At 33.0% G+C, this 141377-nt stretch overlaps 17 protein-coding genes and 2 pseudogenes across 33 annotated transcripts; 8 read left to right on the top strand and 11 right to left on the bottom strand.

The window, feature by feature from the left end:
- Positions 1-5401: 5401 nt before the first annotated feature.
- Positions 5402-8421, bottom strand: LOC112714555 (protein DEHYDRATION-INDUCED 19). 2 transcript variants are annotated; one of them, XM_072205657.1, is made up of 6 exons: positions 8062-8421; positions 7854-7993; positions 7457-7534; positions 7009-7289; positions 5827-6938; positions 5402-5754 (listed from the first exon to the last, which is right to left on the bottom strand). In XM_072205657.1, the coding sequence occupies exons 1-5, from the start codon at positions 8144-8146 to the stop codon at positions 6821-6823; spliced, it is 702 nt and encodes a 233-aa protein (XP_072061758.1). In that variant the 5' UTR covers positions 8147-8421; the 3' UTR covers positions 5402-5754; positions 5827-6820. The 2 variants fall into 2 exon arrangements, with proteins under 2 accessions (XP_072061758.1, XP_072061759.1); XM_072205658.1 differs by having other exon boundaries at positions 7854-7984; positions 8062-8349.
- Positions 8422-9242: 821 nt separating this feature from the next.
- LOC112714554 (uncharacterized protein At4g28440-like) lies at positions 9243-11024 on the top strand. Its single transcript, XM_025766173.2, has 2 exons — positions 9243-9725; positions 10522-11024. The coding sequence occupies exons 1-2, from the start codon at positions 9476-9478 to the stop codon at positions 10710-10712; spliced, it is 441 nt and encodes a 146-aa protein (XP_025621958.1). The 5' UTR covers positions 9243-9475; the 3' UTR covers positions 10713-11024.
- A 602-nt stretch (positions 11025-11626) lies between these two features.
- Positions 11627-14510, bottom strand: LOC112714553 (protein NUCLEAR FUSION DEFECTIVE 6, mitochondrial). Of its 5 annotated transcripts, none has more exons than XM_072205655.1 (5): positions 14217-14485; positions 13973-14094; positions 12467-13117; positions 12048-12094; positions 11627-11871 (listed from the first exon to the last, which is right to left on the bottom strand). In XM_072205655.1, the coding sequence occupies exons 1-3, from the start codon at positions 14366-14368 to the stop codon at positions 13098-13100; spliced, it is 294 nt and encodes a 97-aa protein (XP_072061756.1). In that variant the 5' UTR covers positions 14369-14485; the 3' UTR covers positions 11627-11871; positions 12048-12094; positions 12467-13097. The 5 variants fall into 5 exon arrangements, with proteins under 5 accessions (XP_072061756.1, XP_072061755.1, XP_025621956.1 ...); XM_072205654.1 differs by having other exon boundaries at positions 12467-12536; positions 14217-14480; XM_025766171.3 differs by lacking the exon at positions 12467-13117 and having other exon boundaries at positions 14217-14489.
- A 6094-nt stretch (positions 14511-20604) lies between these two features.
- On the bottom strand, positions 20605-23100 carry LOC112714551 (uncharacterized). Of its 2 annotated transcripts, none has more exons than XM_025766167.3 (3): positions 22880-23100; positions 21395-21562; positions 20605-21071 (listed from the first exon to the last, which is right to left on the bottom strand). In XM_025766167.3, exons 1-3 carry the CDS (start codon positions 23015-23017, stop codon positions 20808-20810), a joined length of 570 nt encoding a protein of 189 aa, XP_025621952.1. In that variant the 5' UTR covers positions 23018-23100; the 3' UTR covers positions 20605-20807. The 2 variants fall into 2 exon arrangements, with proteins under 2 accessions (XP_025621952.1, XP_025621954.1); XM_025766169.3 differs by having other exon boundaries at positions 20605-21065; positions 22880-23096.
- A 4942-nt stretch (positions 23101-28042) lies between these two features.
- LOC112714550 (protein E6) lies at positions 28043-29202 on the bottom strand. Its single transcript, XM_025766166.3, has one exon. The coding sequence runs from the start codon at positions 29145-29147 to the stop codon at positions 28347-28349; it is 801 nt and encodes a 266-aa protein (XP_025621951.1). The 5' UTR covers positions 29148-29202; the 3' UTR covers positions 28043-28346.
- A 2188-nt stretch (positions 29203-31390) lies between these two features.
- Positions 31391-32121, bottom strand: LOC112714549 (uncharacterized). The gene has a single exon (XM_025766165.3). It carries the CDS (start codon positions 32007-32009, stop codon positions 31542-31544), a length of 468 nt encoding a protein of 155 aa, XP_025621950.1. The 5' UTR covers positions 32010-32121; the 3' UTR covers positions 31391-31541.
- A 920-nt stretch (positions 32122-33041) lies between these two features.
- On the bottom strand, positions 33042-35560 carry LOC112714548 (uncharacterized). Of its 2 annotated transcripts, none has more exons than XR_003159293.3 (9): positions 35272-35560; positions 35025-35152; positions 34775-34822; positions 34548-34661; positions 34369-34437; positions 34189-34245; positions 33908-34035; positions 33452-33532; positions 33042-33289 (listed from the first exon to the last, which is right to left on the bottom strand). XR_003159293.3 is itself a non-coding variant. In XM_025766164.3 (9 exons), the coding sequence occupies exons 1-9, from the start codon at positions 35429-35431 to the stop codon at positions 33233-33235; spliced, it is 855 nt and encodes a 284-aa protein (XP_025621949.1). In that variant the 5' UTR covers positions 35432-35560; the 3' UTR covers positions 33042-33232. The 2 variants fall into 2 exon arrangements, 1 of the variants encoding a protein (XP_025621949.1); XM_025766164.3 differs by having other exon boundaries at positions 33895-34035.
- Positions 35561-37951: 2391 nt separating this feature from the next.
- On the bottom strand, positions 37952-47771 carry LOC112714545 (uncharacterized). Its single transcript, XM_025766161.3, has 22 exons — positions 46779-47771; positions 46065-46179; positions 45753-45853; positions 45501-45592; positions 44767-44902; positions 44566-44634; positions 44322-44423; positions 43980-44078; positions 43172-43282; positions 42790-42993; positions 42363-42470; positions 41220-41315; positions 41077-41133; positions 40484-40630; positions 40319-40378; positions 40116-40220; positions 39705-39866; positions 39347-39420; positions 39007-39130; positions 38776-38888; positions 38364-38490; positions 37952-38261 (listed from the first exon to the last, which is right to left on the bottom strand). Exons 1-22 carry the CDS (start codon positions 47478-47480, stop codon positions 38109-38111), a joined length of 3057 nt encoding a protein of 1018 aa, XP_025621946.1. The 5' UTR covers positions 47481-47771; the 3' UTR covers positions 37952-38108.
- A 166-nt stretch (positions 47772-47937) lies between these two features.
- On the top strand, positions 47938-49493 carry LOC112714546 (uncharacterized). The gene is made up of 3 exons (XM_025766163.3): positions 47938-48263; positions 48358-48803; positions 48901-49493. Exons 1-3 carry the CDS (start codon positions 48099-48101, stop codon positions 49337-49339), a joined length of 1050 nt encoding a protein of 349 aa, XP_025621948.1. The 5' UTR covers positions 47938-48098; the 3' UTR covers positions 49340-49493.
- A 685-nt stretch (positions 49494-50178) lies between these two features.
- On the top strand, positions 50179-52048 carry LOC112714544 (uncharacterized). The gene is made up of 3 exons (XM_025766160.3): positions 50179-50594; positions 50749-51200; positions 51443-52048. The coding sequence occupies exons 1-3, from the start codon at positions 50430-50432 to the stop codon at positions 51867-51869; spliced, it is 1044 nt and encodes a 347-aa protein (XP_025621945.1). The 5' UTR covers positions 50179-50429; the 3' UTR covers positions 51870-52048.
- An 83-nt stretch (positions 52049-52131) lies between these two features.
- Positions 52132-61977, bottom strand: LOC112714543 (homeobox-DDT domain protein RLT1). Of its 2 annotated transcripts, none has more exons than XM_025766158.3 (18): positions 60677-61977; positions 60056-60520; positions 59745-59824; positions 58520-58927; positions 58319-58408; positions 58064-58228; positions 57742-57964; positions 57514-57614; positions 57136-57222; positions 56880-57032; positions 56619-56774; positions 56185-56394; positions 55439-56110; positions 54799-55353; positions 54004-54630; positions 53796-53900; positions 53446-53709; positions 52132-53199 (listed from the first exon to the last, which is right to left on the bottom strand). In XM_025766158.3, exons 1-18 carry the CDS (start codon positions 60873-60875, stop codon positions 52420-52422), a joined length of 5340 nt encoding a protein of 1779 aa, XP_025621943.1. In that variant the 5' UTR covers positions 60876-61977; the 3' UTR covers positions 52132-52419. The 2 variants fall into 2 exon arrangements, with proteins under 2 accessions (XP_025621943.1, XP_025621944.1); XM_025766159.3 differs by having other exon boundaries at positions 52132-53196.
- A 1828-nt stretch (positions 61978-63805) lies between these two features.
- Positions 63806-64466, bottom strand: LOC112718435 (isoflavone reductase homolog; annotated as a pseudogene).
- A 13440-nt stretch (positions 64467-77906) lies between these two features.
- LOC112714539 (pentatricopeptide repeat-containing protein At5g46100) lies at positions 77907-88170 on the top strand. Of its 9 annotated transcripts, XM_072204415.1 has the most exons (9): positions 77927-78238; positions 79107-79198; positions 79354-79388; positions 79564-79875; positions 80155-80353; positions 80436-81774; positions 83232-86258; positions 86548-86665; positions 87191-88170. In XM_072204415.1, the coding sequence occupies exon 7, from the start codon at positions 84750-84752 to the stop codon at positions 86187-86189; it is 1440 nt and encodes a 479-aa protein (XP_072060516.1). In that variant the 5' UTR covers positions 77927-78238; positions 79107-79198; positions 79354-79388; positions 79564-79875; positions 80155-80353; positions 80436-81774; positions 83232-84749; the 3' UTR covers positions 86190-86258; positions 86548-86665; positions 87191-88170. The 9 variants fall into 9 exon arrangements, with proteins under 9 accessions (XP_072060514.1, XP_072060517.1, XP_029145356.1 ...); XM_072204413.1 differs by lacking the exon at positions 80155-80353 and having other exon boundaries at positions 77907-78238; positions 81105-81774; XM_072204416.1 differs by lacking the exon at positions 79354-79388 and having other exon boundaries at positions 77922-78238.
- On the bottom strand, positions 87011-87770 carry LOC112714541 (protein DMP6). The gene has a single exon (XM_025766156.3). It carries the CDS (start codon positions 87768-87770, stop codon positions 87147-87149), a length of 624 nt encoding a protein of 207 aa, XP_025621941.1. The 3' UTR covers positions 87011-87146.
- A 92-nt stretch (positions 88171-88262) lies between the features above and the next one.
- LOC112714542 (protein DMP6) lies at positions 88263-89182 on the bottom strand. The gene has a single exon (XM_025766157.3). The coding sequence runs from the start codon at positions 89039-89041 to the stop codon at positions 88421-88423; it is 621 nt and encodes a 206-aa protein (XP_025621942.1). The 5' UTR covers positions 89042-89182; the 3' UTR covers positions 88263-88420.
- A 15684-nt stretch (positions 89183-104866) lies between these two features.
- On the top strand, positions 104867-108571 carry LOC112714538 (receptor-like protein kinase HSL1). The gene is made up of 2 exons (XM_025766151.3): positions 104867-107599; positions 107803-108571. The coding sequence occupies exons 1-2, from the start codon at positions 104890-104892 to the stop codon at positions 108156-108158; spliced, it is 3066 nt and encodes a 1021-aa protein (XP_025621936.1). The 5' UTR covers positions 104867-104889; the 3' UTR covers positions 108159-108571.
- A 15496-nt stretch (positions 108572-124067) lies between these two features.
- Positions 124068-125457, top strand: LOC112714537 (serine/threonine-protein kinase-like protein ACR4). The gene has a single exon (XM_025766150.3). The coding sequence runs from the start codon at positions 124315-124317 to the stop codon at positions 125314-125316; it is 1002 nt and encodes a 333-aa protein (XP_025621935.1). The 5' UTR covers positions 124068-124314; the 3' UTR covers positions 125317-125457.
- Positions 125458-128149: 2692 nt separating this feature from the next.
- LOC112714536 (uncharacterized) lies at positions 128150-132117 on the top strand. The gene is made up of 7 exons (XM_072204412.1): positions 128150-128989; positions 129626-129726; positions 129996-130048; positions 130175-130230; positions 130308-130374; positions 131286-131474; positions 131806-132117. Exons 1-3 carry the CDS (start codon positions 128702-128704, stop codon positions 129997-129999), a joined length of 393 nt encoding a protein of 130 aa, XP_072060513.1. The 5' UTR covers positions 128150-128701; the 3' UTR covers positions 130000-130048; positions 130175-130230; positions 130308-130374; positions 131286-131474; positions 131806-132117.
- Positions 132118-135261: 3144 nt separating this feature from the next.
- On the top strand, positions 135262-138660 carry LOC112714534 (NAC domain-containing protein 73-like; annotated as a pseudogene).
- Positions 138661-141377: the final 2717 nt, after the last annotated feature.

The raw sequence follows: 141377 nt of genomic DNA, 5'->3' as shown, positions 1-141377 counted from the left end.
AATTATACTAGACAAAAGTTTTTAAACATCGTGTTCTAATAATTTTAACGATTAATTTTAATTAATATATATTATATATAATTTTTATAATTAAAATTAATAGTTAAAATTATTAGAATATTACTATACTTATCTAATATATTTAATAATTTTTTTATATTATAAATTATCATGATGTATATTCACAATAATATTTTTAATTAAAAGGAATTTTAATTAAGGAACACTGCAGTTTAAGCCTCTAATAAGATCACCACATAATTACAGGCATATCAGATTAGGAGCATGTTTGGAAACAGAGAAAAAATATTTTCTTATAGTAATACGTATAATAAAAACTAATAATAATTTTAATCCAAAAATGATTAAAAATTAAAATTTGTTGGGTCAATTTAAGTGTTTACTCTTCAAATAAATATCTAACCTAATTTAAAACCACACATGGATGATGGTCATTTTCATGAATTAATCTACATGATGCGCTCACTTAACAATAATATTTAATTGGTTCTTAAAGTTGTCTGTACAAAATATAGTATATAAATTCAATTTAAAAATGAATAGCTTTTTTTTTTAGATGGATACCCTGCGTGTTGGGATTGAATATAGATTAATTTAATTTAATATATTAAAAGAATTGAAAGAGATTTGTATTTTTAAACGGGGGAATATTTGAACTAAAGTAGTTGGTGTATCCTTATGAGCAATCGATCAAAATGGAGGTCATTAATTCAGCCATCAAAAATGGACTTTGTGTAGCGAATTTTATTGCCTAACGATAATGAGAATAACGTTTACTACATGAGTTCATTTTGCCTAATCCTAGGTCTAACATCTAAGGAAATTAATTTCTCATATATAAAGTTATGTAGTATATATATGTATTAAAACGAGGAAATATGTGTGTCAAGTGACACGAGGAAAACAAATTGAAAAAGAACCAAGTAAGAAGATTAATTCAAATACCACATAGTCAATTTTCAACCAAAGGCCACCATTTTCTGAGTTCCCCACCGAGCGTACACGCTAACTATAGCCTAATCAAAACCCTCCAGCTCCAAGTAATTAAGAAATAGACAATCTTCATTTATATACGACAAAACCAATGGCCATTATTCACATGTCATTTTAATATTTCACATACGTTCATACTATATAAAATAATACTATATATGTTTTTAATAATATTGATTTCATATCACTAATACTATAAGGCATAAGGAATCGTACTTTAGGGTTTTAAAAATTGAATTCAAAAATAATAATTGATACCATAGGACTGTATAGTTATCTAAAAGAAGAACATGTTGAACGGAGAATATTAGCAAGATGAATTATATATTTAAATGTGGTAAATTGATCTTAGGTTAACCGCTAGCTAACCTTTATTATTATGAAATTAATCTCGCTCATGCAATTTTAAAATACTATAAACAAATGTAGGCAATTATAAATATTTTATAGATTTTTATTGAATACGCTGCAAATAGTATTTATACTATTATTAATATCTAATATCGAAGGAATAATTTAGTCATATACTGATACCCAACAAATAATAATGCTTAGGAATATGAGAGTATCAATCACCTATTGGGGAAAAAAATTGAAGATATGCGATAAATAAAATTGAATAAGGTATTTTTTGTTGAAGTTTATATTCGAAAAATATTTTTAAATTTTAATTTATTTTAATTTTATTTTTGACAAATTTTAAAGAAAAATATATTTTATCTAATAAAATATTAAAATTACGACATGAGAATTTGTGGGGTCCAGAAAGAAGGCATGAGAATCCATCCACATCCCTTTTACTCAGCAGCCATCCATACGTGTCAACCACTAATTACGACATGGCATAAACTTTGCTCATCCAGCAAGCTTGACCACATGACTGTCACGTGTTTCCCTTTCCCACTTATTGACTTTGACTACCTTATTGCCCTCCTATTCACGGCTAAAAAATTTAGATATGCCATGCGTGTGTGTGTTATACATTGCTGTGGAGGATGGGGGTGCTATATATGGATGTGGGATAGAAGAAATCGGACCATCCGAATTCTGTTTAAAAAAAATTAAATTACCAAATCGGATGGTCCGAGTTGTGAGAGAGAAAAAATTTAAAATTTATCATTAACAAATCGGACTGTTCGATTAGTATTTTTTGTTTTTCAACACAAAGAAAATGGACCCTCCGAATTGGTATACAAAATATATTTTTCGAACACGTGAGTTGGTATAAAAGAAAACGGACCCTCCGTGTTCCTGTACTCAACTCCCTCGGTCCGAGTTGTATTCCCCTAATACCACATGCAGGTAAAGCTCCTGTACTCTCCATAAAACTGCAACACACCAACCTCTCCTCCATATCAAAAATAAAAAGTGCCTATTCACATATATATGCATGCTCTTGACTTGATTCATTTTTGGAATAAAAATATAAAATGATTCTTTTGGTTTTTTTTTCTGACAATGTACTTGTCAGGTGAATTACTAATTTATGACAAATTTAAATTTTATTTAGAGATTTGTTATTGGTCAATAAATTATTATATATATAAAATAATATTCAAATTCGTAATATTTATTTAAATAGACTAAAAAAATACAAAAATATTTAATAATCAAAGAAAATTAATAAAAAATAATTAAAATTTGTCTTATTTAGTATTTATTAATTATTAATGTTACAGTAAATTTTAGAAGATTAAATTTAACTGTGTTTGTATAGTTTTATGAAGTATTTGAGAATGTTCTAGATAGTTACGAAACGTTCTAAAATATTATAGAAGATCCTGAAATATCCTAGAAAGTTTTAGAAAAATTCTAGAAGATCATAGAATATTTTAAAAGAGTGTGGATATATATAAAAATATGAAGAGTAATATAGAACAATATAAAAATATTTAAAAAATAATGGTAGACAAATTCTAACTTTTTTTTCTACCTAACATTATTCAAAAAATAATTATTAGATCAATCTAACTTAATTCTTTTTAATTTATTTAACAAGAAATATAATATAATAAACATAAATGTGGGCTGCTAGCCTGCTACTATAACTGAGTTTCATTATTACAGCATATGTTGCATGCTGCCTTTCCTTTCTTTCTGAATTGTTTCCGTCCGAAACGTGTTGACCATATTAATTAATTAAACTTGATGTTAGATATGTTAAGATTTGTTTTGAACTTCGAATCCGTATGCATCAGCACAATCCTATGTAAACTTAACACATAAGTTGTTATTATATTCCAAGCAATTATATGTGAAGGTAGTGAATATGGTGAGGAACAGATAAGTTAGAAATATACATAGTTGACCTGCCACGCATCTGATGAAAATAACAACGGCGTTGACTACTCCTTAAAAGGAAAATTCCAATTAAACTAAACAAGTAATTGTTGATGCTAGAATAATTTATATTTCAAGAGAAATCACTCAAATAAATTAATTTCTTCTGGACTTTGGAACTTCTTTGTGTTTCATCATATATAGTTTTAGAGTAGCTTAATACTAGTATATATATGAAATAAAAGAGTGCAAGAAACGTCACATTCCACCTAGGCATTAGAGAAAGTAAGGCAAAAATAATAGAGTAATAATAAACTATCCATATACAGAACACAAAAGCAGAAATAGTTTAGAAAACAAAACATCCTTATTATTACTAATCCTTTAATTTCATCGCTTAAAAATCTTGGTCTCCTCTTGAGAAAAGTCAATTTGTTTTGTGTTTGGAAAACAACATGTGCCTAACCAGCGTGTATTTATGGAGTAGGTTTTGTTTTTTTATGCTCTATGTAGGTTGATCGAAACTGGCCCAAATTTAATCTTGCTAAATCTATTACGGAATCTCAATAGATATAGATAGAGCTAGGTATAGGTATCATGGTATATATAGGTTAACTCGTTTAATTCATAATTCGTACCACTTAAATATGCAATTTTAATAATTTTTTACAGGAGTGCTAAGTGCCCGTATTTTTATTAAATTCTAGTTAGCACTTAACTATTAAAAAGAAATTGAATGATTCTATATTATTAAATACAATCTCACACCATTAAAAATAATATTGATAAATAATTAATAGCTAAAAACTACAAAATCTGCTAGTTCCTAAACTTTCTCACTTTTTAATTCGCACCATTTAATTTATGGGCTAAACGGTTTAAACCCGCCGTTTAGGAGACCAAATTTTCTTTTTGGTATTTTAGCGGACCAATCTAATAACCTAGTGTAAGTATATATAATATTAATAAAAATATATTTATATGAGTTAAAAATTAATAACCTATTTAAAACTTATTTTTTTCACTTCAAAATTTATTCTTTAACTCTTTAGTTGAACTTAAAATTGGCATAAATATCAATTTATTATTGTACAAGATTTGTGTCTTCTTCTGTGATTTATTTTTTTGTTAATTTTTTAGTCATAATCATAACTCATAAATTTAATAATAGTAATACAAAAAAAAAAACAAAAGATAGAAAAAAAATTTGCAATTTGAACTGACTTGTAAAATCGCAGACCAACGCTATGCAGACACAGGCCTCTCTCAAAACAGCTTATATATTGCTAGTTTAGTCCTGTTCAATCTGTTAATACTTACCCCATTGTGATTTAGGCTAAACGACATAAGCCTAATTGATAAGAATTTCGGTCTTTTCTTGAAAAAAGTCAATGATTATTTCATTCACAACTATATTAGTAAAAGTGAATCTTTAATTTATATAGTTGATTGAAAGTACTACTGTACAAAGAATATCAAATTGAGTGTTATAGTTTGGGAAGATTTTCAAGTATACCATCGTATTGGTATATCAGTAATTTTTAACCGTTATTCTTAATTGTATATATTATATATATTTTTTATAATTAAGATCAACGGTTAAAAATTACTGAAACACCGATATGACAGCACATTTGAAAATTTTCCTATAGTTTGTGTTACTTAAGCAAAAATGACTTGCAAGGAAAGCAACTAACATTCTAACAGGCTTTTCCCTGTTGCATGCAGTTCATGTCAATCAGCTGCTATGCAAGAACAATGATTTCTTGTGCTCTGGCAAAGTTGTCCATAGGCACATTATCACCAATTATTCTTATTGCTTTATGTACAAATCATTAATCATATAACAGATTTAGACATCCATGTGTGAAATATCAAGAGTTATGATATTGTTCATAATGAGAAGTGGATCTCACGCATACCAAATTCACTTAATATTCTAATAGAATATTACTGTTATTTGTGTTTATTTTGGTTCTTACCATAATCTCAATTAAACCACTTCTTGTTCTTCGTTCTTGTTCTTTTTACCTTTTAGAATTTTGTTGAAACCAGCGTAGCTAAAGTAAACAATTCAACAAGGCAGATAATATAGATAAGTAACAAGTTTTGAGGAATTGAACAAAGATTGAATAACGTTCAATGGTAACTACAAATTGAAGAAATATATTTATGTATGTACTGTTAGAAACAAGAGACCAAACTGTTCTGTATGTTATTCAGTCTGATCAAAAGTACAATATACAAGGGTATTTATAGGTGCTAAATGAATCAAAGTAATAAAGACATAGAATCCTACAATTAATATACAGATGCTATATAAATATAAACGATCTAAATTGATTCTAATAATTCTCTAACATGTACAAAGCGTAAAGACAGTTGCAAGTGGTTGCACATGGAATTAACTTTGCTGAGTTGTTGTCTTCAAAAATCTACCACCCTACATACCCCAAGAAACTGCAATCGAAGATGAAACAGAGAACAATCAACATGTATGCAATAGAGAGAGAATTGGAAAGGAAAGGGTACCTGAGAGATCTGAGAGCAAGGTGTTGACTGAGAGCATGGAAGAAGAAATTGGCACCATGAAGAAACACCACGATTCCTGTGCACCCCAACACGAATAGCTCCACCATCATCTACTTTCTTCAATGAACCACAAAACTCATCACTAACCACACTTATATATTTTGGATTATTGGTAGTATGTGTTGGAGGGTGGGGTCAATTGGATGACTTGCATTGCAGGTTATATAATATATTCTTTAATGGAGAGAATGATTGTGCAACAGCCATATATATACATACATACAGATATGGCAAACACAAAATAAATATATACAGTATACACCTAAGCTCAGAGGTTTGGACCAATCTCAATTATATTACCCCAATCATTTCAAGGAAAAAAAATATCTGATATTCAAGTTTATAAGGAAGAATATTTATAGGTGCCTTCCATGTCATTGTTGCTATAAGTACATAATATATTTAACAACCATCATTTTTTTAGAATATAATTATATTAAGGCGAATATTGAGTCCATTAAAAAAACAAATCATCAACAGTTTAAAAGTGATTATTTTATTTTTTATTTGGTTGGAGGGGATCAACATTACTATGATTAAGAGAAATGATATTGCCAACTCATTTTGCAAATAAAGCTAGTATTATAAAATACCAATCAATAGCTTCACAATGCTTTCTTTAACTCAAAATTAATAGTTTGCCTTTCAGATACCATGGATGTGTGTTGCACAACTGAAATAAACCATAAATAATAATTGGATCACTAATTTCGTTTTCTTTGCCTGATAGGGAATATGATACAATTTCAGCAAAAACTGAGTTTCATAATTCAGCATTAGTAAATATAATCATATATCATCAAAGCTAAGCCAAAAGTGCCACTGCTTCAAAAATATGAATGAGGCCAACATTGAATAGGCACTGTATCCTAATGATGGATGCAAAATGCAATATAAGTTAGTTTGATTAATGATTAGTCTCTTTGATTTCATTTCATTGGTCTCCTAACAATGCTGAAAGGAACAAATCCTGCACAAAACCGGATCTCCCAGCAGCTTGTCTCATCCTTTTCTCTCTCTCTTCACTACTCAATGTCAATGAGGGATCAAAACTGCAAAACAAAGATTTATCAAGCAAGAACTTTGATTGTCTTTTTATCAGAAAAGGATAATGAAGAGCACCTTGATTTCCAGATATGTACAGGTGCCGGATTCGAAGAGGAATCTTCAACATGTGTTACCTCAGATTTACAAATTTCTTCTGCTTCCAAAGCAGGGAAATTAAAAATAAGTGAGGATAGTAAGGGATCAGTAATAGCATTAGTCACAGTACTAGTGCTGCTTGTTCGGTATCCACCACCAAGAAGCACCTGCAAATGAGCCTCGCGAAGATCTCGGCCCAACAGAGACAATGCCTGACTGTTAGGAATGGCAACTCTTCTTAACCTTCGTCGTCTCTGTAAGTAATCCTCAGTTAAGGGAACCAATTACAACTTAACATATATGCAGTTAACTTCATCTGAAGTTGATAGCTGAGAACCGTTAGATAACAATTTAGTCAAACCTGTCAAATCATTTAACGACTCTCAGCTATGAATTTCTACCATCAGAATAACCACAGAAAGGATATTTTGAACAAGTGTGCATGCTGGAGCGTTATGTGACTCAACATATCCCGCGCAACTTTAGCTGAGCATATCGGACAAATCTGCATGATAAAACAATAAATCATGAGTCTATCACATGTTATAACTTATAACCATGTTTATGGATCACTTATAATAAGTCCTCTTTGACAAACAAGTTCTAATACTCCATCCAATTTAAACCAGGCAATTATATTTATATACATTATTGGCATTCTTTAATTTGTACCATAATAATAAGGATATTGTGCTAGTTTAACCCAACCCCTCTTGTTTTGTTATGATTTTCAATTTACACAACAAAACAGATCAATCATTGACTTCCATTATTATGCACATGTAGATAAAGGTTCCAATAAATTTCAGAAACAAGATCCATACCGTGACTTTGGATTCGCAGGAATGCTCGTCTTCGAGATGGGAACAAAGGGAAAGGATGTCGAGCTCCACATAGCAATAGGGGCATGGAAAATCAGGTCGAACCCCATCTTCCATATCAAAATCATCCACTCCTAAACGATCTAACAGTGCCCAAAGATTAATCTAAACAGAGGCAGGAGAATGTGAGAAGAGAGAAAGAGATACGAACCAAAGTGGGAAGGTTGGTGATGGTGGTGAAGGGCATGGTGGCGTTTGGCGGCGGCGATACGCGAGGTCCAGAAATCAGAATCCATTTGTTGATTGAAAGGTTGAATGTTAGAAAAAAAGGTGGTAACTTGAATTTGCTGTTATCTAAAAATGCTGAACAAGAGAGATATGCTTCACCTTCACGAGAGAGAGAGAGAGATTGATTTCTTGTCTCTATTCTTATTCTTTTTGTGGCTTGCGACAACGTTGGATTTCATGGGAAATGTGTTGCCGCTGTTTCATGCCTTTACTTCACCTTGCAACAGTTACTTATAAAGTTATAAGCTTAATTTTAGTGTTTTTTTTTTAACGATTAAACATCACGTTCCACTAAAATTAGTTTCCAAATAACTAGAGTGTAAGAAAGTAAGGTGTAATGTTCAATAAGCAAAAACGTGACAAATGTAATATTAAGACTACATTTGTTTACGAAGATAAGACACTGAGAATAGAATAGAACAAGATACTGATGGACAGAAATATAAAATTTTGTATTTTTGTATTTTGTGATAAATTAAAATAAATTATAAAAATTTAATCTATTTTAATTTTTTTTTCATTCAAAAAATTTGAGATGAAAAATATAATAATAAAAATATAATTATAAAAAATTAACAAAAATAATAAAAGAAAAAATGAAAAATAAGTTGTGTCCCTTATTAGTGTGTGTTCTTCCTGTCAGAATGAACACAAAATATATTAATTTAGTGTTTCTTGATATATTGTCTCTGTTTATATCTCTTCAAATACGATTTTGTGTCTCTATATCTCTTTCTCAGTGTTCTGTTTTTGTAAACAAACGCAGTCTAAGAAACTTAAAAAAATGTGCATATTCCTTAAAAGTAATTTTTTTGGGTGTCTGTATGCCTTAAAAGTAATTAATTCAACTAATTACTTTTTTTTTTCTATTACTCTATATTTATCCAATTACTTAGGAATTGATTCTCTTTTTCTATTATTCAATATATCTTTCCAATTATTTAAGAAGAACTAAATATAAAAGATAAAAATTCAATGATAATTACCTTGATATAAAGTTGATAATTAAAAATTGTTAAATAATAATTTAATTAAATCTGTGAAATTATTATAAATTAAGTGTACTTAAATTTCTACCAATATAGAACTATTGTGGTAAAGATTTAGCAAGTTAGCATGAAGATGGAAGAATGGAAAGACTTATAGATAAGTCACGCGACACTTGAGGATTGGTTGAGAAACGACGTGTCACTTGGATTCCAACAAATAAAAAAAGTGATTAATACAAAGAAGTGCAATGGACGGCTTTGTAAATGATCCATTAACTTGGGAGCTAAGGCAGACACAGATAGGGCTTGCTTTTTGATCATTGATCGATCCTTCAGAATCTGAAATCAATGGAAGAAGGAAGTGACAGCAGCAAACACAACAACAAGAAGCCAACCAAGAGAAAACCAGTGTTCACCAAAGTGGATCAGCTCAAACCTGGTACCACCGGTCACACCTTGGTCGCTAATGTTTTATCTTCAAACACTGTTCTACACAAAGGAAGACCCACCCCTCCCTCTGTTCGCCCCACTCTCATCGCCGAGTGCCTCATCGGCGACGAAACCGGCACCATCATCTTCACCGCTCGCAATCAACAAGGTCTTCATTTCACTACCCCCACCTGTCTTTGTCATCCTTTTTGTTCACTTTAATTCAATTTCGGATCTTTTTACTTCCCCGTTTTTAAAAATAGAAACTTTCTATCTGGGCACTGTTTTATCTCTATGATTTTTACAGTTTCTACTTTGGAAATGGGATCTGCATTGTATTTATTTGTACCGTGTTATGGGAGACTGCATTTGGGACCTTGGAATCAATCTGCTTAGAAATTAGATCACAATCCATTTAGTCCCTGAGAAATCAAAATGGCTTACAGTCTTTGATAATTGAAAATGTTACTCCTGGAAACTATATTGGTTTGGGTTTTGAATTAATTGGATTAGATGGATGTAGATTAGTAGGCTCACGAGTCATGACTCAATTTGCCATCCCTAGTATAACTTGTTCTACCCAAGGATGTGAACATTAAAGATGGTATCCTGATCAAACAGTTTCTGGGACTGTCTGATGATAAATGAGTGATGATATATATGATAACAAGTGATAAAAATGTGATGCACATGAACATTGTATAAAAAAATTTAATCTTCTTCTCCCCATTCTCATTCTTTTCTTCATTCACAAAGAAATCCTAATTAGTAATTGGTTTTTGTTCTTTGCTGAGGCCATACTGCATATCTGTATAAGGATTTTACATTATGGAATGCCCTTCTTATATATCATTATATTTCGGATATCCTCACTTGATGGGTAACATGGTTAAAATTTCTTATATGAAAACCGGAACCTTAGTGTGTCAGTTATTTATTATGTCCCGGTTGTTGTTTCTGTGCAGTTGACTTAATGAAGGCCGGAACCACCGTAATTCTTCGTAATGCAAAGATTGACATGTTCAAGGGTTCAATGAGGCTAGCTGTTGACAAATGGGGCCGGATCGAGGTAACTGAACCAGCGAAATTCACAGTGAAAGAAGATAACAACCTCTCTTTGGTTGAATATGAATTGGTGAATGTGGTTGAAGAATAATTCCCATAGAAGAATGCAAAAGGAAAGCTATATGGTTTGATCTATGGTGCAATGGATACTGTGAACGGTGAAACTTAACTGGTGATGGATGGATGGATTGGTATACTTCCTCACTTTAATTTGCCGGCATTTTCCTTTCAACACGCTTGACATCATTTAGGGTAAAAGTTCATGGCACTTGAACAATCTTGTGTGCCAAGCTATATAGATTTGCTACTATCTCTATCAGCAACTGTATCCAATGAACTTAAAAGAGAAGTATCTTATCGTGTTAATATAATCATCGATATATTGCATTGGACTTGCGAACGATGTTTATGCTTCAATTAATTAGTTATGTTCCTGCCTCAACTAAGAACATAGTTATTCAAAACGAAAAAAAAAAACTTCTATGAGGAGATTTGTAGAATAATAAAGTATGGACTTAATTCTTGTTAAATTTATAATTTTTATGATATTCAAGGGTAATAATATTCTCATTTTAGACTAGCTTGATTCATAACTATTAAAATTTTTGGAGTTTAAAACAATCGGGTGATGATCTCAGAAAAACAATTATATCAAGACATTTGAGGTATACATACGATGGAATCATAGAGCTTCCTATATAGATGGTATTGTAGTGTTTTAACTATTGGACCATGCTAATATGATCCTAATCGGATAAACATAAACCTGGTAGAGGTAGAGTATATCTAAGAAGGGTAAATAGAAAAACAAATATAGGATGTCAAGAACCACATTTCGTGAAGGTTAAGCAAGATCACACTAGTGAAGGCCATTTTTATGGTTTTCTTATTTCATTAGTTTGCGTGTATATTAAGCAAACTTTGATGTGCTCCACGTTGTTCGGCGTTTCATTTGATTGCATTACGCTGGACTAGTTACCCAAGTCTGGGTAAGCCTTGCTTGTATTACAAGGTTGGAAAAAAATTTTATTGTAAATTGCACTTAGAAAGTGTTTCAACAATGTTGAAATAATAGAATAATAATAATCATACCTAAGTCATGATACCAGCTCTGGATGCTTTACAGTTTTAAGTCTTGGGTGTTCTCACAATCAACCAGAAGAAAATCCTCTAAGCATGTCTAACAATGTAAACTGAAATCCATGCAAAGTACGAGCAATGCACCGCATCCAAACACAACAATCATCCATCTAGAATTGAAAAACAAAAGAACTTGAGAAATTCAAATATATTTGCTTTCATAGTCAATCACAACCAGAAAGGTCAATATGATCCATAATCCAAGTTTTACAAAATCATTTATATCCAAAACATAAACCTATGGATTAAGGCAAAGCACAGTAAATGGAAAATGAAGAAACATTACACGTCAAGGTCCCCAAGCCTAAAGCCCAACAGCAAATGATCACGACCCTAAACAAGAAAACAGCCAGGTCAAAATGAAGAGTTGCAAAAGAAGAAAGAAAAATCTACTTCTACCAATCTGTTAATGCAAAAAGTACGAATTGAATGTTGTATCTATTATTATTTCTATTCAGTTAGAAAGGGAAGTAAAATCACAAACATCGGGTTTTTAACACATTATTCAGTTATGTTATCTGGGATCTTGCTTAAGATAATTAAACAGTTTCTTAATCATGATAACTCAAATTTTTGTGGGAATGGTTAGCAGACAAATTAGTCTTAGTTTAAAACTGCAATATCATAATGGATAAACTATGGTTTTAGACAAACGGGAATAAAAGTGAATTTCAAATCTGAAAAAAAAAAAAAAAGTTTGACCACCTTTTCTAGTTGCATCTACATTTAACTTTGCTCGAACCCTCTGTCAATCATCATACATCATCATTGCAATCTGAGTGAATACAATCAATCAGTGTGATTTTTGTAGAATTATCTCTAGTGAATGTTGATTCATAATGGAGGTGAAGTTTAAATCAAATTCTATGCCATAGATCTCTTTGCATGATCACACAATATCACCAATGAATATAGCACATAATATTAAAAGCCTAACAATTAACACATCAGCAGCCAGAAAAAATTGAAAGGAATTATATTATTTTGTGTAAACAATCCATATAATAACAAACTAAAATCAGAACGAAAATGAAACAGAGTGCACTAAATAAGTAAACATAATAAACCATAATAACTTTTCCAAGACAGATAGAGACAGCGGGAGATGCTCAATAAATCAAAATGAAGCACCTTTGTTACTGCTTACAAGAATTCGCTCCAGACCAATTATAATTCAGGGAAACTACCACGCATACTGTTAAGTTGTTCAATATATCATTCCACATTCAATTTAAAAATCTCATCCTCTAAAAAACCTATGGAAGACATGTTCTCAATGCTTCAAAACCCAAAATTTGAAATAAATCCATGTGACACCATCTTTGATGCTTGATCTTCATCTAGTCTTCTCTTGCCCTACAAAGGGGAAAAAATGCACACCTTTACTTTGAGAGCAAGAGAGAGCCTATTTTTCCTCTAGAGAAATAGAAGAAATGTTTGAAAAGCAAAAATATTTGTTCATATCCACCTACATTTTTCATCTTCAAAGGCTGATTCACACAAAAATTCTATCTTCGTATAAAAGGGGTACAAATAAGAAAAAACAAGAGAAGACGAAAGATTTTGTAACAAGTGAACATTTTTTTGTAAAAGAGAAGATGTTTACATTTTGTTTCTAAAAATTTTATATATTTAGCACACCATAAAGTTATTAGCTTATTCCAGATTCACTTTTTACTATTTCTGACAACATAGCAAAATCAAGGAGGTGAAGGTACCGTATTATAAGTTTATAACAAGCCTAACTTTTCAATTTTCATAGTATGTCACAAAATCAATTTTCAGGACAAGTAGAACTACTTATGCCACACTGGGATTTTAGCAATGAGTACATATAATAGTCTTCAGCTTTGTAAAGCCAAAAATCTTTTAGCCCCTACATTCTACAATAAAAATTTCTTCACCAAATGAAAGATGAAACGACACTTGAAAAAACTCGATGACCCAGCTAGTATAGAGTTTGGTATGATTTAGGAAAGCATATCAAAATTCTGGGAGTTTAGCTTCACAGCAAGCATCATTCAACAACCATTGACATGTCCAATAAAAATACAAATCCACAACCAACATTTGTATAATCAACAACATTATATTTCGAAAAAAAAAAGAAAAAAAAATCATAGCTTGTGTAATGAAGAACTGAACAATACAATGAAACAAACAAACAGCCACAACATCAGCATCAAGAAGTGGAGAGCGTAGAGGGAATACCTTCAGGGGTCCAACCATAAGAGTGGCGAGATACAGAAAGCATGGAAGTGAGCAATGCCGAAGCAGTGGCAGTGTGGTAAGGAAGCATCGATTCCACGCAGCTACTCAACTCCACTGGCGACCTAAAAAGTAACCGTAATTCCACAAAATAATTAAACTAATTGTGTAAAGCAATCAGGATTAGGGTTTTGATGTAATTCAACATAAAGTGGGTGAGGTCTTGGAATCAATTGATTGGTGTTACCTGAAAATGCGGTTAGAGAGTGAGCTTTGCTTCGGGACACGAAACAGCGGTTCGGTGGGCCTTACTCTAGCTCCGGCAGCTAATCTCGCCGTCCCGGAAGTTCGAGAGGCGGCGGAGCGCAGAAATGACCTGGCGGCTGACGCGGTGGACATCGTGTTCTACAGAGGCTCTTTAGCATGAACGAGCTACGATGGGGTTTTGTTTTGTTTTCTGGGGTTTTTCTTTTTCTTTTTTTTTTTTTCTTTCGATGAGTTATAGGCTTGGGTTTTACTTGGGCCCAAATTCTTAAGAGCTATATATATTTTGTATGTGATGACTAATATGTACACAGTGTAATAACGGGTAAGGTTAAAATTAATTTAAATTATAATAATTTAATTAATAAAACATAATATATTATATATTTAAAATATTTTTTTAATTTATTATTAAGTATAGTAATTTTAATATAATTATTAATCATTTTTATTAATTTATTTTTTTAATAAATTAGACATATATACTTAATATCAAATTAAATAACTTAGTAATATTTAAACTTATCAATAAATATTATATATTATTTTATTGTGAAGTAAAAATATATAAAAATTAGCTCAATATGAATAATAGTAAATTAGTAGAAAATTTGAATGCACAAATTTTTTTAATAAACAATAAATAATTTAAAAATCACTAAAAAATAACTCAATACTCTTTTTTTATGTCGACAAAATATGTACCTAAAATATTATTATGATCATTTTAATATTCTCAAAATGTAAATATGAAATAAGAATGTATTACCAATTAGCGTCTAAATTTTTTTAATTTTTTTAATTGATAGTAATAAATTTTAATAAATTTGACTAAGAGATTTAAAAATTATCTTTTCATTATAAGCTCTAAAAAATTTCTCTATATACCACATTCATCGTACAGTTATCTTTCAAATGTCCGTGATCTTGCAACAGTATTCGTAGACCATCTTTACTCTTGATAATACAACATATTAAGGATAGAGAGTAATAGTGTACAAGAGCAGTGTGCAAAACTGCATTGCTGTCTTTCTTGATTAGTTACTAGTGTCTTTCTTGATAAGTGTTGAGCTTCAATAGTCACCATATATATATATATAACAAACTTGGCTTAGCAAGTGAGTAATTCTGAAATGAAATGAAACTTGATTACTCTCCTTACAAGTCTTTGTCTCTGTTTTAATTTTCCTTTTCCTTTCAAACCTATCACTGCTCTTTCTCATAGAGTTGAGCTTACTATGCTTTTTTTCTTTCTCTGAATCTTTTATGGTATCAAGAGCCTATTTCTTAGTTTCAGCTCCACAATGGAAATCATTCTTTCTGATTCAACAAAGAAGACCTTCTTCCCAATTGTTGAAAAACTAAATGAAGATAACTATTCTACATGAAGGTACCTTGCAATTCTCACTATTGAGAGTCTTGATCTTGAAAATCATCTCGATCCCTCCAAGATTCCTGAGCAGTTTACAACTGATGCTACCAAGAAAATGATAATAGAATATGAAGAATACAAAACCTGGCGCCAAAGAGATAGAACCCTCATAACATGGCTCGTTGCTTCTATGGCTAATTGCTTCAAGAAAAAAGTGATTCATCTCTCAAGATTTTCTGAAGTATGAGCGAAGATTGATGATTACTTTTAGGCAGCCTCCTTTGCTTGCATTCAAAGTCTCAAAAGTCAATTGAGATTGTGTAAGAAAATAGGTTCCGCTGCTGATTACTTGTCCAAAATTAGAAGAATTGTTGACGCTTTTTTTGCTGTGGGATATGAAGTGCCAGAAGATGATCATCTTCAGGCTATTATTGAGGGTCTTTCTGAAGAATATACAGTGTATATTTCTTCTGTAACAGCAAAGAGCGGGTCTTTTAGGATTGTAGAAGTTGAAGCATTTTTGCTTTCCCATGAAGAAATGCTTGAACGCTTCAAGAAACCAACCTCTGGCATGCCTATAGCCCATTATGTGTCCTTCTCAGAATTTTGATCCCAACAGAGGTAATACTTTTAGAAGAGGACGTGGAGGTAGAAATAATAGAGGAGGAGGCAGATTTGGATACAACAATAATAACACAAAAATGCAGTGTCAACTATGTGGAAGGATGGGTCATGTGGTATGAAACTGCTATCATAGGGTTGATCAGTCTTTCAATCATAATTCTGGAAACCCTAACTTATCTTCTCAGCCTCCCTACCTTAATGCTCAACCTCCACCACCCCCTTCAAGTTTCCATCAACCAATTGCATATCTCACAGGCTCTTCCTCCTTCATAAACGATGCTGCCTGACTTGCAAATTCTGGTGCGAGCCATCACTTGACCCCCGATCCATCTAATTTGCTAACTTTCACTACGAGCAACAATGACTCCGATCAAGTGTATGTAGGCAATGGGTCAGGTATTGCCATTCAAAACTATGGTTCTTCAATTTTGCATGATTCATATGCTAATGTTACTTTTCGATTACAAAATTTACTCTATGTAAAGGATTACCATGTGTTCATAACACGCAGTGGAAGAAAAAAAGTAATCCTTAAAGATCTATTCTGTGCTTAAATTTTATTCCAATAATATAATATATAGTAGATAAGATCTAAATACCTGTATGTACGCTAGTAAAAATCACTTTTCTCCTTCGATGGTACGAAGGCGCTATGCGTATCCACACCGAGACCAACTTTTGCTGTCAACTCCTTAACCAATGGACATTTAAATTGAGAAACCTCTTACAACTCTTTGCACACCATAAAATTCTTCTCCAAGAATTAGGCTCACATATATTTATATGTGTAGAGATAAAGGAATAAAACTCTTGTTATTCTATTTTCTTTCTCATATTCCTCTACTCTTGGCATACATATATATAGTATGAGATTTGTTACTGATTTTAAATTTGAATCTCAATTTAAATTTAAATCATATCTTAAAATTCTAAATCTGAATCCTACAAGTTTATGAATCAAATTATAACTAAATTTGAAACAGAATCAGTTAGGATCTCATCCAAATTTAAAATTCAAATTTAGAAATAGAATAACTAATTATTCTCAAATCTCACATAATATTCTCAATTATCATACTATTATTATATTCTTGGTGCTAGCAAAGAATATAATAATATTTTATTTGAATTAATATAATTATTTATTTGATCAAATCAAAATAATAATTAAATAATTCTACAGCAAAGATTAGAACACTCATTAGTGTGTGACCCTATAACTTCAATACTAAGCGGGTAGTAAATTAGTCATACTAAATTTACTAATCAAGGTTGGTGTCTAACAACATTCCTCAACGACCTGATAGTTTGAAGTAATCTATTTTTACTAAGAACCTCAGAAGAATAAAGTATAATTCCTTCCATCTTTCCAGCTCTTGGTTAGCCCTTAGAGTATGGTTTAATTGTCAAACTCTAACTTGTTACTATTATTATAATGAACTATGAATGACCTAAGAAACTTATTTCTTCATTCATTCAATCTCCTTGGCCAAGGTTTTATTCATCTCATTCATTATAATTATAGAGCTCAAACTCTTTACCGAGAGTTGACGGATTCCTTATTGACTGATCATTAATTCTACAAGTATTTAAATCATATCCAATATCCATTCAACTAGCACCCTAGGTATTAGGTGTCTTGAATCAAAGTATAATAAATACATTGTTAATTATTATGATAGTCGCAAGTCAAAGGAAACTCTATTACTATGTTAATTTTGAAAATATCCTATTGACAAATATGCGGTAATTATAACCATTAGGAATTCTCAGAGTGAGCCAGTTCAATGGTCATATCCCTATATGCATCATATATATATATATAATTTAATAAATAAGATATATTAATCTTCATCCAATGAAGACCATTATATATATATATATATATATATATATATATATATATATATATATATATATATATATATATATATATATATATTGATCTTTCCAGATTATTAATGTCCTTTTTAATAATCTTATGACCAATAACAATGTAGATTAAATTATAAAAGATTTATCTCTCAATATTATGATCACTATCACAATGATAAATTTTTAAATTTAATTAAGGATTTTATTATATTAACATTTTAATATAATAATAATAACAAATTATTTGACACATGATTGATTGGATTGTGGTCATATTACTTATTTCCAACACTATGTACTCCAAATTTCCCAAAATCTACTTAGTGTTTCTAGGTTTGCAGTTGATAATGGTGTCTTTTTTGAATTCTGTCATAATTTCTATTTTATTCGTGATTAGACTACCAAGAAATTTCTCCTACAGGACATAGTTAGGAATTTGATCTATTCCTTTCACAATCTCAGAATTTCTAGACATGCTTCTGAAAAATCTACTTTGTCTTACAACTCTACCTATTCTCATAATCCTTTTAGTAATAATCATTCTTCTATTTCAATACAATGTAATTCAGATATGATTAGCAATCAAGAAACCAATCTTCCTAATTTTTGTGCTTTTAACAGTTTTTGTAATTAGAATAGTAATAATACAATTTTGTGGCATAAAAGACTTGGCCATTATGCAATAAAAACAGTTCATATAATAATGAATCAGTGTTCTATTCCTATCTCTAATTCTGGATCATCTTTACAATATATATGTGAAATTTGTCTATTGACTAAAATGCATAGACTTCACTTTAATGAAACTCAAACTACATATCATCAACCATTAGAATGTGTTTTTGCTGATCTTTGAAGACCTGCCCAGTTAATTTCATAAATGGATTTAGATACTATGCATGCTTTGTTGATGGTTTTTCTAAATTTTCAGTTATCTTCTTACTTGAAAATAAATCTCAATCTTTACTAGCTTTTCAAAACTATAAAAAGACTTATGAAAAAACAGACAGGACACAAGATTAAAACTTTACAAAGAATGCTTTGACTTTTAGATCTAGACTCACAAATCGTAAAAGAAACACTATATAATTTTTAGCAGTACAAAAATAATTATATAAATTAATTATTGATATCAATATCAATTTACCACTATTAACATTAATATCATATTTATGACAATTAGAATTACAAATTTATGTTTATTTTGTTGTTTTTAATTATTAATATCTTAATCTTTTAAAAATATGTTTTGCTTTTTAAAATATAACCTGTGTGTGCTGTTTAAATCTTTACTATTATTATTATTATTATTATTATTATTATTATTATTATTATTATTATTATTATTATTAATTGATATAATATCAATTTGTCACCATTAATATATGTATCAATTTGTCACTAATTATGTTTGATTAAAAATAATAATTAAAAAATATTAATGATTGACCATTAGTATTATATAATTAATATAGTAATTAGTATAATAATGCTTAAATATTATTTTTTATATAACTATAAAAAAAATATTTTCTTAAAATAGACTGAGAAAAAAGTAAATACAAATATATTGAAAGTAATGCTTTTATTTTAAAAGAAAAAAGAACTCATGAAAAATTGATATTTCACCTTTAATATTTCTAAAAATATACTAATATAAAATATACTAATATACCAATAATATTAATAGTTGAAAAATAATTGTAGAAACTTGTTACAATTATAAAATTTAATTATTACTCTAAATAAATATCATAAATAAAATAAATAACAATAATTGAATATTAAGGAGATACAAAGAATATATGAATATTATTACAATATAACTAATAAATTTTAATAAGATAGCCACTAATATATTAAATCAAATTAATATTATTTTTTATTTTTTTACAATTAATATGTACTGTAAATATAAAAAGTACAGTATCTAATGAGTAGACACGAATAAAACATCAATTAAAATTAAACATTATTAAATGATTGAAACTAATTAATTTTTTTATCCTATATTGCCTGATAAATTTTAATAATTAATACCTAAAATAAGTAAATTAAATAATAATGAATTATAATTGAAAAAAAACTTTAATAAATACAGGAAATAAAATAAAAAAATTGGTAAATAATAAATATAAAGATATTAAAGAATAATATTTTTATTTTGGAGGAAAAAAGAACTCATAAAAAGATAACACCTCATATTTATTAGTAAAAAAAAAACTTAATTTTAGTAGATATTGCCGTACTAAAAAAAACACCAATACATTTGAATTGAACAAATTGCTGTTTTCTGCATTTTCTACTCTTGGTTACAGGTATAAATAAATTCATTCACAAATAAATTCACTCAATCAAGATCAATAGAATTTATTCATTGAAAATTTTTAAATGAAAAGAATCAATTTTTCTTTCTCTCTTAACTTTCACTCTTTCCCTCTCTCTCCCTTCTGGTTGAATAGTTTAGGACATAAATGTTTTTTCATAACTTAGATAAGAGTAACAAACAACAAAAAGTAGACTATTTTATTATTATATATATTTCCCATGGTGTATGAAGTATGAACTAAAAAATAGTGATGAAATGGGTCCAGATCATCAGTGAACTGTTGATTAAGAAAATAGGGAAAATAACAGAAATACAGAATTGAGAAATTTGTAGTAGTCTTAAATGATAGAGAAGTAGATATATTTGGTAATGTGTTAGTTCCTTGAAGTCTTCTTAGTCTTATTGCTAATCCTTTGAAGGGTATGAAGCAATATGGGAATGCAAATGCCTCTACACATATCCTCCACACTTTGTTCTTCAGAGCCATTGTAAGAACCCTTTGCCAGTTTCTTCTGCCTCTCTTCTTCCAACCTCATTGAGTTTGACAAGTACAAGCTTTCTCTCTCTCCTTGTGTAGCTCCAATTAGCTGAGCAAGAGACACACTCTTGTCTTGAAAGAACGAAGCCGACGACTGTTTCTTGCAACACAAGAAACTCTAACTAATAGAGAACTTTACAAGCTTCTGATAAACTTTCTTGGTTTAATGTTAATGTGTACTTGGATTGGTCTAAAGCATATTTCATGCATGATTTACAAGCAGACATAATCACTTATTCGCAACATTTTTTATAACTTCTAAATTTTATAAATAAAAATGAGTGATTATAAATGTTTCTAGAATACGCATTAAATATGTTTTAGTTTTTTTTTTTTTTTAAAGATGCTCTTAGTTCCTTAAAATTGCGTCCTTGATAGTTTCAATTGAACAAGATGATTGAGGCACATGAAAATTTAGAATACCTCAGTATCTAGATTAGAGGATGAGAATGAAGAGAAACTGGTGGATGGTATGTGCAATGAGTATGGTGCAACTGAATAAGCAGATGGAAGAGAATCCACAACTCTAAGTCTCATATTGAAGAAGCCAAGCCCAAGTGGCCATCCAATACCAATAGCCATCTCATCATTCTGAGAAGAAATATAAGTAAGATAAACATACCAATTTGTGTATAGTTAAGTTCTTCATATCTGAATAACTTTTCTAACTATCAAAGCAAGATACTAGTATACTACTCCTATTAAAATTTGTACTAAATTGGAGAAGTTCCTAGTGTTGCTATCAAACATATACTAAGTTAGAATGACAGAAAGGTAGTGAAATATGGAAATTATGATCAATAACCAATTAAACAACATAATATACAAGAAGAAAAAGTGGTAATAGTATTTTCTTTTTATAGAATATTTGGGGGGCCATGTCCCCCATTTTTCTGTTCAAAGCTCCTACACTATGTCTCAAATTCCAAGATTGTTAAGAGTTCTGTTACTATCCTCCTTTGATGTCAAGTTTGGATATCATCATAAACAATATAGTATGGAAAAATTATGTGATGGATAGTTGAAAAGACCATTCTTAAAGTGTAGCAGACACTTCAATGAAACTGTGATCCTAAACCATATAATTTTGACATGTTTTGCTAAAAATGAACAATTAGATCTGCTGGAATTCCTGGCTATACTCTTAGCTTCCAAAATTGATCAAATAATAATAATAGTCTCCAGAGGGGACCATAGTCAGATGAAAGGACATGTTGATATTATTAGGACTGATATAACTGATATGTATCAGTTCAACTCACATTCTTACAATAAAGTGTGGACAACAAACTCTTGTTTGCATTTTAATTATATCTTAGCTCATGTGGCCACTTATTTAACAACAACTAACATTATGATTCAAACTAAACACACTGCATGAGAGAAAAGGGTTTCTCTTTCTTATGTCAGTCCATTCGGAAAAAATACAAATTTCATGCACATGTTATGTCAACCCAATAGGAATAATGGAATAATATACAAAATTTTACATACATAGATAACAGATAGCATGCAAGTTTAGCATGTCAATTCCCAGAAAACAAAAGCACAATAACATAAATTCAATCAACATTTCATTAAATATGACATGCAAGAATACCACCAACAATCGATTCCATAGAGATTAAATAAGAAGATTGCATAACATACATACAGAAACCTATATTATACAATATACACTCTCAATGAGCAAAACCAGGGAGAGGCAAAGAAAAAACTTCAGCTTCAAATAGACCCCAGAAAACAAAATATGATTTTTATCTTTTACTGACAAAACAAGACAAGAAATATAGAATATCAGCAAAAAAAAAAAAAATGAAGAAATGGAGGCACAATGTGACAGTGTATTTGTTCTTGTTCGTGCAATGGACACAAAGTAGTGAATAATGGAGAAGATGGAACTATTACCTCTGCAACCATGGCGTCTCTCTGTGAAGCTGATGGCAAATTGATGGTCACAGTCTCAGAGAGAAAACAGAGCCAAAAATATAAGAATTGTTTTGGAGAAAACAAGGGTGAATTTTTTATGTGTCTGCTAACTTGCATTCTCCTTTAAACGTTAGACATTTAAGAGTCTGGTCCCACTTCAACATCACTTGAGTTAAGCTTTTGATCTTATCTCAAGAAATCGGAATTTTCATCAGTGTTATAAATAGGAACGCTTAGATTTAAGTTTCAATGATTGTGATTGTGAATTTATAACGTAAGAAGTAAAAATTTAAATATTTTTTATGTTCTAAAGGTTAGTTTTTAACCATTATCTTATATAAATAGTAAAGTGCTTATAATTGTATAATTAAATCAAGTATATTTAAAGTGCTTATAATTGTATAATTAAAAAGTGATGCCATAAATGGAGTAACATGTAATCAAAGAATGGCATTACAGTTAATTTAGTCATTCTCAGGGGTGACACTTCAACAGCTATGAGTAAAAAGAAAATAAGAGAAGCGTTACTATTATTTAACTTATGAGTTTGGTGAATAAGCAGATATCAAAACGGTTGAGAAGTGTTTATGTTGCTTAATTATTTGAAGCAATGGAATTTTGATCGCCATAGGAAGCATCTAAAGTACAGGTCAACAACATCGTAGAATGTTACTCACTGACTGCTGTGTTAAGTGGCAGATTATGGCGACACGCAATTCGAATTCGTGTTCCATTAACACACGAAATTGAAATATATTTGCTACAAACTCTCTTCTAAGAAAATAGTAGTCTTGGTTGACAGTGTTAAAATTTATTACAATTTCGTTAGGTTATCAATAATATTTTTCTCAATTTCTGCCAACTCTTATTTATAATTGTGTTTAATAAAAATATTTTTGTAGATATATCTAATAAAAATATTTTTTTATAATTATGTTTAATGAAAATATCTTTAATTCTTTATATATGTATTTTCTGAACGTGTCTACTTATACATGTATTTAAAATATAATAATTAATTATTATTGATAATAAATTAACAGATAATATATTAATATTCTATACTTTTTCTATTTATTAATATAATAGATTAAATAATATTATAATATATATTTAAGAGTTTTAAGTAATTATTAATATGATAAATTTATAAAATTAAATCAAATCAAAATTTAAGTAAGAAAAATTTTAAAATATTAAAAATTTTTAATTTAAAATTAATTTAATTTAATTTCATAAATTTATCATATTATTTATCAATTAAGACGGTTAACAAACTCTAATACTATTAAGAGTTGTATTATTTAACGTATTATATTCGCACACTTTAATACTATTGGTAATAGAAGTAAAAAAAATTAACATGACTAACTTTAAATTTTTTAAAGATAAATTTAATTAAAAAATGTTCGATTATCAATTAAAAGATAAATAATTTTTTATGAACTAATATCAACATTTACTCGAATTTTATGTCAACGGCTATTTTTCTATTTTTTGTTTTTTCCTACCACCTCTCTGGTTTAGTTGTTTTCATATTTTCAATGGTACGTGAAAATCATGAGTGAAGTGAAGTGAAGTACTTAGTACGGATTATGATAATGATGATGTTGGTATTCAAAGTGCGCCATCTGATGAACGTTTACGTTAGCCTTTAGACACAGATGAGACTAGGGGTGTATATGAGTCACGGCACATTAGATTTGGCTTAAATAAGATTAATCCGAAATATAAATCGAGTCTAATTTTTAGACCGTAATTCGATCTTAGATTCGATGAAATTTACGTATTTTTAGGTCGAGTAAAAATCAGGTAAAAATCGAATAAAAATCGAGTTTTTAGTATGTAAAAATCATCTAATCTCTAACTATTATTTCATAATTTATATAATAAAATTCACTTAAAAAAATATAATAAGAACCCATCTTTCTTTAAAATTAAAACATAGCCATAATCAATACTAATATTGTCTAATTAACACCAAATATTTAAATCAATACAAATAACATAATATTATGCATTAGTCTAAAGTCTTATGCATTTTAAACATAAAATATTAACTTATAATCTTATAATAACTAATAACACAAAATATTAAGGTTTACAATATTTAAATTCCACATAAGAATAGCCATCATTCATCACTAATAATATAAAATATTAATTGTGTATGATGACCGGGCCACCGGACCGAGTTCGGGAGACCCGAGTTATAGTCCGAACCCGACCCAAAATAATAATCGGATATATTTTTGAGACCCTTATCCAACCCTAAATCCGATAAAATCACATCAAACTAGCCCCTAAAGTGTTCGAATCGGATCGGCCATGTACACTCCTAGATGAGACCTAAAACTCATGATATTTGCTTGCATTCCTATAAATGCCGTTGTTAGAGACCAATAACATGTAGGTTAATGTTACAACATCTTTTAATGAAGAATAAAAATTGTTCTACTTATAATACAAAAATAAAAAATATTTAATATAAATCTAATATTCGCCTAATTTCACTATGTACAAGACTCAAGAGCGTGCACAACTGCACATGATTTTTTTATTTTTATAAATTAAATAAATATAATAATTATGAAAATAAATAATTTAAAAAATATTTACTAAAATAAATATCTCTTATTTATCTCGTTTCCAGTATAAATGAGATAATTTTGTATGTATCTCATTTATCGTGTAAACGAGATAGGAAAAGTGGATATGACACGTGTATATCTCATTTACAGTGTAAACAAGATACATGTATTTTTAAAAAAAATTGAAAATAATAAAAAATATTAATAATATCAATAATCTAAACTTTTAGCATGTAATTAGTACATAATTTTTTTTTCAAAAAAAAAATATAATCTCGTTTACAGTCATTTACATGGTAAACGAGATATACAAGTGTCACGTCCACCTCTTTTATCTCGTTTAAACGAGTTACATGTAAAAGAAGGATATTTATTTCAATAAATATTTTTTAAATTATTTATTTCAATAATTATTACATTTATTTAATTTATAAAAATAAAAAATCCCAACTGCACAAGTTTCATTAATGTTTTTCTTAGGATATTTACTAAAATTGGCCCAGACCGTGAAGAGAAATGAAATCCAGCCCACAATTATAACAAGTTTGGGCCAACATCTAAGTATGTAAACTCCAATCTGGGCTTTTATTGGTACTTTAAGCTATTACAATGGGCCTAAGTTGCAAACCCAAAACAAAAATAGGGAGTTTTGCTGAATATTGATTTTTTGAGAGTCAAAAGTCAAAACTCAAGATAACTATAATTTTATCACAGATATTTCAATTGTATTGTGATCACTTAGCGTTTGTTTTGAGGTACTGAGATAGAGATTGAGAGACTAAAACTCAGTATCGTGTTTTTTAGTTCAGAGACTGGTACTAAAATTTTTGTCTCTGTCTCTAAAATTTCAGTATTTCAGTACCTCCAAAAAGTAGGAACACAGGGACTGAAATTTTGTAGAGATGAAGACTGAAACTTTAATAACATTTTATACCTAAAATACTTTCATTTCAATTAATTAATTCTAATTTTACCCTTTGTGTAAATTAAATTAGAGTTTCATTCTTTTTTCAATTCCTATCTCCCATTTTGCATCAAACAGAATACTAGATTTATTTCAATCTCTGTCTCTCAGTCTCAGTCTTTCCGTCTCTATCTTTCCACCAAACGCTACCAAAATGACTTGTTACACTGTATTGATAAATTACTTTTACATAAATATATGCATAAACTAATTTCTGAAATTGATTAATAGACCATAGCAATGCTACTAAGACATAAAAAGGTTGATATTTAATTATATATAGTTAGTTTCTGTGGCAAGAAGTACAAGTAGGTGTAGTGATAATTTTTGCATGTGCTTCATGGAAAGAAGTTTTTTAGGGTTTGGTGTTTTAGGTTAGCAGTCAATTCTTATGAAACCTAACACTTTCAAATATGAATTGAGCTGCTTAATTTCATCTGTAAAATAAGAATTTATTTTTATTTTGAGTTGGCTCACCTGTGCTTCTGACTTATGTGATGTTAAGAAAGAATAAGGTTTACTAGTTTAGTAGTTTAGTAAGCAAAAAGCTAAAAAGAAAATAAAAGAAAAAGAAAAAGGAATTGTAATACCGTTAATTGCGGAGGGACCAAAGGCTAATTGATTTGTTTCAACATTTTATTTTTCAATTTGATTAGGATGCTAATCAATAACTACTTCTTGGGTCATTGACAATGTTAGAACAACCATCAGGCACTAATCTTGTTTTAAAGACAAATTGAAGTGACAATTATGGCTAAAGAGAGTGGCAAAAGGGGTAATAACAATAATAAGGACCATTATGGTTCTTAGTTATTTTCTCAAACGGTACTCCAAATAGCACAGTTTAGAAAAAGTCTAAAGGCCTGTCTAAAGGCCTAATACGTTTATTAAAATTTGTCCAGCACTTAACTAGTAAAAGAAAAGTAAGTAATCACATACTATTAAATAAAATCCCATACCATTAAAAACAGCAATAATGACCAATTGATGACTACAAATCACAAAACTTGCTCACAGTCCTCGACAATTTATTAGGCAGCAAATAAATATATAAACTGTACACTAATGTAGGTGAAGACGGCCTTTAAATTTGTTTGTTGAAACTTGCAAGAAGGTAAGTGAAGCATTAGTAGCATCAACACCAAAGAGTAAGTGAAGCATTGATGAATCAATGAATGAATGAGTGTAATAGTTGTCCAAATTTTTATCTTGAGGAAATTTCTTACGCACAGAGCCTCATTTTTACTAAGTTTGTCCAAGTATCATTTTCCTAAAATAGTGTGTATAGAATGAAGTGATCAGAATTTCATTTTTTAACTAAGACACTTCCAAAAGGACATGCACCATGTTGGACAAAATAATGTTGCTTCCTCATCACAATGTCCAAAAGACATCATCGGTAGATTTAGTGATGCTTCATCATAATAATGTTCAAAAAAATTGGTATCCAATTTCATGGTAGCAGCTTAGCATGCAGGTAGGGTCAGGTAACATGGACCACTGATGTTAATCTTCCACATATTGCGCTGCTTTGGAAAATTGTGTAAAATATTGTAAACTAGAGATATTAAAATAAAATAAAGCAAGAAACAAACAAACAAACAAGCTTAATTACTTGACATCATACAACTTATTAGCGGCTATATAAGCAAAAATTAAATTACACATGTGCCTGCATAATACTTACTTGATGCTCAATTCAGAGACAATGGGATTTCAGAACACAAGATATTAAGTACAAAAATAAAATAAAATAAACAAAGGAGTAAAAGCACTCCATAAGTTAATTAATAAGCTATTTCTTTCAACTTTTGTATTTGTTTTTTGAGAAAGCACAATTGAGAACACATGACACCAAAACACAGCAGTAGTTAAAGTGAATTGTTCACTTTCATGGCTGAGTGTCATCTATCTCATCTTCAAAGAACTCCTGGTTGTTGTTCTGGTTTGAGTTGTAGTTTCCATGGTAGGCATTGCCTCTTTGGTTGTTGTAACTATTGTAATTGTTGTTGTTGTTGTTGTGGTTGTTCACTACTCCTCTGTATGCTTCACCATGGTTATTGGTGTTGTATTTCTCAGATTCAAGGTCATAATAGTATTTTCCACCCTCCAAAAACCTTGTATCACTCATGCCTTGCCTCTCAGGATTGTACCTGTTGTTGTTGTTGCCATTGCTTCCAGCATTGTTGTTGTAGTTGTTATGGTTGTCCATGGAGTTGTATCCTTCTTCTGTGTACTTTGTGTCACTCAACTCATTCTGGTAATTGCCATAAGAATCTTTGTTGTAGTAGTTATTGTTGTTGTTGATGAATTCTTCATTTTGGTCATTGTTGTTGGAGAATTCATGGTTGTAGAAGTACTTGTTGTTGGAGTACTTGCTTGTGTCCTCAAACTCAGTGTTGTATGGCTTGTAATTTGTGGTGGTGGTGGTGGGAGGGAGATGCTCAAAAGTTTCATGGCCATAAAGGCCATAGCTGTTCTCAGTAGTCTCAGGAACAAAAGATGGTTGTTCTTGCTGAGGATTGTTGTTGTTGTTGTTGATCAAAGGAAACTCTTTGTTTGGAAGTTGTTCAGTTTCTTTGACAGAGGTGACTTTGCTGAAGAATTGGCTCTCTCTAGCATTGATTATTTCAAGAGACAGCAAAAGGGTTGTTAAGAAAATGCAGGAAATGAAGTTTGAGAATGGAGCCATAGGTAGTGAGTGGCAAGAGAATGGTTTGATGAGCAACTATGCTTTTGCCTAAATGTGTTTACAATGCTTATAACTGAACTTAACTCTGGTTCTTTTATGAGTCATTTTGCTCCTTGAAACTTCTATATTTTAGGCAATATGAAGTGTTTAAAACTGTAATACTAGAAAGATAAAAAAAAGGGTCAGAATTTGATTTATTTAGCATTTATTAATTATTGTTAGAATTAATAAATGTTAAATTGAATTATGATGCTAGTTGTTTTGCTCCTTTTGACTATGCTGGTTTTGGTTGTATCATTCGCAATTCTGATAATGTTAGTTAAAATGTTGCACTGAGAAAGTCGAAGTGAGCAGTGTTCTTTTTGCTTAATTGTATGCAATTTGGAGAGGTTTACTTCTAGTTTGGCATAGTGGATTTCGTGAAGTTATTTGTGAAACATACTGTCTAGAGGCTATTTTCTTAGTAAACCAAAGAATGCTTGGTAAGGATATACTGGAATGAAATTTGACAAAATATATACAGGAGATTATGAATTAGAATTTGAGAGTCTCTATTCTTTTAATTCAGAGGAATGCAAATAGTGTTGCAGATTGTACGGTTAAAGCAGTAGCTTCTGACGCGAACATTCACCCGAATTGGAGTCAATCATGGAGTAAGTTTCAACATCTAATAGATTTAGATATGAATTTAGCCAATTAATTTGATTCTGTCTGTTTTTTTCCTTTCTTTTTTATTTAGTCACAAAAAAAAAGACAGATTCTTTAACTAATTTTTTTGTTACCAAATATTTTTGAATTTAAAATATAATTAACATAGAGTTTAGCTTTCAGACTTTTCGTTTAATATAGGCTCCGAAATCTAGGTTGATCGATCAATGGGTCTCTGAATTCTGAGACTACAAAATCTACAACTTAGGACTCCAAATGTATGCTGTAGGGTCTTAAATGCATTATGATCTATGTATGTGTGTTACATGACACTTTGTGGCATGCCCATATGTTAATGCTACTAGTGAATAGGGTGATGAAATTAGTTTTTACTTTTCTTTTTTTAAATTTTTTCCCTTTTAATCGGAAAATGGTGTTTGGTAGGGTAGGAGATACAGTTAGTACTTACTAACCAGCTGTGGATGTGTCTTTTGAGAGCCATTGTTGGCCATGCTCAACAACTACTACTACTTTGGGTCACCCATTTTAAAAATAATTAGGGAAGGTGATGCTTCTATTTTCTTGATGCCTCTTTATCTTTTCTTTTGTTATTATTATTATTATTATTATTATTATTATTATTATTATTATTATTATTACTATTATTATTATGGGGTCAACATTAAAAAGAATAGAAAGTTAGTTTGTGTTAGCTCAAATGTAAAGCAAAGGCGAGAAATCAATAATCATAGGCCGGAATCACAAGGAGGGATTGTGGGAAGAGAATGATGAACGGTTTGAAAAGGAAACATAAATGACAAAGAAGCTTCCTTGTTAAATGTTGTGACTTGTGACCCTAAGATAAGGAAATGGCTGGCAAGTATTTTATTTAAAAAAGTAGTGAGTGAAGTAAGTAATTAATATGGTTTGAAAGGCTCATTTATATGTGTAATGGTTGAGCATGATATGTGGAGAAATTTTGGCACTCATGACGTTAACTTTTTGTTCTTTATTGGAGCCTTCAACCTTGTTGCACTGACTGAAATTGATTCCGTAACTAGCGGAACTACATTTTCAGCCTGCCATTCCGAAAGGAAAGAAAATCAAAATAGAAAGGCAACGCTTAGGAAGAGGCGTTAGTCCAAAAGGAACAATCGAATCCAATTCATTTTCAAGAGACAAAGACTTAGCATAAGACCATTTTTTTTCTCTTAATCTTCCTTAATGACAAGAAGGTTTCGCGTCTTTCCTTTTAATGGAAAAGTTGATTTTATTTCATAATGGTGTCTCTGCATCAGTTCATACATCCAAAACAGAGAATAAAGCAAAACTAAGAAAAAAACTACCATACTATATGACAACACATTGTAATCTTCAAAGGATTAAAAATGTTGCAAGTCATTGATCCAAAATGTCTTGAAGCTTGTTGCACTATCTGGAATTATGACACCAGAAATCACAAAGGATCATATCACCTTTACTTTGAGCCATTCCACTATCATTTTTAAACTCGCACCATTTATTATAAGTACAAAATCTTAGAATTGTCAAAGCTTAGTGTTTTTTTTTTTTTTTTTGCCACAGTTCACTCCATGTTTTAACAAAAAAATCGCATTGGAATTTTGGATAACGTAAGACGTAGGGTCAAAGAATCACATATCATGATAGTCCAATAAGCAGTAACATGTTAATCGTGTTAGCGTACAATCGCCGCTAGGAGGATGTTAACGAATTCTACCTTGTTCTTCAATCGTTGTAATCTGGATTGCGAAGTGGACTCCAAAAGACAAGGGAAAACAAGAGAACATTGGGGACGAGGATGGGGATGAGTGGGTTAACATCTCTGCCAAGCGGTTTCCTAGAAAGCCTCTTCCTAGCGTATAGCCTTCTCTGTTGGTGGCCCCATTGAGCTTCCTCCACCCCCTCTGCCAGAATCAGTGGTGGTGGCTGCTGGAAAGGGCACTTGCTCCTCCAAGAGGTTTGAGGGGGACCCGTTCTGAAGACCCTTCTGAGGAACAGTGAGAAGCCCCATCTGTTGAGGAGGGAGGGATCGGAGGGGCACAGGAATGGAGGGTAGTCCCAGTTCAGGTAACAGGGGATCTGGGTGGCTATCAAGAGTTGAGAGTGGAGGCCTGGTTCGTGTGTGGGGCTGGTTATGATGTGGGTTAGGGCTTGGAGTCTCTGCTCCCATGTCGTGTCTTCCATCAGTTCCATGCCAAATATGAGACTCTCTGTGAATCGGATAAGATATTCTGCTTTCACGGGGAAAAAAGAGTGTGTTTGGTTGAGAGAATAATAATAATAAAAAGGTTTAATTCCTCTGTTTTGGTTCTTATAATTTTGCGAAATTTTTAATTAGGTCTTTATATTTTTTTTTCTTTTAATTGAGTCCTTATATTAATTTTTTTTTAATTAGGTCCCTATTTTTTTTCTTTTATTTAGGTTCCTATACCAATTTTTTTTAGTTGAGTCCTTATAAAATTAAGCCGATTACTATTAAGAAAGACTTAATTGAAAAAAAAATTAGTACAGAAACTCAATTAAAAAAAAAAAGCATAGAAACCTAATTAAAAATTTTACGAAATTATAGAGACCAACAAAGTAATTAAACCTAATAATAATAATAACAATAATAATAATAATAATATGACTAATATAATTAACAAAAATAAGAATACAAAATAAATGAACTAAAAGGTAGAAAAAGTAATGGGCTAAAGCAAATCTACTTCATTTTCTGGCTAATTTTTTTTGATATTGGAGGAGTGTGTGAGTTGTGTTTGGTTATGGTGTATATAGGTGTTAGACACAAATATGGGACAGAGAGAAATCGGACCGTCCGAGTTCTTTGTTAAAAAATTCATTTACCACAAATCGGACCGTCCGATTAGTTTTTGTTTTTTTCTTTTTTATTTAAAATCAAATCGGACCGTCCGTTTACACCTTTTGTTTTTTTTTTTTTTTGAACTGAAAACGGACCCTGCGTTTCCAATTTTTGTTTTTTTTAATTTTTCCTTTTAATGAAAACGGATCCTCCGTTTCTAGGTTTTTTTTTTTTAAAAAAAAAAATCAAATCGGACCCTCCGAGTTTTATTAAAAAAATATTTTTTTCTAGATCTCCTCTAATCGGACCGTCCGAATTCTTTGCTCTAAATCGCTCGGTCCGATTTCAGTTTTCTGGTACCATACGCAGGAAAAACACCCCTATTCTCCATAATGCTGTATCACCCCATATCTCCCACCATATTAAAAATAAAAAGCGTCATTTTCTTTTCCTGATCCACTTATTTATTCCCTATAATCATTCAGAATTTGTATAAAATCAAAATAACCAAGTATATCATACACAAGATCGAGATCAAGTATATCTCATGTTCTTCAACACAGTTGTCGGAAGAAACTTGTCAGTTGTCACCTTAGAAAGCGGTAAGAACCAATTATGATGAGAGCAATACCCAGGCACTAATTGCAGGGAAGATGATAACAGCAGAAGCCTGAAATGGAAATATGAGCTTTTGTTCAAAGAATGATAATCTCTGGTAATAAAGAGCTGTCAATATCTTAGAATGAAACCCCCCCCCCCCCCCCTCTTTTTTCTCCCCTACCCCTCTCCTTCCTCTTCCCTCCTTTTTTTGATAAGTAACTGGAAAGCTTACCAGGAAGAAAATCAATTCATCATTTGCAAGAGATGCAGTGAATTCATTTCTCTTCATCAAACTTTTTATGAAACCTTGAAGCTGCACATAAATTTGTGTTAAGACAATTATAACTGCATTGGCTTCTTAAACTAATAATGCCTTACGTGTTGAACAATGAAAAGGCCTCACCCTATCCCCAAAAGTAAACACCATTGTGTAAATATTTATGTTTAAAAAGCATAAAAAAACTACAGGAACGCAAAAAAACTGGCAAATAATAATGAACGGTACTGGAATAGTAGTCTGAAATACCAAGTGACCAACAAACATATGAACATCATATAAAATCTATTTATCATTAAACTTCCACACAGATAGTGCTTCAAATTCTCATAAGTGAATAAGGGATCATCTTGTTTCACTAGACACTAGTTCCTAAAGACGTGTGTTTTCTAGAAAACCTGATGGTGATACTTTTTAGCCATTGAAGAGCATCGCTTGAACTGATCCATAGCCCGTGAGACAAGTGAACTGACTGAAGTCCTTTCACGAGATACATAGGAATGCAGTGCTCGAAGATCATCAAGAAGGGTGTTGGTAATCTATAGAACAAATAACAATGAAATGTCATGGGAAGAGACGAGACAGAAGTTATGAGTCATGGCATATACAAAATGTGCTTACTGCTGGGCAGTATCTTCTAGCAGGGGATAATACACTATGATAAACAACAATACCAAAAACTTCAACATTACCCTCAAGAATGTGCATCTTGTAAAGCTTGCTAGCCTTTGAGCCTTTAGAGTCCTCATCTTTTACACATACAAACACACAAATATTACAAAAGGAAAATCAATCTGAAGTTCATAAAGCATGTGAAAAGAATACTCTAATGTGTAGTAGAATTTATATTCTAGTAAATAAACTTGATATACTTTGGTAACATGAAGAGCCTGCTCAAGATGCTGAACCTGAATCCACTGTTCAGTCACAATATTGTTCATCTGAACGAAATAACATAAATGCAATGATCAATGATATGTCTCAACCAAGCATCAAATTAATGTTTTGGTTAAAATGGATATAAAGTGAAAAAATTCATTATATCAGCTACCTTTTCAACTCTTAAAGTGACTTCTTCGAGTGTCTTTTCAGTATCTTGTGCTTTAGATATCAGAATATGAAGCTCAAAGTTGTTCCTTCTCAGGGCAGACCAAAGAAGTTGTACCTATGCATTTCCAAGCATATTTCTCATATCAGTTGAACTTTCAATTCGATCCAAAAAGTTATAAAGTAGTGAAATTATTCACTTATATAAATAGCTTGCAGGAAAAGAAAGACCTCTTCCTCCAAAGCTTCAACTCGTTTTTCGGCATCCAATGAATCAGTCTTCAAAAAAGAGCAACAAATGGAACTCAAATACAGAAATTGAGAGGGAAAAATCAAATCGAGTTATATTATTGCTTCCCACATAAAAACAAAGTCAGACTAAAAAATGTAGGTGAGAGGAGCACAAAACAATAAGAGAACAAAACGTGATAATTTTAAAGAAAACAAGCCAATGGCATAATTACAAACAGGTGGAAGACACCTTCATTTTAGAGAGAGCAGATTGGAGAAGGAGGATTTTTTCCGACATTTCATTCATTCGATTCTCAACCTGTTCCAGATAGGCATCTCTTTCCTTTAATTTGTTATTATTCTCTTCAAGAACCGATTCTGCATTCGAATTACTAATTTTCCCTCAGCAAGAAGTTCAAGAGAACTTTTGTTCCTGAATGATGCATATAAATTGAAGCAGAAGCGAAAGATGATAAAAAAGAATTACGAAGTGTTACCTAAATGAGCAATTTTGAGGTTGATTTGGTGAATTTGGGAGGTGAATTGGTCGGTAGGTTCAGCTGAAGCTGAGAGGGAAGAGTGGAGGAGAGGAGAGAAGGCTAAGAAGACGACGACGTTAATGGAATCGGAAAGAAGAAGAGAGCGCGCAAACGCCATTGCTTCAACTGATTACTGCCTTCAGCCTCCTTCTCTTTCTTTCTTCAGAGGGGCAGAGACAGCACTCAGCAGCAGTCACTAGTTAACGACTCCCATGTCATAGTGTAATTTTGATTCACATCACAACTCAAGTAGAAGTTATTATTAAAAGTATTCAAATTTTGTAATAATTATTAAAAGAAATTATTCGTATGACGATTTGTAATTAACTGATACTGTAAAATTTATGAAAAATACTGTATCTTAAGATTAAGCTTTAAGTAAATGAATTTTAAGATAATGAGATGTATAAACCTAAAGATATTATCATTTCTGCACCAAATTTTGTGGGAACTGCACCATGAAGAAACTCCAGTCAGTTCTCCACAAGCAAGGTAGATAGTATATGTGGAACAAAAAAAATGAAGAAATTAGAATAAACAGAACATATGAAAGATCTAGCACAACAGCTTTTTTAACAAGTACTTCTTGCGAATTGTGTTAATCACAGCAAAAGAATTTAGGTAAACAGTTTAATTAATTTTTTTTTTAAAAATAGTTTAAATAATAAATGACTATATTAAAAATAATTTATAAATAAATTATTTGTGTTTGAATTTTTAATTTTAAAAATATTTATTTTAAAAGAAATATAATAAAATGTAGTAATATTATGAGAGAAGTAATTTTTTTTAACTTCTCTATCAATTTTTAAATAACTTCTTGAAAACCTGTAATTTAATTTTAAAAATTGCACTAAATATTAATACTACTACTTTTTATAAATTAAAAGCACAAAAAATTTATTTTTAAGCTTTTCAAATGGATCCATAGTCTACTTTACCAATAATAGGGGTGCATAGACCCGGACGACCCGAAGGCCCGGCCCGGCCCCGAACACTTTAGGGACTAATTTGGTGTGATTTCATCGGATCTAGAGTCGGGTACGGGTATCAAAAATAGACCCGGTCATTATTTTGGGTCGGGTCCAGGCCATATCTCGGATCACCCGAAGTCGGTCCGGTGGCCCGGTCATCATACACAATTAATATTTTGTGTTATTAGTGATAGATTATGACTATTCTTATGTAGAATTTAAGTATTGTAAACCTTAATATTTTGTATTATTAGTCATTATAAGACTATAAATTAATGTTTTATGTTTAGAATGCATAAGACTTTAGACTAATACATAAGATTGTGTTATTTGTATTAATTTAAATATTTGGTATTATTAGACAATATTAGTATTGATTGTGGTTATACTTTAGTATTGATTGTGGTTATGCTTTAATTTTGAAGAAGGGTTGGTTCTTGTTATATTTTTCTAAGTAAATTTTACCATGTTAACTAATGGTTGGAGTCTTGGAAATTTAAATTTTTTTACATGCTAGCTTACAAGAAGGTATCAACGTAATATAATGTTAACGGCCCGATTTTCACTCGGTATAATTGTGGCCTGAAAGTGTATTGGTTTCATTGGGTCTAGGACCGGATTCGGGTCTAATAAATAGATTCGGTATATATTTCGGGTCGGGTCTGAGTCACATCAAACCCGGCTTCACCCGGCCATGTGCACCCCTAACCAATAACATAAGCTTGTATGAAAACTTTTTTAGAAATAACTTTCATAAATTATATATAAACATTTATAGAACAAAAAGATAAAATTTTATGTTATGAAAATCTTATCAAGCCTTTTTCTTAAGCTAGAATGTTATGCCCTTGTTTTAATAAAAAAATTGAGTGACAATTTCACAATTTATTGTAAGGTTGGTTTACATAACATGCTAGGTAACAAGATTCTCATTTTTGCAATGGAGTAGTAACTAGCAACCTTTTTGTGTGTCCTTGGAAAATAAATACCTTTTTTGCAATATATAACTTTCTTTCTTTTTTTAATTTTTAACTTATAAAAATTCTAACATTAAAATTTGGTATAATTTTTAAACTTACTTTGTAATTTTTTAAAAAATTATTTAAATATTTATAGAAAAATAAAAAAATGACTTCTCTTAGAATAAAATTTTTTTTATTATTTTTTTAAATAAATATTTTTAAAATTAAAAAATTAAACACAAAATAATTTATTTATAAATTACTTTAATTAAAATTTTTATATTTTAAATTTTTTTCTAAAAAAACGTAATTATGTTATTTACTCAAACTGATTCTTAACAAATTAATAAAACAAAAACAATTGAAAGAACTGAACGAAGACTTAGTCTTAAATAATCTCCATTAATTTGTACGAAAAAACTTCTAAAATTATGATTTAAAATAAATAAAAATAATTATTTAAATAAAAATATCATCATGCAAAAATAATAATTAAAATATTAATATATTATATTAAGTAATTTAATAAAATCTATTAAATTATCTAACGATTTTTAATATTATTTTACATAAAAGTATCTTTATGAGAATAGCCATCCTAAATAAATTATGTACTTCGGTCGGTCGAAATCAGATAATCACCACTTAAAAATCATTAATCAGCGTTGAAGTGTGAAAATTTGAAGAATTTGAGAGCAAAAGTTTAAAGTTCAATTACTAGCATCTTATTTATATAGTACTATTTTCTTTCTGCCGGTTATACTGAGTCAAAATCTACCAAATCGGTTATGTTGGCCAAGGGCCATTATACGAGCATAGTTAGTCCCAATATAGTATTATAGTGGTAGCTAGCTACAAATCAGAGGGGGCATCTGCAGGGATTAATTTTCCATGTGCTCTCAGCATAGTCTTGAATGGTCCTGTCACTGCTAAATCTCCCGGAGCCGGCAACACTAAGGATACTCATTCTCGTCCACTTGTCTTGGTTGACAAATGCTTTATCAGCAGCAGCCTGTTATCATAAATAATTAAATTAAAATATTAATATATTGGAGGGCAGAAAACTGACTGAATATGAGTATTTAGACTCCTCAAAAGCATATGAACCAAGTACCTGTGCCTCAAGGTAACTCCCAAAATCAGAGGTAAGAAGATAGTAATCATTACCAAATCCAAATTCCACCGTCTCACATAAGGATTTAAAATAATCCTTATGCCCAAAATATCCATCTCGAACCATCCTGATTGTAGTATCAGATTAATAGCAGCAACCCGCCAAAAGTAAAATAAAATGAAATGAAGGAAAACATAGATCCATTTATATAACGGTGAGTTTTATGATGTCTTTTATTATGATACCTAAATTGCCTAATTTACTTTTAAAGGTAAAAAATAAAAAATAAAAAATTTAAAATTTATTAAATATTATATATTTATCTTTTTTAATAAATTAGGTATAATCTCAAAGACACCATAGTCTTCATCTATATAATTTCATTAGAGATGGTAATATATTTTGTTCACACCTCAATACCCGTGCAAAATGTAGGGGTATTTTCGCAGGCTGTAGGGGTGCCAAATTAGATAATCTTTTCTGACGCCGTTTTTCAACTTCATGCACTTTTGCGCCAAATAGAAACTGAAAATGGAGAAAATAAAATATAAGCCTATGCAACCTGATTCCTTAATTTGAAATCCTTTCTCTATTGTTATTAGATCACATATATCATTAAGTAACAAGAAAAGTTATCACCCACCAAGTTATCCTCCCCTATTTCTTCAATTATTTCAACTGTGGATCCATCTGCTGTTGCTAAAAGCAAACATCCATTCATCAAAAATTTCATGTTCCCAGTTCCCGATGCTTCATTTCCTGCAGTGCTATAAGAAAGATATTGATGTCAATAAGCAAAATGCCTGCACTGCATTTCGCAAAACTAGCTCTATACAGCCCTGAGTCGTCTGGTATTCGTGAATACAGTATTACAGTATTATTGATAAAACATGATAAGGAGTGAAGCAAAACACAGATACTAATCAGCAACATTGACAAACTTGACAAAGTCATTAAAATAAATGAGCACTAAATTTGCAAACCTCAGGTGTTGAGAAAGGTCAGCCCCAGGTATTACCAATTCGGCAACAGAAACATTATAGTCAGGGATAAAAACCTATCAAATAGAAATGTGTCTGGGTCAAACAAGATAAATACCAGAACAAATACTGATAAATAAAAAGAACAAGAGTGACGGATGAGGGATTCATTAAGGTGATAGGTGCCTTGATCCCTAGGGATAGAAATAGTTCTTACTGGGAGACCCAACCCCCTTCAGAAAACTCAGTCGGGACAACCAAAATTAATTGAGTTCTTGATAATAAGACTAAGATACTCGAGATCCAAAAAAAAAAGGTGCAAGAGTGATAAAATCAATACAGATGAACATTTTAAACATACCACTTTCAAAAGATCTCCAATATCAGTATCATTATTGATTTTTTCTGCCACTGCATGACAAAGTTTGATAATCTTCTTTGCAATTTCATAACCAGGAGCAGCTTTCCCACCAATTATGCAAACACGAGGTACAACTTTTCTCCTACTATCCTTATCCATATTCTGCAAGAAAGCAAGTAATGTAAGTCTCAGTTTATGGCTTAGTATATCTCCAAATTCATATGTAGGTGATCAGGCGTCCAAACCATAACAGTGGGAGATATCAGATTAAGACAAAACAACAGCTACCTGAATATATATAGTAACCACAAATATATTTTTATTTGAGGGAAAAGGATAATTGTGTCAATTGAAATTGGCATTTGTATATCAGTAAATTCTTTTAGTACCAAGGCACCCATAAACACACACCTTGAGACAATTATATCTATGGATAATTCCAAATATATTAAGCAGCTGTCTTTTGTATTCATGTATCCGCTTGACCTGAACATCAAACATTGCATCTAAACTGACCTGCAATAAAGACAAAGTCAGGAAAGAGTGATTTCTAGTTTTCTACCATAGAAATCAAAGACAGAAGTAATGTTTAGGTAAAATTATTTCAATCAAACCTTCACACCACTCATTGCTTCAATGTACTCAGCAAGCCTCATTTTATTAACCTTTTTAACCTACAGTATCAGAACGGCACTAAAGTATATTAGATCAGATCATATCTAGTTCTCTCAAATCTGAAGAAATTTCTCGAAGGATAGTAATAAGCTTTGGAATTTTACCATTTTCCATTCTAGATGGAAATCAGCATTGTCCAAATGATCTCTCAATCCTGACAGAAGGTCAGCATCACGGATCCAAGCTTCAGTCCCTAGCCATTTTGATATAAGATCACGTAAACCGGGATTGCTCACCACAATCCACCGACGCTGACAAATATCAATTTACTGGATTATTAGTTGCTGCACATGCAATTGCACTTCTAAAAATGAAAAATAAAAAATAAAATGCTCAATAGTATACCAAGTATACAAATATTCATAGTTCTCCACAAATCGATTTTACTTCTAAGAAAAATATGTACAAATATTTGTACAATAAGGCATAAGCATCTTGATGTTATACGCCAATGAGTTAAGATGTAAATAACAAACTCAAGCCTTTCAACAACAAAGAGAAACAAATGTCATAGAGTAGAACTAGTTGTATAGACAACCTTTCTTGTAACACACTTACAAACATTGATTACACTCTAATATACGGGCCCAATTCAACAGTAAGCCACTTTAATCCTTTCATATAGCTATACATATATGAGACAGGAGATCAAACAAAAGTTTACACACATCCTATAACAGCTACTGCAATTACCTACCTGGGTCACACCATTTGTCTTGCATTGAAATTTTTCTGGATATAGCCCATAAAACTCCTGCAAAGTTGAGCCATAAACTTGATCACTTTAAGACTACACACTAGCTTAGGTGAAAAAGACTATTATCAATGATGAAATCATACCTTAAATGTTTTTGTCTTCAGTTTTTCTAGATGTAATTTTGAAACACCATTCACAGTATGGGAGCAAACAATTGCCAAGTTTGCCATTCGAATGTTCTGCAAATCCAACATATAATCACAAAAATCTGGTTATTTGTAAGCATATAAAAGATTAAACAGAATTTAATTAAATATGATGTTCAAGACTGTAAGCATCATGATCATAGATCTTGGAATTCACAAGCATTTTCATAGTAGACTTACCATTCAAAAATTCGAAGGATTCAAAAGCATGAAGCTTTTGTTCAGCTTAAAAGTTACCTAATTTATTAACTTACAGAGAAAAAGATTGTTCTAAGTTGTATCATATGAATTTATACAAAGTCCACTCGTAATTCACATATTACTTATCAAGGCCCTTCATTTCCAGCTGCCAACTTAAGTGAGCTTATGCATTGCAGAAATTTGAATTCAGTGCCAAACTGCTAATAGAAACAAAGGTTTGTGTATCAAGTGTTACAACAATATAACACATTCAGAAGTCTATATATTTGAAATCGTTTAGGTTTGGATTGGGTAACAAATTAAGGTTGTTTACTTAACCAATAGACCCAACTTTTAGAGAGACAAGAAGGGAAGGCAAAGCACTTTGGTAAGAAAGGCTAGTAACTGAAAACACAGCAAGAACGAGAACACAGGCAAACCTGAACTGATAGGGGACATACCATTGGCATTGAAGTTGCTATTGAGCCATGAAAAAAATATATTTAAATTGCATGTGCTATATATAAATTGATGACTTAATCCTGATTCTTAACAGCTTAAAATTTCCCAGCATATTTTGCCTTGCATTAACAGAGCCTTGCATATTCTCCATGTGACCTCAAGGTCACAGGTTCAAGCCGTAGAAATAGTCCTTGATGTAATTATCAGGTTAGGCTGCATACATTACACCCTTAGGGTGCAGCCCTTCTCCAGACCCTGCGTTAATGTGGGATGTTTGTGTACCGGGCTACCCTTTTTTATTAACAGGGCATCCATTGATAGTACAATATGGACTTATGTAATTTACAATTCATAGTGAAAAAGGGGTGAAAAAAAGAAAGATACTATAGCAAACTAAGCATTACTAGATCAATTATAGACAGATTGTTCCAAAAGTACCTTCATAGCACCTTCTTCAACAATGGACAGCAGGGCTAGTCTACTATAATCTAGACCAATCCTTTTCTTCAACTCCTCCATGAAGTTAAAGTTTATTTCATATAAAATCTGCAAAAAGGCAGATAAGATACTCGGTAAATAATTCAATTTAATTAGTTAGTTAAAAGGGAATTATTTTCATGAGAACAAAAGAACAACAAAAAAACCCATCTTGATTAGTAAAGTCTGATGTTCAATATGGAAAACTTTCTGAATAGTTAGTGCACCATGAAGTAAAATAATCCCATGCTTTAGCCAAATATAATGGTACAATATGAGTGAACGTATCTGTTTTCTTGCCACTCAAATGACTAATAAATCACAGATTAAGGTACAATATTAAATAAAATACAGAAAACAAATATCTTACTATCTTAGCAGATCATACCTCTAAATGGCGAGGGAGAAGACTTTCAAGTAGATCAACAGGGATTTTCTCTCCATCAGTTACCATTGTGTGGGTTGTGAAAGAGAAAATTTTGCATACAATGTCCCATGCCTTATGCCAACCTAAATGTTCTTCATCAACTAACATCCGCATGACCTCAGCAATTGAAAGAGATGGATGGGTGTCATTTAGATGGAGAGCAACCTACTTAGAGGAAAGGCATAATGTAAGGTATGAGACAGAACTCATAATTTTCTCTCAGCATCACTGATGAACAATAAAAATGAGTAAATAAAATAAAAATAACATGTTATTGATTACTATAGATCACACACTAACTAACAAATGAATGTCTGTAATCCCAAAACATTTGAAACTAAACCTTCTCTGGCAGTTCATCAAAGTTAGTATGTTCTTCTTTGAACCTTCGCATGATGTCTTGTAAAGATGCTGAGACAAAAAAATATTGTTGTTTCAATCTCAGCTCCTTTCCCTGAACATAAAGTATAATATGAGAAGAAGAATTGAATATTCTTCAGAATAGGGGAAAAACATTATACTGGACAAATTTATCCTACTATGAAAGATACAATAGACTAAACAAACTTCCTAAACGAATGGAACTAATAAACATTGTGAAGATGACAATTAAAAAGCATGAAATATTAACAATGAAAACTTGAGACACATATACAACAATGCATTATAGCACACATTAATAAGGGAAGATCAAGGCAAACAACAAAAAATGCAGAGGAAATACAACCTAGTGCCTTCACTGAGCCTTTGCTCCTAAATAGTAGATAATCGATTCTATGAACAATAATGTTGAGCCAAAAAATTTAAAAGCACACACGAGACAAGCTTCAACAGATACTTAAGAACTGCGTGACACAGGAAGCTTAATTATAAACTAAGCTTCTATAAAAGATTCTACGAGCAACATAGCAAAGTTTTGTTATCAAATTAACTGATACAATAAGAGAATATCATAACTATAGCAATTAATCCTAAGAGAAAGCAGTATGGGAGACTCATTCTTCCAATCATAATTGAACAAATAAAAATATGATGATATTAGCTTTCATTGTCAAGCATGGAGACAAAGCTAAAAATGAAAATAAAACAGTCTGAACAGATAATAACAATGAGGAAATCATTTTTTAGTTGTTTTCTTTTGGAGGGAATACCTGATGAGAGCGATCATCTGGATACAAGACATTACTTATGGTTTCAGCCTTCTGTCTATTGACAACAGAATTAATGTAGTCTCCAGTGTTATAGGCCTCCTGCAAACAACAGTGGGATAAAGGACTCAATAACTCACCCTGAATCAATATCAAATGAGAGAGATGACAAAATACACTTGCAAGAATGGATTAAAATAAACAAACTTTCATCTGTTTCTAATCTAGGTACACTTTGAGTATTGGTTGATCATATATGATTATGATTAAATAGCTCATAAAGTTAATAACAACAATAACAATAACTAAATTTGTAGCAGATGATGTCATAAGAGAATAAATCACCAAATCAAATTTACTACTAGGTTTAGCAGCCCAAAGCCGAAGGTTGATGGTATTTCTTGTCCCATAGCCAGGTATTGGGTTGTCATAAGCCACAGCTTCTACCTGGAATTGTGAAAACAAGTTACCAAATATTATTAGTACCACCTTTTTATGAGAAAACAGATTCTTTGTCCAACAATGAACATTCGATATTGAAAAGAGGCAGGAATACTACTTTAAATCAGGTAAAAAGTACTAAGCTTACCGTTTCTCCAGGGATCCAAACTTTTTGTTTCTCTCCATTCATTTCTACCTCTTCAACAGTCCCATAGAACTAACCCAACCAGCAAAACATAGAGATGATATAGATTGTAATGTTCAGTTGATAAAAATAAAGGGCTACATCACTAGAAAGTAGAAAAACTAAAATGAAGCAAAAAGAAGAAAACAGGAAGCCCTTGACAACCTTCACTTCATATGTTACATGAATTCTCTCTATTTCCCAAGGGTTTCCAAAGTTCAGCCAGTAATCAGGTTTTTCATGTTGAAAGCCATCAACTATGATCTGACGAAACAATCCATATTCATAACGCAATCCATAACTGCAAAATGAAAATCAACTCAATGAAATTCAGCTCACAGCACCCAATCATTAGTTAAGGGAATATTTTTGTCCACACCAAAGCACAAACATAAGAAGTCTTATACTTTTAATCCCAGTTTTGACATCATTCAGTATCTGATACTTAATATAAGCATAATAATGACACAGAAAAATTGATTTCTCTGTAGGATGTGTTAATCCTTTGTGCTTCATAGGGTTTTGCATGAATAATTATTACAGAAGTTCACATAAGATATTTCTGATCATACAGAGCAGAACTCTCAAATCCACAAAGTTTTAGGATAAAGACACTCCAAGAATGAGAACCGTGATTTAGAAATTAAATTATCCAAACAAACCGCTGTAATGCTATTGGATATATAGCATCATGCAAACACGTTATATAATACTGTTTAGAGGCTTGAAAATGTTTCGGTGCATCACAACAGCTAAATGAGGCCCAATAACAAAGTGCATTAGACATTAAAGGTCATAAGGCCAAGTTCACAGCTAATATATATGTTTAAAATCTTAACAATGGAAAACTTTATGAAGGTAATAATGTTTCAAAATAGAATCACATAGTAACACCTTACCCCCACGCAGGATAGTCTAAAGTTGCTAGAGAATCCATTTGACATGCTGAAAGACGAGCAAGGCCACCATTTCCTAGGGCGGCATCTCCTTCCTTGTCAAAGATTTAATGTACATGAACGTTAACAAATACTCATAACCACCTCGAGTACCAAGTTGGATAAATGATATTACAACAAGTAGAGTGGGTCTTTTTCTGGATAAAAGCAAAAATATAAAATAAAATAAAAGATTAGATCAAATGTTAGTAATACCTGCTCAGCCACAACTTCAAATTCAAATCCAAGTTGGTTTAGGGCCTCCGCACATTGATCCTCGATACCAAGATTAATGACACTATTTGACAAAGACCTGCCTGATATCCAAATAACAGGTGTTCTTAGTTACACATTGGTCTATACTTTTAGTTTATTCATTTAATAAATAAGTCATGGAAGTTATATTCACAACTTGCAAGCACTTATAAATAAAAATAACTTGGAGAAAGAAATAGACAGGAAATAAAGATTGAATAAGGATATTTGTTGTAACATGTAAATCATATTTTAGCGGATCAATTTAAGTACCCATAAGAAACTCAAGCGAGAGGAAGTAGAGGCGCTTAGGTTTTGTCCTCTTGAAGTAAATGTGAGTATCATGCCAGCGTTCAATCAATCGATCTCTTACAGTATGTGCCAATGCCTACAAATACCATTACACATGCTCAATATTCTAATGATAAACTGTTTAAAATATGACAATCATTAAGCCAAGGTAGTTCAGTTATATCATTTATGCTCTATATAACCTACAACTACAAGGCTATAGTATTAGGATATCACAGAGAAAAAGTTTAACGGGATAAGCTTTTCCTTCAATGACAAGTTCACATAAAAAAAAATTAAAGCATAACTGCATAAACCGCACTATGCCATACATTCATTCATCAGCTTACTCTTCAAATCGCAACCTCATAAGAATTTCAATAATTAATGATGCATCTACCATCAAAATTACTAGATCACCAATCGACCCTTCTTTAACTGCTTGAACATAATTGGCAACTATTTTCTGGTTTTTCCATTGGGATTGCTTGGCAGCAATCAATCAGCAAAATAGCTGGCAACTTCCTTCACTTGATATCCAGGAACACGTATTACAAAGTCGCTAAGAACATTTCTAAAATTTCCAGTGGCATTATTGAATTACTCAACTGTGAATTCCATCCGGTAACAACTTGCGCATACACAATCATTATGCCGAACAAAATGATAATGCAATTAAGCTTGAAGGCAGCTTACCTGGTACGCTTCAAAATCATCGAAACTAAACCGCGATCTTGCTACGGTGTACTCAACGTGATGAAGAATATCCTTCTGAAGACTGATGGGATCGTTCTTCAAGAACCCGTCCATTAAGCTGTACATTCTCTCAGCTTTAGCCCGATGCTCCCCAAGCCCTTCTAGAAACCCAGGCCTCCGGACTACAACTCCTCTGCTCACCGCTGCACTGGCCAACGCCGGAACCGTCCGGACGCCGATGCCATTGCTGCCGGCACCAACAGCCTCCTCCAGCGCTCGCGTGATCCTCATCAAGCTCTCGGAGTCCTCAATCTTATTTCCATCTGAGTCAGTGACGAAAAACCTCTTCGTGAAGAACTCACCTTCGAATTCGACAGTGGCTCTGTCGATCTTGAGGCCGAGGACCTTGAAAACGTTGGTGATGATCTGGAGGAGGCCGATCCAGTTGTGAGCCCGGATCACGATCACAGTGGAATCGCCGGGATCGTTGTTATCGACGGAGATTATTGGAGCAATGGTGGAGGGAGCGGATTCGCCTGTAGAAGCTCGAACGCTGCAACTCCGGCGAGCGGTGGCGCAGGGAATGGAAAGCGAGGAGAAGCGAGTGGAGGAGAAAGGAATTTGACGAAAGGAAGTGTGCGGATCTGAGGATGAGATGTTGAAGGGAGTGAGGAGAGGAAACGAAATCAAAACGGTTTGCATTTTGCCTGAAAGTTAGTTTGATTCTTCAGCTCGGTATCAGTCTGTTATAACGATTCAAAATGGCGGAAATCGATGACGAGGGTTGTTGTCGCGGGAAGCGTGCCGCGCAACTAAACTAACTAAACACAAATTTAACACTCTAATTAACCTTCTCTCTCTTAGTTATGAGTAGTTAGTTATAACCACCTGAAAGAAAAAAGGTGTCTACCTTTTGCCTTAAAAGGACATACCTCACCTCATCTCATGCATTCATGCCATGAAGCGTAATACTCGCTATCTCACGTGAGTTGCAAGATCTTTAACTACCTTTTTTGCCCGATAAAATAATAATTTGTGATTTTTTTTGGGCCAACTATGGGCTTTTTAGCGAAAACGGGCCTACCCAAAAAGGGCCATTCATCTAAAGTGGTGGCATTATCGAGATATTGATGGAAAGTTCTACATGCTTCTGGTCTTGGAAGCATTGCCGCACCTTCTCGATAAATCGTTTCATCGTTTTCTTCAGTATTAAGTCCAGCTTGTTAGCTATTTGTAATTGAATTGAGTTGAACTCCGATCGAAACTTGCAAATTGATATTAAAAGAACGAAATCAAGTTGGTTGCTACATTAGTGTGATCATGGGGGTAGACTACTATAAGATTCTGCAGGTTGAAAAGAGTGCCACAGATGATGACTTGAAGAAAGCTTATAGAAAGCTTGCCATGAAATGGCACCCTGATAAGAATCCAAACAATAAGAAAGAAGCCGAGTCTAAATTCAAGCAGATATCCGAAGCCTATGAGGTATGTAATGAATTATAGGATGTTCCTCCAATCATTATATTTATGTCTCATTGTTCTTATGCAACTAAGTTGTATTGGTTTTTGATGCTTGCAGGTTCTGAGTGATCCACAGAAGAGAGCAATTTATGATCAATATGGAGAAGAAGGGCTAAAAGGGCAAGTGCCACCTCCAGATGCAGCAGGTGCAGGTGGTGCTTCATTCTTCCAAACTGGTAATGGGGCAACAACGTTCAGGTTCAATCCCAGGAATGCAGATGACATATTTGCCGAGTTCTTTGGATTTTCAAGCCCCTTCGGGGGAATGGGAGGTGGTGGTTCCGGTGCCGGTGCCGGTGCCGGCACGAGAGGCGGTGGAACAAGGTCATTTGGTGGAATCTTTGGTGATGATATATTCAGTTCATTTGGAGAAGGAAGGGCAATGAGTCAGGGTCCACGGAAGGCACCTCCTATAGAAAGAACATTGCCTTGCACCCTTGAAGAACTTTATAAGGGCACTACCAAAAAGATGAAGATCTCAAGGGAAATTGCTGATGCTAGCGGGTAAGCACTCCAATCATTCCTTGATTTCTTTGATGTGAGACTAACTTCATGCACTGCTCCCATTTGCAACATTAACAAAAAGTTTGTTTCATTGCAGTAAAACTTTGCCGGTGGAGGAAATCTTAACCATAGAAATAAAACCGGGGTGGAAGAAAGGGACAAAGATAACGTTCCCGGAGAAAGGGAACGAGCAACCAAATGTGATTGCTGCAGATCTTGTGTTTGTGATTGATGAGAAAGCACACCGTGTGTTCACAAGAGATGGAAATGACTTGGTTGTGACACACAAGATTTCACTTTCTGAAGCTCTAACAGGTTACACTGTCCATTTGAAAACTCTAGATGGCAGGGTTCTTAGCATTCCCATAAACAATGTGATTCATCCAAGCTATGAAGAAGTGGTTCCTGGGGAAGGAATGCCAATTCCCAAAGACCCTTCTAAGAAGGGTAACCTTAGGATCAAGTTTGATATCAAGTTCCCAGCAAGGTTGACATCTGACCAAAAGACTGGACTTAGGAAACTTCTGGGGCCATAATGGAATTAGACCAGACTATATTAGATTAGCCGTCTAATCATGTTGCAAAGTATATCTTTCTTGTGTATAGTAATCCTTGGTTTTTGACTTTTTGTACTGCGCTCTTTCAACATGGTGCATCAAGTTTAACAGAGTGGGTATTCTCTTTTGGATTCTTGATTCGTTCCTCTTGTATCCAAATTTGATACAAGACAATAATGCACAAAAAAAAAAAATCGATTATCATAGGATCAAAGTACGTTTTACCGTTGATGACATGCTTTTATGAGTTATCTACTTATATATTTCATCAAGTCTTTTTATCATAATAATAATTATTATTATATTATATATATATATATATATTAAAATTAGGTATTAAAATTAATTATTAATATATAATATATATAAAAATATAAAATATATATTAAAAATAAATTAAATTATATATAATTATATTATTTTAATTAATAATTTTAATGTATAAATAGTATTTTTATAATTGTAAAAATATAATTTCGAATTGAATGTCTCCCAAAATGACAAAGTAGAGGGGATAATGGTCTCTTTAGTTTATTACCAAGACTTTTGTTTTTTGGTCATGCTTTTTTACCAAGACTTATTCCTTCGTATGGCAAAGCACAAGTATCGGGATTTGAATTCGTCTAAATAGAGTTTAATATGGGACAAATTAGTTTTTTACCTGTCGAAGTTAAAAAATATCGGGAAAACCAACCAAAAAAAATAATTGCATTCCGTTCCTACTCTGTTTCTCACTGAACGCTATCGGCTATCCCATCTTTTTTCCACCCGTGCATCACATGGATACTTAAAAACAATTTAAAAATACAATGATATCCAACAATTATTATTTTATCTTATCATGATGATGAGCATATTACTAAGACTTAAGAAAGAGGCTGAAAAAGTTAATGAGTTCTAAACTAGTTAACTAGATGAATATTAGATTAAAAACAACCGTCAGAAAATTTGATGTCAAAAACACAATAATAATAACAATAACAGAGAACCAAATCTACCTACACTTAAGCAACAACAAGGAAAGACCTCTTAGAAGAGAGAAAAAAAAGGAGGAGAAATCGAAATTGATATGGGGTTGGACTACTATAGGACCTTGGAGGTAGAGAGAACTGCCACAGATGAAGACTTGAAGAAAGCTTATAGAAAGCTTGCCATGAAATGGCACCCTGATAAGAATCCAACCAACAACAAAGATGCTGAGACTAAATTCAAACAGATCTCTGAAGCCTATGAGGTAAGGTACACCTTCTTTCAAGCCTCTTAGATTTGAATTGCTAGATACTCATTAATCATGATCATTGATGTTGATAATTAGGGATTTTAAAACCTCTGGAGTTTGATGCTATGAATAGATAGAATTCTAAGTTGGTATATTGGTTTTGTTGAAGGTTCTAAGTGATCCGCATAAGAGAGCAATTTGTGATCAATATGGAGAAGATGTCCTTAAAGGGAAAAGACAACCTCCTGGTGGTGGTGGTGGTGGTGGTGGAGCTTCATTCTTCCATGGTGGGGATGGACCAACAATGTTTAGGTTCAACCCCAGAAATGCAGAAAGCATCTTTGCTGAAGTTTTTGGATGTTCAAGCCCCTATGGAGGAATGGGAATGGGAAGGGGAAGGGGCATGAGGGGTGGTTATGGTGGATCTTGGGTGTCAAGATCCTTTGGTGGAATATTTGGCAGTGACATGTTCAGTTCAGCTAGAGAAGAAGACACACCCATGAATCAAAGTCCACGCAGGGCTCCTCCCATTGAAAACACACTACTTTGCACCCTTGAGGAACTCTACAAGGGCACTACCAAAAAGATGAAGATTTCAAGGGAAGTTGTGGATGCAAGTGGGTAAGTTTATGATTGAACTGTCTTCTCTGGTAAATTTCATGAATGGAAAGTGAGTCCTATTGTTTTGGACTCAAAAATTTAGTTTTATGTTTAAGGTAAGAAAGTACATGTTTCCAACTTTAGATAGTTCATAGTTGTATCATTATTTAGTAGTTGAGTTTAGCTGGATTGTTCTTCTATTCTGAATGAATCTGAAGCTAAAAGGAAAAATAATTTTCGTCGTTTTGACTTGTTACTTGCAGGAAAGTTAGTCCTGTGGAGGAAATCTTGACCATTGAAATCAAACCTGGCTGGAAAAAGGGAACAAAAGTCACATTCCAGGAGAAAGGAAACCAGCAGCCAAATGTAATTGCTGCAGATATTGTGTTCATCATTGATGAGAAGCCTCACCATGTGTTTACAAGAGACGGTAATGATTTGGTTGTCACAGAAGAGATATCACTTACCGAAGCTGAAGCACAATCAAGCTACACTGTCCATCTTACAACTCTAGATGGCAGGGATCTGACCATTGCTGTAAACAATGTGATTAGTCCAAACTATGAAGAGGTGGTTGCAGGAGAAGGTATGCCGTTTCCAAAGGATCCTTCAAAGAGGGGTGACCTTAGGATCAAGTTCAACATACTAGTCACAGACAAGGTTGATGCTGGGGCAGAAAATCAAAACTAGGAAAGTTCGGGTGCAACAATTGCAGAGTATATGTTGTGTATGATAATAGTCTTATACATTTTTTGTTCCCATTCTTCTTTTTCTCCTTTTTAGTCCTGCATTTTAGATGGGTTGGTTTGTGATTACTGTGTTACTGTAATATCATCCATGCAAATAAAACCCTACAATGTTAGATTGAAGATGGAAGCATTGCACTCTGAAATTACAGTTTATACAGTAATTTACTAATTTCACTTAGTAACTATTCCAAGCAACAAAAAGATAATCAAGGTGTAATAAGATTTATTAATCAATGAGTGTCTATTACAAGGGCCAATAACAGAAGAGCAAAAACAAAATGAGGCTGGCTGCCAGGGCCCTCTGCTTCAACATGCTTAAAAATACAGGGATCCATTCTGCATGGATCATATACCACTATAAATCTACTCAGCTACTAACTCTTCAAGCAACATGACTTGGAGCTCAGGTTCTTGCGAAGCTGCAATATCGAAAAAATGTAATACAGCCTTGAGATGCAAATCATATTCCTTCGATCAACTAAATGGATGTTCTAATCATAAGAATCTTCAGATTCAGATGAGTCTGAGCCTTCTTCATTTATGACCCTATTTGCCATGCCATCTGAACCCTCACTCATAACATCTGCTTCCGAATCCTCTTCTTCATTCTCTTCAATGCCGTTGTCATTGTTGTTGTCATTGTCATCTTCAAAAGCATCCACATCTTCATCACTCATTCCAGCAAAGTCCCTACCCCAACTGTTGGCGGGAATGCCATTATAACCCACCTCCCAGTTACCTTGATCATATTCTACTGCTTGGCCGTTGTCATCAGATTCCACCTCTTCGGCACTGTTGCTATTGTCATCAATTTCAATGTGGACGGGAGTCATGGGACTTCCCCTTTCACCATCCCACTCCTCATCAAATCTTCTCAATGGTTCTCTGTCAATATTGGGGCTATGACTCACTGCGGTATGGCCCAGCAACAAATCTTCAACAGCTCTCTTTTCCACTCTGCGTTTCCTTACCGTTCGGCGACCACGACCACCAGCTGATCCTTGTAGTACTCGTCCCTGCTGTTTTAGCTTGTCACTTAGATTCTCATTGACCTTTACATTTCGGCGGCCAGTATCTCGTTTGGAACTGTACATTCTTTTAGACATCTTTTTACCCCGTCCTTGATCATTAGACCCTCGTCCACGTTTATTACCACTTCGAACAATTTTCTTTGAAGCAGATTTATCTTTAATGAATTCACCATGCCCTAACTCTGCTGGTTCAACCTCTCTATTGCATTTGAAGGACGTATATCTTGAAGGAAGCTTCTGCTAGAAAGAAAGAGCGAGTTAGATGCTTTGAGTTTCATTATATATAATAAAAGATCTCCTGCCCTCCACCCACATGCTCAAAAGTAAAAAGTAAAACATCAGGATCATATGTTTAAGGAAGATTTAGTATCCACTATATTTCTTGCATTATAGAAAAATAGATCAACCTTTCAAGAGAACTTCATCCTATTATAAAAGTAGGGACTCAAAACAGTCTACTAAAAGAGAAAAATGAGAGAAACTCACGATGTACTCTTTCGCTTCTTTCTCTTTGCATGGCTCAGGTATCTCAAGATGTACATAATTGATAGATGAATCAATCTCAAGAAGCCTGAGAGACACTGCTGCAGTAGTTTGTGGAACCCATGGAAGTACAGCTACCGATTCAGGATCAGTGGAAGTAAGTGAAGCATTACCACCCATATTGCTCAGTCCCAATAGTTCGTCTGTTGTAGAGAAGTTTGATGATAGAAAATCTCTCCGTAGAGCTTTCTCAAACAAGGCCAATATCTGAAAAATGAGTTGTTAATGTCCGGGATTGATTGCCAATTTTAAAATGATGCAAATACAGAAGATAAAACTGTTAAGAACTGAACCTGTAAAAGCTCCTCAACAGAGGATGATTTGCTCAACCTCACACCCCAATGCTTCCTAGCATCATTCGTCCAAATTGTTCCAAATGCTTCGGGGAGAACTGATGCCTGTAACTCCAAATGTAAATACAGTATACTCCTAACTTTATGATGCCATTAAAAATTTAACGGGGAAGCAACTTCTAACAATGCAAAGCTATCATCAACTCACCTCAATACAAGCAAACAGAACCTTAAGCAATCTTGTCCGCAAGGGAAGAGAAGATTCCATAGGAACATTTTTGGGTAACTTGTCTCCACAATGAAATGCATGCTTGGTAGAACTAAATCCATTATTTGTAGCGAAAGTCCTGTGGCAGGATTTACAGTGGGAGTCCTCAACAAAATAAGGTTGCAGACAGAGGTCACAAACGTCCACCAGAGGTTTGCATCTCTTTTTCCCATATTTTGTTGCACATAATATTGATGAATTATAGCACTCTTTCCACATCCACTTTTGAAAATCTTGATACCTTTGTATGGCAGCTTTCTTCTCATTCTCACTTTCCCCAAGCTCAATCTTGAAGGATGATGATGTTTCCAATTTGTCAGAGTTCAAGTTATGAAGAGTACTGCTAGGACTGTCAGCTCCATCATGGCGATCAGGTATTGAATATGGTTCATTATTTTCTTCACTTTTGATCGAAAATTTATCTTTGCTTCCTATTTTGGCACTGGCACATTGTGTATTCCTTCGAACATTTTCTTTAAAGGACTTCTCAATCCTTTTCAGCATCAAGCGCAGATGAGATTCCCTGATCCCCCTTGAATCCAATGCTGCCAAAAGAATATCAAGGGCCTGTATAGAAATGATAGAATAATTTATAAATAATATTATAATGATAAAGACAAAACTATTAACCCATTAACATTTGGAGAAACATTGCACCTATGTCAAAACCAATCTAGAATGCAGTTGAGCAGCAAAACAAGGATCAAACAATGGAATATTGAATAAACAATTTACCTCTTCAGAATCAATAAGCTCCCAATTGCCATCATGATATTCAACAAAGATCCTACCAGAACCAGGATCATTGCTAGAAGCAGAAGCAACAAACTGCCAATATCGATTACGTCTGCGATCTTGGCCAAGGGGTAAAGACCTGTAGATACACATCTCCTCTGCTATGTGGGCAATATAAGATTTCAACTGTGAACGTGATCTTTTTGAATATTGTGGAGGTACCTGCACCTGAGGGTGATCTGGACCTGTGCCTGTGCACAAATCTTGAATTTGGGAGGACTTTTCACCATGCAAGCTCTGTGCAGCAGGTGCTGGCTTTTGGTTTTCTGCAGTGCCAGGTGATGTTTCAATATTAATACTATTAATATTGATGTCCAGCATTGGACTTTGACTGCCCTCCACAGCAGCAGGATATGTGTCATGTGTTTCAACTTTGTTGGCAATAAGTAATGGAATATCTGGTTTGTTAATAGTATCATCTTTCAGACGAACTTTATCTATCTGTGCTTCAGCCCACATCTGCTTCTTCAGAGCATTTGCTGCTTCCAGACGATCCTGAAAAGCACACCAGATAAAGTTAAAAATATTAACGCAAAAATCAACTCACAGATAGATATACATTACAAGGAATAAAGTTCACCTCCAGAACAACACGAATAGAATTTCCTTCATTTGCCACACCAATCAATGCAACTAGAGCATTTAGACGCTCCTCTACACTGAGATCAGAATACTCTCCTTCAGCAAGTCCTTGCACCCAGGATTCTCCAGATTGACTTTCATCAATTTCCATATTATCTTGATCAGGATTTCCAGTATTCAAATCTTCACAAACAACAGGTTGTTCGGTGACAGAGCCAGGGCAATCAGCTTCCTTGTAACCATCCTCAGGAAAACAAGGCAAATCTATTTCAAACTCATTTTGATCAAGTTTTACATCATTATCCAAATTTTCTTTTCCATTTGGTGTGGAAACATTTGGTTCATCAAAATGTCCAGAAATTGGATCAGCACTTGAAGGGTTTACTAGATCATCAACATCAGGATCCTCATCAACTTCATCACTTTCTGACTCTTCTCTTTCAACATCGTCAGCATCTTCACCAGCTGGAAACCCATTTTCAAATATCTGAATTTTCTTTCTTGCTGCGGAAAGGATGGACTCAGCATCAGCAGGATCCTTTCTAAATGCAGTACGCACTCGATAGGTTGATGGAGCTATCCTTTCAAAAAGCTTAGTGTCTCTAGTCAAAGCAACAGAAATTGATGCTTCTGGTGTCTTGCTGGTGGTCAGGTCCCGAAGACCAGATTTCTGGAAGGAAAATACACATTAGAACAGAGCTGACAATGTTTTAAAAAGAGCACTTAAAATGAAGAATAATTAACCTGAATTTTTTCCGCTAGCTCAAGTACTGTTAGACCCTTGCTACCTTCAAGTGAGAGAACATGAAAGGCAGCAAATTTAACTGTTCCTGGAGTTAACCTGTGCCTTGACCTTCGAGGAGCTAATAGACCTTTCTCTTGCATTTTTGCCAGTGCACTTACAGCTGCTGAACCATTACGAAGTGTAGAAATGATATCTTCACCACTTCTCCCCTGCAATTATAATACATTTTGATCCACTTAATCTGTCAAAATAAAGATAAAATTGAATGTTGATTTAACATGCATGCAAAATCATAAATGGAAGATGAAAATATTCAACGGTAAAAGAGGCAAGTCAAGAAAGCAGAATGAAATGCTACCATAAATATGCCCTATACTATGGAGTAGCCAAGTATTTAAGGTGAAAACTACAAAGCAAAAGAAAGAAAATAAACCTCATCTTTATCATTTGCATATGACCATGTAATACTTCTTTTCTTCAGCTTTGGTCCAAATCCTGCTGACAATGCTAACTGTCGGAAAATTTCTGGCCATGTCAACTGATTTAAGTTCTTCTGCCAATTTCGGATGTCAAAGCCCCATGCATATGCCTAGCATAGAAAATACAGTATTACTAGAGTGAAAAGCAACAGAAAAAACTATTATTAAATTTGCCTGAAAAGGATGGATAAATTTTTAAAAACATCTCAACTTACTCCTTCCACAATTTCTGGATGGCCACCTCCAGGATTAGCAGCTCCATTCTGGCTTATTCCTAATCCTGTTGAAGGTGTCCTTGCAACATCTTCAATGTCCTTTATTATAACTTTAAGAAGAGTTACATGTATCTCACCCAACAATCTTGAATCCTGTGATCAGATGATTTGAGTTGAACATCCATCGTCAGAAAACGAGTACATGAAAACAACTCATTTGACATAAAAATCATGAGCAAATGCTGAATTGACTCACATAGTCATGAAATGCTTGTACAAACTCGTCAAGAGTGAAAGGCCATAACTCAAGAACATCAGCAAAAGTAATCAGGAATCTCCAAACCTGAAAGAATGACATCAATAAAACACATAATAAGATATGCAAACACATTTTTCAGTGGTACACAACTAGATTTGCATATATACGTAACATATAGGCTTACTTAAATAACCATCACTATCTCATACAAACAAACACAAGGGCATCATTATCCGACCACTCATGAAGAGTGACACATCACCATCAGAAGCTATCTGGAGAATCCCCCCCCCCCCTCCCAAAAAAAAAACACTCTCCACAGAACCATAGCAATAGATAACTGCCACTGAAAGCAAGACTGGTATAAGAACATACCATGAGGAGGTTGCCAACATTCTGATCAGAGTCAATCCAAGGTTGGATAGCAAATGGCCTTTTCAGCTTTACACTCTTAGGTGGGAAAAAACACAATGAATCTACATTACAATAATACAGTATCAGTAGAAGAACCTTCTTTGTTTCTTATATCTACAGATGTACATTGAAAGTTCGATGAATCACAAATCTTAGATTCCATAAGCAACATAAAGATAAATTGCTGACCCCTAAATGATTCAAGGTTTTGCAATGTATCAAGATCAAGTTGTATAATCGAGGAAAGTCCCTTGCTTGTAGCAGCCAGCTCCATCAATTCCAGCTGTTCATCCTCAATAAGCTCCATAGATTCCTTAGCTATTCTACGGGCAGCTGCCTTTTCAAGGGCAGCCTTCCTTCTCTCGGCCTCTTTTTCTTTGCGAAGCTCTTCTTTTCGTCTTCTTTTCTCAGCCTTTTTTAATGTAGAACGCAATAGAAAAAGGATAATCGGATAAGTTGTATAAGAACATAGAGAAGAAAAATATAACCATTGGGCATAACTAAAACTTACTCTCAAGTGTTCTTTCATCAAAAACTTTTCCCTCCGTTCTATTTCACGTCTTTGTTCACGCCTAGATCTTTCCTCTTCTCGCTGTCTCTCGCGTATCAGTCTCTCTTCTTCCTTTTTTCTTTCACGTTCTTGTCTCTCCATTTCTTTCCTTAGTCGCTCTTCATTCTAAGAGAAAGAGGGTAAAAAAGGTCAGCTAAAGATTCCTTTTAAGATCTGCACAAATACGGTAAAAGGCTATATCCATTTCAATAATACCTTTCGTCTAAGGTTATCTTGCTTCTCAAGCTCTTTCCTCATCCTCGTTTCATAGGCTTCAACCTCCTTTGCAATTTTGGCATCATCAATCTAAATGAAGTTTTAAAACCACCAAATCAGCCTTATGTAAATATTATTAAAATAAGCTTCATGGCTTGAGGACAATAGCATATATTGGTAAAATTTACAGAACAATTATACCTTTCGTTTCTTTTCTATTCGGATTGTCATATCGTTCTGCAAAACTTGTCCACTGGGTAAAGCATAAGGATTTTCTTGACCAGCAATCGGATGATCGGCGAAGTGGGAGTCTATTCCAGCATTAGCTATGTTTGCATATGATTCCCTTGGCTGGGCAACATCAACTTCTCGAGGAGGAGATGGATAAGGAATCACTTGCTTGTCTTGCTGAGATGAAACGCGAACACGAGCAGAATGACTTTGGGTAGCATGAATTTTGTGCAGCTGTTCATTTATAGGAAAGGAAGTTCTGGAAGGACCATCCGTTGGATCGTGTAAATGAGGTGGATTTAATTGTCCAAAGGCATCTGACCTAATGCCAGGCTGGTTTGGAAGAAATGGATATTCCGGTAATGTCCTCGCCATAGCCTGAAAAAGAAAAGCTCATTTAAAATTTAAAATCAGAATATCAAATAAAACACCAAGAAGTTAAGATATTCATCCCAGACCGGAAATTAATTTAAACATAAATAAAGAAAGATGCCTAGTTTCTTCAAACTGCTAATTGGAAATAGATGAAAAACCTATGACGCACCAACAATGACATGGACACATGACAACAACACAGAGACACAAATTTGATTATTTGAAAATGGCAAGACTCAGACAGAGACATCAACATTTATATGGTTTTCAACTATTCATAAATGGCAAACTACGGATATTCGCTATTTTCTAAGCTCAGTCAAAGGATTATGTAACATTATTGATATATATCATTTGTGTCGATACTTGCTACTAATTTCATTAGAAAAATTTTGTAACATGCTATTTTTATTTACATTTTTTAACTTATTTGGAAGATTGAACAAAGGGCAATCCTGACTCAAACAAACCACACACATTTATGCCAAGTGAACACCAAATTCTACAATAGCAACATTAGATGTTTATCTAAAATGCGTGTAAAAGTGTAGAAGTTAAAGAAACAAAATGCCCATATCAATATTGAAGCCCGTACAGTTAAGTGATTCAGGGAAAAAAGGGAAGGTGAAAGCGTAAACCAATTAGGAATTAAAGGCATATGCACTATAGATTAGATTCTGACATAAAAAGGAACAGATTTAAAAAAACACCCAATCTTTATAACATGATATCAAAAAAAACAAAATGATGCTCAAGACAGGCTCATTTCACTGACCAAGTCATCAAGATATTGAGCAGTTACAGGATATAGAAAACCAACCTTATTTGTTCTAACATCGTGTCTTTCATACATTTTACTGTCATAAGCAAGACTAGGTCGCTTTTGCTGTTCTGTAACAGCTGCATCACAAGAAAATACCAGAAGTTTGAGTGGCCAAACAAGGAAAATGTCGATCAAGCTATACAGATGGCAAACAAAGCTGAACATCACATTCCGGCGCACAGGAGCAAAGAGAGCTAAAGTCCAAGTAAATAAACTAATAACACATAATGCATCATACAGTTAACACAAGTATAACATGCAATACATCACTTAAATATAAGCAAAGATAGCGACACAAATATACATACCTATGGGTGCCCCAAAAGCACCTGGGGGCAAAGGATCAAACTCTACTCCGAGTATGGGTCCATCGTCCCTCAGTGGCTGCCCCAACTGTGCCTCCACACAAGCAATTGCTCTAAGCTCCATCATAGCTTGTGGTGGCTCATAGTACCCCAGCATACCACCCCGGGGAACTACATTTCGAAACTCAGGGCGGGTAAGCGGGCTGGAGCCCGAACCTGACCCGGATCCATACTCATTAACATGCTCAGGGCCCAGCCTGAGGTCTGGAGGAGAATCTGGCACAGGTGGTGCCGGCACTGGCACTGGCACTGGCACTGGCGCCGGCACTGCCTTCTTCTGCTTCTTAGGTGGCAAATCCTTCTTGTCCTTCAGCCGGCGGTGGCAGAACCACATCTGTAGCTGCCGATCGGACAGCCCCAACTTCTGAGAGAGCTCAGCCCTCATTGTCTCTGAAGGGTAAGTCTCCACTAATAAAAAAGCACCAAAATTTCCATCAAAATTAACACATAACAGTTAAAACAAAAACTGAACACACCCCAGGAGAGTAAACTAAAACCCTTCAACTTCAAAAACATCACTAAATAAACAGCATGAAATTTCTAAGAACTGAACAACACACTTACAAGCATAAGCTTTCTCCAGTGTCTCAAGCTGAAAAGGGGTCTTCATCTGTCGCTTGGGCTTGCTCTGACCCTCATTCGAGTTACCAATTTTACTGTTGCTTCCATTGTTGTTCTCATTGCTGTTATCACCAACAGCATCTTCCCTCTTCTGAGTATTATTGTTCTCAATCTCTGCATCCGAAGCAGCTTCCCCCTCCATTTTCGAACCCGATCAAGATCGAAACTTTCTCCCCTTTCAAACCCTAGAAATCCAGAACCCACAAAACAACGAAAAAGGAGCAGCACCAGTAGCAGCAGCAGCAGCAGAAGAAGAACAAAGCAGCACAGAAACAAAATTAGGGTAACCAAAAAGGAATCGTTTTGTTGTTTAATTTTTTTATGCTACTCTTTTTCTCTATCTCTCTCTTTGATTTGAGGCCTTTCTCTCTCTTGAAAAATCAAAATTCCGTAGTAGTCAAGGAATGGAAAAGGCACAGGATTGTTATCCTGATAGATGAAAATAAATAAATAACAAAAAATCATCAATTGGGTGATTAAATTTGGAAATTTGAAAAAGGATAATGGAAAAGCAGCGTGTAATATGGGATTGAAAAGATAGAACAATGAAATGAAAGCATGCAGAAGAATAAAAGAACCAAAGCCAAAGGAAAAACAATAATAATAATAATAAAGATAATAATCGAAAACCTAAAATAATTAACCAAAAGCAACAACAGTTGCTCTTGACTACAATAACTCCATCACCACCTTTCATAATTAATCCCCCTTTTTTAATAATTGTGATAATAATAATCTGTTTTTGTTCTTTTTTCTTTCTTTCTTTTTATTTCGTTTTTATGAACGAACGGTGCGATTGCTTGATGTTCGTGTCAAACAGGACCTTTTAACTAAAAAACAAAAACCAAACTCGAAGAAAGAAGAATTGTTTTTTCTTTTGTTTATGTTTCAAAATTTTTCTTTTTTAAAACAAAAAATGAGAAGAAATGAAATGAAATGTTTCTCTGACTCTGACTCTGTGTTAGTGTGTGCATGTGTGACTGCTTCTCTCTCTTCCCACGTTGTTTTTAATTTTGATGAACCTTTTTTCCACCCCCTCACCCTCAGGTTTTCTTTCGGCTTTTGCTTTTGCGAATTTTGTTATTATTTTGTTTCTTTTTAATATTTTTTATTTTGATTTTATAGTTGGGAAATTAATTGGAGAGAGAGAATATTTACTGAGTGTGCTTGTGTTTGTTGAAATTTTGCATTGGATTTTGGTTCTTTGAAAAGTTTGTATTTTGTGTTTTTGAAGGCTCAATTCAATTCAAAAGCGTGCAATGATCGAATTGATGTTTTGAGCCTTTGAGGTTCGTGTTGTTGTGGGCCCCATTTCCCTTTTTGGATGGTGCCCAATGGGCTTTTTTTTTCGTATACTCATTTGTCTTGTATTTTTCCGAAACAAGAAAGGCCCAATGTGTGATACACTCATACTTAGGGCTCCGTTTGGTTGATGTATTTGATGAGACATAGACACAGAGATACAGACATTAAAGACATGCACATAAAATATTTGTGTTTATGTATTGTGTTTGGCAAAAATAAGAAACAAGACACATATATTTAAAAAAGACTGAATTACCCTTTATTCAACCATAAGTTTTACCATCATTACAATACACCTATTATCCCAAACAATGCATGCCATCACCATTAAATTTTTATTTCTTCTAATAATTTTTTATTTCTTCTAATACCATCTTAAATTATCATTTAAATATTAAATATATAATTATTCTTGAAAAAAATAGAAAATTAAAGTTCAGAATTTATCAAAGATTAATCAAAATTTAAATAAATAAAAAAATTAAATGTACAAATTTTTTTTGAAAAAAATAGAAAAGTAAATTTAGTTGTAGAATCTAAAAGAGAAAGAGAAAAAAAAAGATTTGGGAAGATAAGAAGACAAATTTTAAAAACTCAATAAGGGTAAAAGAGTAAAAAATTAGTGTCTCACAAGTTGTATCTCAGTGTCTCACCAAATTGGAGGTACACAAATTTAGTGTCTCCGTGTCCATCCGTGTCCTCCCGTGTCCTTCGAAAATCTGTGTCTCACCAAACCAAACAGCAGACATGTGTCACCGTGTACCACTGTGTCTATGTCTCAGTGTCTATGTCTCAGTAACCAAACGCTACCTAGGTGAATTAGTTCCCATCCTTATTGGTCTGCATTCTGGAGAACTCTCTAGGGTAGTGTTTGAAAGTTGAGACTAAAATTAGGAGTTAAACCCCAAAGTGGTTATAAAATTTACGAATTGCATTGATTTAATCTTTGATTTATCAATTGCATTGTTTATATCTTCGACTACATTGATCCCTCTCCACATCTCTAGTCAGTTTACCTGCCGCGGCAGTGACATGACAATGACATGCCACGCTAGCATATATAACGGCTAGCTGAGATGACAATTGAAACTATTTGACCCATTGTGGTCTCTCTACCTATTTTCAATTCTAACTTCAGCATCCCATCTCTATTGCTCTTCATCTTCTTCTTTTTGCTCAGGAACGTCCTCCTATTTTTTGTTGTTACTCTTTGAAACTGAAAGCAAAATCATGATTAGATGTGCGAGTCAAGGTCAAAGAATGATATGTGAAATTGCATTGTTTAGAATTAGAAAGATGAAACCCTTGGAACCTCAATTGGGAAGTTGTGGTTAATGGCCTTGAGAGCTTTTCATACTGCACTATTGCACTTAAATCCAGAACCAAATGCTATTTGTTATACTCTATCACCTTTCTTGACCCTTTTGTTGGCTTTTGTATAAGCCAATTCATGCCATGGAGATAGCTGCAAGTTTTTCTTCAACTCATCCAAAACGGCCCTGCCTTTTGCATGGATGCAAAAATATTCGAATGTAAGCTTGAAATCTAAAATATATGCTTTGATTTTCGTCTTTAAAAGTTTCTTGGCAACTAATGTTGTAAAGAATAGCAACTGCTCAGATGTTGAAAGCACAAGAGGGCTTAATGTGGTGATGTTGGTTTTCAAAGCATCCCCTACAATTGTCATAAGGTCTTTTCTCTTTTGATAATGTGACACCAACTTTGTCATTAGCATCATCTTCTTGTTTAATGCAGCTAAAGCTTTTGTCTTCACTGGCCTTGATCATGTGAACAGTGTGAAACAATTGGTATTTCGACGGTCTTCTTGCAAGAGAATGTTGTCGGGAGGTGCCTGAGGTAGAGAGTCTTGTTAAGGGTGTGGGGGTCATTGATGGTCTTTATAGTGTAGGTGGCGACATCGTCTTCATCGACGAAAACGGCCTTGAGTATGCCATCTCCGAAGAGGTGGACCTTTTCCCTGAGAGGCACGAAAGACTCCCATCTGAGACAGGCTGCCCGCAAAGTAGCCCGCAAATAAATTGGCGGAGGTGTATGTGAAAGGGATGTTTGCTTCTTCTATCGCCATCCTCACAACCATCTTGTCCTCAAATGTCACTCTTCCTGTCTCTAATGCTTCCCCCATCCTCGCTGGGTCCAGTCCAAACTCCGACAGCAAGAAGCGCTATGGACATACAAGACTAGACTATTAATTGATTGATGATGAAATTAAAAACTAAAATAAATTGAATGAAACCTTGACGTTGACGGCTTCCTTAATGGCATTAATGAAGTTGAGCTGCAAGCCAATGCTGTGGCGCCTGATATGGACACGAGAGATGGCATTGATGACAACATCCACCTTCTTGACAGCATCCACAATGCTCTAATGGTTGGAGAAGGATGTCTCTATAAGGTGGGCAACATCCAATCATGATTTTGCTTTCAGTTTCAAAGAGTAACAACAAAGAAGCTGTTGAAGAACGTTCCTGAGCAAAGAGAAGAAGATGAACAATGATAGAGATATGATGCTGAAATTAGGGTTGAAAATAGGCAAAAGGACCACAATGGGTCAAATAGTTCCAATTGCCACATCAGCTAGCCGTTATATACGCCAGCGTGGCATGTCAGTGCCATGTCATTGTCGGTGGCAGGTAAACTGGCCGGAGATATAGAGAGGGACCAACGTGATGCATTTTAATAAAGTCCGGGACATAAACAATGCAATTGGTAAATTAAGGATTAAATCAGTGCAATTTGTGAATATCAGGGTCCACTTTGAAGTTTAACTCCTAGAATTAGAGAAATGAAACATAATATTGAATTTGATAGCTAGAGATTATAACTAAAAATTTAGTTTTGCATACTGTATTTGATTTATGTATATTTTAACATAAATACAAATATATAAATATTGAAGATATAAATATAGTGACACAAATATTTTTTTCAATTTATTTAATAAGTAAGCACAAAATACAACAACAAATTAAGTCTTTATAAAATATCAATATTGTCCTTACCAATAAATACTATTATACCACCACTACCATTACTATTTTTTTCTGTCACTGTCTAAACAACCACCTTCATTTTTCTACCATAGTTAACAACTCTTGAACTAATAAAAAAATTAATCAAACAAAATAACCTAAGATATTTAACAAACATTAATCAAAATTCAGATAAATAAAATAAATTAAATTAAATATACAATATTATATATATATATATATATATATATATATATATATATATATATATATATATATATATATATATATAGTGTATATATAAAAGCAAAGAATGCTCCATCATCAAACGATTCTAGCCATTTGCCTTCAACAACACCAAGTTCTTTCTTCTATCTTCAGTTCAAAGATCCACTAGTAAGGCTAGTAACTATTGTTGTAACTTCGAGCTCAAATATGGCAAAAATGATGAAGTTATTGAACAAGAGAGACGGAGACAGAAGCAAGTCAAAAAAAAAAAAGAATAATGGTAGATCTGAAAGCTGATGACATTAGAGACAATGATAGATGCGACACAGAGCAGCAACAATGGAGGATTTGGACATAAACAAAGTTTGATGCAACAAGAAGTAAAAGAGGAAGAGAAATAGCCAAAGAAAAAGAAGAAAAAAGGTGAATAGACGAAGATGAAGAGGAGAAAGAAAACAAGATTTAGTTATATTGAAAGAGGAATAGATCAATATGAAGAAAAGAAAAATGGAGGTGAGGAGATGGAGGAATTGAGACTCCTTTAGAAAGATGAAGTGGGAGGGAATGTAGGAAGGATGGTAGTGTTAGAAATTTTATAAATTTAGCAAGGGTAAAATTGTCTAAAAAAAATAGTATAATATGTGTCCAGCTTTAAAAATTTTTGTGTCACCATTTTGAAGAGACACAAATTACATGTGTTTAGTGTGCAAGTGTGAGTAACCATGTCCTTTATAAATTTATGCCTTACAAAACAAACATTAGACATGTACTTTTATGCCTATGTCTATAACGAACATATGCATCAACCAAGCACTATCTCAAGACTTCCAAAAAATAGAAACACAAATGATTGAAATTTATAAAGATGGTGATTGAAATTTTTATAATATTTTTTTAATAAATAATCTCATTTAACTTTTCAAAATCTAAATCTATTCCTCAGTCACCATATTTATCTTAAACAAAACATGATAATGAGACATAATTAAGTTTAGTTTATTTTACAACAAACACAATACAGAAACTTAATTTAGTTTCTGTCTCTTAATTTCTGTCTCTCGGTCTCTGTCTCTTAGTCTCTATCTCTCAGTCTCTATATCCCAACCTTCTTTCCAAATGCAGCCTTAGTTTCGTTTGTTGTAACACTTAGGAGAGTATGTTTGAATTGATAATAGACATAGTTGAAAAAACCAGACTGACACAATGATGAGCGGATAATTTTTACGCTTTTTGGCATTGTTTTTATATAGTTTTTAGCAAGTTTAAGCTACTTTTAGGGATGTTTTCATTAGTTTTTATGTTAAATTCACATTTCTGGACTTTACTATGAGTTTGTGTGTTTTTCTGTGATTTCAGGTAAATTCTGGCTGAAATTGAGGGACTTGAGCAAAACTCTGAACAAGGCTGACAAAAGGACTGCTGATGCTGTTGGAATCTGACCTCCCTGCACTCGAAATGAATTTTCTGGAGCTACAGAACTCCAATTGGCGCGCTCTCAACGGCGTTGGAAAGTAGACATCCAGGGCTTTCCAGCAATATATAATAGTCCATACTTTATTCGAAGAATGACGACGTAACTTGGCGTTGAACGCCAAGTACACGCTGCTGTCTGGAGTTAAACGCCAGAAAAACGTCATGATCCGGAGTTGAACGCCCAAAACACGTCATAACTCGGAGTTCAACTCCAAGAAATGCCTCAGCTTGTGGATTAATCAAGCTCAGCCCAAGCATACACCAAGTGGGCCCCGGAAGTGGATTTAGGCATCAATCACTTACTCATGTAAACCCTAGGAGCTAGTCTAAGTATATATAGAACATTTATCTATTGTATTAGATGTCTTTTTGATCACGTTTCATCTTTGGTCTCAGTTTTATTTTATTCTTCATCTTAGGAGATCATTGATCACGTTTTAGGGGGGCTGGCCATTCGGCCATGCCTGAACCCTTTGCTTATGTATTTTCAACGGTGGAGTTTCTGCACACCACAGATTAAGGGTGTGGAGCTCTGCTGTACCTCAAGTATTAATGAAGTTCTATTTTCTTTTATTCAAATCTCTCTTATTCTTATTCCAAGATATTCATTCGTACCCAAGAACATGATGAATGTGATGATAAGTAACCCTCATTATCATTCTCACTTATGAACGCGCGTGATTGACAACCACTTCCGTTCTACATGCAACAGAGCTTGAATGTGTATCTCTTAGATTCCCAACAGAATCTTCGTGGTATAAGCTAGATAGATGGCGGCATTTATGAGGATCCGGAAAGTCTCACCTTGTCTGTGGTATTCCGAGTAGGATCCTGGGAATCCGGAAAGTCTAACCTTGTCTGTGGTATTCCGAGTAGGATTCCGGTAATGAATGACTGTGACGTGCTTCAAACTTGCAACCTGCTGGGCGTTAGTGACAGACGCAAAAGAATCAAGGAATTCTATTCCAGTAGGAGCGGGAACCAACCGGTGATTAGCCGTACTGTGACAGAGTGCGTGAGCATTAGTTTTCACTGCGAGGATGGGATGTAGCCATCAACCATGGGTGATGCCTCCAGACGATTAGCCGTGCGACTGACAACCGCATAGGATCATTTTCCCGAGAGGATTGAAAGTAGCCACAGCTGATGGTGAACCCCTATATAAAGCTTGCCATGGAAAGGAGTAAGAAGGATTGAGTAGAAGCAGTAGGAGAGCAGGCGTCCTTGAGCCATGCAGCATCTCCATTCGCTTATCTGAAATTCCCACCAATGAATCTGCATAAGTCTTCTATCCTTTTTACTATCTATTTTCTTATTTTTATTTTCGAAAACCCATAAACAAGTTTAATCTGCCTAACTGAGATTTACAAGGTGACCATAGCTTGCTTCATACCAACAATCTCTGTGGGATCGACCCTTACTCACGTAAGGTTTATTACTTGGACGACCCAGTACACTTGCTGGTTAGTTGAACGGAGTTGTGAATTTAACCAAGAGACACAATAGTTTTTGTGTATATGCCAAAGAGCCAATATTGATGATCACAATTTCGTCCACCAAGTTTTTGGCGCCGTTGCCGGGGATTGTTCGAGTATGGACAACTGACGGTTCATCTTGTTGCTCAGATTAGGTACTTTTCTTTTCAAAATCTTTTTCAAAAATTTTTCTTTTTATTTTTCGTTTTTCCAAACTATATTTTCGAAAAAAAATTAATAAAAATACAAAAAAATTAGAAAATCATAAAAATAAAAAATATTTTGTGTTTCTTGTTTGAGTCTTATGTTAATTTTTAAGTTTGGTGTCAATTGCATGCTTTTAAATTTTTTTTTTTGCATTTTTTCGAAAATCTCATTCATTCATAGTGTTCTTCATGATCTTCAAGTTGTTCTTGATAAGTCCTCTTGTTTGATCTTGATGTTTTCTTATTTTGTGTCTTTCCTTGTTTTTCTTGTGCACTTTTGCATTCATATTTTCCATGCATTAAAGATTTCTAAGTTTGGTGTCTTGCATGTTTTCTTTGCATCAAAAATTTTTCAAAATAATGTTCTTGATGTTCATCATGATCTTCAAAGTGTTCTTGGTGTTCATCTTGACATTCATAGTGTTCTTGCATGCATTAAGTGTTTTGATCCAAAATTTTCATGTTTTGGGTCATGTTTGTATTTTTCTCTCTCATTATTAAAAATTCAAAAAATCAAAAAAATATCTTTTCCTTATTTTTCTCATAAATTTCGAAAATTTGAGTTGACTTAGTCAAAAATTTTAAAAATTAGTTGTTTCTTACAAGTCAAGTCAAAATTTCAATTTTAAAAATCTTATCTTTTCAAAATCTTTTTCAAAAATCATATCTTTTTCATTTTTTATAATTTTCGAAAATTTCAAAAATCTTTTTCAAAATATTTTCAAAATCTTTTTCTTATCTTTTATATCTAATTTTCGAAAATTAACTAACAATTAATGTGATTGGTTCAAAAATTTGAAGTTTGTTACTTTCTTGTTAAGAAAGGTTCAATCTTTAAGTTCTAGAATCTTATCTTGTAGTTTCTTGTTAGTTGAGTTTTTTTAAAAAATTTAAATCTTTTTCAAAATATCTTTTTATTAAAATTTTTATCTTATCTTTTTATCTTTTATCTTATCTTTTTCAAAAATTTTATCTTTTTCAAAATTTGATTTCAAAATATCTTATCTAACTTCTTATCTTCTTATCTTTTTAAATTTTGATTTCAAATCTTTTTCAACCAACTAACTAACTCTTTGTTTGTTTCTTATCTTTTTCAAAACCACCTAACTACTTTTCCCTCTCTAATTTTCGAAAATTCTCCCTCTCTTTTTCAAAAAATTTCTTTTTGTTTTAAATTTTTAATTTTAGTTATATTTCATCTTTAATTTTCGAAAATACTAACCCCTTTTTCAAATTTTATTTTTGAAAATTTCTCTTCTCTTCTCTTATTCTATTTAATTAATTAATCACTAACACTTCTCTTCACCTCTCCTATCCTTACTCTTTAAACAGACTATTCATTTTTTTCTTCATTCTACCCCCTTCTTCTTCTACTAACATAAAGGAATCTCTATACTGTGACATAGAGGATTCCTCTTTCTTTTCTTGTTTTCTTCTCCTTCATATGAGCAGGAACAGGGAAAAAGGCACTCTTGTTGAAGTTGATCCAGAACCTGAAAGGACTCTGAAGAGAAAATTAAGAGAAGCTAAATTACAACAATCCAGAAACAACCTTTCAGAAATTTTCGAACAAGAGAAGGATATGGTAGCCGAAAATAATAATAATAATAATGCAAGGAGAATGCTTGGTGACTTCACAAAGCCAACGTCCAAGTTTGATGGAAGAAGCATCTCCATTCCTGCCATTGGAGCCAATAACTTTGAGCTTAAGCCTCAACTAGTTGCATTAATGCAACAAAACTGCAAGTTTTATGGACTTCCATCTGAAGATCCTTATCAGTTTTTAACTGAGTTCTTGCAGATCTGTGAGACTGTAAAGACGAATGGAGTTGATCCTGAAATCTACAGACTCATGCTTTTCCCTTTTGCTGTAAGAGACAGAGCTAGAATATGGTTGGATTCACAACCTAAGGATAGCCTGGACTCCTGGGATAAGCTGGTCACTGCCTTCTTGGATAAATTCTTTCCTCCTCAAAAGCTGAGCAAGCTGAGAGTGAATGTTCAAACCTTCAAACAAAAAGATGGTGAATCCCTCTATGAAACTTGGGAAAGATACAAGCAGCTGACCAAAAGATGTCCATCTGACATGTTTTCAGAATGGACCATGTTAGATATATTCTATTATGGTCTCTCTGAATTTTCGAAAATGTCATTGGACCATTCTGCAGGTGGATCTATTCACCTGAAGAAAACGCCTGAAGAGGCTCAAGAACTCATTGACATGGTTGCAAACAACCAGTTCATGTATACCTCTGAGAGGAATTCCGTGAATAATGGGATACCTCAGAAGAAAGGAGTTCTTGAAATTGATGCTCTGAATGCCATATTGGCTCAGAACAAAGTGTTGACTCAACAGGTCAACATGATCTCTCAAAATCTGAATGGACTGCAACATGCATCCAACAGCACTAGAGAGGCAGCTTCTGAAGAAGCTTATGATCCTGAGAACCCTGCCATGGCAGAGGTTAATTACATGGGTGAACCATATGGAAATACCTATAACCCATCATGGAGAAATCATCCAAATTCCTCCTGGAAGGATCAACAAAAGCCTCAACAAGGCTTTAACAATGGTGGACGCAATAGGCTGAACAATAGTAAGCCATATCCATCATCTTCTCAGCAACAGACAGAGAATTCTGAACAAAACACTTCTAATTTGGCCAATATAGTCTCTGATCTGTCAAAGGCCACTTTCAGTTTCATGAATGAAACCAGATCTTCCATTAGAAATTTGGAAGCACAAGTGGGCCAGCTGAGTAAGAAAGTTATTGAAACTCCTCCCAGTACTCTCCCAAGCAATACAGAAGAAATTCCAAAAGGAGAGTGCAAGGCCATTGATTTGATCAAAGTGGCCGAATGCACTAGGGAGGAGGAGGACGAAAATCCTAGTGAGGAAGACCCCCTGGGGCGTCCTTCAAGCAAGAAGGAGTTTCCTATTAAAGATCCTGAGGAATCTGAGACTCATACAGAGACCATAGAGATTCCATTAAATCTCCTTCTGCCATTCATGAGCTCTGAAGACTATTCTTCCTCTGAAGAGGATGAAGATGTGACTGGAGAGCAAGTTGCTCAATACTTAGGAGCTATCATGAGGCTGAATGCCAAGTTGTTTGGTAATGAGACTTGGGAAAGTGAACCTCCCCTGCTCATTAATGAACTAGATACTTGGATTCAGAGAACTCTACCTCAAAAGAAACAAGATCCTGGAAAGTTCTTAATACCTTGTACCATTGGCACCATGAGCTTTGAAAAAGCTCTATGTGATCTGGGGTCAGGGATAAATCTTATGCCACTCTCTGTAATGGAGAAGCTGGGGATCATTGAGGTGCAACCTGCCTTGTTCTCATTACAATTGGCAGATAAGTCAATAAGACAAGCTTATGGAATAGTAGAGGACGTGCTAGTAAAGGTTGAAGGCCTTTACATCCCTGCTGATTTCATAATCCTAGATACTAGGAAGGAAGATGATGAATGCATCATCCTAGGAAGACCTTTCCTAGCCATAGCAGGAGCTGTGATAGATGTCAACAGAGGTGAGTTAGTCCTTCAATTGAATGGGGACTACCTTGTGTTTAAGGCACATGGCCATCCCTCTGTGACAAAAGAGAGTAAGCATGAAGAGCTTCTCTCAGTTCAAGGTCAAGAAGAGCCCACACAGTCAAACTCTAAGTTTGGTGTTGTGAAGCCACAACCAAACTCTAAGTTTGGTGTTAAGATCCCATATCCAAACTCTAAGTTTGGTGTTGGGACCACACTAATTTGACCTGATCACTTTGTGGCTCCATGAGAGTCACTGTCAAGCTATTGACATTAAAGAAGTGCTTGTTGGGAGGCAACCCAATTTTATTTATCTAATTTTATTTTATTTTGTTTCTTTGTTATTTTTGTGTTTAATTAGGTACATGATCATGAGGAGTCACGAAAAAATCAAAAAAATTAAAAACAGAGTCAAAAACAGAAGAAAAAAATTGTTCACCCTGGAGGCAGCGCAGACTGGCGTTCAACGCCAGTAAGATGCATCTGGCTGGCGTTCAACGCTAGAACAGAGCACCATTTTGGCGCTGAACGCCAGAAACAAGCAACAACCTGGCGTTTAACGCCAGGATGTGCACACAGAGGACAAACTGGCGCTGAACGCCAGAAACAAGCATGAAACTGGCGTTCAACGCCAGAAACATGCATTACATGGGCGTTTAACGCCCAGAACATGCACCAATGGGCGTTTGAACGCCAGAATGATGCATGAAGGCAATTTACATGCCTATATGGTGAAGAAATGGTATTTCTTTTCACCTCAGGATCTGTGGACCCCACAGGATCCCCACCTACCTTTTCTTTTAATCCTAATCACACTCTCCTTATCTAAATCTCATTCCCACTCTTCCCCATGTCACTCTTCCCAAAAACCTTCACCAATCAACTCAATTCCTCTTCCCAATTACCCCATGCACCATTCACATCAACCTCCTCTTCCCCATAAACCCCACCTACCTCCATAAAATTCAAATTCAATTTCCCACCCATTCCCACCCAAAATGGCCGAATTCCCACCCTCCCTCTCCCTATAAATACCTCTCCTTTCTTCTTCATTTTCACACAACACAAACCCCTTCTTCTCTCATATAGCCGAACCCACCTCTCTCCTCCTCTACCAAATTCTCTTCTTCTTCTTTTACTTTTCTTTTCTTTTTTGCTCGAGGGCGAGCAAATTTTAAGTTTGGTGTGGTAAAAAGCCTAAGCTTTTTGTTTTTCATCACCATCAATGGCACCTAAGACCGGAGTATCCTCAAGAAAAGGAAAAGGGAAGGCAAAAGCTTCCACCTCCGAGTCATGGGAGAAGGAAAGATTCATCTCCAAAAGCCATCAAGACCACTTCTATGATGTTGTGGCAAAGAAGAAGGTGATCCCCGAGGTCCCTTTCAAGCTCAAAAAGAATGAGTATCCGGAAATCCGACATGAAATTCAAAGAAGAGGGTGGGAAGTCATAACCAACCCCATGCAACAAGTCGGAATATTGATGGTTCAAGAGTTCTATGCCAATGCATGGATCACTAGGAACCATGATCAAAGTATGAACCCGAATCCAAAGAACTATATCACAATGGTTCGGGGGAAATACTTAGATTTTAGTCCGAAAAATGTGAGGTTGGCGTTTCACCTATCCATGATGCAAGGTGATGAACGCCCCTACACAAGAAGGGTCAACTTTAATCAAAGGTTGAACCAAGTCCTAATGGACATATGTGTGGAAGGTGCCCAATGGAGAATAGACTCCAAAGGCAAACCAGTCCAACTAAGAAGACTGGACCTCAAGCCTGTAGCTAGAGGATGGTTGGAGTTCATCCAAAGATCTATCATTCCTACAAGCAACCGATCTGAAGTTACTGTGGATCGGGCCATCATGATTCATAGCATCATGATTGGAGAGGAAGTGGAAGTTCATGAAGTCATCTCCAATGAACTCTACAAAATAGCTGACAAGCCTTCACACATGGCACGGCTAGCCTTCCCTCACCTTATTTGCCATCTATGTTACTCAGCTGGAGTTATCATAGATGGAGATGTCTCCATTGAAGAAGACAAGCCCATCACCAAGAAAAGGATGGAGCAAACAAGAGAAGTTCCTCACGGCCCTCAAGAAGAACATGAGGAAGTTCATCATCAACAAATGCCTCAAGGAATGCACTTTCCTCCCAACAACTATTGGGAGCAACTCAATACCTCCTTAGAAGATTTGAGCCATAATGTTGAACAATTAAGGGTGGAACATCATGAGCACTCCATCATTCTCCAAGAAATAAGAGAAGATCAAAGAGCAATGAGGGAGGAGCAACAAAGGCAAGGAAGGGACATAGAAGAGTTGAAGAACATCATTGGTCCTTCAAGAAGAAGACGCCACTAAAGGTGGATTCATTCCTTGTTCTTTATTTCTTTATGTTTTCGGTTTTTAATTATTGTGTTTATCTATGTTTTGTGTCTCTACTTCATGATCATTAGTATGTAACCATGCCTTAAAGCTATGAATAAAATCCATTAGTCTTTCACTTATCTTAAATGAAAAATGTTTTAATTCAAAAGAACAAGAAGTACATAAATTTCGAAATTATTATTGAATTTAATTTAATTATATTGATGTGGTGGCAATAATTTTTGTTTTCTGAATGAATGCTTGAACAGTGCATATTTTTGATCTTGTTGTTTATGAGTGTTAAAATTGTTGGCTCTTGAAAGAATGATGAACAAAGAGAAATGTTATTGATGATCTGAAAAAAATCATGAAATTGATTCTTGAAGCAAGAAAAAGCAGTGAAAAAAAAATGACGAAAAAAAATAGAAAGAAAAAGCAAGCAGAAAAAGCCAATAGCCCTTAAAACCAAAAGGCAAGGGTAGCAAGGATCCAAGGCTTTGAGCATCAATGGATAGGAGGGCCCAAGGAAGTTAAATCCAGGCCTAAGCGGCTAAATCAAGCTGTCCCTAACCATGTGCTTGTGTCATGAAGATCCAAGTGAAAAGCTTGAGACTGAGTGGTTAAAGTCGTGATCCAAAAGAGTGTGCTTAAGAGCTCTGGACACCACTAACTGGGGACTTTAGCAAAGCTGAGTCACAATCTGAAAAGGTTCACCCAGTTATGTGTCTGTGGCATTTGTGTATCCGGTGGTAATACTGGAAGACAAAGTGCTTAGAGCCACGGCCAAGACTCATAAGTAGCTGTGTTCAAGAATCAACATACTTAACTAGGAGAGTCAATAACACTATCCGAAATTCTAAGTTCCTAGAGAAGCCAATCACTCTGAACTACAAAGGAAAAAGTGAGATGCCAAAACTGTTCAGAAGCAAAAAGCTACAAGTCCCGCTCATCTAATTAAATTAATATTCATTTGATATTCTGGAATTTATAGTATATTCTCTTCTTTTTATCCTATTTGATTTTCAGTTGCTTGGGGACAAGCAACAATTTAAGTTTGGTGTTGTGATGAGCGGATAATTTATACGCTTTTTGGCATTGTTTTTATATAGTTTTTAGCAAGTTTAAGCTACTTTTAGGGATGTTTTCATTAGTTTTTATGTTAAATTCACATTTCTAGACTAGTTTGTGTGTTTTTCTGTGATTTTAGGTAAATTCTGGCTGAAATTAAGGGACTTGAGCAAAACTCTGAAGAAGGCTGACAAAAGGACTGCTGATGCTGTTGGAATCTGACCTCCCTGCACTCGAAATGGATTTTCTGGAGCTACAGAACTCCAATTGGCGCGCTCTCAACGGCGTTGGAAAGTAGATATCCAGGGCTTTCCAGCAATATATAATAGTCCATACTTTATTCGAAGAATGACGACGTAACTTGGCATTGAACGCCAAGTATACGCTGCTGTCTGGAGTTAAACGCCAGAAAAACGTCATGATCCGGAGTTGAACGCCCAAAACACGTCATAACTCGGAGTTCAACTTCAAGAAATGCCTCAGCTCGTGGATTAATCAAGCTCAGCCCAAGCATACACCAAGTGGGCCCCGGAAGTGGATTTAGGCATCAATCACTTACTCATGTAAACCCTAGGAGCTAGTCTAAGTATATATAGAACATTTATCTATTGTATTAGATGTCTTTTTGACCACGTTTCATCTTTGGTCTCAGTTTTATTTTATTCTTCATCTTAGGAGATCATTGATCACGTTTTAGGGGGGCTGGCCATTCGGCCATGCCTGAACCCTTTGCTTATGTATTTTCAACGGTGGAGTTTCTGCACACCATAGATTAAGGGTGTGGAGCTCTGCTGTACCTCAAGTATTAATGAAGTTCTATTTTCTTTTATTCAAATTTCTCTTATTCTTATTCCAAGATATTCATTCGTACCCAAGAACATGATGAATGTGATGATAAGTAACCCTCATTATCATTCTCACTTATGAACGCGCGTGATTGACAACCACTTCCGTTCTACATGCAACAGAGCTTGAATGTGTATCTCTTAGATTCCCAACAGAATCTTCGTGGTATAAGCTAGATAGATGGCGGCATTTATGAGGATCCGGAAAGTCTCACCTTGTCTGTGGTATTCCGAGTAGGATCCTGGGAATCCGGAAAGTCTAACCTTGTCTGTGGTATTCCGAGTAGGATTCCGGTAATGAATGACTGTGACGTGCTTCAAACTTGCAACCTGCTGGGCGTTAGTGACAGACGCAAAAGAATCAAGGGATTCTATTCCAGTAGGAGCGGGAACCAACCGGTGATTAGCCGTACTGTGACAGAGTGCGTGAGCATTAGTTTTCACTGCGAGGATGGGATGTAGCCATCAACCATGGGTGATGCCTCCAGACGATTAGCCGTGCGACTGACAACCGCATAGGATCATTTTCCCGAGAGGATTGAAAGTAGCCACAGCTGATGGTGAACCCCTATATAAAGCTTGCCATGGAAAGGAGTAAGAAGGATTGAGTAGAAGCAGTAGGAGAGCAGGCGTCCTTGAGCCATGCAGCATCTCCATTCGCTTATCTGAAATTCCCACCAATGAATCTGCATAAGTCTTCTATCCTTTTTACTATCTATTTTCTTATTTTTATTTTCGAAAACCCATAAACAAGTTTAATCTGCCTAACTGAGATTTACAAGGTGACCATAGCTTGCTTCATACCAACAATCTCTGTGGGATCGACCCTTACTCACGTAAGGTTTATTACTTGGACGACCCAGTACACTTGCTGGTTAGTTGAACGGAGTTGTGAATTTAACCAAGAGACACAATAGTTTTTGTGTATATGCCAAAGAGCCAATATTGATGATCACAATTTCGTCCACCGCACAAGTAGTCAATTTGAAAAGCCGACAACTCGGTCTCTAGGTCAATCCGATCTAGACATTGGACTGGATAAGAAACAAACCCGGTGAGAACCGGTTTGACTCGGTTGAATTTATAAAAATTAGTGAACCATCAGATTTGAGAAATTTGGATCGGTTTTGAAATATTTAAAACCCCTGTCCCTAAAACCCCACAACGATATCGTTTGACGTATTTTTAAAAAAACCAAAAACCCCTAGGCTAGTTCTGAAGTCTGAACCATGGTTTTAAAAATCGAACCAAATCAGTCGGTTTGACCGATCTAACAGTGAACCGACAGCAATCACGGTTCGATTAGCCTCTTGACCGTTGGTTAGAAAACCATTGAAGAATTGCTAAACCGGCCAAGAATTTCCCGGTTGGATCGGACTTGAAACTGGCTGGTTCAAAGAAAACGGTGTCATTTTTGGCTAAGCACTTGAGCATCTCTCTTCACATCTTACTCACTCACTCAAGCTGCAGAACTCTAAACCATGGTTCTGAAAATTGGACCGAACTGTCCGGTCGAACTAGTCCAATAAAAAACCGGTGATGAAAATGATTCAATCCGATGTCTAAAACCGTAAATTTAAAAACCGCTTAAAATTTGAGAACCGGCCGGTTGGACCGGACCGAGAACCAGCTGGTTCTTAGAAAACGACGCCGTTTGCTTAATTTGAGAAGAAAAAACGAAACCCCAAGTCCACGCCCCTTCCCCCAGACCCACACTCCCTCCTTCGTGTTACTCAGTACAGCAAAGAAAGGGAAAGTAAAGCCACCCATTATCTTCAAAGTTCAAAACCCAAACCAAACCCTAGCTTCTTCATCGGTTCCGCCGCCGCCGGTCGTGGTTGTTGGCGCCTCCGATGCTTCCTCCTTCCCCTGTCCCAAACCCAGACTCTGTTCTAGCTCGGCACGTCGTCCATCCATTCGTGGCTTCTCTGTTCGAAGCTTCGAGCTGCTCGCGTCGTCTCGCCGCTCGCCATCGTCTCTTCATCGTCCTGCTCTCCGTCGAAGGTTAGTGGCGCTGCTTACTGGGGTTTTTCACTTTTTCCTTTTATTGCAGATGATATATACATAGAAGTTGTAGACTGATAATGTCATGGGTAATTCAGTTTGCTGCATTGCATTACTAAGTATCTTTGTTCTAATGAATATGAAAAAAATATAAATTGATGTGAATCGAACAGGTTCTGCTCTTGTGAACAGGTTTTGCACTTGACTATGGAATAGGTAACTGTTGTTGAAATTAGTGCTAAAAATGGATTTGTTATGCTGCTGCTGCTATAAACTAATTTCTTTCTAGCTCTTGACCTCTTGTTAGGAAGTTTCACATGCCACATACTTAATTCTGTGTTGTATGTATTGCAAAGGGTACAATGAAGCTAGGCCGGTTAGCAAAGGAATTAGCGATGTAAATATTAAATGCAGAGCCAAAGGACTGCTTCCTCGTCCAATGGGTTATGTAACAATTAAGTGTCAATTTTAGTTGTGTCATTCCTTTAATAATTATTTGGCAAAAGAATTTCTCTTATTGCTCAAAAGAATTTCTTTCCTTATCTAATATCTATACAAGGAAAACATAATTTAAACGGTATGGGTAGTAATTTTGTACCTCTTTCTCTGTTGCAGCATTCTTATAACTCCTAAATGATATAAATATAGTGAAACACATTGTTTGAGTGAAAGTTTGGATCAGCAAATTGCATAACCAAAATAATCTATCTGATTGCTGTGTATAATCTTTATGCTATTTCTTGTGTTTTTCATTTTATGAAAATAAGTTTATTTTTCTTTTAAGTTTTACACTAGTTCTCACTCTTTAGTACTTGTTTCAAATGAATATAACTAAGTTGAAGTGAATTATTCATGTCACTTTGTAAAGGTTCGAGCTGGAAAGTCATCATTGATTAACCATTTACTAAAGCGAAGAATGTGCCCTGCAGCCCCCAGACCAGGAGTTACAAGAGAATTGAGGTAATTTATTCATTTTATTTGTTACCAAGAGGTTGAAAGTGTTTTGAAAATTGAAAGAGTTTCTTAATTGTTCATGAACTTGTATTCTGTTAAAGTTGAAACTAATAGCTTCTAATGTTGAGTACTTAACAAGTTTTTGTGAATTTTGATGATAGGATGACAAATTTTCATGTTGGCATTTAATATTTAGGTATTTCTTTTACTATTTAACTTTTGAGTTTGTATTTTAATAAGATCATATGGCTTTGGTTGATGACATTTCATGTAGTGTTTAAATTTGGAAGATATTTTAAGATTTATATTAGATTATAATTATATTTTAGGATGTTTATTTATAATTTATTTATTATTTTATTCTAAAACAGTTTTTCCAGTTGAACCACGGTTGGATCAGTAGATCAGTGAACCAAGACTAGAGCGGTTTGATGACCAGTCCGATTCTCAGAATAATGATCTAAACCATATCACTCCCTCTTCTCCAACCCTAGCTGTCGCTGCCGCCGCCGGTCTGTCGATCCACTGCCGCCATCCGTCCGTGTAGCCACTGCCCCCAAGTCTGCAACTCCTGCTCTCTTCTTCCACGAGCTCTCGGCGCATCCCCTGCTCTCTTCATCTTCTCGCCGTCATCTGGTCGGCGTCGTCCGTCAATCAAGGGTCTGTCGCCATCGTCTTCGAAGGTCAGTGAATGTCTTGCTCGCTTGTTCTTCACTTGTTCAGTTGTTCTTCGTTTTTTTATTTACTTTTTTATGCTCTGTTTCTGTGATTAGCTCTGGTTTTGTGTGTTGTGATTTTATTGATTAGTGAATGTCTTGTGATTAGCTCTGGTTTTTTGCTGATTTTGTGTGTTGTGTTTTACTATTTTGTTTTGTGATTTAATTGTACTTAGATTGTGACTGTGTTGATTATTTGATGGCAATTGTTGCACTGTTTCTGACTGACTGCTTGTTTGATTTTAGATTTAATGAAACACCTTTTAGGATAAGCCTTGAATCACCTTCAGGGTGGAAATCTCCTTGGTTCATAAACACATTTCTGTCTAGCCCTAGGATTGATACCGAAATTACAATTGAGGTATTGTTGATTCTGTTGGATAATTAGTTAATTACTTTCTTGAAGTGGATTTGAATCAACGGTCTGTCGGCGTGGTCTTTGAAGGTCAGTGGCTCAGTGCTCACTTGTTCTTCACTTGGTCATGTTTTTTTTGATCTAATTGCTTTATTGATCAATGTCATCACAGCAAACATTTATAGGATGAGGAAAGGATTTTGGTTTCTCTTATAGCAAACTTTGAACTCTGAACCCACCCCATCCCCAGCTCTCTCACGCTAACTTTCGAAAACAGCATACCACAGAGGCACAGCGCTGGCAGCTCACCTCGGTTCACCGCCACCACACGCTCGCTGCCATCGCTGTGCCTCTCACAGATCCTCCACATCGTGTGCTCGCGAGTCGCGTCTCGCCTCTCTCCTTCGTTTGTGGTGTGTAACTCGGCCACTCGCGCCTCCGTGGGTGAGTGCTCGAGCTGTGCTTCCTGCGGCCGTGCAGCGTGTCGTCGTCGTCCACCATCACACACCCAACGCCTGGTGTGCTCCACTGCTCGTGTCTTGCTTCTCTTCCTGCAGCTGTGCTTCCTGGTGAGTGCTCATGTCTCCCCGCGCCGCGCCTCCTCCCCCCTCCCTCGCCTCTCTTCCGTGGTTGTTGCCGCCTGAACTGCTGCTCGTTGCCCACCTTCTGCCTCTGCAACAACAGGAGAGCATTTAATTTATTTTCCAGTTTTTTTTCCAAGTTGATTCATTGATGTTGTTGCTGTGAATTTTATTGTTGATTGGTTTATGAGCTGATTAGAAATAAATATGGCAGTGGTTAAATTGAAATGTTGAATTGGTTTCTGAATATGAATATGCAGGGGTTTTGCTGATTATGAATTAGGGGTGTTCAAAACCGATCCGGACCGAACTAAACCGACCAACCGAACCGAAAAAACCGAAAACCGAACAAAACCGAGAACCAAACTAAACCGAAAAAATGTGTTTTGCAGTTTTTTTGCGGTTCGGTTCGGTTTTCGGTTCTGACCAGGAAAACTCTAACCGAACCGAACCGAACCGGTTTAGTTAAAAAAACCCTAAAAAACCAACCCACTCCCCTCCCCCCAAAACCCCCCACCCCACCCCCAAACGGCCAAAACCCAATTCCATTGAGCGCGATCACTCAGCGAGCCCTAACCCCACGCCTCCCACCCCCAATCCAAAGCTCTCAGTCTCAGCCTCTCACCGTCGCGCTCTCCTCTCTGCAGTGGCGCACCACCCTCGCACCACAGCCTGAACGATCCTCGCACACAGCGCACGACCCTCGTCCCTCGCAGGCTCGCACCCAGCGCCAGCAGTAGCAGAGCCCGACCCTCCTTCCTCGCACCCAGCAGTAGCAGAGCCCGACCCTCGCAACCTCGCACCCAGCAGTAGCAGAGCCACAACCCTCGCCAGTCGCCACCCACAGCACAGCACCCACCAGTCACCGATTCAAGTCTCCCACTCAGTCATCGATTCAAGTCAGATATGGAGCCCGAGCCACCGAATCAGGTATGTAATTTGGTTAAATCGTTGATTCATTGATATTGTGTACTTTATTGCTGACTTGTTGATTCATTGTTAATTTGATTCATTGTTGCTGGTTATTGATTTATTTTGTTAGGTATTGTTGCTGGTTAAATTATTGATTTATTTTGGTAATTTGATTCATTGTTGCTGATTTTGTTCTGTTTGTTGAATTGTTTGCTGACTTGGTTATTCATTGATGGATTGCTGCTGGTTGTTGTTAACTTGTTAATCAATAAATCAATCATTCCAGTTTCATTGTTCTATATATTTGTTGTTTGATTGTTTATCAAATGCCAATTCTGTTTGGTTTATAGCTGGTTCAGGGATGGTTTAATTTGTTCATTGCTTGTTCACATTATCAAGTGCCAATCCTTGCTTGTTTATTGCTGCCTTGCTTGTTCATTGCTTGTTCACATTATCAAGTGCCAATTCTGCTTGGTTTATAGCTTGTTTATTGTTTATTGTTCACATTATCAAGTGCCAATTCTGTTTGGTTTATAGCTGGTTCAGGGCTGGTTTAATTTGTTCATTGCTTGTTCACATTATCAAGTGCCAATCCTTGCTTGTTTATTGCTGCCTTGCTTGTTCATTGTTTGTTCACATTATCAAGTGTCAATTCTGCTTGGTTTATAGCTTGTTTATTGTTTATTGTTCACATTATCAAGTGCCAATTTGTTGGTATTCTGAAATTATTAAAAATTATCTTAGACCATCATCAATAGGCCATGTATTTTTAAATGTTGTGGAAGCCATGATTTAATTATGCAGTTAGCTAGCATGCATTGTATATGAATTAAATAGAAGGTTTTGTGGGCGTGGATGTGAACATTTTAGAAGGTTCTGAATTTTGTTGAATTCAGCTACACTTTCTTGACTTTCCATTTTTCCTATGAACCCTTATAACGTTCCTTCAATTCCCTCTTAATCAATTCATTTTCATTGAAACCAAAAAAAAAAAAAAAATCAATTAATTTTCACTATTCCGCTAACTATATATATTTTCCTTCTGTGTGTACGTTTTTTTTTACTTATTTGGTAATATGGAAACTACTCCTATATTCAATTATTCATCCAACTATATTATATATATGTATTAATTAAAATGTTGGGTTAGTTTACCAGTTCAACAAGCATATAAGCAAAATGAATCTCTAGTGAAAGTGACATACAACTTTATAAGATCGTATGTAATATCAAGTGCCAATTCTGTTTGGTTTATAGCTGGTTTAGGGCTGGTTTATTGCTGTCTTGCTGGTTTAATTTGTTCATTGCTGGTTTAATTTGTTTATTGTTTGGTTTATTGCTTGGTTTATTGCTTGTTTTTGTAATTTGTTCATTGCTGGTTTAATTCTCCTTATATTATTATTATTATTATTATAATTATTGTTGTTGTTGTTCTTGTTGTTCTTATTATGTAATTGTTTTTTTTTTTATTTCAGGTTGGTTTGCATTATGAAGTTTTAGCTATTTTATTGGAGAAGACACCATAACTTTGTTAATTGCTATCAGTTTAATGACAATTTATTTTTATTTTCAGTTGTGTTGACTGTTGAGCTATTAAACTTCTTTAATTGTCGTATTTGAATTCTATTGTCATTATATTTCATTAGATCAAGACTTTGTTAGCTATTGTGTATTTTGGCTTGTTGATTTCAATCTTATGACATTGCATAATAGTATGGTAGAATTTTTTTTATTTGATTGAAAAAACCGAACAAACCGAACCAAACCAAACCGATTTTAATTGGTTTGGTTTGGTTCGGATGACCTTGAAAAAAAAACCGAACCAAACCGAACCGCAGCTTAATTAAACGACCGGATCGGATGGCTTTTTCTTCAAAAACCGAACCAAACCGCACCGCGAACACCCCTATTATGAATATGGTTTAATTGTTGAATATGCAGTGGTTTTGTTAATTGTTGAATTGGTTTATGAATTGGTATCGCTGATTATGAATTTTGTTGATTGTTGATTGTTGTTGCTGTAATGATACTGGTTTGTTTTGCTATGAGTTAGTTAGTTGATTGAATTTTTTTTTCTTTTATGAAATTTTAAGATGGCTTCATCAGAAACACCATCATCCCAAGAACATCAGATGAAGATAGATACCTAGACTTTGAAATTACTCCTTGGACATAGTTTATGGATTGCTATTCTTATTGTGTCAAATTAAGATACTATTGTAGATACCGACTAATTTTATGTCTTTGTACTGGTTATTTTTAGAATGAGACTTGATTGTTGTTCAAATGTTATTGAAGACATGTATGTCAAATTTTAATTTATGTTCTTGACTATTTTATATTTTTAGTTAAATAAGACCGGGTCAACCGGTTAAACCAATGACCCAATAGTCTGACCGGTTCGATCACCGGTCGGATTTGACAACTTGCTTAATAGGTAAGTGAGGTGAAACCGTTTTTGAGCTTCTTGAATATTACTTTGTTTATTTATTGTTGTTTTGATCATTTCCAATTGAGGAAGTATAGGGAGCCAATGGAGTATCTGTACAACTACAATGTGTACAATGGGGGTTTAGGGATGTTCAATTCAGTAGGATATCAGATGGTTATTATCCCTGGTACCCCCGAATGGTTATTCTAGATAGTATGGGTGTATTGTGTTTGAGAAATTAGTAGTATTTTATTCTGAATGTTCATTTTTTAACTCATATTAGGCCAAATAAACAGCCCATTGTACACATTGTATTGATAATCTATTGGCTCCCTAGCGGGATTCTTTCCAATTATTAATATGTGATTATTGACCGGCTCTACCAGGTTGAGGCTGAATTGGTCACCCACCTCATCATGCACGACACATGTTTGATGAAATTCTCCATACACCTTTTATGCATAAAACAAGCTCCTACCCTTGAGCAATGTTGTTCGTGATGCTTTGCCTTTGAAAGTTTTCAAAATCTGTCATTTCTTTCTCTGTGTTATGATTTGGAGTTATGGGCTCCAAAACATTGTTTAAGTGGCCAAAGCAAATTACAAATTCCCTGGTTGAGCAGCTGATAAAAACAGAAAGGGATATACACAGAGCTCTCCTTGTGTTTGACTCAGCAACAGCTGAATATAGCAATGGCTTTCGTCATGATCACAAGACTTTTGGTATCATGATCTCTAAGTTGGTTACTGTGAACCAGTTTCGGTTAGCAGAAGGATTGCTTGAGAGAATGAAGCAAGAAAATTGTGAGGTTACAGAGGACATATTCTTAACTATTTTCAGAGGTTATGGACGTGTGCATAGGCCACTTGATGCCATGAGGGTATTCCTGAAGATGGAACACTTTAAGTTGCGGCCCAGTGTGAAGTCATATCTTACAATAATGAATATTCTTGTGGAGGAAAACCATTTAAAGAGGGCCCTTGGTTTTTACAGGGAGATGAGAGGAACAGGCATTCCCCCTAGTGTTGTTTCCCTCAACATTTTAATCAAAGCCCTCTGTAAGAGCAATGAAACCATTGACGTGGCTTTGCAGATATTTCGCGAGATGCCAAACCGGGGATGCCAGCCAGATTCTTATACATATGGCACATTGATTAATGGGCTATGTAAACTGGGAAAAGTCAGTCAGGCAAAAGAGCTGTTTGATGAGATGGAGCAGAAAGAATATGCACCATCTGTTGTTACCTATAGTAGTATGATACATGGGATGTGCCAATCTAATAACTTGGATGAAGCCATGCAATTGCTTGAAGAGATGAAAAGAAACAGCATTGAGCCAAATGTTTTTACTTATACTTCTTTGATGGACGGTTTATGTAAAAGTGGGCATTCATTACGAGCATTAGAGCTTTTAGAAATGATGATTATAAAACGTCATTTGCCTAACAATGTCACTTATACAACTTTAATTGATGGGCTATACAAAGAAGGAAAGCATAGGGAAGCTGTGGATGTTCTTGACAGGATGAGGCTTCAAGGTTTGAAACCAAGTGCAGTGCTGTACGGGAAAATCATAAAGGGCTTCTGTGCTGAATGCAGCTATCAAGAAGCCGCGAACTTCATCGATGAGATGGTGCTTGGCGGTATTAAGCCAAGTCGAGTGACTTGGGGGCTTCATGTTAGAATGCATAACATGGTGATCCAAGGCCTTTGTAGTAGTATTGATCCACCCCGTGCATTTCAGTTGTATCTTAGTACACGAACTAGAGGTGTTTCAATTGAAGTTGGCACTTTTGATTGTTTAGTCAAATGTTTTTGCAAGAGGGGAGACCTGCACAAAGCTGCTCGAATTCTTGATGAGATGGTATTAGATGGCTGCATTCCAGATGAGGGAATATGGAATGCAGTAATAGTTGGACTTTGGGATCGGAAAAGAGTTAGAGAAGCCACTGAGCTACTGCTTGCTGAACTGAAACAGAAATTTGTTGAAGCTGAAAGTTAAAGCTTGTAAAATTTTATACCACATGTATGCGCATTGCATTTTCCAAAGTCTTGGGTAAATTAAATTCAGGTAATTGCAAAATTACTTGTTATGACTCATAATCTGCTCTCTTCTTGTTTTAGGTATAAGAGGAGTTGTCACTCTAGTTACAATAAATTGGCTATATTCCAAATGCTCCTCACTCTTTTCATAATGCAATTTTCCACCTAAGGGAATTAATAGTTTCTATTGGTAGTTTATTCAATGATATCTACTCCAAAGTCCAAACACAGTCAATATTTAGATGGCTATTACTGAATGCTGAATAAATGTTCATTGAAGAGACAATATTGACCTATCCTCTTTCTGGTTGTGTCAGGGGAAGATGACAGGCTAATGTTAAAAGTCTATGGTGAGGATAAATTAACTATGCATCAAATCTCTTCTGGAAAACGGTTGTGAAAGTATGAGACAAGGAGCAAGACAAGTTATTTAAGGTAGATTCAACTTGTTTAGGGGTTTCTGAAGCAATCAATTATCCGTAGAATATTTGGCTTAATGATGAGTTGATAGATAAGTCTTTCTTGTGATAGCTTTAGAACAGCCTTAAATATTAAACGAAATTATTGAAAAGGGAAAACTAAATTGGATAACATGCCATATAAATAACGAGGTTCTTCCATCAAGTGAATATACATATCACCACATGGACAAGAAAGTGATGAAAAGGGTTGATTATCCATTCACTGACTGGGGTTACATACACGGTTCCAATACAATATTGAGCATTACAACATACAAATGGGAAACTAACCAACTTCAACTGCTTCTAACCGAAGTAGTTATATAATTTATCCACATTTGAGAATAAGTATACATGACTGCCACATATAGCATGTTCCCAACATGATAAATCACTAATCAATTAAAATTATTGAAATTGAAGTTCATTACAAACATGAATGTAAAAGATGAGTATTAACTTGTTGAAAGTGGGACGCCAATTCCATGTCTCTTTGTAGGAAATACAACAAAGAAAATGCTGCAGAAAATGCCAATGCCCACAGGCAATACTGTGAGGATTTCCCCTGTCTCTAGAGATGGCTCTGGAAAGAAGCAACTTACTACATTCTGATCAAATAATGCAATTGCTGCAAACACCAAAGCTGATACCGCTGCATGCATGAAATCTATAAACCGCAGTTTATATTTAGCAGCAAATTCTGGTGGAAGTGTGGTTGATCCATCGATAAGCCACAGGCCTGAAAATGTGGCAAACCCATAACAGATGTTCCCCTTGCTGTATTTTATGCTATCTGTGAAGCATAGCAAGATGCATAAGGCACCACAGATAGCTACAAGTACAGCAGTCATGGTCTTGCTGACCAAGTCGCAGCTGCCCTCGTTTGTGAAGATTGGAGACAGAAGACGGAAAGCAAGGACAGTGCCAGTAGGTAGAAGGTTTGCCAAGTTTGCTGTGCTCTCAAATGTCTGACTAATGGCTTTCTGAATCTGGTTCCTCTCTGCCTCCGGAATCTCTGCATTGCTCAGGAGTGGGATCTTTTCTTCTTGATTCTGGGTACCACTTGCTTCAGCATCCATGGCTTATAGAAAGACCTTTCAGCTGCCTCTATCTTCTGTTCTGTTTTGGTCACGTTTGTGCTGTGTCTTTGCAGCATTGGATTGTTGGAAATTTATAGTTAGGCAAACTTGAGTAGTTCCAAAGAGAGAGAAAGGGATGCTAAGAGAGGTTATATGCCATTTCGTGAAAGAAACACAAACTGAAAAACATGATAATGTTGTTTTTTGCTGTATTTTTCAAAGTGGAATATTTTTGTATCCCATGTGGGTTTTTGTATTGCTTGAAAGCATGCATGACAGTTATGATTTATGAATTCAACTTGCTCACGGAGGAAAGCTATACACGGTAGATTGGAGGAATAGGTCAGAGTAATTAATTATGAAATAAAACAGAAACAGATTGCTATTTTTTATGTTGAAATTTACCAACGTGGTGATTTTGCATTGTCATATCTTGACTTTGATCCAGTTGAATTTTCTTTTTCCCTATTTCCTGGGAGATATTAAAAGATGTTGGTCAAAATTAACAATATGATCCATATATTAAAGGAATTCCAAGGGTTCCTTCCTTCCTTCCTATTACAAGAAAATAGAATTTGAACTTGAAGTCACAGATAATTTGTTCCAAACATGATTATCTCATTGTTTACACACATGAATATAAAAAAGATTTAATTTGTTGAAAGTGGGAAGCCAATTCCATGTCTCTTTGTAGGAAATACAAGAAAGAACATGCTGCAGAAGACACCAATTCCAACCGGCAATGCAGTGAGTATTTCCTGTGTCTCATTATCTGGTGCTGGAAAGAAGCAATTCACCACATTCTGATCAAACAATGCAACCGCCGCAAACACCAAAACCGACATTACTGCATGCATGAAGTCTATAAACCTGATGCTATACGTAGCAGCAATTTCAGGTGGAAGAGTGGTTGATCCATCAATGATCCACAAGCCTCTAACCGTGGCAAAACCATAGCAGATGTTTCCCTTGCTGTCTCTGAAGCTATCAGTGAAGCATAGAAGGAAACAGGACACGCCACAGATAGCTACAAGGAAAGAAGTCATTGTCTTCGCGGTCGAGTCGCAGTTGCCAAGGTTTGTGAATACCGGAGACAGAAGCTGGAATGCGAGGACGGTGCCTGTAGGAAGAAGGTTTGCCAAATGTGCTGTGCTCTCAAATGTTTGGCTAATTGCTTGCTGAACAAGGTTCCTCTCTGCTTCTGGAACCTCTGTGTTTCTCAGAAGAGGGAGCTTTTCCTCATCTTTGTCATGTTCAAGCTTGATGTCCATGGCTTAAAAGATTGAGCTAACTCTGCTGTTGTGTTTTTGCAGCATAGCTTTATATGGATGAGCTAATTTGAGTGGAGATAAAGAGTGGGAAAAGAAAGGAAAGTATGTGAAGGGAGGTTTGTTATTTCTTGCAAGGAACACAAACTCAAAACTTGATGATGGAGTATCCATTATATTCCTTAGAGACATGTATTTCTTTATGTTTCGCTTTTAATGCATGCAACTAGTTATTGCAAAAAATTTAACGGATCACTACAAATTAGTATATGTTATGTAAATCCTTTACCTTGTAATTCTTTTTTGTATTTATTATATTATATAAGAAATAAACAATAAATATATGATTTTGAGACCCTTTTTTTTTTATCTGTCATCATCTTGACCCGCTAGAATTAATGACTTCACAAGTGTTATTTTTTTGGCCATGACTTCACAAGGTTTGAGTATATGCCAGACACGCATGTTTTTTTTTGGTATTTAAACAGGCCCAGGCCCAGTAACACTTGGTATTAATTTGGCAATGGCTTGTACTTGTCTTTTTCTGGACACATTCTATTTTATTTAACTCTTTGGACTTGTATAGGGTTGGGGCTCCTGGTTTTCGGCTGTTTGGGCCCATATTTGGGCCTGGACCCTGACAAAAAATTTCAGAAAATTTAATTTGCTACAATCTATTTAAGAAAGAGAGCATGCATTTGTCATTAAAAAGTTATTATATGGCTATGAAAATCATAAAAGATCAGAATATATAGTACCTTAAACCTTAATCATCGATCAGTTTATTAAAGATTAGATTACCTCCTTTATTAACAAATTGACTTTATATAACTAATGTACCTCTAGTTGTCAAACAACCTTAACCACTTCACAAACCTTTAATTATTATTATATAGCAAAAACCATAGCTTGATTGATTGTTATATATAATGAAAACAACTTCATGGTGATATCACATACATAATTAAGGGGGGATATTTTTTTTTTGTGGTTTAATTGAGGGAACAGTAACATAAACTTAATTATTCAGCAATTTTATTTCATACACTTCCAAGCCAGTCAATAGATGAGGTTAATCTTATTGTAGCATTTTAATACTATAGTTCTATCTCACATAATTTATCTCAATATATATATATATATATATATATATATATATATATATATATATATATATATATATATATATATATATATATATATAAGTGCATTTGAAATTAGGTATTTTTTCTAGAGCTAATACTAATAAGGTGCTAATAATTATTTCTATTCTTATTCTTGAATGTTGTCAACTTATCGTCATGACTTTGCCGCAAAGAAAGTAATCATAATTTAATCTTGTTAATCATGATTTTAGCTACTGGATGTTGGAGAAGGTTTAATTCGTTAGAATTGTAGTTAAGCTTTTCCGTGACGAATGATGAGGAGGCTTTTATTATGTGACAACTACATAACCTCTACTTCTCTAGGGTTACCAAAACTATAGCATAATATATATATAGAAAGGTTAACTTCAATTTCTTTCAAGACATTCATGCATGGTGATTTTAGCAAGGTGCAATGTCATAATTTAATTTATTACTACGGTTAGCTCAATAATGCTTCTAATTCATCATTTTTTCTATAACACATGTATTCTATTCAAATATTATAGATTTTATACAGGGTATTTGCACTCAGGGTGTATATGGTTTGATCCGGTCTAAAAATTTGGTCTGAATTCGATCATTTTAGAAGTTAATTAGGTGTGATTTTATTGGCGTCTAAGATCGGGTAAAGATCTTAAAAATAGACTCGATCGGTCATTATTTAGAGTCAGATCCAAGTCAATGCGAACCCAATTTCACTCGATCCATATGCACCCTAAGAGAACTAAAAAAGATATATATGTTTGAAATTAATTTCAATATTATGTTATATTAATTATAAGCTTATTGTTTTATTTTTAATCACACTTGTTGAATTAAAAAATAGATAAAAAAATATTAAATTAAAATTTATGAACAAATATTCAAGTTCAAATATGAATATAAATTTCTCGGTAACACTTTTTTTATTTATAAATAAGTACATCATAAATAAATTTTTTTATAAATTATTGTAAAAAATTTAAAGGTCCAATTTTCACCCAATTTATATCCAATATAATTGTAGCCCAAAAATATTTAAATATTATCAGATTTAGGACTAAGTTTTAATCTAAAAAATAGATTCGATATATATTTAGAATCGAACATAAATTAGATTTCACCCGATTTTACCCTATTCATGTACAATCCTCTTAGGAGTTTTTGTTTTCTTACAAGGGTGTAGTACTTTATATATCATTTTCAGTCCTTCAGGCTTCATCATAATTGCTCCACATTAATAATTTAAGTAATCTTTTTATTTGTTAGGGCTTATTTTATTCTGTTGAAAGGAGGAATCTTTAGGGAATAGGAGCTTCAGTGATCAGTGAAGTGTAAAAATCTGGTCCAGGTGAGGGTGTTGGGTTTAGGTAGTTGAATTTCATATATGTTGATTTTGCACTTCAGAGCCTGGACAATTCATTTAATTCAAATACCATTTCCCTTTTTTTAATTATCAAATCCTCGGGAAATATAAATGTAATTGAAATAATTCTTTTAAGAAAAAAGATGTTGAACATTTTGTGACTTGTTGATGAAAACTGGATATGCATGGAATTTGGAGGATTAATCATCATGCCTATCCTTAATTACTACTCTAAATTATGTCTTAAGGACCATCAAATTGCTGGCCCCAATTTAGTGGACCCTTTTATATATATAAGCTCAATCCTTGCGTGTAACTAATGGATGGAGGAAATGAGAATAAATTTGAAGAAACAAACGAATAACAATAATTAGTAAAAAATTAATCAGCAAAAATTTTAAATATTTATTTTTAAAAATTTTAAATGAATAATTTTTGTATGTATTTAAATTTTTTGTTAATTGATTATTATATTGGTTATTTTTGTTATTTTTTACAAAAAATATTAAATGACCGATTCTTTTTTCTTATTTTTACCTTGTATGTAATTAAATCAACACTAACCAATAATTCTTCACTTTTTCTTAAAGTGTTGGTGAGATTAAGCCCTTAACTATCCACTTTATGAATGATAATCTACATTTTAATGATGAAGCGAGGGAAAAGAGAGAGCAAGAGGTGTAGGTGAAGAAGTGATGATATGAGTAGTTGCATGGACTCTAAAAAAGTAAAAAGTTTTTCCATATCTTTACGTTACATAGCAATATATATAAATGGCACTTTAGCACAAACAAGCATGTTGATGTAGCAACATAACCCATCAAAATCATGAAGATGAAATCTTTTCCCCCCTCCTTAATGATTGACACCCTGAACCCTTTTCGTTAAATTGGTTCCACTTTCTGTTTCCCTCTGTAATAAGTCCACATATAATAGGGGTGTTATCGGTTCGATTTAGTTTAGTTTTGGACCAAAAATCAACCGAATTGATTTGTTTGGTTTTTACATAGTACCAACCAATCAATTTGTTATTTATGCAACAACCAAATCGAATCGAACTGAGTTAAAAGTAGTTTGGTTCGGTCAGTTTTTTCGTTTTTAAATCCTAATTAATAGAAAATTAATCTCAAATGATATTCAAAACAATCAATAAACTGAAATAATATTACATGACATTCAAATTCAACACAATTTCAACTCATTCCAACAACTAAACATAAAACAAATACATTTGTTAACTCTAAAATTTCCATTTTAATACATTACTAAGCCACTTCTTCGGTTTGGTTCGGTTCGATTTGGTTTCTGCCAAATTAACCTAAAACCAAACCAAACCGATCGGTTTAATTCGAAAAAAAAATAAAAAATTTAATTTTTTCGATTTTCTATTCGGTTATTGTAAATTTTAGTTCAGTTTTACGATAAATTTCAGTTTGGTTCAGTAACTTACACCCCTAACATACACTATATAGTCTATACTACTCTATAGTACATTCATTCATATTCATAGTGTAAACATGATAGTGTTACACACACATACATAGCATGATCCGTGTATTAATGCATGTATAATCATTATATATCGACATGCATGTTATCTTTTCTACCACAAGAAGATATATATTAGTCTCTTTTTGTCTTTATTCAATGAAGACTTTTCTCACATGCAATGTTTTACATATCATGGTGCTCTCAATAATAGAAGTGTGCTCTACTCAGTTTGTGTATATCAAGGGTCACCCTAACACTATAGCTATGAGTACTTGTCCTAACATATAATAGGACATATCGCACCACTAATTATATATATTGAGTGACTTGTCAAATAGAAATGACTTGAAGGAATCAATTCCATTACACTTAGCTTCACTTCCGAGGCCTACTACTACTACTACATTATTTGTCTTCGGGGTTGGTTTGGTTCGAATTTAAGATAAAATTAAAACTGAACCAATCAAAATATAATTAATTTAGTTTGATTTAAATTTGTGTTTTTTTTGTACATATATCCAAACTAAATTAAACTGATTAAAAATGGATTGGTTCGATTTGGATAATTGGATATCCGATAACTTTAAAATTTATAAAAAAAAAACCAAACTTTTATCTTAAAAATTTAACAAGTACAATAAATGTGTAATATTAATAGAAATAATCCAAATATGTTAAACACCAAATACATTAAAAACTAAACTCATTAAGATCCAAATATATTAATAGTGAATAATCTTTGTCTAATAAAAATACAAAAGTGCAATAGAAATATTAGAAGCCAAATACAAAAGTCTAGTGAATAATATTTGAAAGAAGCTAATTAAAATCAAAACACGTTAAAATCCAAACATTAGAAGTTAAATACAAAAGGGCAATAGAAGTATTTGTCTAGTTTTCAAAGTGTTAGGGTTTCGAGTTGCAAAACTCACTAAAAGTCATATTTTTTATTTTTTTTATTTAATTAATATATGTTCGGATTTACGGATTGGTTCGAGTTTCGCACATCTAAAACCGATACTCGAACCAATTAATAATAAAGATCATCGATTTTGTTCTAATTAGACCCGATTATCCGTTAGTTTTAGAACCAATTTAATTGGTTCGGTTCGAATTTGAACGAGTAATTGGGAACGCGCTACCCGTGCTCACCTAATTTATGTATGTGTTTTTCCTTTTATACTAATAATAATGATGTCAAAGAGTGTATTTATTTGATATAATAGTAAATTAATATATATATATATATATATATATATATATATATATATATATATATATATATATATATTAATTATAAAAGAAAAAGGTCCAATTCCACTTTAGGGTATTCTTGGAAGGGCATGGATGCATCATATAAGAAAGATAAATGCAAAACGCAAGTAACAAGACATACGCTCTCAATCCATCAATCAATTGTCTATTATTATTGAAATATTCTAATATATAATGATAATTATATAGTCTCTAATTAAGAACCTTTTCATTCCATGCCATAGGTGACTTTCCAATTTCCATTGGCCTTTATAGGGACACGAACAAGGAAGTTATGGCCTTATAGTTATAGGGTCTCACCATTCTTATCGTTTTATGGTGTGTCACTTTTTGCCTATGTTTTTGGCTAATGTCATTCATATTTCTATGATTAGAAATTGATTTACACATGGCTTCAATGGTCATTTTGATTTTGTCACACATTCTCTGACTTATCAGATCTCAATTGCCAACTAGTGTCTCCGATATAACCTTCGAAATTTAGTTGATAGAGCCTAAGAATAAGAAAAATATTTTGCTACTTAATTTAGAAAAAATATTATTTATATTATTTTGTGTGTATATATATAGAAAAAGTATTGCATATAACATGCATTTTTAATTTATACATAATATGGAAGCTATTTACTTGATTCCAAAATATGAATTTAATTATGGGTATTATTGAGGTCTTTGAGTATTAGGGATAATAAACATCTTTTCAAAAATTTAAACTGATTTTAAAATTCACTAAGAATCGAACTCTTGATTTTTTGGACCTGGCGCTCTAATATCATGTTATGATACTACTCATCCTAAAAACTACAACTGATGGAAAAGATAACACTAATAATTATATATCTAATAATATTTCATAAACTTTCATTGTACACATTATATAAATATTCCATTGACTCCTTATACTTTTTCTATATCTATATATATATATATATATATATATATATATATATATATATATATATATATATATATATATAGTTCAAATCAACAATGACATAGAATTTAATACTAGGTAACCACTTTCTATGATGAAACAATTCATGACCCTGGCCCATCTTGTTTTGACATAGAGAAATGGCGGTATCGAAATAATTATCACCACTTTGAAGAGACTTGATCTCTCAATGATTGTTTCTAAATGACAAATATCTATAGTATGGTCGAAAAAGGATAGGATAACCAAAATAAAAAATCCTTATATATATATAGCTTTCAATTGTAGTGGAATATTCATATTCCAGTAATTTTTAACTGTTATTTTAATTATAAAAAATATATAATTAAGAAAAACAGTTAAAATTTATAAAAATATTAAGTTAGTGTTTGTTTTAAGATATTAAGATAGAGATTCGGAGATTGAGACTTAATATCATGTTTGTTATTTTAGATATTGGTACTAAAATTTTTGTTTTTATCTCTAAAATTTTACTATTTTAGTACTTCCAAAAAGTGGAGACACAAGAGACTAAAATTTTTAGAGATAGAACTGAAACTTTAATAATATTTTATATCTAAAATACCTTCATTTCAATTAATTAATTCTAATTTTACTTTTGTACAAATTAAATTAAAATTTCATTATTATTTGAACTCTCATTTTACACCAAACAAAATACTAAGATTTATTTTAATCTTAGTCTTTCTATTTCTATTTCTCTACCAAAAGCTACCCAATGTACTAATATACTTAAAAACTTATATATATATATATATATATATATATATATATAAAACAAAAGATAAGAGGAATTAAGAACATCAACAGTGGGATCTTCCCCAAATCTCATTTAATACTCCAAATCTCTAATAATCATTCACAACATACAGTAGTAGGAAATAAAGAAAGAAGCTTCATAACAAAAGAAGAGAAAGCTACATACATAGACCCAAAGTAGAGTGGGCAAAATTAAAAAATTATCCAACAGTTGCTGCAAAGCACCACTTTTCATCACACAGTTCAGACACTAAAGTTGTATGTACGTGAACTAACTAAAGCAAGATAAACAACAATAATATTGTGCATGTTTTGGAACAGACTCATCAATGGATTATTGGATCCACCGTCATTTTTTTGGTTACTTTTGTATTATATTTAAATCAGCATTAATTAATTCTTTTTTTTAAATTAAAAGTATTAATCTTTTGATTTGATCTAATTAAAATATTTTAAGTTATATATATGTGATACTCAAATTTGGAAATTATAATTAAGCACTTTTGTTTGGGGCTCCACCATATTGAAAGAAAACAAAATGTGATCACCTTGGATTCAGGAAAGTGTTAAGTTTGTGTTTGTTGGACCACTAAGTTCCTTTTTCACTACCTGATAAAAGAAAACAAAATGCGAAACCTGTTACATTCTATTACTATCTACGATGCATGGACACTGACACAGACATGAGACATGACACGATACGGAACACGTTGACACGTGAATTTTAAATTTTTACATGATACAGGAACACGCATACATATTAAATATAAAGTATTTTTTAGATAAACCCTAATGATATTTTATTATTTTATTGATATTAAAATATAAATTAATTTTTTAAATTATTTTTAATGTCTTATTTTAATTATATCAAATATTTAAAATATTTTTTATTTTAATAAATAATACTATATACTATATCTAAATTTCTTTTAAGAATATATATTAAGAATAAGATCGGACACGCTAACACGTGATGGTATTTAGGTGTGTCCAAGTATGTCTGGAAAAGAATTTTTTTTTATTGAGACACAGTTTGGACACAGCAGACACGCTTGTCGGACGAGTGTCGGTGAGTGTCGTGTCCGAAATGTGTTCGACACGCAGACACGGCAACTCAGCAAAGTGTCCGTACTTCATAGATTACTATGGACGACAACAAGGTGCTTTAGCTACTTAATTATACAATACAATATTAATTACACAGTGAAAACTCAGGTGCAGTCCACTTCACGTGAAATTGATATCTGAAAACTGTTAGATGATTCGACAGTTTTGACTAAATTTTTATCTAATGCTCCAAGATATCAACTTTACGTGAAATCAATTTCACCTGAATTTTCACCTAATTACATTAATCTTTATAATTTTTCAACATCATCCATGATATACCTTAAAAAAATATATGATATTAAAAAGAAAGAAAATAGGGGGGTCGGTCATCGGTGGTGTTGAGAATTAACACTTTATGGTTGTTGGTTGCTACAAGTATGTCGTATAAAGTGTAGAAAGGCAATTACTTGAGTCATAATATATTCTTCGATTATTTCACAAAATGATACCTAGCGAATAATGCTTGATTTCATATACGAAACAAAAAGACAAAAAGTGTGAAACGTTTCGTTCACACTCCCAACAGGTATAGTGAGAGTGTTACTATTAGGTTCTTCCCCTGTTTTGGCGCGGGTGACATTGCCATCATCAATCTTCAAAAACAGAGACTTTACCTAATCATTTCTATCTGTTCATCACGGAACCGTAACATACACATAATAATAATAAAAGAAAAATTAATAATGACTCTCTGCCTTCTTTTGTATACTTTAGGCTTTAGCCATGCATGCATGCTCTACTTTCTAAGTGTGTAAAGGTAGTATATTAATCTTCAATTTTTGACCTAATAGTAGGTCAACGTCTCGTGTCTACTTTAAGAGAAAGACAATAATATACCCAAAAAAGAAATAAAATAAAAAAGAAAACACCCCCTCCTCTATGATGATGACTAGCTAGCATCATTGTTCTGTATGCATGCATGACAAATTTTTAATGTAATATTTATTATTTTTAGAAAATTTTAGATATTTTTATTTTGAGTAACCTTAATATAGGATCCAAAAATATATAAATAATGCCATTTTTGTTTATTTTGTCACTTAAGTTATATATTACAAAGGAAATTTCTTTCTAAAAGAAGTTCATTCTAAATCAATATTTATAAAGAATATTTAGGGCCATTTACATAAATAAATTGTTTATCCTTTAAATTTACGCAATTGCATTCTTTTAAATATGAAGAGGTAAATACATTGTTTCATGTATCTATAAAAACCGCTATTGGCAGTAGCGGTTTACGAAAACACATAATCCGCTATAGTCAGCCGCGAATTACATGCAAATGGGAGAACACAGAAACTGTCAGAGGCTGTTGCGATTTCTGTTTATTGATGTTTGGCCATAAACCACTACTGGCAGTAGCAGTTTATATGTGTGGAGAAGTGTCCCTAAACCGCTGGAACTAGTAGCGGTTTACGTTGAACAAGATATTTGCTGTTTCTGTACCATTTCAGTGTCAACTTATATGGTATCATTTTTTCATATCTTATCTTCATATATATAGACATGCGGAGTAGTCTTAACAAGATTGAATTTTGATAATAATCTTAGCAAAATATATGAAACAATGTATTTGCGTCTTCATATTTAAAAGAATGCAATTGCATAAATTTAAAGGGCAACCATTTATTTATATAAAGTGTCCGAATATTTACATTCGTGAAATATTTTATTTATTTTCTATCACATACTTAATTATTCATTTAAAATATGTTGTGCATATATAGAATTATCGAAAGGATAAATAATAATTAATTAAATATAAGACTTGTAATTGCATGCCCCCACTCAAAACCTGCTAGCTAGTGGGACTCAGCCAATTTTAATGGAAGTCACGGGGGAAATTCAGTTTTCCTGTTTTCAATTTAAATTTGATTTCACCAACCTTATTGTTTGTGTCAGCACTCAAAAATTTCTTCATATATGGTTCTTAGTCCTTAAGATTTGTGGAACCCATTCCATTTTTGGACTCCCAATATATGTAACTGGTATAACAAAAACATTCAATACACTATATACCTTCAATTATTTGCTACCAATTCATGCATGGAGTCATTACTACTTTAATTTCTGACTCCAAATGTGAGGCACATTACATTCATTTCGGTAGCATTCATGAATTACATGCGACTATGTTACTTCTCAAGATACTATGCACATTATTTAAATGCTATAGTAGGGTTTTGTCTATCTCCTATTTTCGTGGACATTGAAAAAATATTTGACAATTTTATTTTTCCTTAATATCATAAAATCTTGGAAATAAAATTAAGTGTTCTAATAATGTACTATCCCTAGGACGGTCAAATAGGCTAGTTCAACTCATTTAGGCCCAATCCGTTAAGTCTGTGGGTTAAATGTGTTGAACTATTTAAGTCTATTTTATTTGTGGGCCATAATTTTTTAGTTCGGCTCGTTTATTATCAGTCTGATGGATTAAACGGGCCAATCTGTTTATTTTTTTGTTTTATTTTTTGAAAAATATTTTGACAAAAATATCACTTTTAAGTCAAAAACCTTAAACAAATAATATTTTTTAGTTGATTGGTCGAATTTTTGGGTCAGATAGGGTCAAATACCTATTGAAAAGTGCTACTTCTTTTAAAAAAAAATTAAACAAACCACCCGTTTAGTCCACAGACTAACTCGTTTCACTTGTAATTTTTTTTAGATTAATCAGAATCAGCCTATTTAACCCAAAATTTAAACAAAACCCACCCATTTAAATAGGTAAACAGACTACCCCAATAAATTTGGCCCATTTTAACGGCCATACTATCTCCCTATCTCCCTTCAATATAAAGGTTCATTGATTTAATAATATATAAAACTTATCTATATATACTACTATATATTAATATATGTGTATAAATAATAGAAGTGAACATTAATTAAACTCTCAAATTTTAATTGAATCTTATAAATTAACAATTGTGTATTATTGTTATAGCTAGCTAATTAAGTTGTAGAGCAAGATATTTAATAATGATGAAGAGATCAATTTAATTTACTAATTTGTAATTATTATTATTATATATTCATATGCTGTAATTGAAGTTATTGTTGTCTTACACAAAAAGAATCTTTTAATCACAAGCAAAAGCCCGAAGAACAATATTAATTAAGATGTAGTGTTATTTGAGATTTAAATACAATATATTGGGGCACCGTGAATGCTAAGATACGGAGTATGAGTATTCATGGAAAATAAATGCCACCCATATGTTTCATTTATTCCAAATCCATATGATATGTGAAAATGAAGATAGGGTTTTATTAGAAGTTGTTATAAAGACACTTGTTAAGGAAGTATATAATAACCAAAAAGAAAATTTTAAGTTTATTTTAGTAAATTTACTAAAATTTTAAAAATTATTAGTCTTATATGCTTATTTGTTAGCTAATAATTTTAAATATACCAATTTGATATATTTTGTATAATATTTCATATAAATGAACATGATAAAAACAAAAAACAAAAACAAAAAGATAAAAATTCAGATTGAATAAAAAATATATATCAAAAAGAATAGATTGAAATTAAATATAAAAATAATATTTTATTTTTTATCTAATTTTTTAATATAACAAAAAAAAAATTTAACGTAATTTATTCATGCCAAAATTTAAAAATTGAAGTAAAGAAATTTATTTAATTCTATATTTAATTTTTTTATGCAACAAAAAATTCACTAAACTTTATTTATTCACATTATAATTTTATCATAAAATCAAAATATATTTTGACACTCTTCTAATCATTTTTATGTTATGATTACAATAATTAAAGATATTTATAATTTTTTTATTAAATTTAAATGAAAAATTTTAAATTAGAAATATAAAAATCTAATTTAATAATTAAATAAATAAAATTAAAATATATCAAATTAAATAAAATATTCTAAAATAATAAATTAATAATTTTTAAATAATATACAAATTTTAACATTTAAAGCACTGATATAATAACAAATGTCGTTCATTTGTGACTGTAACTGTGAGCGTAGTTTATTTAGCATTTAATCTGCCCCATAACCAATGTATCCGGAATTCTTTAGCCATATTTACTAAACACAAGGCCTTAATGTGAACGTCAATGTTCCTAGCGTCGCTTTACTGCACTAAATTAACATGTCATCATTAATTGAAATTTGTCGTGTTTGGAGTTATGCTAGATCTTCGGTAAAATGTATTGTTTTTTAAAATTAAAATTAATTTTTATTTTTTAATCTATTATTTAAGTTGGTTAAAAAACATTATTCTCCTATATTTTCACTTTCAAAAAACACAAACATGAATTTGCTCGTACGTATCTTTACAAAAGCATCTTTTCGGGTTAGAATAAAAAAAAAATTTAACTAACATATCTTCTTATTAATACGTATCTTTAAAGCACGTTAGTTAAATTATATAAAAAAATTTATTAAATATACTGGTTAAAATTATTTATATTGATTCGAATATAAAAGGTAAAATCAACACTTACTTGGTTTCCTAATCACAAAAATAATATTATTTTATATGCAAAAAATATCACTCATATAATAATACATTTACCAAAAGAATTTATCTATTTTATATCATAAAGTACATAGTACATGTTAAGTTTGTAAATTAAAAAAATTAATTAAAAATATAAAAAATTTAAATTAATATTCATTAAATAAAAATATTTAAAATTTTTTATTAATAATAAATTTATCATATATTTCTAGAACATATATTAACTTAATCTTTACCAAAATTGTTAGTATTTTAGCAGTGAGATAATTTGTGTGTTATTTGGTATTTAAAGTTTAAACAAATATATTATAGAATATAGAGCAAACTAGTATCATTAATAGATGTCTCAATATTTTTTGTGAGAGTTTCGAACAAAAAATTACAGAGACAAAATTCATATTTTTTTTTTAAATGTTGGGGCCCAATCATAGAAGAAATCAGTGAAATTTTGGGTTTCACCAGAACTGACAATTTAGGAAAGTACATTGGGATTCCTTTTCACCATTTCAAGATTTTAAATAACACTTTTGATAAAATTCTCAGCAAACTCAGCACCAGGCTCAACTCCTGGAAGGCGTCTTTTCTTTCCTTGACAGGAAGAAATATCTTGGTGAAATTTGTCTTTTATGTTATTTCTTTATATACAATGCAAACTGCTTTACTCCCTATTACTACCTGGAATTTCATTGATCGTAAATATAAGAATTTTTTTTGGGAAGAAACTGAACAAACAAAAAAAATTCACTTGTTAAGTTGGAGAAAAGTGGGTCAGCAAAAGAAAAATGGGAGTTTGGGTATTCGCCACGCCCATACTCTTAACAAGACTTTCATGATGAAGGTTGGATGGGGGGTTTATTGACAAGAAGGATGCCCTGTGAACAAGGGTATTGCGTTCTAAATACCGTGGAGGAGATGACATTATCCCTTGCGTGGAAAGAAAGTAAAGTAACTCGAATCTCTGGAAAAAAGTCTGCGATAATTGGGAGCATGTCACTAAAACACCATTTGACGGGTTGACAATGACAAAAGCATCATCTTCTTAAAACATAACTGGGTCCCTAATTTAGGGAGTTTGGATATGCATGTTAATCAGGTAAGCAATAGTAGCATTGATTACTCTAAGACTCATCTTCTGTTCTTGAATTTGTGAAAAATGGTTGTCCTGCGAGTCATCCTTGTGTATCGATTCTTGCTGATATCAACACTCATGTCCAACAGCTTAATGTCTTCGGATGATCACATATTCTTAGAGAGATAAATTATGTTACTAATACGCTTGCTAAAAAAGGACATACCCATTCTTTTGGCCTACACATTTTTTATGTGCCTCCTCCTAATATTTTAGATTTGGACTATTTTAATTTTTTGCACCCTAGAAGCTCTTAGTCTGGATAGTTGTTTCTTGTCTTTCTTTCTTACTTGGGGTCTTTGATCCCCCTACCTCATAAAAAAAATAATTAAGTGAAGTCCATCATTCATTGTCATTGAAATATTTAAATTTGAAAAATAAGATGCATTTCTACATGACGGTACTATATTTTCTTTTTTTCTTCTCGTGTTTGGGTGAATTCATGGTGGCAGTACTATCTACTACTAAATCGTATAGACTACCACGTATATACATAGGTGATTGCTATGGTGCCTAAAAGTGTATGCTTAACTTACTAAAAAGGGTTAAAAATCAATATTTAATTTTAAAAGTATAAAAATAAATAACTATTAAATATTCAAAAGTTGCCATAAGAAGTAAGTTAGACAAAAATTAGACATCAAGTTTTAGGCACCATAGAATTCACCATATATATATCGGCTTTTTTAAATAAATAAATATCACAAATATATTATTTCCCAAAATACGAATGAAGAGAAATAGTTTTGAAAATGTACAGGGACACTTTAAACGGGGCGCATACAAATTGGATTTATACTTCAATTCAAGTGTGGTAGCCATGAAATGGGACTGAGAGAAGCAGAAAGTATTTCTGCCTCGGCGTCCACAAAAAGGGTGGGAAGACCATTTTGTGCCTGGCGCCAGTAAAATGGCCAACTCCGGTGGGGCATCTACGAATTGAAGTCCAAGTCAATGGTACTATATGCGAAATAAATTTTTTCAGCTTCTTGATTTCATTAATGAAAGCTAAAATAAACAACCATCACATAATCCAACGGTTGATAGAAAATTTAGAATCAGAACAAGAGTTTCAAAAACTATAACTAATCATTAAAAGCTAACCATAAAAGCTTGTTTCCATTGTTTCAAACACAAAACAAAATCATACTCAAAGTTTAAGAAAAATGTATTATTTTTAACCTGGACGAGTGTCAATTTTTTGGACTCGTTGCACTTGACGAGTTCATCATACTGCAGTTTGATCCTTCTCTGCATAGCGCTGCTTGAAGAAGTGAACGGGTATAAACAACCCGATTCAAAATGAATCTCAGGATCCAAACCTGTATTGGCACCTTTACTCTCTTCAAAAGCTCCCAAATTCGCTTTTCAGGTTCTGCGGCAGAGGAGAGTGGTGGTGTTGTTTATCTGTTTTGGAGAACCTTTTTGTAGATAGAGAAGGAGAGAAAAGTGAGAAAGAGGAGCGAGAGAGAAACGGAAACGGCAAAAAAGAAAATGGGATTGTGCATTTGAGAGTGCACTATTTCACTGGCGCCAATCACAAAATGGCCTCTACACCTATTTCGTGGACGTCGAACCAGATACGCCTCCTACTCTTGTCAGTCTCATTTCGTGGCTACCACACTTAAATTCGAGTGTAAATCTAATTTCCGCCTAAAATGACCCTACACATTTTCAGAATCATTTCTTTTCTTGCTATTTTAGAAAATAATATATTTATGGTATTTATTTATATAAAAAAAGCCTATACATACCCACCCTTTTAATTTTGTTTTGTTTATGAATGATCTTTCGACATTTAGCAAACTAATCCCCAACTAATCACATTATATTACTTTCTCTTTGTATTAGCTTGAAAGTTATAAGAAAAAAGAACAAACTATAACTAACACGTTGCAGAGATTGAGAATATATAATTAATTTTTAAGCCATTTATACAGGAGTCATTTGTCAAAAAGTAAAATTGAAGGATTTAATTTTAAATTATATATTTTTTAAAAAAAATGTAAAAATTGAAAAATACGATTTTAATTTTTAATTTTTTTATTTTTTTAAATAGAAATCAGAATGTTTAAAAAAAAATAAAAAAAGCTGTAATGATTGTAAGTTGACAAGAGTTGAAGGATAAAGATGAATGGGAATGGTGAATGCATGGTCCAAGCGGCAGCATTAAATCAAATACAATCTGACTTCACTCCCCTTCTCCATTCTCTTCTTCTTCTTCTTCTTCATCACTTCACTCAAGAAACAATGCGTCCAATCTCAGTGTTGCTGGTTCTGGCGGTTCTATCAGCGGCAGCAGAGTCACTGAACCAAGAAGGACTGTTCCTGTATGAAATGAAGCTCGCCATGGAAGACCCTCATTCCACGCTCTCCAACTGGAACACCAGAGACTCCACTCCCTGCAACTGGTTCGGTGTCACCTGCCACTCCCACACCGTCGTCACCCTCGACCTCTCCTCCGCCAACCTCTTTGGCCCATTCCCCTCTCACTCCCTTTGCCGCCTCCGCAACCTCACCACCCTCATCCTCTTCAACAACTCCATCAACGACACTCTCCCTTCCGACATCTCCCTCTGCCGCTCCCTCCTCCACCTCGACCTCTCCCAGAACCTCCTCACCGGACCCCTCCCTCATTCTCTCTCCTTGCTCCCCAACCTCCGCCACCTCGACCTCGCCGGAAACAACTTCTCCGGCCCCATCCCTCCCTCCTTCGGAGCCTTCCAGAAACTCCAAGTCATCAGCCTCGTCTACAATCTTCTAGAAGGAACCATACCACCTTCCCTCGGCAACATCACCACCCTCAAGATGCTCAACCTCTCTTACAACCCATTTTCACCGGCTCCGATTCCGCCGGAGCTCGGCAACCTCACGAACCTTGAGGTTCTGTGGCTCACTCAGTGCAACCTCGTCGGTGAAATACCCGAATCACTCGGTAACCTCAAGAGCCTCGTCGACTTGGACCTTGCATTCAATAACCTCCACGGTTCCATTCCCGCTTCGCTCACCGGGTTGACTCGCCTGGTTCAGCTCGAGTTGTATAACAACTCGTTGTCCGGCGAGTTACCCAAGGGAATGTCGAACCTTACCTCCTTGAGGCTCGTTGATCTGTCCATGAACCACTTGGAAGGTGAACTTCCCGATGAGTTCTGCCGTTTACCGCTCGAAAGTCTCAACCTTTACGAGAATCGCTTCCAAGGGAACTTGCCGGCGACCATTGCAAACTCGCCGAATCTCTATGAGTTGAGGTTGTTCGACAACAGGTTCACCGGGAAGTTGCCGGAGAATCTGGGGAAGAATGCGCCGTTGAGATGGATTGATCTCTCGACCAACCAGTTCTCCGGTCCCATTCCGGGGACTCTATGCGATCACGGCCAGTTGGAGGAGCTTCTGTTGATATATAACTCGTTTTCCGGCGAGGTTCCGGCGAGTCTTGGCGCATGCACAAGCTTAACGCGTGTAAGGCTTGGTTTCAACCGGTTTTCCGGCGAGGTTCCGGCGGGTTTGTGGGGTCTTCCTCATGTGTCTCTGCTTGAGCTTGTCGACAACTCATTTTCTGGTTCAATCGCGAGTACCATTGCCGGAGCGAGGAATCTTTCGCTGTTGAGGCTTTCGAAGAACGGTTTCGAGGGTCCAATCCCTCAAGAGATTGGATGGTTGGAAACTCTTCAGGAATTTTCTGGTGGCGATAACAAGTTCAATGGCTCGTTGCCTCAGAGTTTTGTGAATCTTGGTCAGCTTGGTACTCTTGATCTGCATAACAATAAGCTCAGTGGAGAGCTTCCCAATGAGATTAAATCATGGAAGAAACTGAACGAGTTGAATTTGGCTAACAATGAGATTGGTGGTGAAATCCCTAAGGAAATTGGTAGTTTGTCAGTGCTTAATTTTCTTGATCTTTCTAATAACAAGTTTTCTGGGAAAGTGCCCCTTGGTTTGCAGAATTTGAGGCTGAATGAGCTCAATTTGTCTCATAATCAGTTGAATGGAGAACTTCCCCCAATGTTGGCTAAGGATATGTACAAGGCTAGCTTTCTTGGTAACCCTGGTTTGTGTGGGGATTTGAAGGGTTTATGTAATGGAAGAGATAAGGATAAGAGTAGAAGCTTTGTTTGGTTGCTTAGAACCATGTTCATTGTTGCCACTTTGGTGTTTGTTGTTGGTGTGGTATGGTTCTACTTCAAGTACAAGGGTTTCAAGAATGCAAGGGCTATTGATAAGTCAAAGTGGACACTGATGTCATTTCACAAACTGGGTTTTGGTGAGGATGAGATCTTGAACTGCCTTGATGAAGATAATGTGATAGGAAGCGGATCTTCTGGGAAAGTCTACAAGGTTGTGCTTAGTAACGGTGAAGCTGTCGCCGTGAAGAAGATATGGGAAGGGGTTAAGAAGGAAATAGAATGTGGTGGAGATGTCGAAAATGGCCGATTTCAAGACAATGCTTTTGATGCAGAGGTTGAGACATTGGGTAAAATTAGGCACAAGAACATTGTGAAGCTCTGGTGCTGCTGCACCACAAGGGATTGCAAGCTGTTAGTTTATGAGTACATGCCGAATGGAAGCCTTGGTGATTTGCTGCATAGCAGCAAGGGAGGGTTGTTGGATTGGCCAACCAGGTACAAGATAGCGGTTGATGCCGCAGAAGGCCTCTCTTATCTGCACCATGATTGTGTTCCTCCAATTGTACATAGAGACGTGAAATCTAACAATATCTTGCTGGATGGAGAGTTTGGTGCAAGGGTGGCAGATTTCGGAGTAGCTAAGGTTGTCGAAACCACCGGAAAAGGAACAAAATCCATGTCTGTCATAGCAGGGTCTTGTGGATATATTGCACCAGGTTAGTAAAGCATTTCATGTGAATTGATTAATCATTGCTCAAGTTTGTCTCAATAGATTAGTTTGATATTTGAGTTTTTGCAAGAAAATCACACAGGACCAATAGTGTTATTAGTATTACCAAGTAATTTAGCATTATAAATTATGATGTATATTCTGTTTTGGAGGCAAGCCTAACTGACATTGTGAATTTGGCATGTGCAGAATATGCATACACGCTTAGAGTGAATGAGAAGAGTGACATATATAGCTTTGGTGTTGTGATACTAGAGTTGGTTAGTGGAAGGAGGCCGGTAGACCCTGAATTTGGGGAAAAGGACTTGGTTTCATGGGTTTGCACAACCTTGGATCAAAAAGGTGTGGAGCATGTGGTTGACTCAAGGCTAGATTCTTCTTTCAAACAAGATATATGTAAGGTGCTCAACATTGGCCTTGTGTGCACAAGCCCCCTCCCAATAAACCGGCCTGCAATGAGAAGAGTGGTGAAGATGTTGCAAGAGCTTGGCACCACCACCCCTCCTAACCCCAGATATCAACAGAACAAAGTCAACCAAGAATGATGGCAATTAGCCCCCTTATTACTATGATGATGGCTCTCATCATGGAAGTGTTGCTTAGTTCAAATGGATGTTATTGCATTGTTTTTTGGTTCTCAAAAGGAGGGGCTTGGGATTGGGAGCTTCTTAATTCTTATTTATTATTATTATTATAGTGCCAACTTCATTCATCCATGTTTCCCACTCATGGTTTGGTTTGCTTTAACAAAAATTGGCTAAAGAAAGGGGATAGAAAAGAGTTTTATTTTTAATTGAATTTATACTTATTTTTTTTTAAAGTGATTTTGGGGTTGAAAATAGAATAGTAGAAGTTGGTGCTGTTTTTCCCTGTAAAGTTAAGGTGGTTGATATTTTATCAAGGTGGTTCCCTGCTAGAGAATTTGAATGGTGGTTTTGCATTAATGCTATTTATTAAATTACATTCTCACTAGTCATTGCTAAAGAAAAAGATGTGACCTGTCTCTGCCATGAGTCACGTAAGTTGTAAAATCATACCTTCTAAAATTCCAATAGCAATTCACTGTAGAAATTCAGTTCAACTTCAGTCATTACGTAATGGAAAATGATTCCCAGGTTGGGAATCTATATTATTATTATTATTTGATTAGATAATATAGTATATTTTTTTTATATGAATACAACATGAAGTAATTTACTACGGTTTAGTTTTTTTTTTTTTTTTACCAAAGATAGAAGACTCGAATCCGCAACCTCTTAATTGAGTATGAGGAGACTATGCCATTTGAGTTATTATTCATTGACTACGGTTTAGTTTACTTTTTGAAAGATGTAACATATGTATATGAAAAATTAAATTGAAACTGATTTTTAATAAGCTTAAACAATAATAAGTGTGATTAGTAAAATAATTTTTAAAATTTAAAAATACTATAATAGATATTAAATGTTTTTAAATTTAAAATTTAAAAATATTATAATAATTTTTAAAATTTAGATATTAATTAATGTATGAGATTATAATACACTTTTCAATTTTGATAAGTACAAGTTAATTTTGAAAATTTTTTTTTTAAGTGATTTTGAAACCATTCTTAATTTTTAAAAGCTATATTTTAAATGTCCGACACTTATTTAAACAGACAAATAAACTGACTACTAGACTGATTCAAGTTGGTTGAGCTTATGAGCTATATGCTTATTTATCAACATATGAATGTGTTTTAATGAGGTGGTTAGGGAGGCATTGTCATTTATGGGCCCTCTCTTTTAATTGCAGGTTCCATCCAGTACAATTGGTACTAGTACTACTACTCCTTCTCTAGGCCTATGGAGGAGTATTAATGAGGTTGGGTGTATAGCATAGGCACTAGTACTCATTTCTGTTGCAAAATGACTTCAGCTAGTGGTTACTTATTATGACATCTACTTCAAGGGACTGCTAAAATTTGGTAAAGGGAATTATTGCAGTTAGAACCACATTTTTGTAACAATGAATATGACACTCTTGTTTCCCATTTTGGTAGTTTTCTCTAGTTCCTCTCCAATGTTGTAAATGCATCATTAGCGCAAAGCTGTGGCATTTGAAGAGCAATGCATGGATCATAGCCTCATAAATAGTGACGTTTGGATCACCATTCCCTAGTGCAAACTTCATCCCATGATTACTACTCTCCCACTTCATGAAATTGATCCAATTTGTTTTTTTTGTTTACCCAAACGGTATCCCCCAACTCGACAAGTTAAGGACTAATCTGTTGCGAATCTGAGCTCCATTTAAGGGTCTGCCGCTGGCCAATGGGTTACTGCATGCACAAGGCGAGGTTCGAACTCCCGACACTTGCTTAAACGGACGAGTGGGTAGGGACGGACATAAAGGGGGCGAGTGGCGGCCTCAGCCCCCAACTTTTTTTAATAGTAATAAGTTATTATGTAATTTAAATTTTTTTAAAAAATTATTTATTATTTAGTTTAGTATAAATAAAAGTTCAATCTAATTTAAATATTAATAATTTTTAATATCTAAAAAATAAGTAACAATATTAAAAAAATCTAAAAAAGATATTATTACTAATATTTTTTAATTAAATAAAATTTTTTAAATCTCATAAAGTGAATTTTTTTTTCTTGTGGCCGTCTTTTTTTATTCATTTGGTATTAATTTTCTCTGTTTCAACTGCTACAATTAAGAGATCTTTTTCAACTATAAATATTGTAAAAAATAACTTAGAAACAAAATAAAAGATGAATTTCTTACTAATTGTCTTTTAATTATATTAAAAAGAAAAATTATTGAAAAATTTGACACAAATTCTATTATCGGTGAATTTTATGATACGAAGATTCGACCACTTCGTTAATAAAAAGTATACACATTTTTTTTAAAATATATTCTCTATCGGTATATTTTTGTAATACATCTTATATTATATAATTTTTTTACATAATTTTTAATATTATGTGTTTTTGGCCCCCCGTAATATCATTTCTGAATCCATCCCTGCGAGTGGACTGATCCAAATTAATACTACACCTATTCGGTTCAATATTGGCTTGATCCATGATCCACCTTGAGGCCCAAAATTGTTTAGACCAATAAGGAATAAGGAGAGTTTTGTAAGGACCATTATGCTGTTCTTGACCCAAAAGAAAATGAAAAAAAAAAAGGTTCAATCTCATACTGGTGACCATAATATTATTTTATTGTTCTTTTCTTAAAACTCATGAAGAGAAGCCGCTGAAGGAATAGCAAGACATGGTTGGGGTAGATCCAAAAACCAATCCAAACAAAACATCAATTTATACAGAATGCAATTACGGTGTGAATATTGGAGCATTTCTTCACCAATATGTGGCTTCAAATTTCATAAGGAATCAAACCAAAGTAACCATAATGTCAACCCAATAAACTAAGGGTTCAACTCAATCTGTAAGTTTAACACACTATCATGTAATAATGCAATTAATACAAATTACACAGGCGAGCCTTATGCTACTAAAAGTGAAATCAGCTACAAGTAATAATGTGTCTATTGCCCTTAAAAAAAGGGAAACTACGAGGGAAAAAAAGCAATACTATTGCATGAAATACTATTATTGATGATGTTAAGTTTCTTGCTTTCCCAAATAACAGCCACCACACCAATACTTATTGCTTGAAATCTTCCAAGATATCCTTTCACCAAATCCAGCAATCAAATCCATGCTTGTCTGATTACAGAAATAATAACAAGGACTAACATGATATCTCCAGTACGCTCGAGACTAATCCATCGCGAATCTAAACTTTGTCTAAGGGTCTTGCCACTCGCCAATAAGTTGCTGCATGTACAAAGCAGAATTTGAACACTCGACACTTACTTAAACAGACGAATAAACTGACCATTTGACCAACCCAAGTTAGTTAATATCATAAATTGTTTTGTTATACCATCTTATATCATTCAACTGGTGGGCCTCCTTAGAGCTAGCAGACAAGCCCGTCCATGGGCCCCTATTATTTTCATATAAATATTATGTTTCCCTAGCGGGCTTTGCTCATGTACTACTAGTGGTTTCATCAGCTGTAGCCTAATAGCTATGTCTGTGGCCAGCATATACTTGGCTACTTCAGAATCCGGTGCATCACAATTCACTTGCGATTTGCAGATGTTCTTCTCCGTTTATATTAATCAAAAGGAAATACCTCGTCCATTCATTCTTATTGTTATTATTATCGCTATTAGTTTTAACTACGCATTGGGGGTCCTCCTATTTTTGTTATTTATCTATCATTGGTTTCAATTATGCATTCAAATGAGTGAGGTTCCTCCCTATAATACTATTGATGTTATTATAAAATCCTTTGCACGCTTACTATTTCTTTTGGGGCCTGGTTTGATATGCACACTTACCTTAACATTTGAAAAGAATTTTGCAGCAGTAGTCTATCGCACAAGAATAGAAAGAGAGAAAGAGAAATCGAAAAGCTAAAGAATAGAAATATTGAAAAATTCAGTAGAATAAAAATGAGTCATATCAACAATAGAGTTTTTCCTCTCTATTTATATAGCACTTTTAAAATCAGGATTAGTTCTTTAATTATCATAATTAATCATCCTTAATCTCAACACCCCCCTCAAACTCGAGCTTGGCCTTGGGACAATTTGCAGTTTGAATCTCAGTCTTTTAAATGTGGAGGTTGTCAAAGGTTTCGTAAGAAGATCAGCAACCTGGTCTGTCCCTGGAATATGCATAACATGTAACTGTTTTTTATTTATCTTGTCCCTGATTAATTGTACTTCAAACTGGAAATGTTTAGTCTTGTCATGTAACACAAGATTTGCCATTAACGAAACAGTGCTTAAGTTGTCACAATATATCGTTGGAGCAGTTTGAAGCTTGACATCCAATTCTTCTAACAAATGCTTGAGCCATTGTACCTCAGCTTCACAAGCTGCTACACTCCTAAATTCTGCTTCTGCAGAGGAACGACTTATAGTTGGTTGTTTCCTGCACATCCAAGAAATTAAGTTAGCCCCAAAATACAGACAATACCCTAACACCGACTTTCTATCTTCTAGATCTGCAGTCCAATCTGAATCTGCAAATCCATATAATCTCATATCATCGCTTCGGTGCAGGACTAAACCATGATACTGTGTGCCTCTCAAAGGTCGACCTCCACCTCTCCCCCTTCCTCTCATCGGATTGCCTCTCACAGTATTTGACATAGAAGGAAAAGAGCTTTGAGCAAAATTAGCTTGTATAAGAACATTATCTAGATTTCTGAACATAATCATCATGTCATCATGAGTCAAAACCAGAGTTTGCACTTCACAAAGACTATACATTTCAGGTTTCGCATTGATTGTGATTAAAATACTTTGATTGTCTTCATTTAAACCCTTAAGAATAGCTTTTACATGTTTTTCTGTCGGAAGAGGGTAACCTAAGGCTGCCAAAGAATCAGCAAGACTTTTAATTTTTGAGATATAATCTTGAGTAGACATACCATGTTTCTTGACCAATTTGAGTTGTGCTTTGAGTTGTTTAACATTATACTTGATGGATTTCTCGAAATATTCTTCAATATTTCCCCAAATTTCATAAGCAAAGATGCACCCAACCATTTTACTTTTGAAATCAGAATTCATAGATGCGAGCATCCATGGCCAAGATTATAGTCGTCCTGCCTCCATTGTTTGAATTGTTGAGATTCAATCCCAGCTTGCTGATTTGCCCTGGAATCAAATTGAGGAAGAATTCGTGTTGGATGAAGATGATCTTCAAGATCTTGTCCTCGAATGGCAAAGAGAGCTTGCTGTTGCCAAGTCTTGTGATTATTCTCACCAAGTTTGTCACTAATCGGGTGAAAGGATTTCTTATTGAAGAAATTTGGGGGAATATAGTTGATAACAGAAGAAGAGAGAAGAGTGTGTTGGAATTGGAATTGGAATTAGCAGAATCTTTATTGGGGGAAGCCATGGATCAAACACCTGTAACTCTTGATACCATGAAAGGAATTTTGCAGCAGTAGTTCTATCGTAGAAGAATAGAAAGAGAGAAAGAGAAATCGAAAAGTTAAAGCATAGAAATATTGAAAAATTCAGTAGAACAAAAATGAGTCATGTCAACAATAGAGTTTTCCCTCTCTACTTATATAGCACTCTTAAAATCAGAATTAGTTCTCTAATTATCATAATTAATCATCCTTAATCTCAACAAACATTTGTTTTATGTTAGAAAAAATGATTAAGAAAGTAAATACATAAAATTTTTTATTTTGAAGAATCCATTTAATGTATAAAAAACTTAAAACATTTATATTTATTTTATATTTTCTATCAAAATTTCCACACGTAGTATATTCTTATTGCTATTATATCTTAAATTAAGATGAATTTTATAGTAGTAATTGTTACGATGGATAACTGGAGATTAATGGACTGGACTTGATGGGTTGGCCCAATCGTTTGATGGAGAAAGCCTTGGACCAGGTTTGCGCTTAGGAGCCTTCGTCCGACTTGTGTATGAGCGAGAATGGGGGGTGGTACCTGCAAAGACACTCCGATGTCTAAGTCAGTAAGGGTCTAAGCAAGTTTAGAGAATATTGGAACTTAGAGATACTTGAGGGGTGTCATCATATTTATAGTGGTGAACCAATAACCACCATTGGAGTAGTGCCACCTTTTAAGGTGGATAACCGTCCCTTTATCTTAGGGAAGTTGAGATATGGCTCCTGGAAGTGGGTTGAGAGATTTTAGGGGCAGTTACTTATTTGAATAAGTGTTATCTGCCAGCTAACATTCTATCCTGACTTCCTTAGAAGGGAGTCTGTGTTGTATCCGACCTCTTATAGGGAGGTCGGTTATATGCGAAGATCAATCTATGGATTGGGCTTTTCTAGCTTATTTGGACCTGGGTCTTAATATTGGGGCAAGGTAGGAACAGTGCCCCTGCTCGAGGTCGAACTTTATGAAGTCGGACTCGAGAAATCAGATGATCAAGTCGAAATGTTTGAGCTTTGTAGTTTGAGGTCTAAAGCCAAGGAGGTCGGTCGACATAACATGATTTGAATGATGTAACGTTTTCGTAATGTTACACCGTAACTATTTGTGCGTTTTTCATACGCTATCATTTTGTTGCCGTGTAGTGGTTACTTCTTTAAAAGTTGTCGTTTGGTGACCTGATATCACAAGTAGTTTTCACATTCTGTGCGACTTGCTCTCATCAACTTGTTTTTTGCCAAGTCTTTTTTCTACAATTGATTTGTACAACTCGTTTTAGTTCGAACAGCTTCATGATTTGTTTTAATACAAATCATTTTTGAAACTTATAGTTATGATTTCTTACGATTTGTTTTGATACAAATCATTTATTTCAAAACTCATAATTTATTTTTTAGTATAACCTCGTCTAGCTCGTTCGATGCGAGTAGTTTTAAGGTCTTACGATTTGTTTCATTTTAAATCGTTTAATTAAAATGTGGCTATTTCTTGATCTAATTTCATACAACGCATCTAAATTCCTGTTTTTAGGATTTCACAACTTGTTTCAAGTACAAATTGATTATTTTGAGCCCTTTTAAAGTATCAGATAATCTTTATAAGCATCGGACTTCATTGCTTTATCCATTATGCCCCTGCTCGAGGTCGAGCTCTATGAAGTCAGACTCGAACAATCAAGCGGATAGGATTATCGAGTGAAGCCTCTGAATGATTTGTTGAACTCATTCATTCCGAGTTTTTTTTTATAGGTGACCTATTTTTTTATATAAGTCACTCTTTTAAAGTACAACTAGTTATGTATCAAGTTGTTTTGCGTGATTTGTTTTAATACAAATGCTTAGATCATATGGTTATTTTTTACTCGATTTCGTTCAACTCATGAGCTTGAGTTGTTTTAAATCATCAAGCCGTATTATAACCATTGGACACTAATTTGAACCTCATCGCTTTATCCGAGCGACCATCAAAAAGGTCAACTCGTGATTTTTGCGCTTTGTTGAACATAAATTGGCGCCTTAGGTGAAGGGATTATATGCTTATTCCCTCCCCTTTCTAGTTTTTACAAGATTGTCATCCTTGTATATGATACAACTCATTTTACCTGAGTTGTTTTGGAGGATAGTTTTTACGTTTTGACTTTGTTCATAAACGTTTACAGTTCTTTCTTTTCTTTTCAACACATTTCTGTACGAGTCATTTGGTTGAAGGATTTTTGTTTTGACTTTAGTTTAGTGATTCATTTTGATAAAAATCACTTTTAATGCTTTGCTTTAATGATTTGTTTTGATACAAATCACTTTTAAAACTTTGCTTTTAGATAGTCATGACTTGTGCTTGACACAATTTCGTTGAAAATTTGGTTGACTGGCACAACTCTTTTAATCTGAGTTGCCTTTATGTTGTTGTGAATGCTAGAACAAGTTTTCTTTGGATAACTTGTTTTTGTGAATTTGTTTCATTTTATACGACTAAGTCGTTTATTTTGGAACTTGTAGAGATGAGATCGTGGGCTTGAAATTTTGTACGATTCATTTGTTACTCGTGTTGGTCGAGTTGTTAAATCATATTTATGCCTCGAGGGGCATATTTAGTTAAGTTACTTTTGCGACTTGTTCTGAACACAACTTTTTCAACCCGTTTGCTCGAGTTGTTTCAAGGTGTTTTCTTTCCAATTCGCATATGTAACTTCTTTCCACCAATTGGTTTCTCGTCGCTTCATCCAGGTGATTTCTATATGATCGGCCCGTGATTTTTGCGGTTTATCGAGATTCAATTGGTGTGTGTTAATTGTAGAAAATCAATTTCCATAAAAAATTGTAGTATCTCCTTATGTTGGAGGTGTGTCGCGGCCTGGGCAGTTCTTCACTCTTGAGGTCAGGCACTTTATAGTAGTCCTTTTCTAAGATTTCAGTAATCTTGTAGGGTTTGCTGTCAGCTTTCCTTCACCCGATCTCTGTAACTCGATATTATGTCTTATCAGGATAAGGTCATTTGTGACGAATCTCGTAACCATCCTTTGTCTCAAAATCTCTTTTCTTATCCGAGTTTGCTCTCGAATTTCCGAAAGGAGGTCAAGCTTTTCTTTTTTAACTTGAATGTTACCAACTTCATTGTAAAATTTCTCAAAACCTCTTTTCTTATATGAGTTTCCTCTCGGATTTCTGGAAGGAGGTCGAGTTCTTCTTTCGTACTCTGACATCATTGTAGAATATTGTCTTTGGTTTTTAATAATTTTGGACTTGGCTCTCATAATAAGCCAGTGTATGAATAGTGCCCCTACTTGAGCATTCAGTCATGTCATTCTTGAATCTCACTATTTGTTGCTATGTGATATTTACAAGTTATTTCGGACTCTCTTTCTGGGAGTTCGGATAACTTGTTTTATACTTGTTGTGTCGACCTAGTAAGGTCAGATATTTATCTCTTGGCTTGAGGAGGCATTCTTACAAATCACCATCCTTTTTCAATTTGTTTTAGACAAATTGTTGTGAGGTCGGGTTTACATTTTCTTTGTGGTGATATTTAATTATGATCACGCTGTCCTCGAGTTATTTTTGCAATTCGTTTTAGGTTTGCCCATTGCCAGCTTGTTTTAGTACAAGTGGCTTAGTGAGGTCGGAGCATGATTTGCATTTATAACTTCTTGCCCCACTTTGGATCTCATCACTACAAGTCAGAAAAAGTGTGCATTATAGAGTAAGGCGCGCTCTCTGGCTGTAGTATCCCTTTTTTGTAGACATGGTACAATCTAGGTAGATCGCTTTTGAGTAAGTCGGATATGTTGTAAAATTTCTTCGTATGACCTTCTCATGGCCATTTATGCTTGGGATCTGGTTCTTGAAGTCGTACATTGAGAAAGATGTCGGACTTTTCTTTATAAGCTCTAAGCTTATTCGACCATGTTGTAAAGTCTGACCTTTAAAAGAGGTCAGATTTTTCTTTATGAGCTCTTAAAGAGATCGGATTTCTCTTTGTAAGTTCAGAGATTTTCAACCTCTTTGTAGTCTGACCCCTTAAAAGAGGTCGGATTTTCTTCGCAAGCTCTAAAAGAAGTCGGATTTTTATTTGTAGACTTGAATCATTAGAAGAGGTCAGATTTTCTTCATAAGTTTGAATCCTTAGAAGAGGTCGGATTTTTCTTTTTAAGCTTGGAAAGAGGTCGAATTTTCTTTCTAAACTTGGAGAAACTTGGAGGTTTTCGATCTCATTGTAGAGTTGATCATGAAAGAGGTCGGATTCTTTGTGAGCAATGAGGTTTTAGTCCTCATTGTAGAGTCTAACCTTTAAAAGAGGTCGGACTTTTTTTGTGGGAAAAAAAAGTCGGATTTTTCTTTATCAGTCTGGAGGCTTTTGACCCATTGTAGAGTCTGACCTTTAAAAGAGGTCGGACTTTCTCTGTGAGCTCTAAAAGAAGTCAAATTTTTCTCTGTGAACTCTAAAAGAGGTCGAAATTTGTACAGAATTTTTCAATCTGGAGACTTCTTTGAAAGTGCTGAGATGGCTATGTGGATCGGTAGGTCCATCACAGGAATCTACGTTGGTAGGTCCATCATAAGAATCTACGTTGGGATGTTGAAAATTTTTTGGAAGTGATTATACCCCCAATGAAGACTTACATTTATGTTGTCTCCAACTTCACTGGACTTGGTTGTGCGATTGTATTTTTTGTGCCAGCAAATTTGTCGAAGTCCTTTTACAGACTAGTTGCTTCTTTTGCCAATTGAATTTTCTAAATTGAAAATTCTTTAATTCAATTGGCTTTTAAGTTCGTCTTGGTTTGCTTTCTACAATGACCTTGGGACGGTGCTTTTTTCTCCTTTGTTTTCATTGTGGTGTGCTTTCTTTCTAAATGCCATCCATCTTGATTGGTGTGCAAACAGCATCAAATTCATAATTGGGTATCATGGTTTTTTTCTGAGGCTGTAAGTCGATCAGCACATATGTCGTTGTCCATCCTTTTTCATGAAGAGATTGTGATCAATCACGTTCCTTTTTTCCCTTTTTTTTTTGACGACGGTGTCAAATTTGTGGCTTCCAATCCACCATGGTTGGTGTCTACAAGTGCGTTATCTTTATAGAAGTAGAATTATCATCCCTATTTGATATCCTCTGTCCATTGGGAGAAGTTTTTACGAGATTTCTGGTATCCATAGAAACTGTATTCCAACTTCTTTTTAACATGCTTGCATCTTATTCATGTCGAGTGTTTGTCTGACCATCTTGTTGATCATCCGCGATTATCAAGGGTTGAGCTCTATGTCCCCGACAACGGCGCCAATGTTACGTATTTACTACGGGTAACCGGAGATTAATAGACTGGACTTGATGGGTTGGCCCAATCGTTTGATGGAGAAAGCTTTGGACCATATTTGCGCCTAGGAGCCTTTGTCCGACTTGTGTATGAGCGAGAATGGAGTGATACTTGCAAAGACACTCCGATGCCTAAGTCAGCAAGGGTCTAAGTAAGTTTAGAGAATATTGGAATTTAGAGATATCTGATGGGTATCAATGTATTTATAGTGGTGAACCAATAACCACCGTTAAAGTAGTGTTACCTTTTAAGGTGGATAACCGTCCCTTTATCTTAGGGAAGTTGAGATATGACTCCTAACAGTGGCGGAACTTGAAACAAAATTTTGGGGGGGGGGGCCAGATAGAAGATAATTGTCAAGATACTTTTAATATAGACCCTGTTTAAGATAAGCTCATCTAACCTCATCTCTCTAATTTGGGTGATATTCCCAAATTTGAAGCCGTTTTTCAGAGTATCATTCCAAAGAATTAAGGTCAAACTCATCAGATGTAACTCTTTAAACTTTTGAAGGTTGTATCTTACTTTTTTCGTGATTCATTGAAGTAGAAGAACTATCTACAGATGTTGATATTGTAAAAGTTATATGTTTTCCTTCTTGAATATTAGCCTTCCTCTTAAAAAATGCATCAACTTTTTGATTTTTTATAATTATTTTATATAAAAATTTGAATATATATCCAATAAAATATATAAAAAAAAATTAGAAGGACAAATATTAAAATTTATAATATTTATTAAATTTTTTATCAATTTATACAAATACAATAATATCAATACTTATTGAATATTCTAATATTTTTTATCATATAAAAAAATTAAATTAAATAAATAGTAAAATATAAAATAATATTAAATTACATAAATAAAAAATACCTAATTTTTTATATTTGAACTCAAAGGTAGAAGGAGTGTTGCTTATTGAATAGAGAGCTGCGAAATGCGAATACACTCAATTCAGTCCAAATTCGATATGTTTTGAATGTTTAAAACTAAAACTATTGTGCAATAAAAACAAGAAATGAAGATTGAATTTTAGTATTTTAAGTCATAATAAAATATTTGAGCCAACTGAACTATTTTTTATTTTTTAAAAAAGTATTACTAATTTTTTTAATAAAAATTTGGGGGGCCGTGGCCACCCCTTGTCTGAACTAAGCTCCGCCACTGGCTCCTAAAAGTGGGTTGAGAGATTTTAAGGGCAGTTACTTATTTGAATAAATGTTATCTACCAGCTAACCTTCTATCCCGACTTCGTTAGAGGGGCAGTTACTTACTTTTGACTGAAGATGTAGTAATTACAATTAGTTTCTACTTTCTAGGCGTTTAATTTTAATTTATTGTTGAGGTCTTAGGCTATTTAGTATGGTTGTTTGAGTCATCTAAATTATTTACCGTAGTGACAAATTGTAGTTTATTTTTTTTCAGTTGCTTGAGAGAATAGTTGTTCGTGATATATTTATTAAGAAGTCATTTAGACAAGATATTTAAAATAATTTTTTAAAGATGTTTTTTAATAATTAAAATTTAATACATATAATTAATTAAACTATATTATTTTGTCAAAATTAAATCATACAAATTGATTTAGCTAAAAAAATTGATGAATTAAATATTAAATCTATTTAAATTAATATTTAAAAATGACTAAAATATTCTTATTATAAAAAATGGCTAAAATATTCTTATTTTTTATATATTAATATTAGTTTTAAAAATTCTAAATCATAACCCTTTTCTTCTATATATAATATTAATATAAAATTTTTACTTTATATTAATATTATTTTTTTATATTAAAAATATTATAGTTATTTTTTATAAAAAAAATATTAATTTAAATCGATTTAAAATTTGATTTATCGATTTTTTAGTCAAATCGATTTGTCCAATCTAATTATAATAAATTCATAATTAATCATAATAGGAGTATATAAGAGTACATAAAATTAATCATTAAATAATTTTTTGTTCAATAGCACAGCTGAATGTAAAAATTGTAATATCTTTACTAGGCACACAAAAAAAAAATGTTCTGTTCTTAGTTTTTTTATAATAGCATATATTATCCTAGCATTTGAGGTAATCCTTTTTTCATGCATAAAAATTACCCTAGATGGGAGCCTAAAATTATCCAAGACGTTGTGAGTGGAAAAGAATGGTCAATGACACCTGTTTAGAGGACATACATACTGAATTGTGGTTAGTATATATATAACAATTAATAATAGCGATAATCATCCAAGATGTTGTGAGTAGAGGAGAATGGTCAATAACACCTATTTGGAGGACATACATGTGTAATTTAGGTTGGTATATATATAATAATTAATAATATCGATATTAAAAAATAATCTGACCAAATAGATTTACAGAATTCAAAAATCTATCAAAGAGATCATGGTATGTTCTTTTGTAAATTCAAACCGTATAAGGATCATACTTTCCCAGTGTTCCTCTCAGAGCTTCTCAAGTTTCTCGAAAAGAATCACCAAAAATAATGAAAGAGAGTACCAAATTTACTACTTTTGAGAGTTTCACTAAAAAAAGTAATAATAAGAAATTTGAATTTTTGTGAGGGAGTTAACCTGCAAAAATATATATAGGTAGATAAATTAAAATATTGTATAGATAGATGTAGATCATATACACTTAAAAATAGATTAGAAACATAATCATTCTACAATTTCTCACTACTCTAAGTTCTATATTATATTCTAGAAACAATAATAATATATTATTCAACATCTATCATATACGAAATAACAATAATAAAGATATTGCAATTTTCAGCTATGCATTCAAGCTGTGATATTGGAAAAAAAATATTTAATAATTAATTTTGTGTACTCTTTATGTACTCTTATTATAATTAATTATTATTAAAATTAAATTAATAAAAAATAGAAATAATTCTTAAGAAAAGTACTCATAAATATTTTTTTAGTTTTTTTTTTAATATCTAATCATATAATACACACAATACAGATTATATAAATTTTAAAATAATCATGAAGCCTAATAAACCAAAATTATGGAATAATGAGTCATTTGACAAAAACAAAAGTGAATTCTTGGCCAATCGAACTATATAACAAAATTATAAAGAAGACATGCTATTTTTTTTATTTGTATGTTAACTATGAGGATACTGAAGAAATTAAAAATCTCCCTACATTCCTATGGAGGAATGTATATATTTAATTTTGCGTTTTTAATAATCAGAAACATATGACTAATTAATATTAATTAAGGTTATAAGCTTATCCATGCCCTTATAAAATAGCCAAAAAATAATTTGCCTTTTACATTTTTTTTATTTTTTCTCAAAAAAATATATATCTGGCTCTAAATGAATGATTACTAGTCATAGTTATTTAGAGCATTTTATATGATTGATCTATTAATCTTAGTCACTTATAATTAATATCAATTTAGAAAGTCAACTTTGTGGTAAGTGATAATTAAGGTCCAGTGTGGATAATCAACTTAATTAAACTCATTTTGATAAAATAACTTAAATAATAAATGACTCTATTAAAAATAATTTATAAATAAGTTATTTTGTATTTAGATTTTTAACTCTAAAAGTACTTATTTTATAGAAATATGATAAAAAGTAGAAGTATTATGAAAGAAGTCATTTTTTAACTTCTTTATAAGTTTCTAAATAACTTTTTAAAAAGTTGCAATTTGGTTTTGAAAATTGCACCAGACATTAATACTACTACTTTTTATGAGTCAAAAATTAAAAAAAAGTCATTTCTAGATTTTCCCAACAGGCTCTAAATCACACGCAATCATATAAAGAAATCTTATTATATGTACTACTCTTATGTTGAGTTAAAGTTAACAGAAAGTTTTTGGCTTAATTCATTATCAACCAGCTATTGTAAATGATGGGAATTAGTGGCTAAGAGAGGGGGTTGAATCTTAGTCCCATTTTTTAGTATCACTTTCTGTCTTTTAAAACATTTTTAAAAAATTTTTCGGTGTTTTATCTCATAACCAGACACAAGACATTTTTTTGGTCTCGTATCTAGTCAGGAGATATTTTTTAATTTTGTCTCCTTCGCAACAGAAACAGAAATAGAGTAAAAGAAAAAAAAATCATACTAAGAATAATCCTAGTTCAACTGTTAAGTGCAATGCAGTCTGTGTCGTATCCGATCTCTTTTAGGAAGGTCGGTTATATACAAAGACCAATCTATGAATTGGACTTTTCTAACTTATTTAAATTTAGGTCTTAATGTTGGATCAGGATATACAATAACTTTTAATTTACTTAGCTTTTAAAAAAGTTGCAGTCAACGATATGAGAAATTGAGAATAACATAGTTTCCAAGCTGTCTCTTATACCATTTACTATGAGTCAGCATTGGAATAACCCCTGCCAACCTATACACAGAATATCACAAATAATATGCAATGCAAAACACAGTCCAACACTTAGCGAAGAAAAGAATCTATTAAAATACCTACCAACAACATTACAGACAAAGCTACAAAGAATTGGAGAACTAAAAAAGACAGGGAAGTTGGTTTGCTGAAACCAAATTCTCTGTATCTGATGAATCCCCAACACCTTTTAGACTATATAAATTGAAACTTTAGTGCAAAAGTAAGTGAAAAAGGTACACATAAAGAGTGGATAGATGCACCAACCAGATCAACGATTCGTCTAATAAACCGAAACCTCGCTCAAACCACTTTAATTTATACATATCCTTTAGCAGAATTTAAGGAGCCACAATGTGTAACAACATTCTCTAATTATGTTGCTACATTTATATACTGCGCTCTGTCTTTATGTGTATGCTAACTTAGTACCATAGTCTCTTATTTAATTGTGAGAATGACCCTCATGAAAAAGTAGATTGGTCATGATATAAGTGATTTGTCCAACTAAAAATGGATTTATTTAAATCAGTTTAAAATTATCTTATGTCATATTTATTAATTATTTCTAAAATAATTACATAATATTAGATATAATAAATGTATAATTTTAAATGTTAACTATATAAAATTATAAATATTAGATTAAATAAAATAATTTTAAATTATTGTCTTTCTACCGTTACTATTTAAATTTCAGTATGTCATAATTTTTAACGTATATAAAAACAGTGGCATGGCTCCAACATTGAACTACCACAACTAATCTCACCAAATAGGCAAATACTAAATCTCTTTTTGTCAAACTTATGCTCTCTTTTTTCTCCTCCAAAGTTTAAACATACCCTCCAACTGTTTGATAAAATCTCTCATCCAATTATATTAAATCACATTTATATAATATAAAGCTAGTTTTCTCATACCACTTTGACAAACTACCCTCCAAATTCCAATTCACTTCCTGCAAGCAATTGAAAAGAGAAAAGAAGGACCAAAACTAGAAATGGACCATACCAAGATTGCTTATGATTTAGTCATGGTGGCTCTATCCATATCTCTTATAGTTCTTGCTGTTGTTCTGTTTCTTGCATGCAAGAAAAAGCCGGTTGAATCCGAGGAAACACTTCCGGTAAAATTTTGTGCTCGTGCATACCCTTTAATGGAACTTGATGCTGCCACTGATGGCTTCAACCATAGGAGAATTGTTGGCCAGGGTCGCCTAGGAACGGTTTACGCCGCAACGCTATCGAATGCAGAGCTTGTAGCTGTGAAAAGGATCCACCCTTTTCTTGTTTTGAGCAATGCAGGCTTTGGATTCTCATCTGTGTTGAAGTGGCTCTCATTGGCACAACACCCCAACGTTGTTCCAATCATAGGATTCTCCGAAGCGCCAGGGGAAAGAGTTGTAGTCATGGAGTTTATCCGAATGGCGAGCTTGGAATTCTATTTACAACAAAACCAAGATGGTGTTTCACTTCTGGATTGGAGCAAGAGGTTTAGAATTGCAGCGGGTGTAGCTAGAGGGCTTCAATACCTGCATGAAGTGGTAGCACCAAACATAGTACATGGTTGTGTTAAGTCCTTTAATGTTCTTATTGATGTGAATTTCTGTGCCAGGGTTTGTGATTATGGACTTAACTTCTTGGCACCAATGGAGAAGAGAGGGGTAGTGGGGTATGTGGATGGTGAGTATTGGAATGAGAGAGGGGGTGGTGCTACTAAAGAGAGTGATGTTTATGGTTTAGGTGTGGTGCTTTTGGAGCTTCTAAGTGGAAGAGGGTGTGAGGGAGGGTCATTGGCAAATTGGGCATTGCCTTTGATTAAGGAAATGAGTTTTGGTCAAGTTTTAGATCCCAGGCTTGTGACTCCTTCTGATATGAGTCCTTTGGTTAGATTGGCCAAAGTTGCTTCAGCTTGTGTTGGTAATCCAAGAAAGTGTAGGCCTAGTGTTGCTCAAGTTGCTACCATTTTGAACGATTTAGAAATACAAGTGTCTTTTCCATAGAAAATTATTTGTATCACTCATTTTTCTTTGTATTTTATAGTAATAAAATGGCGTTAATTGTGTATAAAATGATGGTAATAAAAGAAAAAGAGTCATCCAATTATATGTTATATAAAGTTGTTGGGTTGTGAAATTAAATTGGTATAGCAATTTTGCCTTTTCAATATTATACATATTTAGATGCAGACCAATTACCGATAAAATGATATATATTGCATGCATTTTGGGTCCATGAAAAGTAAATATATCATATCATATCATATGCACATTTTCAATAAGAGTTGATTAAAAGGGAGAGAGGGATTGAAAGTGGGATAAGTTAGGTGATTTTAATTTGACATTTATCAGATGCTAGTGATTGGTATGAGAATTTCATTGAGGAAGAAGACTAGAAGAGGGCATGGCATTATCACAAAAGTTCTGACGGGTTGAGAAGTCAGAAAAATTAGATATAAATTATTTGAAGCTACCAAAATATCATTTGGTGGGGATTATTGAAATTAAGAAGTGGACGGTGCCCTTGACATTAGGATGGTGAACATTTATGTAATGAAAGGAACATTTTCTTTTTTCCGAATCTTATGACTCTCATTATTTCAACTCTTAATCAGCTTATATTTATGTAATTTTATTTTACAGCTTTTTCATTGTTACATCGTATCCTGTATGAAGAATATAGGGCTACTTTTTTCTAATTGGTCGTTAATACAGACATATTTTAAAGAGTTCAACATACATGAACATTAAAAAACTAACTTAGTTCATCGAGTGATCAACTCATTGGTTCACTTAAATAAATATCTAAATTTAAATATTAACATTTTTTTTAATCTTCGAAAGATGGATAGCTAGTTTGTTTGTTAACTGTAAAATTGTAAAAATATGTATGACTAGTTCAATACTAATATCAGTATCTATCTATTATATATTATTAAAATTATTTTTTTTTTCTGTTAATAACATAGTTGTTATGGTCTGTTTGTATTACTAAATTTATTTTATTTTATTTATTTAAATGTATTTTTAATTAATTATTTATTTGATGATTGAGATAACTATTAAATTATTTAATATTTTGTTTGATCATATTAATCATAACTAATTAATTATATAATATTTGATTTGGCTGAAATAAATAAATTGATTTTATTTTAATTTATATTAATTTTTTCATCTTATATATCATGACTAATTATTTTTTAGAATGTCATTATTAATCATTTATTCGATTTGATTGAGATAAATATCAAATTATTTTATATTTTATTTGATCATGTTAATTATATTAATTATCTGATTTTACTAGACTAAATGAATAAATTTTATTTTAATTTATATTAATTTTTTATCTTATGTATTTTAAGTAATCATTTTTTAAAAATATTATAATTTTTATATAACATATTTATAAGATATTTTTTATTTGTTTAACTTACTTCATTGAGCTAAATAATTATAATTAATTTATTATATTAATTATTTGATTTAATTAATTTAAATATATGTTAGTTTATTTAATTTATCATCATGTAAAATAAAAAAGATAATTTAATAATAATTTCTTATTTCATGTTAAATTGTTCTTGCTCAAATTAATTTTAATATAAAAAACAAAATTTAAAAGTTTTACTCCTAAATCATGAAAAAATATTTATAAATTTAACCGTTAATATTATTTAAATAAAAATCTTGAAATGATAGAATTTTAATATAAATATTTTAATTTAATCATGAGTAATGATTATATTTGAAAACAAATAAAATTATCAATCATTGATTTTATTATTTTTAATATTAAAAATAGTTAAATTTTAAATTTAATTACATTTATGTAAGTGTTTTTATTTAACAAATTTCAAAAAAAAATATGTATTTTTATATATTATCCCGTATACAGTACATATTCTAGTTAATTGTTTTTTTTTTCGGTTTTTATTCTAGTTTTTTTTTTTGTTTTCCACGGTATCCCCCAACCCGACAGGTCAAGGACTAATCCGTCGCAGTACTGAGCTCCATTTAAGGGTTTGCTGCTGGCCAATGGGTTGCTGCATGCACAAGGCGGGATTCAAACCTCCGACACTTGTTTAAGCGGACTAGTGAGCTAATTACTAGACCAACCCAATTTGGTTCGGTTTTTATTCTAGTTAATGTTTAAAGGAGGGGAGTTGGGCTTACTTTCCTGCAGGCCAGTTTAACGCTTCAGTAGGTTCAAAACAACCATAACCCAAAAGAAGTCCATTATCCCTCTAGATATTATTGATTAATTATTGGTCAAAAATAATAAATTATGCTAATTCTATAGTATTACTTTCAAAGGAAAAAAAATTAGAAAATATTTAAATTTTTTAATAGTATAAAATTATGTGTTTGGATATTTTAATTGAAATAATTTATAAAATTTAAAGAATTTTGATAAATAAAATAAAAATTTCAATTTCCACTTGTAATGAGAAAATTTTAAGTTCTCTTTTTTCTATATCTCACTTAAAATTAACAAGAAGGAAAGTCTAAACATTAAAGAAGAAGAAAACAAGTTAGCAATTCTATTACCTTATCACTACAAGAAAAATACTCGTTCAGCCACACTTTTTTTAAGTTACATTTGAAAAGCGTAGCCTATTCATAGAATAGGCTATGCTTTTCTCAGTGTTGCCTATTTTTTAGAGAAAAGAAAACACAATTCTGGCATCATTTAAAAAGTGTAGCCTTAGATATTATAGAAATCACTTATAAAGCGTAGCCGTATATTAATATCTATGGGTACACTTTTATATCAAAGAGAGCGCTTTTTAAGAGTAGCCTATTTATTAAGTTTTGGGTGCGCTTCAAAAGTGTTGCCTAATGTATCTAAATGAAATGTCCAATAACACTTGGTAAATTTTTTGAATTTTCCTCAAATGATACATGCTTACAAACACTTAGCCAAATCAGAAAACATAACCCTTAGCCACTGAAAACATAACACTCGATCATCACTACCCTTAGCTTTTCCCTTCTTGGCGCTACTCATCACCCCCAAATCAGAGAAAAGAATCGCCATCACCAGTCAACACTCACCACTCACCACTCACCATCTCCACCAGTCACTCATATTCGTCACTCACCACTCACCACGCCATCACTAGTCTTCATCGTCGCTTCTGTTCGCTGCGCTCTCACATTAGGTAAAATTTTCCCCTTTTCATATCCATTCAGCCTCACTCACGCACTCTCATCCTCCCTCAACTCACACACACGAAAGAGAAGAAATCAGAAAAGGGGAGCACAGGAAGAAGAAGAGAAGAAGAGAGGAGAGGGGAAGGAAGGAAAGAAACGACGACGCCGCATATGGCTCCACCGCTGTCGAGCGCCAGTGAAAGAGAGCTCGAAGGAGAGAGAAAACGCGATGGAGGAGAGAAGAAAGGGGTGCTTGGTGGCCGCTGAAACTCCACCGCCATTGCTAGGGCTTCTTCCACCGCTATCATCTCCTCAAGATTCAGATTCCCTTCTTCTCTTGCATCAATTTCTCGTTCCACGCTATCATCTCCTCTCTCCCCGCTTTTCAGATCCTCATTCAATTTCTCATCATCTCGTTTTTCTCGCCATCATATCGTGGTCAAAGCCACCGATGACTCTTCCAACCTATCCGGTGATGATCCTTTTCGATCTTTCCCGTGGTTCCAATCCGACTCTGGTAATCTTTCCTTCTTTTTCCTGAAATTTCATTCAAGTAGCTGGATTTTCCTTTCACTGATTGTTGTAATTGAAGTTCATTTCAATTGCGGAATTTGATTCTGCAGCGCTAGTTGTGAAACATATTTTTGTATATATAATATTCAAATGTGTGTGCTTTTTTAGAAGATTTGAGCTGAAATCTTGAAAATTAAAATTAGTTTTTGTTGAAATGAAATGGTGGAGCTTTTGCTTCTTCTTTTCGATGTTTATGTGCTCTAAGTTATGGTTATTTTGTTTCTTCAAGGCCTAGTGATTTTGCTGCTTTAGTTGAGTTAGGTATTCTTCAAGTATAATTTATAAACTTTCAGAGGATTTTTAGGTTATTGAAGGGTGCAGTGCTTTTTGGATTCATGGCATTTGGTACTTTTTAAGTTTTAATTGATCGATAACTGAGATTGCCTTCATCAGAGTCTGCATTTTGGAAAATGATATACTGCTCTTTTATGCTGATGAGATTTATTTGCTAAGTAAAAAAAAAAGCGGCCTGGTTCACAAGCATCCCGCGTTCACGCAGGGTCCCGAGAAGGGCTGCACCCAACGGGTGTAATTTATTTGCTAAGTACTATATTGCTAATTTGTTTCAATGATTTCTCAGAAATTCAATGGGTTCACGAGGATAGAATTACATTGTTCACCGCTGATGGACTGGTGCAGATTGGAGGCTCCATCACCCCTCGCCATGTTAGCTCTTCAGATGTATGATTTTATTATGCAATTTCATTAATTTTTTCTATAATAATTTATTTAGGTAAAAAAGGTGACCCTGTCAGTGCCATTTCGGTTCTGTTAACCATGCTTGTTGGTGTTGGGATTTTAACTTTTTAGGATTTATCTTGGATTTAAAGAGAGAAGACCTAATACAAAATTTACGAAATCGCTTAGGAGTTATTTGATTTGGTTATGACTTATGAAAACACTTTGTTGTTGAATAGCTTAATATAAACTGGTTTTTTTTTGTGGTATAGGTAGTACCGAAGACTATTGGAAAAGATAGGATGCTGCTCAAGTAATGGCTCAGGTTGAGGACTTGTGTTTTCTTCACTTTGCATCGATCTGTGGAATTTTTCTACTACAAAATTCCTCAGCTGATTAAGAATATATAGTTATTTTGTTTACTGACATGATGGTGTTTGTGTTGTTGTAGTTAGTATGGGAAGGACTTGGACTCGGAGGAGGGACAGATGTCCGAAACTGGGGCAGGTAGAATGATAAAACCGATTGTGCTCTTTTGTGTCTAATGAATTTCCATATGAACTGCTTCTTTCCTTGTTTTGCAGCCTGGTTTATCAGGCTATTTCAATAGCAAATAATGCATGCTGGCCTATTGGAGAACTTGCAGTTAAGGTATGTTAATGTTATGTGCTACATTCTGATTAAATTTTGTAGAATTGTATTGTGGCTGGAATCTAATTGGCTTAGTCAGAGTTATGTGCATAATGTAGTTTTAAACTGTTAGTTTCAAAAGCCAATTAGGACAAATGGTTCTGCTCTTTGTGATTGCTATTTGACTGTTATCTTTTAATTTTCCACTTATATATTTTTGTCTTATGAAATTTTTTTGTCTAAAACAACACTTGTTGGCATAATTGACAATAAATGTATGAATTTAACTAAATTTAACTAAATGTACCCACCGTATATTCACCTGTTGGCACAATTGACAATAAATGTATAAATTTAACTAAATTTTATAAACAGAAAGTTTAACTTATTTCTTAAAAATACTTATTTGTAAATGTTTTACTATTCTATTCTATTTGTGTTTTGAGGGAACTTTTTTAAGTTGGGATTGGGTTTTGGAGTGTGGACGGGAATTTCCAAAGGAGGAAAAGAAAAGGCTGAAAAAGCAAAACCTTAGCTTATGAGCATGTGAGGGAGAGGACGACTTTCTCACTTGATAACTCAAAACCGATCATATAATCTTAATCATGAATCACACAACATGGCACTTGGCAAAGAGATGCTCATTCACCACATGTGACACCTTTTCTTGCTTATTGCTTCTGTCCCACGAATGGTTTCTGATTCATTCAAATATGTATTACATAAGGATAACCAAGAAAAAAAAAGGGAATTTCACTTACCATGAAAAAAAAAGATAGAATTAAAGCTCAATCTATTAATTCTGGAATAAAGCTCACTTGATTTAATGCTTGTTGCTTCTTTCCCTCAATTATGTTATGCTAGTGTATAAGAGAGAATATTAATTTCTCAAAGTATGACAAATTAGTTGGCAATGCTTGACTTTTTTGCAGATGAACATCACGAGATTTCTGAGCACAAGGAATGTGTAGCAGCTGTAATTTTTGTGTGTAGAAGTAGAACCCACTACACTAGCCACTAATATCGGATTGCCAAGAAGCTCTAAAGAACAATCGTAATTAGGAATGTGCCTTAATAATACTATTATGAAAATCTCACTTCCTGTTATTAATTAATCACAGGTACAGTATAGTACTTAATTACTTATTTCACATTTCCAATGGATATATATGTGTGTATATATATTAATGTAAAGTTGAGCGTACATATTAGGAGGTTAATAAAAAGAGTAGTAGGTTTGGTAAGCTTTCACTGCTATATCTTTATGCCTTTTAGGATGGCTGTGAATGCTATAAACAATGCTTGTAAAAGATATTGTCATTTGGGATTTGATGAGTTATAGGTTATTCTTTTATTGATGGGGTGATTCTTTTGTTGTTGCCTGTCAAAGTTGCTGCCTTTAGGCTTTATAAGTTAAAAAAGAATTCACTTGGTTGCTGGAATTGATTGCAGATTTGAGTTATCTTCTGTGGTCACCACATTTTAAAGCAACAGCTCAAAGAAAAAGCGACAACTTTAAAAGATGAACTTGGAGACATGAAGGCCAAACAGTAGCAACAAGAGGAAGAGATTCATGGATTGTGGAATATGGTTTAGTTATTAGAAAATACTTATGTAAGATATAATATTTTAGTTTTTCGTAGAGTATTAGTAGTAAATTTTAAGTGGTCTCTTGCTTATTTTGATATGACTATGCTTAATTTGGTGTGAGATGTATGAATATTTAAAATTAATTTCATTTTAATACTTTTGGTTCTTTATAAATATATTTTGTTTACAGATAATTTTTATTATTTAAATAAATTTAGTATAATTTTATATTTATTTTTATTTTATTTTATTTAATTCATTTAATTAAAAATACAAAATTATATATGTAATTATATTATTAAATATTATATTGTACAAAAAATTATTGGAATATTAATTATATATATATATATATATTAAAAATTAAAAAAAATAATGAGGGACCTAAGGCTACACTTATATAAAGTAGCTATAAGTATATTATTTGTTACGTTTATAAAGTGATGCAGTAGTCTTGAAAAGTGTAGCCTATTCTTTTGAATTATGGTAACCATTAGTGCTGAAAAGCGTAGCCTTTGGTCCTGGACAGCATCACTTGAAAAGCGTAGCCTATTCCCAAACGCCAAAAGTGTAGCCCTTGGTGCAGAAAAGCGTAGCCTTTGAGAATAGGCAACGGCTGAATAGGAATCACCCCAAAAAGCGTAGCCGTAGCCCAAAAAGCGTAGCGGTAGCCTAAGGTATCATTTTTTTTCACTTTTGGCTACACTTTTCAAGTGTACCTGAATGGGTATTTTTCTTGTAGTACCATATAAAGAATTTTATATATACAAGTAGTATATTAACTTCATCCAAATAAAGAATTTTGTAATTAAATATTAAATTTTCCATGCATTTAAAAGGTTCCTAAATTTAAAAATATTTCATCCAAATACAATTTTATAAATTATACACAATAATTAATAATTAAAAAACAAAATTATACACACAAGTTTTCTTATGTGGGATATGGAAAAAAATATTTGAATCTTTTAAATTTTAAAATTTTTTTAAGGGTAAAATATAATTTATTATTATTTATTTTATAAATAAAAAAATATAAAAATATTTAAAAATAAAAAATTATATTTTATCATCTCAAATAAAAATTAAAATTTAGTCAGCAAAAAAAAAAAAAAATTTAAATTTTTAAAAGAAATGTGAAGCTTAATGCCTAAGCTTCTGTTGCTTGGCTTCTATGACAAGCTCACAAAGACGTGTCGGCTGCCGCATACAAAAGTCACTATTTCTTAATTAATTCAAGCCTTATAATCTCCTGTGCTCCTGTCTTTGCTATGTACCGTACCTCCAACAATCCAACCAATAGGATCCCTCCACGTCATTATCCTTTCATGCAAATTTACCAGAACGTCACTCTATCACAAACCCTTTAATAATTATATCATAATAAGACGCTGATTGTTAACATTCGTTTTCCCCAAGCTATATGTGATTTACAAAACCACGTTGTAATCCAGCATTCTTCATCATTCTTGATATTGTTAATAATCAAGGTTTGTAAGTCCATCCTCTATACAAATACCAATAATTAAGCACATATAGTTAATTAAATTAAATTACTGTATGTTTGTGCCAACAAGCTAATATGCTCTCTCATTAGCTTCCAGCACAACTTTGTTGAATGAGAATATAGATATTCAGTTCCCAGTGTGAAGGGAACAGAGATGAATGGAGGGGGGAAAATGAGAGAGATTCGTGAAGAATTGAATATTAACGAGAATATGCAGTACTAGTGTGTATTTTTTTTTTTTGTTGGTTGGTGCAAAAAAATATATTATATTTTTAACTAAATTTCATTCTTTGTATATGTTTTATTCATTCATTTCTTATGATATGCACTATTTTTTTATATTTTTATTTTAGTACTAAAAATAATTTATATAAACAGTGAAAATATCATTTTGTTGTATATGTAGATATGTGTACCAAATTTTTAGGGTGAAGTATAATTTTGGTTTTTATAGGTCGAAAATTTTTTTTATTCCAAACATTTTTTTGCATATAAAATTATTTTTAAGATTTAACTTAATTTTAAAATCGTTCTTATTTTAGGGACTAAAATTGTATAGAAGTAATTGCAGAAGCGAAGGCACAAATGGATTTTTTTTCTTTATTTCTCCCTTCTTCTTCTTTATTTCTTTTTTATAGAAATAAAAACACTCTCTTTTTTTTATTTTATAATTTTTTTGTTATCAATAATTTAGTTTAAAATTTTAATATTTAAAAAAATAATAATTTTAAAATTTAATTTTAAATTTTAAAGACGATTTTATATAAAAAAATTTAAATCTATATTTAACGACCAAAATTATACTTAACCTAAATTTTTACACAATTTTGAGGGTACTCCAATGCAATTTGACACTAGCTACTAGCAGCGCATCACTGTTCAGCTTTGGACACACAAAACCTTAATTATGTGGATCTCTTTCTCAAAAGAATCAGGTTTGCTCCATCTCCACTATTACCTTAGATCACCTTTTTAAAGTCGTATATATAATACTTATTTGGGTATCATTATTTTGATAAAAAAAAAATTTAATAAAAAAATCTTTTTTTTTATTTTTTAATATATTTAATAAATTTTTAATAGTAAAAATAAAAGTACTACAAAAATAAAAAAAAATATTTTTTTAAAAAATTATAATTTACGTTATTTTTAAAATATTTTTTCTTAAAAAAATATTTTTTATGTAATAAACAAACCAAAAATATTTTTATATTATTATATCTAAATATAATTGATAAATAAAATTTTTTTTGTATAAATTATTCAAATATAAAATTACTTTTATTTGTTTATAACATTTATTTTAAAAAATAACTCAAAATTTTTTTTAAAAAAAACTCACCCAAATAACCTCATAAAACTTTTATGTATAATAATAAATTAATAATAATCATAATGAAACCTCTTGTTTGGCCTTAATATATAATAAGTGAAATAATTTAATTTTTTAGAACATCATAGATATAGATGTAGGAATGCATGAAAAAAAAAGAAAAGTCTAGTAGTCTAGGACGAATTTATTCTATTTTATAAAAAGCGTATATACCATAATATTAATTACTACCAAACTTGACGTCCAAGCAACCTTTCCTTATATCTAGAACCGCTTCCTTTGGTTCCCACCTTTTCTTTTTATTTCATCTATCGCTTATACCTTTTGTCCTCTTCTTCATCTGATCTTCCCTCTTTCTCTCTCCATCAGTAATCACCAATATCATCAAGCACATAAGAACCAATTCAAGGCGGTGGTAATCATAAGCTAAGCCAAGGGAGATAAAACGTGTCCCGAAAGAGATACAAATAAAGTACTACTATGCTTTCTATCTTACTTTACCTTTCTTTTAACTACATACTTAACTTGTAATTTTTTCTCCTGTTCAATTTTTGGGTATTTTTTTTTTACAATTCTGAGTATAAGGGAAGAAAAATTAGAGGGTGGTCTAATTTATTGTGATGGCATGGTGCAATGAGACTCATGAGAAAGAGATCATTGCTTCCAATAATAGTACTATTACTCTTAGACCTAAATCCGACCAAGAAATTCGAAACATAAGTTGCCCCTCATGTAGCCATAACATTCAAATAATCCAAGAGCAGGTACTCAAATTAAATTATCTTCTTTCTTTGTTTGTGGTCTTATGGTTTATTAAATAATAAATTGGTTTAATTGTTTTGATAGGGTGGAATTCATGAGTTGCCGGGTTACCAGCTGGAGTGAAGTTTGACCCAAATGACATTGAAATATTGGAGCATTTGGAGGCAAAAGTTATGTCTCATGTGTCCAACCTTCATCCTCTCATTGATGAGTTCATACCAACGCTTCAAGACGAGAATGGCATCTGTTATACACACCCAGAGAAGCTACCAGGTATTATTCTTTTATTTCTTCTATTTAATAATTTATTTTCCTAATTAATATAATTAGGACATAGGTTATTATAAACTTATTATATCATTTCTAATTTAAGGTAGGCACGCTGCACGCACGTCTTGCTATGCACGGCATGCATGAAATTAATTACTCTTTTTGTAATAATAATAACAAGAATGATTTAATTTGATCTTCTCTTTGAAAAGAATCTAATAATTATTATATATACCCACCACACGCGGGATCTTAGAATTTTATTTAAATTATTGTGATATCTTTTAAGCTTTTAAAGCATTTTTTTTAACTTGTTATATATATATATATAGATTCTATAAATTACTGGGTGATTAAAAGAAGTCTGAAAATATATAAAGATTTTACCTTTCAAGTGGTTGAGTAGTGGCAATGACTATCAAACTCTTAGGTTTAGCCATGTAAGATGTCAAATGAAAACGTTATTAACCCTTAATTATGTTCTCAGCAATGTTTATATTTTACGTCAAATTTGAACATGCCATACCAAATAGAAGGTGGGGTGTCGGCCAAAATCTATATGTCAACACCAAAAAGTGGGGTTGCTGCCATGCTACTCTTCTATTTTCATGAGCCTTCGTTATACTCAATAGATATATATACCTACCTAGATTGTTTCATATATAGCTCCTATATATCCTATATGACAAATTTAAATTTCTATTGATTGATATCTTACTGCAACATTATTTCATACATGACCCTAAATTTATCCTTGTAACCAAAACGGGAGAGAAAAGAAAAGATTGATGATTTCAAAATTCAACTTGGTCAATGATCACCTAATTTAATTTTTAAAATAAATTAAATATAGAATTAAATTTTAATATACTAATTATACACATACATTTAATTACGTATTGTTACTTTAACTAAAAATTTAAAAACATTTTGGAAGGTGAGTACATCAAAATTAAACATTTAAATATATTAATTTATTTTTCGATATCGATACATATATAATCTAATAAAAATGCTATTCGTAAAATCAGTTATTAATATATTTGTGTATAATATATGTGTGGTTTAATTATATTTCAACATACATTTTATATTAGATACTGATTTTAGTGTACACGTAGTATAGTCGATAATTCAATTATCTGATTCTAAAGTTAATGATTGATTATAGCATTATGAATGACGAAAATCATGTTAATTATACCATAACTATAAGGAAAAGTATAGGTAACCAACAACATTTTTGAATAATGTGTGAACAATGTGAATTAATAGGGTTAAAAGAGTAAATTAATCTTAAATTTAATTAATAGTCTTAAATTAGGGTGTAGTATATTTTTATTTGATTAGTGGTTATTTATGTTGTTTAAGATGGTGATTGTTTACCTAACACTCTCCTAACTATAATAATGGTCTGTAACAAAATTCAAAGAGTACGCAAAGAAAAGAATACTTTAGTATGTATTTCTTGATTGATTGAATTGAATTGTATTTTTGTAAATTATGAGGATAAAACTAAATATATATATAGAGTATTGTTCTATGAAAGATAAAAGGCAAATAAAGATAAGATAAGAACAACTAAAGATAAGATAAAAATAAGATAATAAAGACTAAAATTGTAATTGAATTTATGTATTCTGTTGGACTGAATTTGTAGACTACAAGACTTCTTTATTGTTATCATTGAATAAGGTAGAAGAGTAATTTAATAATTTGGAACTTTTTAATTTTACACCATATCTCATCTCCTTTTGTCAAGATTATTTGCATAAATTTCTTAACATAAGAGTTTCTTTATATAATAAGTATGAGACAAATGAAAGATTATTATTAAACTGTTCCTCTGTGAATGAATTAATGATGTAGGAGTAAAGAAAGATGGGCAGATTCGGCACTTCTTCCACAGGCCTTCAAAAGCATACACAACAGGAACAAGGAAGAGAAGAAAGGTTCACACCGATGAAGATGGAAGCGAAACAAGGTGGCACAAAACCGGAAAAACAAGAGCGGTGGTGGCCGGCGGCCTAGTCAAGGGTTTCAAGAAGATTCTAGTACTATACACCAACTATGGGAGGCAAAAAAAGCCTGAGAAAACTAACTGGGTGATGCATCAATACCATCTTGGAAGCAATGAAGAAGAGAGAGATGGAGAACTAGTAGTTTCAAAAGTGTTCTATCAAACACAACCTAGACAATGCGGCAATTCCATTGTTATAAAGGAAGATGATGATGATCTTCCCTATGGAAAGATATTGATGATGAATAACAGAAAGAAGCACAAAAATAATGATGATGCTGCTCCTGTTGTGGACTACTACATAAATTATGACCATGTTGAGCATCATCATAATCACAATCATAATAGTCAAAGATGTTCATCACCTACTCAACTTATTCCAAACTTGGTCCTCCAAGGTGATTCCTCTTCTCTTTTTCGCTTTGCTTCATCATCACTGGATGGGAATGCCAACAAAACAAGACTTTTTGAGAGAAAGTTGTAGTAATTCGTTCATTATTATTATTTCTTTGACTAAGTGACAATATTTATTCTATACATACATGATATATGGGATTAATATAAGAAAAAGTCTAGGGGCCAGCAGTTTTATTGAATTTTGGCCAGCATGTAACCAGCAGGAGAAGGTGAGACATTGGATGAAATCTCATACCAATCTCACACCATCAAATCATCATTGATGGCTAGTTGATGGCTAACAATCACAAAAATTGCTGGCCCTTAGCATTCCTCTTGATATAATTAGAGTGACATGTAATTAAGTTGATTGGCTTTGATGTGAATTAAGGACTCACTCATATAATCAAAGGTGTTTATTTGTAGTAATATTGGTTTTTATGTTAATTTTAGTGCTTAGGTACATTCAAATTTTGTGGTATAAATAGTAAGGTTATTATTGTCCATTCATAACTTTGTTAAATAATGAATTAAAATGTTTCTCTTTCTCTTTTTTGTTTTTCTCCAATAATATATCTTGAATATAAAATACTGGAAAATCATATATAGATGTTCATTTAATTTCTACATTATTTCTCGGCAACATATACAACTTGACTTGGAACGAAAGTTATCCATTTTGTTATTGATCTTAATAGTAGCTAGCTAGCTATATAGCCTTTCCGTTTCTTTTCGAATAAATCCGACCGACTTTAATTTGATATATTGAAATAATGTAAAAGGCCATAGATTCTCCCTACTGATTCCGCTCCTTATGAGAGTCTATATATTATTATGTTTTAATCACATAGAATTAATATGGAACCATAAACATGCATTATCTGTAACGAACTTATTGAGGTCGTCAAGTACCGATAGCGTATGCGAAAATACAAGAAAATATGAAACTTTTAATTACAAAAGTTGGAAACCTTATTCTTCAAGGATCATTACCCGTATTCGCTGGAAAAAAGAAACAAACATTCAATAACGTACAAACAATCGAAAAGAATAGAATAATGTCATATCATACGTGGATAGTAATTAAAGTTTCTTAATCAGAATGAATGTCTATCCAACAAATAAATTATTAGAGTAATGAAAATAAAGGAGCATCCTGAATAGACTAAATATCCTATTCCTAACTGTGTTGTAAATTTATTAGGTGACTATTAATTTAAAGATATTTCTGTATGAAAATAATTTGACATATCTATATTTTAAGGTTGAGGACAAGTGTGCAGATTATTAAAATGAGGTGAATGATATCCTATTCTCTCTAAAGTAAGATATAAGTTATTTTTTTTATGTGTTATATTTTAATTTGATGTTTATTTTAATATATCTGTTTATATTTATTAAAATATTAATTTAAAAATTTTCTTATATTAATTAAATTCTAAACTAAAAAATTGATGTGATAAATTAAAAATAGAAACACAAATTAGTATCACCCGTAAAAATTTTCAAGTTAAAAAGTTTATCATGTCAAGTAAATTTTTAAATTTAGAAATTTATTCTATACAATTTGGTTACGAATTATATAAAAGAAGAAATTAAAGTACTTTATATCTTATTTTTTAAAAATTAATATAGCTAGTTTGTAATTATTTTTTTATGAAGATCTGGATTTTTATTTAATTTTTATTAGAAATTAGAGATTTTGTGTGAAAAATAAAAGAGTAATATATAATATTATTTTTCAAATATTTTTTAAATTTTCAACAAATTTTAATGATCCAAAATCAATTTTTTATTTTTTATTTTATTAAATAAATTAATCATCTAACAAATTTTACTAAAAATTTAAAATAAATAAACACTCATTAAAATATGACACATCAAAAAAAAATAACTTACATATTATTTTAAAAAAGATAGAGTAACATTCACCTTAAAATTATATCAAGAAGTAATTATTAGAAGTCCTTAAGTAATTAATTCTACTAGCTTTTGTAGAGTTATGTTGGTCTCTTCAGAGTATATATATAAGTAGGCTCTTGTGTTTTGAAACTAAATAGACTTGTATTCAGTTGTTAATTGTTAACTAATGTATATTCAGGACACGGGATAATACATAAAATTATATAATTTTTTTATTAAAAAATTAAATAAAAAATATATATAATAATTATTATTATAAATATTTTATAATTTAAAAATATTAAAAATAATTATGAAACTTTATATTTTATGAAATAATTTTTAAATTTATAAACTTATATCATTACAAAAGTTATTAGATCGATTAATATTTTTTGGTAACATGATGTATCGAAACACTATGACATCGTTGAGTATTAATTAATGAGTGTGAAGAGAAATCAATAACAACTTTTGTTATTTAATATATAATTTATTCTATTAAAAAATAAATTAATATTTTTCGAACTGATAAATACATTTTCTTTTGATTTCTTATACCATTTTATTTGACAATATTTACCATTAAAAAATAATAAATGACTATACTATCCTACAATATATATGATGTACAAAATAATTTCTTATCTTAAAATTAATTATAGTTAGTAAGATAAAATTTAAAATATTTTTATTTTCTTACTCAAATCTAAATTTAAATTTAGAATTGATTCACAACTCATCTTTTTTTAATTTCCATAACAAAAATAAAATTGGCTAGATACAAAATATTCAGCATTTAATAATTTTAATTATTTAAATTTTAGTTACCGAAAATTGGATTAAAAATTAATTATAAACTTAATAATAATCGATAATATATATTATATTAGTACATAAATAGTTCTTGTGTGAATAAACTTCCAAGGTATATTATGTGTGTAATAATTCTATAAATATAGAATATAAGATATGAAATATAAGTTATCATGTGTTGTCCTTATAATAATTCTATAAATATAAAATGTAAGACATGAAATAGAATTTGTCATGTATTTTATTTATAATAATTCTATAATTATAGAATTATTATAAGGATAACACATGATAACTTCTATTTTATGTCTTACATTCTATATTTATAGAATTATTAGACAACTATTAAATAATTTATAATTTTTAAAGATAAAAAAATTATAATATCTAAATTCACAAACATTAAAGTCTTTATAATTATAAATATA

This window comes from Arachis hypogaea, chromosome 10 (genome assembly GCF_003086295.3).
Source record: "Arachis hypogaea cultivar Tifrunner chromosome 10, arahy.Tifrunner.gnm2.J5K5, whole genome shotgun sequence".
NCBI classification, from domain to species: Eukaryota; Viridiplantae; Streptophyta; class Magnoliopsida; order Fabales; family Fabaceae; genus Arachis; species Arachis hypogaea.
Note: the sequence above shows the minus strand (reverse complement) of the source record. Positions and strands in the feature narration are given on the sequence as shown.

What these genes read in the sequence shown, in the direction of transcription:
- LOC112714555 (XM_072205657.1), bottom strand. Translation starts at nt 8,146, where the DNA reads ATGGATTCTGATTTCTGGACCTCGCGTATCGCCGCCGCCAAACGCCAC. An exon ending in TCACCAACCTTCCCACTTTG is followed by an intron (nt 7,994 to 8,061) that starts GTTCGTATCTCT and finishes GGGCACTGTTAG; the next exon opens with ATCGTTTAGGAGTGGATGAT. An exon ending in AGCATGCACACTTGTTCAAA is followed by an intron (nt 7,290 to 7,456) that starts ATATCCTTTCTG and finishes ACTGAGGATTAC; the next exon opens with TTACAGAGACGACGAAGGTT.
- LOC112714554 (XM_025766173.2), top strand. Translation starts at nt 9,476, where the DNA reads ATGGAAGAAGGAAGTGACAGCAGCAAACACAACAACAAGAAGCCAACC. An exon ending in CACCGCTCGCAATCAACAAG is followed by an intron (nt 9,726 to 10,521) that starts GTCTTCATTTCA and finishes GTTTCTGTGCAG; the next exon opens with TTGACTTAATGAAGGCCGGA.
- LOC112714553 (XM_072205655.1), bottom strand. Translation starts at nt 14,368, where the DNA reads ATGTCCACCGCGTCAGCCGCCAGGTCATTTCTGCGCTCCGCCGCCTCT. An exon ending in CTCTCTAACCGCATTTTCAG is followed by an intron (nt 14,095 to 14,216) that starts GTAACACCAATC and finishes GTTACTTTTTAG; the next exon opens with GTCGCCAGTGGAGTTGAGTA. An exon ending in TTATGGTTGGACCCCTGAAG is followed by an intron (nt 13,118 to 13,972) that starts GTATTCCCTCTA and finishes TCCCCTTTGTAG; the next exon opens with GGCAAGAGAAGACTAGATGA.
- LOC112714551 (XM_025766167.3), bottom strand. Translation starts at nt 23,017, where the DNA reads ATGCAAGTTAGCAGACACATAAAAAATTCACCCTTGTTTTCTCCAAAA. An exon ending in GAGACGCCATGGTTGCAGAG is followed by an intron (nt 21,563 to 22,879) that starts GTAATAGTTCCA and finishes ATTTCTTCTCAG; the next exon opens with AATGATGAGATGGCTATTGG. An exon ending in CCTCTAATCTAGATACTGAG is followed by an intron (nt 21,072 to 21,394) that starts GTATTCTAAATT and finishes TTGTGTTGCAAG; the next exon opens with AAACAGTCGTCGGCTTCGTT.
- LOC112714550 (XM_025766166.3), bottom strand. Translation starts at nt 29,147, where the DNA reads ATGGCTCCATTCTCAAACTTCATTTCCTGCATTTTCTTAACAACCCTT.
- LOC112714549 (XM_025766165.3), bottom strand. Translation starts at nt 32,009, where the DNA reads ATGGAACTGATGGAAGACACGACATGGGAGCAGAGACTCCAAGCCCTA.
- LOC112714548 (XM_025766164.3), bottom strand. Translation starts at nt 35,431, where the DNA reads ATGGCGTTTGCGCGCTCTCTTCTTCTTTCCGATTCCATTAACGTCGTC. An exon ending in CCTCAAAATTGCTCATTTAG is followed by an intron (nt 35,153 to 35,271) that starts GTAACACTTCGT and finishes ATTCGAATGCAG; the next exon opens with AATCGGTTCTTGAAGAGAAT. An exon ending in CAAGATGCACATTCTTGAGG is followed by an intron (nt 34,036 to 34,188) that starts GTAATGTTGAAG and finishes TTTGTTCTATAG; the next exon opens with ATTACCAACACCCTTCTTGA.
- LOC112714545 (XM_025766161.3), bottom strand. Translation starts at nt 47,480, where the DNA reads ATGCAAACCGTTTTGATTTCGTTTCCTCTCCTCACTCCCTTCAACATC. An exon ending in ATGTAACATATGAAGTGAAG is followed by an intron (nt 44,635 to 44,766) that starts GTTGTCAAGGGC and finishes TGGTTGGGTTAG; the next exon opens with TTCTATGGGACTGTTGAAGA. An exon ending in CTAGTAGTAAATTTGATTTG is followed by an intron (nt 44,079 to 44,321) that starts GTGATTTATTCT and finishes TGTTGTTTGCAG; the next exon opens with GAGGCCTATAACACTGGAGA.
- LOC112714546 (XM_025766163.3), top strand. Translation starts at nt 48,099, where the DNA reads ATGGGGGTAGACTACTATAAGATTCTGCAGGTTGAAAAGAGTGCCACA. An exon ending in AGATATCCGAAGCCTATGAG is followed by an intron (nt 48,264 to 48,357) that starts GTATGTAATGAA and finishes TGATGCTTGCAG; the next exon opens with GTTCTGAGTGATCCACAGAA. An exon ending in GAAATTGCTGATGCTAGCGG is followed by an intron (nt 48,804 to 48,900) that starts GTAAGCACTCCA and finishes GTTTCATTGCAG; the next exon opens with TAAAACTTTGCCGGTGGAGG.
- LOC112714544 (XM_025766160.3), top strand. Translation starts at nt 50,430, where the DNA reads ATGGGGTTGGACTACTATAGGACCTTGGAGGTAGAGAGAACTGCCACA. An exon ending in AGATCTCTGAAGCCTATGAG is followed by an intron (nt 50,595 to 50,748) that starts GTAAGGTACACC and finishes GTTTTGTTGAAG; the next exon opens with GTTCTAAGTGATCCGCATAA. An exon ending in GAAGTTGTGGATGCAAGTGG is followed by an intron (nt 51,201 to 51,442) that starts GTAAGTTTATGA and finishes TGTTACTTGCAG; the next exon opens with GAAAGTTAGTCCTGTGGAGG.
- LOC112714543 (XM_025766158.3), bottom strand. Translation starts at nt 60,875, where the DNA reads ATGGAGGGGGAAGCTGCTTCGGATGCAGAGATTGAGAACAATAATACT. An exon ending in ACGATGTTAGAACAAATAAG is followed by an intron (nt 58,928 to 59,744) that starts GTTGGTTTTCTA and finishes TTTCTTTTTCAG; the next exon opens with GCTATGGCGAGGACATTACC. An exon ending in TACAAGCATTTCATGACTAT is followed by an intron (nt 57,033 to 57,135) that starts GTGAGTCAATTC and finishes ATCTGATCACAG; the next exon opens with GATTCAAGATTGTTGGGTGA.
- LOC112714539 (XM_072204413.1), top strand. Translation starts at nt 84,750, where the DNA reads ATGGGCTCCAAAACATTGTTTAAGTGGCCAAAGCAAATTACAAATTCC.
- LOC112714541 (XM_025766156.3), bottom strand. Translation starts at nt 87,770, where the DNA reads ATGGATGCTGAAGCAAGTGGTACCCAGAATCAAGAAGAAAAGATCCCA.
- LOC112714542 (XM_025766157.3), bottom strand. Translation starts at nt 89,041, where the DNA reads ATGGACATCAAGCTTGAACATGACAAAGATGAGGAAAAGCTCCCTCTT.
- LOC112714538 (XM_025766151.3), top strand. Translation starts at nt 104,890, where the DNA reads ATGAATGGGAATGGTGAATGCATGGTCCAAGCGGCAGCATTAAATCAA. An exon ending in TTGTGGATATATTGCACCAG is followed by an intron (nt 107,600 to 107,802) that starts GTTAGTAAAGCA and finishes TGGCATGTGCAG; the next exon opens with AATATGCATACACGCTTAGA.
- LOC112714537 (XM_025766150.3), top strand. Translation starts at nt 124,315, where the DNA reads ATGGACCATACCAAGATTGCTTATGATTTAGTCATGGTGGCTCTATCC.
- LOC112714536 (XM_072204412.1), top strand. Translation starts at nt 128,702, where the DNA reads ATGGAGGAGAGAAGAAAGGGGTGCTTGGTGGCCGCTGAAACTCCACCG. An exon ending in GTGGTTCCAATCCGACTCTG is followed by an intron (nt 128,990 to 129,625) that starts GTAATCTTTCCT and finishes ATGATTTCTCAG; the next exon opens with AAATTCAATGGGTTCACGAG.